Source organism: Primulina eburnea, chromosome 3 (genome assembly GCF_022965805.1).
Source record: "Primulina eburnea isolate SZY01 chromosome 3, ASM2296580v1, whole genome shotgun sequence".
NCBI lineage: Eukaryota > Viridiplantae > Streptophyta > Magnoliopsida > Lamiales > Gesneriaceae > Primulina > Primulina eburnea.
Window position 1 is genome coordinate 5418886 of NC_133103.1, and position 136661 is coordinate 5555546.

At 33.2% G+C, this 136661-nt stretch overlaps 19 protein-coding genes, 1 long non-coding RNA gene and 3 pseudogenes across 24 annotated transcripts; 12 read left to right on the forward strand and 11 right to left on the reverse strand.

Annotated features, from left to right (window-relative positions):
• Positions 1-1332: 1332 nt before the first annotated feature.
• Positions 1333-2790, forward strand: LOC140828079 (protein NODULATION SIGNALING PATHWAY 2-like). The gene has a single exon (XM_073191056.1). It carries the CDS (start codon positions 1336-1338, stop codon positions 2788-2790), a length of 1455 nt encoding a protein of 484 aa, XP_073047157.1. The 5' UTR covers positions 1333-1335.
• Positions 2791-4786: 1996 nt separating this feature from the next.
• LOC140825681 (uncharacterized) lies at positions 4787-7716 on the forward strand. Of its 2 annotated transcripts, XM_073187590.1 has the most exons (3): positions 4791-4950; positions 5005-5134; positions 6314-7716. In XM_073187590.1, the coding sequence occupies exons 1-3, from the start codon at positions 4919-4921 to the stop codon at positions 7469-7471; spliced, it is 1320 nt and encodes a 439-aa protein (XP_073043691.1). In that variant the 5' UTR covers positions 4791-4918; the 3' UTR covers positions 7472-7716. The 2 variants fall into 2 exon arrangements, with proteins under 2 accessions (XP_073043692.1, XP_073043691.1); XM_073187591.1 differs by having other exon boundaries at positions 4787-5134.
• Positions 7717-10810: 3094 nt separating this feature from the next.
• On the reverse strand, positions 10811-11873 carry LOC140825682 (ethylene-responsive transcription factor ERF014-like). Its single transcript, XM_073187592.1, has one exon. The coding sequence runs from the start codon at positions 11689-11691 to the stop codon at positions 11014-11016; it is 678 nt and encodes a 225-aa protein (XP_073043693.1). The 5' UTR covers positions 11692-11873; the 3' UTR covers positions 10811-11013.
• Positions 11874-18789: 6916 nt separating this feature from the next.
• Positions 18790-20567, forward strand: LOC140825683 (transmembrane emp24 domain-containing protein p24delta5-like). Its single transcript, XM_073187594.1, has 4 exons — positions 18790-19094; positions 19693-19905; positions 20047-20123; positions 20237-20567. The coding sequence occupies exons 1-4, from the start codon at positions 18885-18887 to the stop codon at positions 20379-20381; spliced, it is 645 nt and encodes a 214-aa protein (XP_073043695.1). The 5' UTR covers positions 18790-18884; the 3' UTR covers positions 20382-20567.
• A 2954-nt stretch (positions 20568-23521) lies between these two features.
• On the forward strand, positions 23522-25446 carry LOC140825684 (BTB/POZ domain-containing protein At1g21780-like). Its single transcript, XM_073187595.1, has 4 exons — positions 23522-23730; positions 23802-23947; positions 24394-24509; positions 24742-25446. Exons 1-4 carry the CDS (start codon positions 23615-23617, stop codon positions 25345-25347), a joined length of 984 nt encoding a protein of 327 aa, XP_073043696.1. The 5' UTR covers positions 23522-23614; the 3' UTR covers positions 25348-25446.
• A 657-nt stretch (positions 25447-26103) lies between these two features.
• Positions 26104-26590, forward strand: LOC140825686 (uncharacterized). Its single transcript, XM_073187597.1, has one exon. The coding sequence runs from the start codon at positions 26138-26140 to the stop codon at positions 26447-26449; it is 312 nt and encodes a 103-aa protein (XP_073043698.1). The 5' UTR covers positions 26104-26137; the 3' UTR covers positions 26450-26590.
• A 64-nt stretch (positions 26591-26654) lies between these two features.
• Positions 26655-30297, reverse strand: LOC140825685 (chlorophyllide a oxygenase, chloroplastic). Its single transcript, XM_073187596.1, has 9 exons — positions 30140-30297; positions 29177-29413; positions 28913-29017; positions 28471-28752; positions 28244-28391; positions 27910-28094; positions 27695-27807; positions 27290-27584; positions 26655-27179 (listed from the first exon to the last, which is right to left on the reverse strand). The coding sequence occupies exons 1-9, from the start codon at positions 30215-30217 to the stop codon at positions 27009-27011; spliced, it is 1614 nt and encodes a 537-aa protein (XP_073043697.1). The 5' UTR covers positions 30218-30297; the 3' UTR covers positions 26655-27008.
• Positions 30298-33525: 3228 nt separating this feature from the next.
• On the forward strand, positions 33526-36035 carry LOC140825688 (photosystem II 22 kDa protein 2, chloroplastic-like). Its single transcript, XM_073187599.1, has 4 exons — positions 33526-33856; positions 33935-34054; positions 35246-35486; positions 35609-36035. The coding sequence occupies exons 1-4, from the start codon at positions 33647-33649 to the stop codon at positions 35848-35850; spliced, it is 813 nt and encodes a 270-aa protein (XP_073043700.1). The 5' UTR covers positions 33526-33646; the 3' UTR covers positions 35851-36035.
• A 5131-nt stretch (positions 36036-41166) lies between these two features.
• Positions 41167-48669, forward strand: LOC140825687 (IAA-amino acid hydrolase ILR1-like 6). Its single transcript, XM_073187598.1, has 5 exons — positions 41167-41985; positions 42411-42536; positions 46954-47268; positions 47805-47936; positions 48015-48669. Exons 1-5 carry the CDS (start codon positions 41467-41469, stop codon positions 48414-48416), a joined length of 1494 nt encoding a protein of 497 aa, XP_073043699.1. The 5' UTR covers positions 41167-41466; the 3' UTR covers positions 48417-48669.
• A 2887-nt stretch (positions 48670-51556) lies between these two features.
• On the forward strand, positions 51557-53096 carry LOC140825690 (two-component response regulator ARR17-like; annotated as a pseudogene).
• A 304-nt stretch (positions 53097-53400) lies between these two features.
• On the reverse strand, positions 53401-58189 carry LOC140825689 (uncharacterized). The gene is made up of 4 exons (XM_073187600.1): positions 55976-58189; positions 55414-55610; positions 54541-54764; positions 53401-54442 (listed from the first exon to the last, which is right to left on the reverse strand). Exons 1-4 carry the CDS (start codon positions 57741-57743, stop codon positions 53692-53694), a joined length of 2940 nt encoding a protein of 979 aa, XP_073043701.1. The 5' UTR covers positions 57744-58189; the 3' UTR covers positions 53401-53691.
• Positions 58190-60882: 2693 nt separating this feature from the next.
• Positions 60883-63266, reverse strand: LOC140828080 (uncharacterized). 2 transcript variants are annotated; one of them, XM_073191059.1, is made up of 5 exons: positions 63123-63266; positions 62916-62981; positions 62156-62290; positions 61789-61889; positions 60883-61690 (listed from the first exon to the last, which is right to left on the reverse strand). In XM_073191059.1, exons 3-5 carry the CDS (start codon positions 62251-62253, stop codon positions 61167-61169), a joined length of 723 nt encoding a protein of 240 aa, XP_073047160.1. In that variant the 5' UTR covers positions 62254-62290; positions 62916-62981; positions 63123-63266; the 3' UTR covers positions 60883-61166. The 2 variants fall into 2 exon arrangements, with proteins under 2 accessions (XP_073047160.1, XP_073047159.1); XM_073191058.1 differs by lacking the exon at positions 62916-62981 and having other exon boundaries at positions 60885-61690.
• A 3892-nt stretch (positions 63267-67158) lies between these two features.
• LOC140825691 (uncharacterized) lies at positions 67159-69641 on the reverse strand (annotated as a pseudogene).
• A 3594-nt stretch (positions 69642-73235) lies between these two features.
• LOC140825692 (probable receptor-like protein kinase At1g11050) lies at positions 73236-75748 on the forward strand. The gene has a single exon (XM_073187602.1). The coding sequence runs from the start codon at positions 73332-73334 to the stop codon at positions 75156-75158; it is 1827 nt and encodes a 608-aa protein (XP_073043703.1). The 5' UTR covers positions 73236-73331; the 3' UTR covers positions 75159-75748.
• A 2570-nt stretch (positions 75749-78318) lies between these two features.
• Positions 78319-79785, reverse strand: LOC140825693 (1-aminocyclopropane-1-carboxylate oxidase 5-like; annotated as a pseudogene).
• Positions 79786-91366: 11581 nt separating this feature from the next.
• On the forward strand, positions 91367-92791 carry LOC140828083 (1-aminocyclopropane-1-carboxylate oxidase 5-like). The gene is made up of 3 exons (XM_073191060.1): positions 91367-91521; positions 91618-91853; positions 91946-92791. Exons 1-3 carry the CDS (start codon positions 91420-91422, stop codon positions 92562-92564), a joined length of 957 nt encoding a protein of 318 aa, XP_073047161.1. The 5' UTR covers positions 91367-91419; the 3' UTR covers positions 92565-92791.
• Positions 92792-94267: 1476 nt separating this feature from the next.
• Positions 94268-97132, forward strand: LOC140828679 (zinc finger CCCH domain-containing protein 7-like). Its single transcript, XM_073191604.1, is given in 7 exon segments — positions 94268-94353; positions 94563-94627; positions 94944-94992; positions 95158-95404; positions 95493-95535; positions 95610-95737; positions 96547-97132. Coding segments are annotated over 7 exon segments (921 nt in total). The 3' UTR covers positions 96850-97132.
• A 1547-nt stretch (positions 97133-98679) lies between these two features.
• LOC140828084 (probable calcium-binding protein CML44) lies at positions 98680-99491 on the reverse strand. Its single transcript, XM_073191061.1, has one exon. It carries the CDS (start codon positions 99349-99351, stop codon positions 98869-98871), a length of 483 nt encoding a protein of 160 aa, XP_073047162.1. The 5' UTR covers positions 99352-99491; the 3' UTR covers positions 98680-98868.
• A 9693-nt stretch (positions 99492-109184) lies between these two features.
• Positions 109185-111970, reverse strand: LOC140828085 (uncharacterized). Of its 3 annotated transcripts, none has more exons than XM_073191063.1 (7): positions 111832-111970; positions 111648-111749; positions 110592-110830; positions 110402-110484; positions 109980-110095; positions 109683-109757; positions 109185-109605 (listed from the first exon to the last, which is right to left on the reverse strand). In XM_073191063.1, the coding sequence occupies exons 2-6, from the start codon at positions 111739-111741 to the stop codon at positions 109729-109731; spliced, it is 561 nt and encodes a 186-aa protein (XP_073047164.1). In that variant the 5' UTR covers positions 111742-111749; positions 111832-111970; the 3' UTR covers positions 109185-109605; positions 109683-109728. The 3 variants fall into 3 exon arrangements, 2 of the variants coding, with proteins under 2 accessions (XP_073047164.1, XP_073047163.1); XM_073191062.1 differs by having other exon boundaries at positions 111648-111743; positions 111832-111960; XR_012117111.1 differs by lacking the exon at positions 109980-110095.
• Positions 111971-112784: 814 nt separating this feature from the next.
• LOC140828086 (uncharacterized) lies at positions 112785-113900 on the reverse strand. The gene has a single exon (XM_073191064.1). It carries the CDS (start codon positions 113849-113851, stop codon positions 112970-112972), a length of 882 nt encoding a protein of 293 aa, XP_073047165.1. The 5' UTR covers positions 113852-113900; the 3' UTR covers positions 112785-112969.
• Positions 113901-118386: 4486 nt separating this feature from the next.
• Positions 118387-120428, forward strand: LOC140825695 (magnesium dechelatase SGRL, chloroplastic-like). Its single transcript, XM_073187604.1, has 5 exons — positions 118387-118684; positions 118940-119113; positions 119206-119364; positions 119454-119600; positions 119728-120428. The coding sequence occupies exons 1-5, from the start codon at positions 118538-118540 to the stop codon at positions 119827-119829; spliced, it is 729 nt and encodes a 242-aa protein (XP_073043705.1). The 5' UTR covers positions 118387-118537; the 3' UTR covers positions 119830-120428.
• A 202-nt stretch (positions 120429-120630) lies between these two features.
• Positions 120631-126768, reverse strand: LOC140825694 (TOM1-like protein 3). The gene is made up of 10 exons (XM_073187603.1): positions 126552-126768; positions 125740-125879; positions 125492-125570; positions 124599-124697; positions 124397-124510; positions 123494-123636; positions 122720-122801; positions 122020-122105; positions 121744-121935; positions 120631-121479 (listed from the first exon to the last, which is right to left on the reverse strand). The coding sequence occupies exons 2-10, from the start codon at positions 125844-125846 to the stop codon at positions 120837-120839; spliced, it is 1545 nt and encodes a 514-aa protein (XP_073043704.1). The 5' UTR covers positions 125847-125879; positions 126552-126768; the 3' UTR covers positions 120631-120836.
• Positions 126769-131213: 4445 nt separating this feature from the next.
• Positions 131214-132698, reverse strand: LOC140828087 (uncharacterized). The gene is made up of 2 exons (XR_012117112.1): positions 131811-132698; positions 131214-131469 (listed from the first exon to the last, which is right to left on the reverse strand). It is a non-coding gene; the product is annotated as an uncharacterized lncRNA (long non-coding RNA).
• Positions 132699-136661: the final 3963 nt, after the last annotated feature.

A 136661-nucleotide genomic window follows, 5' to 3' on the forward strand; every position in this document is an offset into this window, starting at 1 on the left:
AGAACTAGAAGACACAAATCTTTTAGGCTACGTTTGGTTGAAAGATAGGATAAACTAATGATTAGTACGTAAATGATAAAGAAAATGATTGTGGTAGGATTGTAATATATGATGAAAAATAATATTATGTTTGCTAAAATTTTTAAGTGTAGGATAATTTTGAATTTTTTGATGAGAAGAAGAAATTGTCCTTCCCCTTCGCGACGGCGACAGTGGCGGCGGTGGTCGGAAAAGGTTGGTGGGGGAGAGGAAAATTAGCGACGGATTATGAAAACCCGTCGCCAATAGCGACAGTTTTTTAGACACCATCGCAGGTCTTGTGAAACCGTCGGTAATTCGACATATAGCGACGGTTTGTTAATGCATGAAACCGTCGCCGAACTTGTTTTGATAAACCGTCGCCGATCTCTTTTGAGAAACCGTCGCTAATTTGAATTTTAGCGACGGTTTATTAAAAAACCGTCGCAGACCCACTTGCAATATATTAATTCACAATAAGGGGTATTGTTGTCATTTTTCTTCCGGACTGGAGTAGGATAATTACTATCCTGCTTAATTTGATGGATTTATAAACCAACTCAAACAGTGTAATTGTCTACCAAATAGTCAATCTGAAATTAAAAAACAGAACCAAACAAAAGATTATAAAACAATCCATCTTTAATCAAACATACCAAATTGGGCCTTAGTAGATAGACTCTGCACTTATGCAGACAACCAAAAGGGATAATATTAAACGGCTTCAGAAGTTAAAATAAATCTGTTAAAATATAAATAGTATTGAAATTATTTCGATAAATTAATATATTGATAATTTTTTTAAATCAAAATACAACACAAGGACGTTGGCCATAAATTCATAATTAAGGAAGTGAGAGTTTATGAACAGGTCCATATGCCGAATAACTTACATCTTCATTGTGTAAATTAATATCAGGTATACTTATTTTAAACGAAAATTTAATTAGTGTAAATAAACGAGATTCTCTCAAGTTGTTTCAAAAATATGTATGAATCAAAACAAATTATCGGTATTGTATTAATTGGGTTTTGCTAATTCTACTTATAGCTTTTATTTTGGATATATGGTTGGCTTCCCTTCGATGGAAAATGTTATGAATTTATTATCCTCAAATGTGAAGCGACTATATATAATTTATTTCTCTATTATTTTTAAATTGAAGCTACATTGACATTATTGGATTAACCCGTGATTAGACAAATTATTATTTAAATCAAAGTAGTGTGCTAATCCATCTCTTTATATTAATTCCTCCGTTGTAATCATTCCATCTCCCAGTTCAATTCATATACAGCCGAGCACTTCTCTTAGCCATGGCAATGGTTATGGATCTTGATTTTTCAAATTATAGTCATTATATTAACATGGCCACCACGAACACCACCGGTGATGGTGGCTATTGGAACGACTGGTCACCGGTGGTCGACTGGGAGGAACTTTCCGGCGGACAGGACGAGTTCCACAACCTCATTGACTCCATAATGGATGATCAAAATATTGTGATACATCATGATCAATCAATTAGTCCTGACATGAGTGAAGAATATTATAATAATTTATCATCTCCGGAGTGCCACACACTTATGAGCACAGATGAAGAATCCTGCGGCGGTGGCACGGAGGATTGCAAGGGGCTGAGACTCGTCCACCTCCTCATGGCGGCGGCTGAGGCCCTGGCGGGGGCTAACAAATGCCGTGAGTTGGCTAGGGTGATATTGATTCGGCTCAAGGAGTTGGTGTCGCCAAATGCGGGCACCAACATGGAGAGGCTGGCATCCTATTTCACCGACGCCTTACGAGGCCTGCTCGACGGCGGGAAGGGCGGCGGCCACCAGTACAAGGACGAGCACCGCCAGACGGATGTTTTGGCAGCGTTTCATTTGTTGCAAGACATGTCGCCTTATTTGAAATTCGGACATTTCACCGCAAATCAGGCTATTTTTGAAGCTGTGACTCATGATAGGAGGGTTCATATTGTTGACTATGATATAATGGAAGGTATCCAATGGGCCTCACTGATGCAGGCCTTGGTGTCTAGAAAAGATGGGACCCCGCCTCCCCATCTTCGGATCACAGCCATATCCAGGGGAGGTGGGGGGCGGCGTTCGTTCGGCACCGTCCAAGAAACCGGCCGACGGCTAACATCGTTTGCGGCGTCCATAGGTCAACCATTCTCATTCCACCAATGTAGGCTGGATGCGGCCGAGACATTCAAACCATCATCCTTAAAGTTGGTGAGGGGAGAAGCTCTTATAATAAACTGCATGTTACAGCTACCACATTTTAATCATCGATCCCCAGATTCAATCGCTTCATTCTTATCCGGGTCCAAGACCCTAAACCCTCGACTAATCACCCTGGTAGAAGAAGAAATGGGGCCCACTGGAGACGAAGGGTTCGTGGGCCAGTTCATGGACTCATTGCAGCATTACTCGGCTATCTGTGACTCACTGGAGGCCGGGTTTCCGATGCAGGGCCGATCACGTGAGTTGGTGGAGCGGGTTTTCTTGGGGCCCCGGATAGCGTGGTCGTTGGATCGTGCCCATGGGGGTGGCAACGGGTGTTCCTGGGGGCAGTGGCTGGCCGGGATCGGGTCATACCCGATGAACATTAGTTTTTGGAATCATTGTCAAGCTAAGTTGCTGATAGGATTATACAACGATGGGTATCGGGTTGAGGAATTGGCAACCAATAAACTAGTTCTAGGATGGAAGTCACGAAGCCTACTTTCGGCTTCTATTTGGTGCTTTCAAGATAATGATATGTAATTTGTAATCTTGGTTAAATCTTGCGTTGATTTTTCTACTTTTAGTCCGTACTTATTTGTTGTGATGTAAGTCCAGTTCATTAATTGTGTCAAAACCAGCCTTTTAATTTGATCTTCTTATCCGTTTTACATATAAATATTTCCTCTCTTTTGCCTAAAACAATGTTTTATTTCTCATACAAGAGTATAAGGCAAAAGATTAACTCACAACTATCAAAAGGACCCACAAATTTTTATACAATTCCAACTTCTAAGAGATATATCTAATTAATGGTCATTTACTACAAATTTACACTACAATTAATTAACGTCAATGGAAATTGCGGTTAAGTCACGTTTGACCCCATGGGGTAGCTGTTGAAATATCCCTCTCTCACGCGTGGGTCACATTATTTTGAAGAGGGTATCACTGGAACATGGGAAGATTCCTGGGAATGTTCCCTCATGTAACATACATATCCCAATTTTGATGACATCAACCATCTAAATTAATTCATAAATATTGCACATTAAATACTCCTCTGACTTCACACAAATTAAAATATATATTGGCCGCAGCTTTCTTAATATTTTTATTAGGGAAATAATAATCTGTCCAAAGCATTTCCAATCATCTTTTAAACCCTTCTTATTTATTCTTATTTTTCTAGGTAACAACTTTTAATTTTTAATTCGTTGAATACTTTTAAATACAAATGTTATTTATGTTCAGAAATTTGGCACTGATTAGCTCGTGAATCGGAATAAGATGATGAGATATGCGTTATCATAATAATTCATAACTTTAACCAAATATATATAATCAATTAATATTTTATCGTTTTAAAATTATCATGTAAAATTTGACCATTAAACGACGGATACGAAATTTATCAGATTTTTTTCGATCAAAAGTGTTATGCTAAACGAAACAATACATTTTGAAACTAAATACTTGCGTGTAATCAAATGAATCGGTCAGAGTTATTGATCGTAATTAAATAGAAGATTAGTAAAAATTCGGTCGAGAGGACTTGGTCCTGTGAGTAGCGCAAAGCTATAATTATATACATAATTAGACGATTTTTTTTTAAAATATTTCATTCAAAAAATAATTATATGTTTATACTTATTTAGTTTGATACTATTAATATCTACCAAATACCAAAACTTCGCAGCTTTGATGAGACAGTAAGGGCATCAACTTTTTGCCTTAGGTCACGGCCATCAATTTGCATGATGATATAGCAACTTTTATGGATTGTTAATTCAGCTAATAATTAAATGTTCTGATGATTTTATTTTTGTTGTTGTTCACATGCTTCCATTATAGATATTTTTTTTGGACAAAAATTTATGCAAAACGATTTCATGTGTCGTATTTTGTCAGACAGATATCTTATTTGGTAATCCATGAAAAAATATTACTTTTTATTCTAAGAATATTACTTTTTATTGTGAATATCTTTAGGGTTGATCCGTTTCACATATAAAAATTTTCAGAAAGAGACCTACTATTTTTTTTCTTGACTTCAAATTCATGAAGGGCTCGAATTTCTTAAAATTTTATCGCACGTGACATCATGATCAGTGCACAATAATTAAATTTGTATTATAAATTTCACTAAATCGCAAAAACTATTCATTTGCCTTACACACAGAAGCTTGAGACGCAAGTGTGATAATTGGGTAGAATCAAATCACCGTGGTCCTTAATGGGCCTGTAGTTGTTCTTGATTACTTCATCCAACTCATTTGAAAGGCCCAAGATATGTTCGATTAATATAAATTTAGTTTTCCATCCTTAAAGTTTAAAACTAGTACGAGGAAATTTTAATACATTGCGATTGTATTATTTACATAAGGCGTAGGTATATCATGCACCGTGCCTTTGCTCTTTGCTTTCCCAATAAATTTATTATTATCATAGGTATAGCATGCACCGTGCCTTTGCTCTTTGCTTTCCCAATAAATTTATTATTATTATGTATTTATTTAAGATATATATATATAAGAATGATCGACTCAAATTTCAAACGAAAAAGTGAATCAAGATTCCTTCCACAACCAGTTCGATCCTGTAAGGATAGCTTCACCCCTGCTCTGTACATCGTGGTTCAATTCATTGTACCTGGACATCGTCCCACCAAATGCTTATACTCTACACCCTCAAGCCCTTCAATATAAGTTTTACCAAATATGTTCCACGTGGCGGGTTGAATTTTATAACTCCTTGAATCTCTAGCATTGGCTGCAGCACAGGGCTTCCGGCTATTATGGCTTCCACAGTATCCAGTTGCGTTCCGACTGAGCAAGAACCCGTTACAACTCTGGACGGATCAATACAAAAGCCACCTCCTCTCCAGGTGATGCCCATTTCTTGGTTTACTTTTTCTTTGCTTTGTTGGATGGGCATCTTTTGATATGGGTTTTTGGTGGACCCTTTTGATTAGTTTGTGCAAGATTCAATTTTGCGTTGATTGTTGTTTCTGAACCCCTAATTGTTGGCTCGTTGAGTTTGATTTGATAGTTGGGAGTTAAATTTATGGTGGGAGATTGTACGGAGTTCGATTTGGGGAAACGTGTGGTAATTGGAATATGGGACTTTTAGTTGGAATTTGGAAGTCTCATGATTATCGTCAAAGTCTCCCAATAGTTTTCAGCATCAGTGAGTTTTGCAGTGGAACTGAATTGCACGGAAAACGGGAAAATAGGAGGCAAAGACCTACAACGAGGAAAGTTTTTAAGCAAGCATTCCTTCTTTAATGAGAAAACGAGATGAATTTCTTCGTTCTCGGCTCTTATAGCCGATTCCTGGAGAAACTTGTCCATCATTTGAATTCTATAAATAAGAGATTTGCCATTGAATTTTTTTTTTTCACACCAGTTACTGATTATGTTGTGGTGCCAAAATCTTCAATTATTTGGTCTTGTGCATTTTAAATTTGGCCATCAGCAAACTCACATTTCTAGTACTTTTTGATTGTTGTGTTGGCATGATTACAAAAAATATCCATTTTTATTGGAAAAAAGGTTCTGTTTCAATGTTGGAGACTTGGAGTGATGAATTATCATAAGTCTCTTGCTTTCAGTTCGGATCACTTGTTTGCTTCAACATTGATTTAGTACACATTATTTTCCTCATTTTAAAGTTTTTGTTTCTGCCGTGGCCTCATTCTCCATTGTTGAAAGAGTCGTCTTTTACTCAAGGAGGATGGTCCCATCATTATCTTTGTAGCATTCCAGTAAATGTGTGATTGTTTTCATCAATTTGCTGGAACCATATTTTTATTTTCTTCAATTTGTAGACTATTGCTGGTGGAAGCATGTTGTTTTACTATCTAATTTTAGCTGGCTTTTTATGTGTTGCGATCTTCACTTCATGCTCAGAAGTTTCAGTTTCCTGTCTGTATTGGGCTATAGTGACTTCTATCGCCACAAAATACTGCTGCAGCCTGTGAATGAATTGATCATAACACGATTTTCTGCTAATTAACCTCGATGATATTGGATTGTGTATTTCATATGGCTACCACCCTTTTTAGGTTGCCAAGCGCTTGGAGAAGTTCAAAACCACAATTTTCACACAAATGAGCAGTCTTGCCATCAAGCATGGAGCTATCAACCTTGGACAAGGCTTTCCCAATTTCGATGGTCCAGAGTTCGTCAAAGAAGCAGCTATTCAAGCCATTAGGGATGGTAAAAATCAATATGCTCGTGGATATGGAGTTCCCAATCTGAATTCAGCTGTGGCCGAGCGTTTCAAGAAAGATACCGGCCTTGTGGTTGATCCTGAAAAGGAGGTCACTGTCACATCCGGATGCACAGAAGCAATTGCTGCAACAATTTTAGGTTTAATAAATCCCGGCGACGAAGTTATCCTCTTTGCTCCGTTCTATGATTCCTATGAAGCTACATTATCCATGGCAGGTGCTAAAATGAAGTGCGTCACATTACGCCCCCCAGATTTTTCTGTCCCATTTGACGAACTCAGAAAAATTGTTTCGAAAGACACAAGGGCCATCCTAATGAACACTCCACATAACCCCACGGGGAAAATGTTCACTAGAGAAGAGCTTGTTGCTATTGCCTCCCTTTGTATCGAGCATGACATACTGATATTCTCTGATGAAGTTTATGACAAGTTAGCTTTCGAAATGGACCACATTTCCATTGCATCGCTTCCGGGTATGTACGACCGGACCATAACCTTAAATTCTTTGGGGAAGACATTCTCACTGACGGGCTGGAAAATTGGTTGGGCCATAGCTCCCCCACACTTGAGCTGGGGAGTGAGGCAGGCACATTCTTTCCTCACTTTCGCAACGTCCACCCCAATGCAAAATGCCGCTGCAACGGCTCTCAGGGCTCCAGAATCTTACTACGAAGAGCTGAGAAGGGATTACATTGCGAAGAAAACTATCCTGGTAGATGGTTTAAAGTCGGTGGGCTTCACAGTTTTTCCATCAAGTGGAACCTACTTCGTGGTGGTGGATCATACCCCTTTTGGCCTTGAGAACGACATTGCCTTTTGCGAGTATCTGATCAAGGAAGTTGGGGTGGTTGCGATCCCGACGAGCGTGTTTTATCTGAATCCAGAAGATGGAAAGAATCTTGTGAGGTTTACTTTCTGCAAAGATGAAGGGACTCTGAAAAGCGCCGTGGAGAGGATGAAGGAAAAACTGGTGAAGAAGAAACCATGATTGTGATTCAAAGACCGAATTCTAAGTTATTTGTTTGGCGAATGAAAATTTATACTAGTCGACATAAACTATTAGCCATATCATCAACTTCATAGACATGTTGTATTTGTTGAATACTTTTGTCAGGTAATTTTCAACCCATAAATCTATTTTGGTGTACTTTCTGCATCAAAATAGTGCAGTTTCTGTACCAAATATAACATTCATCTCTGACTCATTTATTTCAAATCTTACACTAAAAAATAGATTTCTAGAATATTCTCAAAATAATTTTTTTAATTTGATTTATTTAATTATTTTAAATCTATTATTGAATATATTATTATTTAAAAATATCTGATTATTAAAATAATATGTTATTATTATATAAATAAATTTATAATTTTTAATATTAATATTTATAATTTAAATTAAAAAAAAATTAAAAAAAAAAATAGCGGAGAGCTTCCACTCTGCGCCAAATTTGGCGCATAAGGGAGATAGAGCTGCGCTATTTTAGAGAACAACTCTTGCACCAAAATGACGCCATTTTGGTGCAAGGGTTGGAGATGCCCTCAAGAGCGACATTTCCATATGGAATATGGAACGGAGATGAATGGATATCACTTGAATATTAGATATATTTTTGCTCATTAGCAACTTTAAGCAAATGTCAATATTGAGTTTCGTCGGAGGCCTGCAAAAATAAAATAGACATGGGGTTTTTTTTTTTTTAATAGAAATGGCTAGTAAACTTAGTTCCAACACGCATGGCTCGAATAATATTTATTTAAATTTTTTTAAAGTTTTGTTATCTCCAAATTTATTAACTTATTAGATAGAACGTTTTTACAAATTTTAACACAAGAAATCAGCTCAAACGAGAAGTCCATAAACTAACTTCATGTGTCTGTTGTTTCTTGGCAAAACTTCAATCTGATCCAGTTATACAAATTGAGTGTCACTACCAATTTTAGTCTTCTAAATATATTTTATCATATTTTAGGTCATTTTCATCAAAATACTTTAGTATTTTCGCCTATAGTTATCGATTGAGATATGTAAATAAGAATAATTAAAATTGATTTCCGCGTGATATAACTTAAAGCTATCTTAAATTGAGAAATTTTGGTGGCAAATTCAATAATTTCTAATAGACACTATAATTGATTGCTGAATAATATTTGTTATATAGTATCACTCAAACTAATAAGTAATAATTATCTATTAATTGATTAGAAACATCGCGTTACAAAGACATGAGACTAAAAACGTAACTTAACTTTTTTCCAATAATCTAAAACCACATTTCAATCATCAAATAAAATTGTGGCCACTATACTAACTCACTTTGGTGAAGTCTTGTTTAAAAATAAATTTACACCTACTTTTTTTAACATTATTGATGAAACTTTTTTTATTGTCATAAAATATCCTCTCTTTTAGTCTTCAACCATATATATATTTTTTTTTTTATTACAACTCACGCAGGGGAGGGGGATTGAACCCGGAGAGGGAGGCCAGCTAATCCGGCGGGTGAGACCATTAGGCTACGAGCCAGGTCTCAAGTCTTCAACCATATTTTATATCTATATTTAAAATCAAATCCTCTTTTTTTTTTTTATATATTTTAAATTTTTTAAATCATTACATCACTACTAATAAAAAATATAGAAAACTAATTAATTTTAAAACTAATAAAAATTATCATGTTTAAATAATTATTTAAGTTGTATTCAATCCGATTTTATAAAATTATCGTGTGGAAATCTTGATTTTATACACCAGTACATCATATGTTTTTCACGTGATACCCAGAAGCCGAGTCCACAAAATTGTGACACCAAAGAAATAAGAGAATTTTTTTTTTTTTTGATTGATCGACGGTTTAAGACCACATGATATGCTAATAAAATAAACCTGAAATTAATACTCAAATGGTGGCGTGTCATATGTTTGTTCAATGCATATTTTATGTAGGTCATAATGATTAAATAATTCACTGGAAAAGACCAAGTACAATGTAAGAAAAACATACAGAAATGGAACTCTGCAAATGTAATAAAAGAGAACAACCCCATGTTGAAAATTGGATAAAAACCAAAATCTTTCAAATACAATTTGCCCCTTTCAATTTAATTTGTTCTATCACGAATAAATATTTTGTGATTTGTTCTTGTTTTTACTGTTTTTTAAATAAAGAAGGAGTTGAGCTTGAATTTTTATTGTCCAAAGCACATGAAAACGCGTTCGACAACACATATTTATGCGTACAGTACATTCAATTGGATGTAAATATATAAATATAATGTTTTATTTCATAATCTAATCAACTTGATTCATAAATAAAATTTCGGACTTAGTATTATTTTTCTGAATTAACTTATTTGTCTCAAACTCCAAACTTTAATGACAGATGAAGGAAGTATAAGTTGTTGGCAATTTCACGACTTCTTAATATGACAGTGCTAATATTTATTTATTTTTACAGAGTGATAATTTTCTTGAAGGGAATGAGTTAGAAGAAGTTTGGATCGAATCATTAAAAATTTATTGGTTAAGTGAATTAGTTGAGGAATAATATTGGGAAATTTTATCTCTTAAAAATGAGAATCTCCAAATGTGTTTGAGTGTTTCCAAATATGAGTAGGTCTATTGTGAGACGGTCTCACGAATCTTTATCGGTGAGACGAGTCAACCCTACCTATACACACAATAAAAAATAATACTTTTAGCATAAAAGGTAATATATTTTTTTATGGATGACTCAAATAAGAGATCTGTCTCACGAAATACGATCAGTGAGACCGTCTCACATAAGTTTTTGCCTTCAAATATACACGAGAATGTCATTTTTTTAAATGTTTAACCAATGTTGTTTTAATAACTATTCATCATTAATGTATCATAGTAATTAATTTAAATTAAAAAAATCAAATTAAACTTAAAAAAGTAATGAAAGTTAAAAAATTATATGCTTTAATTTCAAGCTACATCAACATAAAAATGACGTATATTGTAAAATAAAAAACATACTCCATACAGACCATACTCCTATTCCAGATAATTGGCGTGCCTAATTAATACATTATAGGATGTGTTTGGTTGGGTGGATTAAATAAGGATAGATTAATAGTCCAATATTTATCGTTAAAATTTTGAGATGTTTTAATAATCATTTTGACCCGATTTAAGATCCAATTTTATTAATCAAATAGTTATCCATAAAATTAGATCTTAAATCGGGTCAAAATGATTATTAAAACAACTTAAAATTTTAACGATAAATATTGGACTATTAATCTATCCTTATTTAATCCATCCAACCAAACACACCCTATATACACAAGAATTCACATGGGGGAGGCAATGAATATGTCCCTCCTGTGAAATCCTTTAAACTTAATCAATTAACATTGAAAAAAATAAAATACAGAGTGCGTAATATATGAAAATTTTCCTTTCCTGTCAATGTCAGTACAAGATTAATGCCTTCAAGAAATAAACAGAAGATCATCAAATAAACAATATAAAATCCAGTTCTTGATAATATATATTTATGATCAGCAGAAGCTCCATAATCTGATATCGTTATCTTCGTACGAATCCTCCACCATCAATGGATCAAAGGACGCCCCATTGAATATGTCATTGTACTTGGGAGAATCGAAGTTGTACCAGCTGGAATCCATAGCCATGTAATCTTGATGTTCAGATGCAGATGATGCAGCTAAGGAGATGGGGTCATATTCAATTTGCAGAATATTGGAATCGTAGTTATTCGAAGAAGATGAAGAAAGTGACGGCGAGGAATTCGAAGCATTAGTCGTCGACGATGAATATGAAGCGCCGGGGTAAAAAGAAGAAGAAAACGGAGATTGTGGGTTCGGGTTTTGCGAGTTTTCAAGAAACGTGGTGTTGGCCGCGGCCGCTGCGACTCGTTGGATGGACTTAGGGGACATGGCTGCATTTTCCGGGTTAAGCTTTTCCTGCAAAGCTTTTGAAAGTGGGAAATTTAGGTTTGCAGAAGAGCCCTTGAGGCACAAAAGTGCAGCATCGTAAGCCCTCGCCGCAGCTTCTGGTGTGGAATAAGAGCCCAACCAGATTCTCGTCTTCTGATTTGGTGCCCTTATTTCCGAAACAAATGATCCCCAACTCCTCATTCTCACTCCCTTGTACTTCTTTTTCGTCTGAGCTTTCGAGTTCTTCGTTAATGGGATATGGCTTTCTGCCTTCAACATTCTTGAAGAAGATGGCAACTTAGAAAATAAGCAATGAAATGCTTTTTTCTCAACTTATTGTTTTCGATTTTCTTGCTGTTGCTTTTTCAATTCTTTGGTGTGTTTTGAGAAGGGGAAATGCAAATGGTAAGTGATAATTGTGAAGGGGGAGGGCTGAGTTGATATTTATAGCTGCAGAGTTTTGGAAAATAGAAAGATCCCTTTAGTCAAAGAATAGTATAATGCATAAATATATATAATATGTACACTTTATTAAAAAAATATAAATGTACAATAAATATTTATACTGCAATATTGGCTTACAGATAGTATCCAGTAATGTGCTGATGACAGAATCGGATTTCACTTGGTTCACATGAAAACAACTGCTCTAGCTAACCGCGTTGATAATTAATTAAGAACTTTTCAGTTTCAGTTCAAGGTTTAAGTTTTTTTTTTTTAATTTTATTTATGATGATGATCTTTCTGCTATCCCTCTCAGATAATATCACTTATATTATCAAGTTGCATCATAAGCTCATCACTTAAAAACTCTAAAGTTAAAAGATGTTTGACTTGACTTGGGTTAATTATGAGATGAGTGACCTCTTGAGAAGTTTCTCAGTGTGCGTGTGAGTGAAGACCTAAGAACACTTGAAAGACCTGCGTTGGTACAGCGGAGGACAATCATCGAATTTGGGGAGTGACATAGCGGTATTAGAGACGGTCGTCGGCGAAATACCGGGAAATAAGTGCTATGGTGCGAAAAGTGCTAGGTGACATTGAAGATATCTCTTGAACATGCAGGACAAAGTGTTACACGTACGGGAGCTACCTCTTGAACCCGTATAAGTAACTTCTAGATTCCCAACGTTGGTAGCTAGATCTATTAGATAGCCGTGACGAGAACGTTATTCTGAAAAAAGAGTGATTGTGATACACTACCAAGAGTGAACGAGATTCCTAGATTGTGCAAGTATGAGACTTTAAGAGAACGTAAAAAAGATTTTATAAGTATTACTCATATCATTAATGTGCATCTTAAACTCCAAAATTAAGACTTATGATAATTTTGGTATGAGTGACTTACTGTGAAGTTTCTGTATGTGAATGAAAATATAACCAAGCTAGAAAAATATGTGTTTGGTAGTTGGTACAGTGGGGTTGGAACATTTGTTCAGTAAAATTTCATTATTATGAATAAATAATTCTAATCTCTCTCTTGAATTACCTATCCTTATTTTTCCTTATAGATTTCAATCAAATTCATTTCCTTAGGAAAAAGTAAATAAACACGATCCATTGAATTATGATTATATCTGCTATTCTTATATTCAAATTCGAGAGACAGCTTGTCAAATATGGGCATGACAATGTTGATATCCTTAATAATATTTATAGTTTTTTCTTCATTAATAATATATACAACTTTTTATATAACACTTTTAACATAATGTGCAACAATGGAACCAATTATCATTATATACAAAAGACATGTCTTTAATCAATTGGTTCGTTAGATCCTCACAAAGCATATCCTTAACAAGACCGAAATCATTGTTGGCATTGATTCAACATATAATCTCTCACATATATATTTCCCTAATTTAGCCTGGTGAACATAATTTGTGCATACAAGATCTTTTAAACTTCAGTTTTCAGGTCGACCAGTGTGGTGAAATAGAAGTCAAACAAGCTAATTATCCGCTGATTTTGTAGTTTAAATTTTTTATTTTTTGGAATATCGACATTATAATTGACAAACTTTATTTTCACACAAATCCATAACTGAGTATAAATATTAATCTCGAGGTTGATATAATTTGAAAATGCGATCTTAAACCATACAAATTTTTTGAAATATATTATTTGTAACTATAGTCTATAAGTTTAGTTTATAGTCAATAGACAGTCTAAAAAAAGGATATCGACTTATCCTTTTAGATGCCAGTATTCAAATTTATTGTTATAGTGCTTCGTCGACACTAATAGATATGTATAAATTTGCTTTTATTCTTAATCTTTGAGTAGTTCTTGATTGTTAGTCGATCGATTAGATAATTTGAGTCACGGTTATGCATTAAGTCTCATAATCTTAAATTTCAATGTATTTCTAATGAGTATTGAATTATGATTTGTTCTCTGATTTGACGAGGATGATCACATAGTGGCAAATTTGGATTGTTTTAAATTTACATGAAAACAACTTTTTTATCCACTAATTACTTTGGTGTAAGAAGTATTCAAATTTTGGTTTTGGTCTCATGACTTTGATTTTCATTCACTTTTAGTCTTATTTAGCCGGAAGTTGTCGTAACACAAGAAAATACTGGTGTGGTTCTAATATTGATGTGATACCAGAAATTGCTGATAGAGTAATAAAAAAATTCTGATGTGTTCAGCGCTACATCAGCGATCAGTAAAAATATTCGAAATTAATAGTTTGTACACAAAAACAAAAATTTAAATATTATTCTTATAAAACCTAAATAAGATAAACGGAACACCAAAAAAAAAAAAAAAAAAAACTTATTTATTCATACCTTGGATACATTTATATTGTATATGACATGTCAGTAAACTTGATATAAAAACAAATTAACCATTTGAAAAATCTATTATTCCATTTTGTATAAATAGAGGTGAGTAGGTTTCTTGTGAGACGGTCTCACGAATCTTTATCTGTGAAACGGGTCAACTCTAGCAATATTCACAATAAAAAGTAATACTCTTAGCATAAAAAGTAATATTTTTCATGAATGACTCAAATAAAATATCCGTCTCACAAAATACGACCTGTGAGACCGTCTCACACAAGTTTTTGTCAATAGAGTTTGGGGAAGTGGAATACTCGATCGAAACAATTATACAAATTCAATTTTCTTCCTGTAAAGATTGATATATTAATTAATAATGCGGAAATTGGACCGAGTCTTCCTCAGAAAATGGGAAATTAATTGACCAAATTGAAATGAGAAAATCTCATAAATATTTAATTCCATCTGTTTGGCGAGTAACATGCTGAGTATATGTGCATATGAGAAATGCCAATTTTTCAAAAGGCCAACAAAATATTCCTCATAGAATTAGAAGGAAAGACTTGTAAATTTTAGTTGTCAGTCTGGAATCCATATTTACCATCAATAAACCCAAATTTAAGTATAAATATTCCACATTTCTTGTAGCCATGCACAATTTATCCCCGAAAATGACTTGACAAGGAAACAATCAAATTAAATTTCTGAATTTAATTACATGTAGCTCGTAGTAACAAGTCATTAGGCCACATGGGGTGCCTTAATATTATTAATATATACAAATCAATCAATATATATATATCTTGGACTAAAATTAAAAAAAAATTGTTATCCTATTACAATAGGCGAGTAATACTGCTAGAATGATAAAATAAGTTTCCGTCATTAGCAGCTTCCTCGAGTGTTCTTTGTGTTTGAAAAATTCATGTTAAAAAAAAGAAGAGGAGTGTGTGTGTGTGCGCGCGCGCGTATATACTCGACATGCATGTTCATGTAGGAATACAATCGCGGCTCGAGGGTTATTTATGTAAAACAATTAAATTTCACTAATTTTTCAAAAGAAATTAAAATTTTAATATCCAATTATTTGTGTGATATAAAAATAAAGTACTTGTTAACAAACTAACTGTATAAATGATCTATCATGCACCACGATCGACTCTGAAGTCTATAAAAATTGATTAAAGCATGAAACCTCGTATATAATAGAAATTTTAAATGAATAATTGATGTTCACATAAATATATATAAATAAATTCAAACATAACGTAGGGATATTCAAGAATAGAATTATTAACCCTTTGGATAAGAAAACAGCTCGTGCTTCTCTGTCATGCATGACAAACAAAAAAACGCGTTTTCGGGTCCTTATCTTTCTTTATTAATTATCTGAATCTCTCTCTCCCTCTTTTCTTTTGATTTATTTATTTATTTATTTATTTATTTATTATTATTATTATTATTATTATTATTCGGTCTCTCAGAAATCAAGGTACAGTGGAAAATGCGATCAATTAATAATTCATATAATAATGATGAATTTCTGAGGAAAAATGTAACTGTATGATGGGCCAATAAGTTTACGTATGCATGGATTGACTTTTTGGTTTTCAAATTTTGTTCAAAGTTGTCACTTTTTATTTTTATATATAGGATTTGGATTCGTGATTCTCTCTTGCAGTATGCACGGTTCAACCACTTAAAAAGAAAATACGTCTTTTGCTTTGAAAATGCGATTACACGCTTTATAACATGGTCATGATGATAAAATAGCCTTTAAAATTACATGTCCACATTTAAGGAATTAGTCGAGAAAAAAGTTACCAACTGACGGATAGTTAATTAATGGCATTCTGAATGAATGAGATACAGTAAATCCAACGATTATAATTATGAAATAAATAAAATTTTTTAATGCAATGGTGATAATTTAATTTAATATCATCAATGTAGGTTAAACTAAATCGGATTTTGAAGATATGCATTATGTATATAATTATTAAATCATATTCAATACTTGTTTGGTTTTTTAATATAGGGTATGTTTGTTTTGTTATATTTTTCAATTTTAGTTCTGATGTCGCCTTGACGAGTAGAGCCGGCATGGTGTTCATGTGTGTGATGATACATTAGTTCCCTACGGAAAATTGAGTAAAATTTAAAAATATAATGTTAAAACTGAAATCCGATAATATTGACAACCCAAACATAAAAACAAATATAAAACACAAAAATTACAATTTTGTCTGTCAATGTTGTTGTCTTACATTTTAAAAGACATGGTCATGATGGAAGACATCAAATGTAAGAAGAAAAAGAGATTTTATAATCTTGTCACGCCCGTGTATGTATCTGTGTGTGTGTATACACATATATAAAACATCCTTATCGTCCTAATTATGTATCCTAGGTAATTATTTAACATTGCAATTTCCATTCTTATTATGTCACATATATCCGTATTCTTTGTAAATTGGATAATTTCCATGAAATAACGGCGATTTCTGTCAGATATATTATTCACATATATGTATGACAAAAACTTGTGTGAGACGGTCTCACGGGTCGTATTTGTGAGACGGATCTCTTATTTGAGTCACTCATGAAAAAGTATTACTTTTTATACTAAGAGTATTACTTTTTATTGTGAATATGGGTAGGGTTAACCCGTCTCACGGATTATGATCTGTGAGACGGTCTCACATGAGACTCACTCTATATGTATATATGTATGTATGTGTAAACAATAAATATTTGAGATAGACCGATTAATGACATTATGGCCTATAAGAAATTACAAATTAAACAGCACTATTTGAAGCCGCGTTGATGGAAAATTTTCAAACAAGTTGTCTGAAATTAATGTATATCTTTCTTCTCCTAACAAAACATCGGGTCGAATCTATCTGAGTCGATCAAATGAATGATATATGCAGTCTCTATCTAGGGTCGGGTAACTTTGAATTTTGGTAAATGATAGGTCCACTGGGCGCTTCAAGATTTTGTATATAATTATTGGATGAGTAAAAAAAATTACTATATCATTCGAATCGCAATATTTTCGAGCAATAGATCTCACGAAGATTCGATGAGAATCCAGATTTAATTAATTTGAGTGTTTAATTAGTTTCATAATCGATTTTCATATACGTGAGTAAAATATCTCTGTATTGAAAGAGAACATATTTTGAAATCATATGAAGCTCTTAAATATATGTATTCCAAAAAAACCAATTTTTAGTATCAGTTGAAAGCATAATGATGTCTTTGAACTATTATCTATCATATGCATGAATATCATTGTTAAGATGTCTCATATCGTTTGGATAAAACTCTTTGAAGTTGTATACACAGACTTGAGCAATCTCTCCTTAAACTAGTTTTTGAGATTGAATTATTTCAAAATCTTAACAAACATTTACTTGAAAATAAAGATACAAAGAAGGACTTGAACATACCGTTTGTCTATATATGTAATGGAAAAGATTACGAATTTCTTGAAGTTGTAACGAGTATATAACCAAAACAAAAAACAAAAATGGCTTTGGTGAATTCGTGCGAAAGGACGCTCCGTACGTACTCTCAATCACATTCAGATCAATGAAAAGACATATCAATAATGTAGAGTAGGGCTAACTAAAATTCATTGAATGTAATGAATGAGGGGCAAAATATCCAGCTAATGCCAGAACCATTTTGTTGTCTTTAGGTAACAATTTTGAATACAAAATATTTTGATTATGATTTTAATTTGCAGATGAAAAAAAAAATCAAAATCTTCGTGCATGAGTATAACATTAAAAGAGTGTTGACTGTTGACATAGAAATTGTGTGAATGATTTATTCTTCCATCGGTTGAAATGAACGAATTTATGCTATTAATTAAAGCTAAAATCTTTTGAGTAACTAATTTTTGGTACGTTGATGGATTTCTTTTTTAATCATTTTTAAAATACATTTTACCCCCTAACTTTATAATCCATATTTCTTTTTCATCATATATTCTCTCTGGCCATTTTAATTTCAAAAATGGATATATATTATTTTAATTTTTTTTAAAAAAATACCACTTCTCTTTTTTTATACGGATCACGGGTGTCTCATGTCCCGCTAATATTAATTAATTATGTCATTATTCCATTTCTAATAGGGCCAAAAATATATTATTCTCATTTCCATAAAATGCTGTGGGTAGAGGACGTGAGCTTATTCTCTCCAATTTTTGGGTTTTCATGGTTACCGGGCACGGGCTTGGCAGTTACCATGATAAAAAACTGGGACGGGCCAAAGGTGGCCCATTTATAATTTGAAAATTCAGCCCTTCGGCATTATTTCGGGCTCCATAATTCCTGGTCTAGCTAATGTATAAATCTTATAGCCCAAAGAAAAATGACGCGCGTGGGAGACTCTGCCTTCGCTGGATCTTTGTCCGAACTGGAGAACCTAGTCAAACAAAAGGCGCAATTTCATTGGTTGAAATGAAACTTGAACTGCGTGGCGCCAACACTTTGATTCCTCTAACCCACTCGCAAATTCACGCGCGTTGGCTCACTTCCACCGCAAAACCTCATCTAGTCCCTCTCTCCTCTCACACAAATTACATATACTGGCAGCCGTACACACATATATACACCCAACTAAACGTGTTTTTTTTTTCCAGCGGAAGTGTTTATTGAAATGAAGTTGGTGGAGGCAGCGGCGGTGATACTGGTGGCGTTTGTGGTGGCGCCGGCGGTGAGAGGGTTGTGGGTGGACCTTCCGAGTACGGGGACGAAGTGCGTGTCGGAGGAATTACACAACAACGTTGTCGTTTTGGGCGATTACCACTCCTTCTTCGGCCAAAACGATGATGTGAATCATACCGTCTCACCCTCTATCTCTGTTAAGGTTAAGCATCACTTTCCCTTTTACACAATACCCGTTCACTGTCTGTGTGCAGCAAAACGGAGAATTGAGTGATGTAATTTGGGCGTCGATTTGATCTTCGATTAGCTTCAATATAAATTTTCAATCAGACTTCATTTTGCCCTTTTAATTTTTCAGTAATCCTTAGATAGACAGGTGTTTGGTACTTGCATTTCTTGGATAAAAGAACAAAATTTTACGCATGGCCCAGCAAAATGGCATGATGGTTGTAATCAATGAAGACGGATATGAATTCTAGTTTCAGATTGGGTATATGAGTGTCTGAAGAGTTATTTTTCCATCCAATATTTGGCATAACAAAGTAGGTACTCAAGACATCTTCCTTGATATAATAGTATACATAAACAAAGAAAAATATAGTTGATTTGACACCTTGGTTTGTGTATTACGAGTTTCAGAGTATTTAAGACTGGAAGATGGAATTTTAATGAATTTGGGTTCATCTTACAAAATCTAGCTCATGCTCTTGGGGCACGACAGCGTTGTGGTAGCCTTAGGATTTACAAACTCGTTTTAATTTGTCTTTGTCTTAACGCTATACTTGTTTTATGCATCTTAGGTTACTTCACCGTATGGAAACAATCTCTATCACCAAGAGAAGGTCTCTTACGGTCAGTTTTATTTTACTACAACTGAGACTGGTAGCTACACGGCGTGCTTTACAGTTGATGGAGAGCAACATCGAGGTAAAACCGTGACCGTGGGCATTGACTGGAAAACCGGAATTTCTGCGAAAGATTGGGATTCGGTAGCGAAAAAAGAGAAAATCGAGGTTAGTTTATTTAATTCCTATCTATCATTATGCGCGGTTGTCTGGATTGAGGACAGTTGATATTCGAGACCTTCTTGTAATCTATGTCACTCTTAAGTCTCCTTTGCATTCTCATGGATCGTATATTATATTTGTTTGTAGGGTCTTGAACTTGAGTTAAAAAAGCTGGAAGGAATTGTTCAAGCAATTCGTGACAATATGAATTATATGATGTCTAGGTAAAATTTCCATGGCTATTTTGCTTTTTCCTTCCCTGTAATTTGGCTGAGTGGTGTAATGTTCCGGGTGGGGAAAGCTTACATTTTGAAATATGTTTGGTTTTCTTGTGCAGGGAAATGGATATGAGGGAGGTGAGCGAGACGGCGAATAGTAGAGTGGCTCGGTTTAGCATTATGTCTCTTGGCATCTGCATTGTGACCTCAATTTCACAGTCGTTATATCTGAGGCGGTATTTTCGGAAGAAAAAACTAATCTAGAGTCGAAGAAGAAGTATCTTTTCTCGCTTTATAGAATTTGCAATTATGTAAAATTTGAGAGGAATTTATTTGTTCAGTGATGATTTGGGAAAAGTGATGTGTGGGCAGCAGGCTGAAATAGGAACATGTAGCCAAGAAATTTGAAGTTCTTCTTTAATTCGTGCCATTGGATGCCTTGCTTTTTCAGTTGCCAATAGTGTGAGGACGAAACAATAGCTAGTAATAGGTTCCATCGATTTTCAAAAACCAAACTTGATTGTGAAACTACCAAATCCATGTAACTTTTTTTATATTAAAAATCGACTCGCATAAAATCAATTAATCTAACGGAAATAATCAAAATAATTGTATTAATGATATTTTTTTAAAAAAACCAATTTTATTAATAGTATTATATTAAATTAATCGAAATGTGTATAAGAAAGGAAATAGATCGTTGAATTTTCAAATCAAATGTACTCAGTTGGTTATTTTGTTTGATTTTTTCACCCTAGACCAAGATGACTTGAAATTCTGAAATCTTTCAAGTGAGAAAATCGCAGTTTATCCTCGTCCCATTGAGGTTATCATAAAACGTACGTTATTTCTTTTGGTTGAGAAATAAAAATCCGACCTTTTGTATGTGCGCAACATCCAATATACGCAGCACAATATTTTGAGCACCATTTTTCATACAAAAAAAAATATGTCCAGGCCGGAGAATATTGAGTATTTTCTTGAGCTAAAACTCTGGTAAATCTGATTAAAAATTGTTGGGCATTTATAGTTTCTACAGTCAAGATTCAGACTTTCTCGTTAATCAATGGAATGAACTCTATTTTAGCCCGAGGGGTTCGGTTCCTGGTGTCTGCTGCGAGAGCATGCGCCTTATATATCCGTAGAAGGTGCACCCGAGTAGAGTTACAGCACATCCAACGATATTCATTTGAGAGATCGGGTTTTGAAATATGAGCCACGAAAATGTAACAAACGCAACCTGGTATCATGAGACCGGAAATCAGATTTCACAGACGAGTTGAAGAGGAAGATTAAGAGACTGGGGGACGGTTTTTCGAGGGACGCTTATCTTAAGATTTCGGTTGTGTTTTGAATGGCATAAATGATAGAAAAGTTGAGGCAGAATGCTAAAACTCCAGACCCAAAAATGACGACCAGGGACGAGAAAAGTGGGGGGCCAAATAAACCTTGAAAATAACTGGACGTGTTCAAATTTTTTTCAAACCAAATTCAAGTCAAAATTATGTGTTTTATAGTTCACGAGTCGCTCGTTTTAAGATTGGAACTTGAACCTAACTCAAGCACAAAAACTTGCTCAAGGAGAGAGGATTGTCCAAGACCATATATACAACTCTCAGGTGTTTTATCTAATTGATGTGAGACAACTAACACATCCTCTTCACACCCAAGAATGAACATCTGAAGCGTGAAGTTTACAAATGACCAAATTATTGACAGAACGGATGACCCAACTATGGGCAGTCCAACACGTGACGATGGAACCTGAGCTCTGATATCACGTTAAGATTGAAACTTGGACCTAACTCAATTCCAAAAGCTAGCTCAAGAGAGGAGGATTGTCCAAATCTATATATGCAACTCCTAGGTATATTATCCAATGACATGCAAATACCACATTTATAAATGACAGTGTAAACATTCATCGTATGACAAGTAATATACCACACATAAGAATTTGCAAACTCATGTGAATATCGTAGATAGTATTTATGTATCTTTAACAGTTTTGGAAATATTGGATGTCTGCTAAACACCAAACATGACAACATTACTAACTTTCCAAATTTACATGTTCTTCCGAGCTAATTTTCCCTTATATTTTATAAACATGTTGTATGCTTAATCCCCAAGCTATTTCTAAGGCTCTCCAAACATACATTCTTCCGTCATTAGTCTTTGGGGATGCTTGCTTCTTCGTCTGATCCTCACACTCTCGAATACTTCGGCAGCGCTTCATAACTCGTACGGCCTTAATGGATAAACATGCCTATAATATGATCAAAAAAATATTATAGAAAGCTTGAGAAGTGCACTTATAAATGAATCTCGCATGACCTAACTGGCTTGAGACATACGTGTCATGCTCTTTGACACCTCATTAGACGAGGAAGATCGAAAGCTCCAATCCAGAGTCCAGAAGGTCTGGACTGTTACATATCGATGCTCATGGGACACATTTCCACCTTGTTGCTTGAGTGGGTTCGGAAGGTCCAAACTCACCTTCGGAAGATCCGAACCGGCCTTCAAGTCTTTCCAAATCGATAAATTGTTTGAATTTGCTTAATTAATGACAATGTATTCATGTATAAATAATAATTTATTAATAGCTGCACTTGAGTCCGGGAAATTGGCCTTCAGTCCTTAGCCGTCGATTTTTTTGTCTTCAGTCCCTAGGTATTTTTTTAGTACCACATTTCCATATGAAGTATACCACACTTCTACATGAAGTGTACGACATTTTGTATGACATAGTACCACAATTTTGTGGGTAGAAAGTGAACTCAAAGAAATGTTTTGATTGAGTAATTTTCACCAACTTCCTCACTTGAGTCATACTCAACTAAAAAATTCAATCCAATGACGTCATTATTTTTAGTGATGTTCTAAAATAAATATTGTTGTAGCATAAATTAAACGCCACGATCATATGATATAATATTATATATATGATGCGGTTTTAAATACGTGTTCCATATTTTGAAAGGTCAACTGGGAAAATAATGCAACTTCATTTATTTCCCCAAACATGCGCAATATTTTCACTGGTATTCAATGAATTAAAGTTCGGGAAAAAGTGGAATGCGTTTATTATTTGTACGCAATATCATAATGATTAAAATTGGAATTTTTTTTACAAAATAAAAATTAATAGCTGAGATGGTAAAGTTGCAAAATAAGGTCCAATTTTGCCACATCACGAAATATAATTCCGTGCTAGAAATCACAATCTAAGCTAATCTCCGACTGTATATATTTAAGAATGTTATTTTAAGGCAAACTTGCTTGTTTCCTAAATTACCAAAAATACGATTTTGTAAAATATGTTTCTCGAATTGGTAATTAATTAACTAATTACCAGCAATAGAACACATTAAGTGAATGACCAAAACACCCCCGTCACGCTTCCTGAAATCACAATTCTAAAAGTCCTTCACCAGCTCCATTGGACTTCGCTTTCCGCCGGGTCCTGAGAAAGAGAGAGAGAGAGCGCAACAATGGCGGACACGAAAGTGGAAACTATAGCAAGATTAGCTCAGTGGAAAGTCGACAACTTCGGGCCAACCACGGCTTACAAAAGATCCGACCCTTTCAAAATCGGCTTATGGAATTGGTATCGATTGGCATAAACTTGTATCTGATTTGGATCATCAATTTGAATCGAATTTTCCCCTTCCTTTCCAGGCATCTATCTGTGGAGAAGAATCGGTCAGTTTATATCCGGCTTTTCCCTGAACCGTCTCGGGTTTCGAAAGACCAGCCGCCGATTGCGCGGTTTGTTCTCCGAGTCACCACCGCTGGTTCCAACCGAAGGCCTTATATTTCGCCGAGTATGTGTTTATCTTGTTCTTCTTACTTCGTTGACCTTCTTGTGAATTTATCAATTGATTTTGTATTTTTGTTGCTTTTATGGTAGGCGGTATCGTGGATGAAAATCTTTTTATTCTACTTTTTATATCAAGTCTGTTGCTTTTCAATAGTTGGGAATCAAATCACCTCGTAAAGAAATTCGATTCATAATTTTTTACGGCGTATAGTTTTCGCTCATCTTTCGATAAAGATGTTTAGAGACAAGTGAAGACAATTGTTTTTAAGATATTGTATATTTTTTCTACTTCTGCTTCGCGTTAGTCATTACCTTGAGGAGGTTTGTGCAAAGTGAATGAATAAATGTCTGAATGTGAATTTTGATGTACCAATGGAGTTTTATACTTGTTTGGATTGCCTTTTGTGTATGTTTATTAAAAAAATACGGTGGTGGTTTTATTATGCTCAGTACACGAGAGATTGCTGCGGACAAGTGATGACTTTGCCTGCCCCGTGGATGTTAACTTTCAAGGTCGATTCGTCATAGACGTGGAGTTTCTTGACCTTAAGGTCTGCGGTGTAAATGTGAGATGCTCTTGCTTGTCTCTTTGAAATATGATTTTGCCCTCAAAATTTTGCTGCTCAGTTTTTACCCTTGTATACAAAATTCTGGCTGAGACGCCATAGTTTTGAAGCTCATGTAGCGCGTGCGCATGACATTGTGAATCGGAATACTGAACTTTTTTCAATTATGTCCTTTTTTAGTGATGCATTTTTTTGTTCGTCCTTGAAATGTCCTTTTTCTGTGGGATTGAAGGGTGGAGAAGGAAACTCTATATGGCCCAGTGATGGCACGATGCAATATCTGGCGACACAAAGCACTCTCAGATGCCTCTCTCGCATGCTGGATGAGGCCATTCATTCAGATGTGACCATCAACACATGCGACGGAACCCTCCAAGCCCACAGAGCGATTCTTTCAGCTAGCTCCCCCGTTTTTCTCAGCATGTTCCAGCATGATCTCAAAGAAAAAGAATCATCCACGATCGACATCGAAGACATGACATCCGAGTCCTGTATGGCCCTCCTCAGCTACGTGTACGGAACGATAAATCAAGAAGATTTTTGGAAGCATCGATTAGCATTATTAGGTGCAGCGAACAAATATGATATCGTGGACTTGAAGGATGCATGTGAGGAGAGTCTTTTGGAAGATATCAACACGGGGAATGTGCTGGAGAGATTGCAGGAGGCTTGGCTTTACCACCTGAATAAACTGAAGAAAGGATGCATGATGTATTTGCTTGATTTTGGGAAGATTTATGATGTCAGAGATGAGATGAATGAATTTTTCAGACACGCGGATCGAGAACTGGTAGTCGATATGTTCCAAGAGTTGCTTGCAGTTTGGAAACCAGCTTAAATATGTGTTGTAGTCCCTAGATTTTACACCATTTGCAATCGAGAATTTCGTAGGTGTTACGTTCTAAGCAATTTTAAAAAAGAACAATCAAATTATGTCGTGATTTTTCTCATAAATATTAAAGTCTAATATTATATGCATGTTTAAATCTTGTTCGACTATCAATAAAATCCAACCATAGAAGATATAATTACTCAAGCTTCTTTCAACTTAAAATCAATCTGAAATCATCATAGTAACTGATAGTATGTGTTTCCATTTTTTGATTAATTTTGTTTTTTATTTTGATTTTATTAATGAATTGAAAGGACCTAACATAGCTTTTAAAAATAGTAATCAACCTATCAAGATAATCCGAGAAAGAACGTTCGTGCAGATTTCCCTGCAATATCTTTCACAAGGAACAATCTATTTACAAATTTCATCCATTTTTCGTTAAAAGGTTATATAGCAAGTTTTCACGTCAAATCAGACGAACAAATATTTCTCCATACAAAATCCGACTAAAATTACAAAGTATAATTACAAATGTAAAACTAAAAATATACCAAACTAAATGACAACAAGACAAATATAATAGATTAAAAATCAATTTTCCCATTATTTGGTTACTCTGTTAGTATGGAGTAAATTGTGAAAGCACGTAAAATTTAGATTAATATACGATAAAACACTAGTTATTAAATAATAATCATTAACATAACTGGGATCCAAAATTATATAGTATATATAAGAAAATAAATTTATTCACGAGTCATTTAAGTCACAACCACAACAGAGAAAAAGGAAAATGTTTTTCTTTTTCGTCGGAGGGTTGGAACAGCAGGCGACGCGGGTGCTGAAAAGCGGCGCGGGGAAGTGCATAGCGTGCGGATCACGCGCCGACCTCGTGGAGTATGAGAAAGTGCTGAAGCTCTTCTTCGTGCCGGTGTGGCGGTGGCCTGGAAAGCACCCGCTGATGCGCTGCGATAACTGCAAGCTCTTTTTCCCGCAGTCCCTGTCGCCCCCATCGCCGGGGATGGATGCTATCCGGTGCCAGTCCTGTGCTAGGGAGATGGATCCCTCCTACCGGTACTGTCCATTTTGTGGGTCTGCTCTGTGATAATCAACGTTTTTAGGTTTTCGAGTGTGGTACAGTAAAATTAGTTTTTGGTGTTTGGTTGTGAAGTGGATGCCGTTCTGTAACTTCATGAAATTAGTTTTGTTTTTCATATTCATGATAAAAATATATCCTCGATTTTTATTCTCTGTGCTTAACCAAGCTCAGTTCATCAGAAATTACCTCGTTGTTCCGTTTTCAAGATTCAAACATCGAACTGCAATAATCATTTGATAATGATGATTCATGTTACATCTGACATATTCACTTACAAGATGAAAATCAGATCGTAGCTGTCTAAAGGGGTGGAGTGAGACTAATGAGATTGCTCAGAAACTGTACACAAAAAAACTTGGAAGGGAAAAATTACAGTGTACAGTTGCTCTTATTTGTACAAAGGGTGTGCTCTTTGACAATATATTTCCAGCTATCGAGCTTCACCTGAGATTTTCTTGTATGAACGAATGCTGTAGAACCGTTTAGTTAAGGTTTTGATCGTTCTGTTCCGAAAGGGTTCATGATGGTGTATGAAGAATCAATGGAAGAAAACTGCTTAAATACTCTACGTTGATTTGCTAAAAGGAGATTGGTTAGATCCTTGTTCCACTGAATCTCTCCATAGCCTGTACCTGACTCCAAGCTTATCATACGATACAGGCATATTCCATATATTTGCGCCATTCAGCATTCGCTCCTGTTGACCAATCACAAGACGCAAATCCTCGTTCAAAACCTGTTCGAGTGCAAGCTGGGATTTGATCAGATATTTATGGATCATCCAAGCAATTGGAATAGCAGAATTTTTTCTGACAGAATTATATACAAGAAGAACCAAGAATGTACCTTTTCAGCGAAATGTATCCATAGGTATTGCATGAAAGGAATGTGTTTTAAGATGGGAGCAAAGTCCAGTGACATCCTGTACAACAATCTAGTCTTCTGTCTAGATGAAGGTAGGCAAACATGAAGTTGGTGTAGATGTGTTGTACACTCTCTTGTACTCTGCCCTTCTAATTTCCCAGGTTTCGAGATCCCAATAGTAGACAATACCATACAAGGTGGTCGGAACTCCATATCAATTGGATAAGGATCCCAGTATCCTTGCAGTCCAGATGCCGGTGTCAAAAATTTCACCAAGCTGTGAATACAACAGCAAAAGAAGTAAAATTGTGGGTTCTTCTTACCAATTTTTATCAGCGATACTGATGTAATAAACCAATTTCACGAGGCTAAAGTTGAGCAACAAACCTGGGAACACTCCATCCCTTCGCAAATGTAGAAGTGTGGGTAAAAGGAGCATGTGCAAGGTCCAAAAGATTGTCCAAAAGTAGCCCGTGTTCCACCGGAAGTTCCATTACAATCTGCCATTGTCAAGGAAATCAGAAGAATCACAATAACAAAAATGTTTTATATAAAAAGTTGGATGAATCAGTACGACAGAATATTTTAGGTGCAAGAAATACCTCGGCATGTATTTGGAATCCTGATGGTGGTAACAAAGAAGGGAGATTTGCTGCAGGAGGATCATCCCCCGGCCAAATCCATATCATCCCCTCTTGCTCGAAACATGGCAAAGCTCTGATCTTGACATTTCGTTTTTTAGTTGATGGCATTTTCTCACAATTTCCATCAGTTGAGTATTCCCACCCTGATGTTGAAAAATAAGTGAAAAGTATAAGTTTATAATCAATTCGGATCATCAAGTTTTGTCCTATGAAATACACCAGTTGAGGGTTCAAATTACTGGCTACGCTGCGAATCACACCTAAATTTTTGGGATGATACCCTTAATCTTACCATGATAAGGACATTGAATCCGGCCCTCGTTGACTGAACCCAAATGAAGTGGGCAGGCTCTATGAGCACAAGTATTCTGAACACACCCTGGTTTGCCATCTTTCCCACGAAACAGAACCCAAGGTTCTTCAAAGCAATCCATTGGGACCTGCTAAGAATACATAAAAGCAGTGTTGCTGAAGAAGTCCAAAATAACAGGAAACAAGTTTCCATTAAACAGGCCTCACCATGGTATCATCATTCAGATCTGCAGAAAATGCAACGGGGTACCAGAAATTCTTCAAATTGGCACTATAAGGTTGGACAGGACCGGATACATTTAGGCCTCGTCGGGTTTGCTTGCTGCTCTTTACAGTATCAAGAAATTGAGCAGAAGAGGTACTTGGAGTAGAGGGTAGCGAGTCAGATTCTGAGGTTTTTGTGTCTTGTAATATTTTATCGTTAACCAATGTTTCCATGTAAGCTAATTTGTCCAAAGCAGCAGAAACCCTTGATTCTGATATATGTACCTAAAATATTCAGCAGTTATAAAAAGATTGAGCAGCCAAAGATTGCACCATAAATTCAGTTATATCACTGCTTGATATTATATAATAGCTAAATTTCTTCTAGCTAAATTTCACGGTGTACTAGGATTTTGAGAAAACTCTCTCGTTGAGTACTACGTACCTGATTGTGAGCTATTGAAAGTTCCTCCTGCAACTCTGCAAGATCCTTCTTTAGAGTTCCTATTGATTTGAACTCACGAGCCAGAGGATTTAATACCTCCACAACCTACACAACATTATCGAATTTGAGAACATCCAACGGAATGGAAGATATAAAAAACTCAAAAAATAGATCAATTCGAATACAGTTTGACAATACACCAGCAAATAATATCGGACATGGGCTTCCCATCAAACAGCAAAAGCAGAGAACTCATTGACTAACCTTTTCGTGCAGAAGCATGATCGTGAGAACATCTTGTCGAGCCTTCCAATCGCAGTATTGTATATCATATCGCGCCACTTCCAGAGCTTGATTCACATCAAGAAACTTTCCTTTATTTGTGGGAACCTTAGATCGCGGATCTTCTACATCAAAAAGTGTAGTCCACGGGCTTTTCCTTTCGACAAAACCACCATTTTCTCCAATTATAGCAAATACTCTAAATCCTCCTCTGACACCCTGTGAGATTCCAAAGAAACACCATGGTTGAGCTAAGGATCAAGAACTTTAAACTAAAACAGAGATTGAGGAAAGAATTTGAAAAAAAAAAGTTCGTGGATCATGAAAACACAAGTGTGAGGGGACAGAGAGACTAGTTTATCATTTTTTAACTACGTACCAAAAATCAGCGGTGAACAAAAGCAAAATGTTGTTATCATACATTGAGGAACTGCGAACCCATTATCGAGAATATAAAAAGGTTAAAACTTTCTAAACAGAATGGAGTGATGAAAAGGAACAAACAAATGCCATATTACCTTCTGCTTTCAAATGCCATATATATATATAAATAAAATCCAGAATGCTATATTTCAAAAACAGTCTCCTCAGATATCTCCTACACTGTAATGTCACGAAACAAGCTCACTTAATAATAATAATAATAATAATAATAATAATAATAATAATAATAATAATAATAAGCCATCTAATAACGATAGACAACAGAGATGGCGTGATCAAATGCCCAGTTTCGACACCTCAGAGCAACTCAAACCCACAGCAGATTAACTAAAATAAATCGGAAAAAAAAACCATCCAAATATTATTAGTGGAGCTCAAAGAGATTTCCCCAATAAATGAACACAAATAAGAAAACAAAACACCATAACTAAATCAAGAAACCATTTCAAAGAACAAAGAAAAGGCAAAGAAACAAAAGGAAAAAGAAAAAAAGGGAAGCACCTTTTTGCTGTTGTTTTTGGAAGACCGGCAGAAAGAGAGTGGAAGAGCAAGAGCAGCAGCCGTCGCAATGGCAGACATGGGGCAAACTCGGGTCGGGTTGGAAGTAAGCAAGGCAGTCCGAGCTTAGAAAAAGAAAGAAGAGAGGGAGAGGGGCAATATATTTTATCCGCAAAAGATTATTGTTGATAAGAGGTTGGTATTTCGCGCGATCTCGATTACCCTGCCTTGGATTGCCAGCTGGAATTTCGTGGGGTTCTCTACGATTCCCTCGTGGCATCATCATCATACTCCACAAGTTTTCATTTACGGGGATGTAAAAAAATTCAAGTCCGGTTCATTGAATTTTTGAATTGATTCGATAAATATTTGATTATATTTAATTATCGAGTTAAATTTAATAGTGTTCGAACTTTTTTTCGAATCGAATTCAAACTAAACTTATTTTGACCAGTAATTATGCAAATCGCATGTGAATATTAATATTTTATTATTATATATTAAATATATTTCAAGCATTTCTTACGTTACATTCTCGAACTTTAATATCCGAACAACTGTTCAAATAGCTCGTGAATGAGTTCAATATTTTGGATCATCTATAAAAAAGAAAATATTACTTTTTATTATAAATATGTAATAATTGACATATCTCACGAATAAATATTTGTGAGACATTATCACAATAGACATACTCTAAAAATATATAAAAACAACCTTTACTATGAAAATTTTATTTTAAATTCCATGTGCGCGCAAGGTTAATTAATAGTTAGCAGGGAAAATATTGGATGTTACTATATTCATGAAATAAGTAACTTATTTTATTTGTAGCCATTAATAATTGATCTAAAAATTCATGAAATAAGTACCTTATTTTATTTCATTTTATTCGTAGCCATTAACAATTGATCTAAAAAATGTAATTGACCAGAAGCTTGTATCATTCTTACATTTTTGTGGCCCTAGTCGATCGACAATTCATGACATGTGAATATATATGTTAGTCATACATAGCCAGCAGCTGTTTGATGATTGATTTTTCAACTCTAATGTTTTTCATTGTTTTTAAAACAAAGTTTAAATTTTCTAAAATGAATATTAAAATATACAATTATCATCATGCAAACAATTATTAAACCAATTCATAAATATAATAAGTGATAGTACCAAGTATATATATATTTCGTAAAAAATATAACTTCTTATAAAAATTCAAAATTCGTAAGTTTGGCTTGGGGTTAAATATTAAGAAATAAAAATTTTGTGGATACAATCCAAGTTTATAGACAAACTTATGTGTCTATAATGTTGACCAGTTTAAATACTTTTAAAACTTAAAATGTAGTTTTATTATTATATTTTTATCATATTATTAATTATACAATATAAACTAAACTTATATAAAACATATGTATGATTTAAAAAATATGTATTTATAAAATTTGAACTTTTAATCAAATCAATTTTTTTATTTGATAAATTTTAAAATGAATCCAAACCAATGGTTTGGTTTAGTTGCTCACCCCCTAAATCCTAATACATAGTGAATTTACCTAATCAGGGATGATTTAAATTGTATAGTATTTAAAGAAATTTCAAATTAGAAAGGATAATTATTTTTTTTTCCCTCTATTCACTGAAAAAATGTATATCTCCATTCCTTTTCAAATTGTTGTTTGGGACACTTTTTGAAGTCTCTACGTACAAAAGTATCGACAAACGGTGAATTAGTGGGCAGTCATTTTCAAACGGAGACATATCTAGCTGTCTGTATTATTGGCCTCGCATTTGCTAAACTGCACTCTTCTTTTATTTGTGCATGAATCCAAATTTTCATTTTGTTGGCAATCCATTTTTTGATTTAATTATTCTCGCTTGGATATCCGTGATGCCGGTATAATATATATATATATATATATATATATATATATATATATAGTATATCGACCTTTTCTTATCTTGTGGTTTTTCATTAGTTTTAACGGACAAACCTAAACTTTTGATGGAGAAAATTATTTAAATTATGACATAGAAATTTGTAGGTAGTTCAAATAACACAAAATTCCCCATAAATGCTCACATGATCAATTTTGTGATGTGAGCACCTAACCAGACTGATTAATAAAAAAAAAATTATTTTTTAAGCTAACAGTATTAATTTCACTTGAAATATGAATCGAGTTGATTCGTCACATAGAAATATATTTGTGAGATATATAAGATCGTCTTATAAAATATGTACAAAAAGTGGAAAAGAAATAAATTAGAGCCGTTGTACACTTACAAAATAGTCATGTACCCTCTTCCAACCATAAACCACCGTAATTCTTTTTAAAAAAAAATGTATGCTGCTCGAATAATTAATTATAAAAAAGCTTAAATTTAATATAAAATTATCTGCTTGAAAAGTAAACTACTTAATGTCCAAAAATTCCTTTATAGCATGTAGACTACTGCTAGCATTGGGCCAGCCCAGTCCATGAATGCAAATCCTTTCAAATGGAAAATGTGAGCCGGTTTATCAATTGGACTTCGCTTGGAGATTCGTTCACTTAAAATTTCAGCAATAACCAATTGTAAATCCATCGAAGTTAAATTTGTCATCCAATTAGGTGATCACAACCCAATCCAAAAGGTCAGCCACAAATCACATACATACTCGTCAAGATATCGATTGGCCACTTTTGAGCCATTAGTAATATATATGACCATCCCACCTTGTTGGACAACTCTGAATTCAAAAACACCAAAAGAATATGACTATAATATATATATATATATATATATATATATATATATATATATATATATATATATATATATATACACACCCCTCACACGTACAAAACAAGTAGACCTAAAATGAGACAAGGTGGGCCTTTACATCCTTTTCAAGACAGAATATACCCTATAAACTCTGTTTGTATAGCTTTGTTTTAATTTTTTTTTACATTTGTTGGGAGTTTAATAAAATTTCGTAACTAGTTGGATTTATATCATAACATAAGTTAAATAAAGGTAAATTTGGTATTGAATAAAAAGACGTATGTACCCTAACATGAATTTGCTTGTATCTATAAGGTTCAATTATAATATATAGTCTAAGATAAGATATAGACAATTTCATGTAATATGAAAAACAACAAACTTGTATTAGTAAAAAATATATCTAAAACTAGAATTTTTTTTCCATCCAATCTGAAGTGAATAACTACTATTCAACCCTATACCGTATACGTAGTGATGTAGACTTACATGCATTTTGCCATGAATGAATACACTTCTTCTATTCTCTTCTCTACTCTTCTATTCTCACACACACACGCACTACTTTCAAACGTTGAAGACCAAAGGACGTGGATTCCTCTAAACCAAAAACAATTCTCAAACCCTATCCACTTGTGATTCACAAATTCTCGAGATTAATAATCTTCAGTGACCCGGTGCTGTATTAATTACAACACATCAAATTCAGACACTACATTATCCATCGTCACACACTCATATATGGCAGCTCAGACAACAATGCTGCTCAGTACTGGAAACCGTGTTTCCGGCCACGAATTCAATGTTCAAACAGTACTACTGAAACCGAAACCTTTTTCTCGGTTCTTGTTTCCGTCGATCCCAACAGTTGATTGTCATCCTTCATCTTCGTCGACTGCGACTCGATATGTTATCGAGTCTAAGGCTAAAGCTTCCCCAGCTGTGAAGAAGGTTTCGAATTTCTTGATTTTTATTTCTTTACGATGTAGAGTTTATCGTTTTAAACAAAGTAAAAAAATTTATATGTAGCCGCCTGTTGTGAAGAAGAAGTCCACGGTGGAAGATGGGATCTTTGGTACGTCTGGCGGAATTGGTTTCACGAAACAAAATGAGCTCTTTGTTGGTCGTGTTGCCATGATTGGTTTTGCGGTAACGTTTTTTATTATTGTTTGTTTTTAAATGTTTTGTCCATCTTCTCTTATTACAATACTTTAAGAAATGAATTTAAGTGGCATTTCCGTGCATATAAAAAAACAAAGAATCTTTGAATTTTCATTTGTTTATTCGAGCGTGATCGATTAGAAAAACATTGGGGTTTGTGGCTCAAATTTAGGAGCGACTCGACTCCTAGGGATTATGAAAAAAGATTGTATCCCAACATTGCATCTAATGAGACCATTTAATATTTTACGGTAGAACATATATATCGTGCTTACTTTGTCATCTTATTAAGATTAGGTTTATTTCCATGTTTCATATAAATTGTTGAAGAATATGATTCATTTCCATGAACTTTTGAAGGGATCAAACGATTTGAAAATTGTAGACATGGCCAAGAAAAACAACATGATTTTCTTGATTAAGATGTTGCAAAATGTGTTGGATAATTTTGATGCTTAATGAATGAAGATTAAGCAAATTAATCAATGTGTTTGATTGGAAAAATTCGAAACGAATAACGAAGTTTAATGAACGAATATTAAGTTCGGTGGTTCTGAATTAAACTCGGAACGAGTTCATCGAATGTTGAAAGAACTTCAAACGAGTAGTCGGAACATGTAAGGAACGGAAACCGAAATTAAAAAAAAATGGTTCGAAGAACAGTAGCAACCGTGCACCCACGCGCGGGAACGCCTGCACGCGTCCTTTCCTGTTTTTTCGTGTCCCTTCGGATTTTTCTAGTATTTTTTCATTTCCTTGGCATTGTTTGATGATTGTGGCCAGTTATAATGATCAAGGGACACCACTATGAATGAAAGATCACGTCTTTTCATATGGAAAACATTAAATGTTTGATTTATTGAAAATCAAAAACACATAAGGTACTCATTTTGCACATTCTTCTTCATCTTTCTTCAATAAAAGAGAGTTTCTTTATTTCTTTGTTATAGAAATTGAATATTTGAGTACTCATTATTCAAGAGTTGTAGTTGTATCTTAGGAGAAGATTGCCACAAACCATTAACACATTGTGAGGAGCAAATTCTTCTTAAAGAGAAAGTGTTTAAAACTTGCCTCTACAAACCATTTTCATTGTTTTCTTCTTGTTTTTCTTGTCATATTTGAATACCGCAACCAACAAAATGAGCATAAGGTGACATTATAAACTTGGGCGTGCAGGCTTCACTATTGGGAGAAGCCATAACAGGGAAAGGAATTTTGGCACAATTGAATTTGGAAACTGGTATTCCAATTTATGAAGCAGAGCCTCTTCTTCTATTCTTCATCCTTTTCAACTTGCTTGGAGCCATTGGAGCCTTGGGAGATCGGGGACGATTTGTCGACGAGGCCACCGGACTCGACAAGGCAGTCGTCCCCCCTGGAAAAGATTTCAGGTCTGCTTTGGGGCTAGGAAGAGGAGGTAATTAAATTAACCAAATCTTGACAGTTGACAAAAAAAAAATACAAATAAAATTTTATATACGTTTTCCTTGACTATTATCTAATTATGTGACATGTTTACGTGTGATAAATCATAAATAGGTCCTTTATTTGGATTCACAAAAGCAAACGAGCTGTTTGTGGGGAGATTGGCTCAACTGGGGATTGCTTTCTCTATAATTGGAGAAATAATAACTGGGAAAGGAGCTTTGGCGCAGTTGAATATAGAGACAGGGGTGCCCATTAACGAGATCGAACCCCTGCTGCTGTTCAACATAGTTTTCTTTTTCATCGCAGCCATCAATCCCGGCTCCGGAAAATTCGTCACCGATGAAGAAGACTAAACTCGAGGGCGATATTGAATATTATTTCGATTGTAAAGAGAAAAAATGAAAATCTTACCATGGTTTGTTATTTTTAATTTGTGCTTTCAATTTTGTACATGACCAAATAAATATTCGTTTTCTATTTGTTGATCTTATGCTGCGTAGACGAAATGAAATAATAAGCAGGAAAAATTGTAATTTTATCTTTTTTTTTTCCTTCTGAAATCACTAAATCTATCGAATATAACTTATTTTATATTGGTTTTATCATACGTGACATATACGACAAAGATAAAAATTATATAACACACATTAAAATATACATAAACAAAAATAAAAAAAACAACAATTTTTTCCCTTCGTTTTTGAAGTATTGAGGGTCGTAATGTTTTAATTTTTTTGTCTTTTTATCACATTAGTTTTAGTTTGACTAATATGAGCTTTATTTTATCTTACATGTGTCACATATGATAAAATCGATGTCATTTAAATCATATCCAATTGATTTAGTAATTTATAGCAAAAAAAATTCTATGTTAATATAAGAAAATCAAAATTTGACAAGTTACATTATAAAAATAAAAAAAACAGATAAAATTAGAGAATTGCATTTTAGCATACCATAACATACTCTAATCAGATGTACATTATAGGGTTGTCCCAGATATTGTGAGCTAATTTTTTAAAAATTTACTCTACAGTCAAAAATATTTTTACCAATCTTAGTTTCTCTTTGGTGATGACCAGATTCGAATGTTTATCCTTTTTTTTTCATTTTTATTTTGTATAACGTCTTGTCAATTTTTTTGTTGATCCGTAGGCCTTACAATTTATTTCATTTTCCCATGAATATATGCGTGTGTCCCCTACTCATTATTTCTCTGGCCATTATGCTTGCGCTTCCATGTATATCTTTTGAAAACCAAAAATAAAAGGAAAATTAACATAACCTGTGGGGTCGTTGATAATAATTAAATAGCTGAGCCCATACCTCCAAGGGACCCACCCCCCTTTTTTTATATATATAATTAGTTTTAAATAAAAGTAAAAAACAATTTTTAATCTACTATATTATCCGAATAATTTTAAAAATAAAAGAGTTTAACTTGGTTTAATATTATGTTGACGTTTAATTATACATGGTACTATGTTTTCACTGGTTTCAATTTGATGTGATTTAGGTACTTGAATTTAATGTTATATTTTAGTATTTGATCAGATAAGTCAATTGCTGTTTTTTAAAATGCAAAAGCTCGTGTATTGTTCAAAGCACGATTCACGAATTGCTTACTTTTCATATGTTTTTTTAATGAAATGAATGCTAAATCGTTTGAATGAAACATACATATCTACTAATTAATTTAAAAACTCCTTCCAAAATTTTCAGTTATATAAATTTATAAAGATAACAAATACAATTTTTTTTAGAAATATCCGTGTGACTCGAAAACATTTAACAGATAAAGTAATGAGTAATCATAGTCATTTCGAGATATTGATATGACAAAAACTAGTGTGAGACGGTCTCATGAGATGGATATCTTAATTGGGTCATCCATGAAAAAGTATTACTTTTTATTATAAGAATATTACTTTTTATTGTGAATATCGGTAGGGTTGACCCGTCTCACAGATAAAGATTCGTGAGACCGTCTCACAAGAGAGACCTACTATATTGATCCACTCTTTGTTGAGAGCAACAAAATGAGGAAACAAGCAAAAAGCAATTTGATGGATGTAAAACGAAAAAATTAAACAATGATAATATTGAAGAACTTGGTCCCTCTATGTATAATAATAATAATAATAATAATAATAATAATAATAAAAAAGTGATTTGAACTTCCGCTGTTAACAGATTGAATCAAAAAGATAACGTTAATAACATTAAAGATGCTTAAAATTAAAATATGAATGGAGAGAGTTTTTTTTTTATACAGATGTCGATGATCCAGTGAATTGAGATGAAAATGACAAAAATGTTAGAGGATTTTTTAGTTGAAAATTATATAAATAGACATGTTATGTTTTGAAAACTATATTATTCGAGGGAGACAATTTTCTAAATTGGATTCGGACCTCTATAATATCAGGTATGACACTGAGGCTGAGTATGAAGTGTAATAAAAATGGATAAGTCATAAATATTGTTTGGTTAAACTGATTAAATTTGAGACTAATTGATACAGTTTATCCTTAGCTAATAATTAAATTACATGAATAAAATAAATATATTAGGGTTAATATATATTAGAGATTTTATGTTTTCATTCATGATTTGATTGTGATGTGTGATAAATAATAGCAACACAAAATTGTAAGTAAACATTTGATTGAATAGGAGATTTTTGCATTAACCTCCCTAATACTTGATATATTTTTTATACTCACATCCCTCGTATTTTATATTTTGGCATTTAACCCTTTATTTCAATTAATATTTTAACTTTTCTATCCAAAAATTTGAAAATGACCTAAATTCCCTTGTTCAATTTATTAAAAATAAAATTTTTACTTTTCAACCCTTATTTTTATATATGACATTGAAATCACGTTCTAAATTGCAAAAAGTTTAATAAAATTATTGTTCAAATGTCATAGATAATAATTGATACACATAAAATATTCTAAACTTTAATTTTTTTTTGAAGACTTAATTTTATTTGTAAACCTAATAAACTTATAAAAAAATCATTAAATATTTAAATAATAAATGATTTAAATATGTAATGACATATGGTTTATTGATATATATATGTAAATAATTATTTTTACTTAATAATTTATGATTTATATATTATAATTATATATAAATATTTTTTAAAATAACTTTATCATGTGTACAAAATTAAAAGTTTAGAATTTATAAAATTATTATCAAAGATATTAGAATATTTTTTATGAAACTTTCTCTAATTTAGCACATGCATGATTTCAAGACGTATATATATAAAAAAAAATAGATGAAAGTGTAATATTTATTTTTATTATGTCAATATATGTAAGTATAGGAGATGAATCCTAATCCCACCAACTAAACGCACTCTAAAAAAATATACTTGCAAATGTAATAATTTTTTTAATCGGCTTTCAAATATTTAATAAAAAATAAATCATTTTTTATTCTTAAAATATTTCTCTGATTACAATTATTTAATTTTTCAGTAAAATAACTTTTAAAAATGTGCGAGTTAAAATAAATAGCAAGCCCAAATAAGTGTCAAAAATTTCAGTTAGGGAATAGTTTTTCTTCGACGGAAAATACGTAGTATTATACTAATCATATAAACTTTAATATTTGTCTTTTACCTTCCGATATTATTCCATTTGTCTAAAAACATGCTCGATATTATTAAAATGCTATTTTTTTATTAAAAAAAAAAATCATTTGAGGACTTTAGGTATCCATAATAATTACAAAGCAGTTGGGGGTCTTCTCTTATTATATTGCTATCATGTCCATATTCCAAATGATTTTTAATTTGTATTAGTTATGCTCAACAAGATATGTTTTTGTTATATATATATTTCTGATTTGAATATAAGTTTATATATAATAAATTTTATGGTTAAGTGCATATAATTTTATTAGACTAAATTTTTTCACTCCAATTTAGATTAGATTTTTTATCTGTTAAATTTTATTATAGATCTTAAGGTATTTTGAGAAAAAAACCGGTGTATTCTAAAAATCAAATAACCAAACATAACTCATATAAAATCTCTTATTTAACTATATAATATGCATTGAACTCTCCTCTCACAAGCATCCAACCTCATAATATATTATTCTTTTAAATTTTGGAAAATTGAATTTCGATCGTGTATATTTGTTTTTTTGCGATTTTGATTCTCTATATTGTTACATTTCAGCCTTATTATGATATATTTGATTTTTTTTTGACAAAATACTAATATAATTTTAATGTGACATTGACGTGTATAATATTATATTAACATTCTCAATAACAAAAGGTAGAATTTTAAAAAAAGTCGACTGATCAAAATCGAAAAAAACAAACATTTGAAATTAAAATATATAATTATATCATTATATAATCATATGAGGGCAAAAACTTGTGTGAGACGGTCTCACAGGTCGAATTTGTGAGACAGATCTTTTATTTGGGTCATCCATGAAAAAGTATAATTTTTTATGCTTAGAGTATTACTTTTTATTGTGAATATTGGTAGGGTTGACCCGTCTCACAGATTATTATCCGTGAGATAGTCTCACATGACACCAACTCTCATATGAATACATTTTAGAAACCACGCGTCAAAAGCATTAAATAAGCGTTATATATTTATATATATAAGCGTTATATATATATATATATAAGCGTATATATATATATATATATATATATATATATATATATATATATATATATATATATATATATATATATATTGATAGATTCTTTTTAAAACATAAAATAAAATAAAGTCAAAATAAAGGTGCCGACAAAACGGTTCTACAAAAGAAAATAAATAGGAGGATGATTTTGAGACAAAGTTAATTGATTAATAAAATATTAAAACTCGTAGGGTTCACTGCTCTCCTCTCCTGTGTTACCAATAAAATAGATTCGACAATATTTTTATAATTTATGACTTTTCGTCCCCACCGAGTACAATAAATCAAATTAATTTTGTAATGTGATAAAATACGTAATTAGATTTGTCTTGTTATATGTTACAAATTTTTTAATTATTAAAATTCAGATTAATGATTCGTCAATTCAAAGTTTGTCTCATAATTAGAGAACCGAACGTCCAAAAAAAACACAAAATATATAGCTTTTCTTTAGGCTTGAAAGCTATCAATTTGATCGGTTGGTTTTGACAATTCACAGAGTATTTTTGACATGGAAATTAATTTACGCCCATTGAATTTGCACGACTATATATGACTACGGCCATTACTCTATTTGTACCTAGATTTCGTTCAATTTATTATGGTCCCCAACACATGAATACAAAATAAAATAAAAAATATTCAATATATATATATATATGTTAAAAAAATCTAAATTCTATCCTTGTAAATTGTAATTACATTATCTGAACCTACGTGTCTCAAGATGATTGAATTGATTTACAAGAGAACAAATTTAGATTAAGAAAATTGATTATAATTATTATTTAGATAGTTTGAGAAAAAAAGATTACAAGTTGAAGTGTCGAACCCGTCCCTTTCGCACTGGTTAAACATTTGTTTGAAGAAAGGTAAAGAACGTGCCTCAATGATTATTCAACCAAAATGAAAAAAAAGAGAACTCACAGGAAGGAAACCTTATCAAGTAAAAGGGGCGAAGACTCGTAATTTACTATTGTACTTCAACCACACACTCCACAACAAATTCTTACACGTGAAAAATTCCTTTTCAAATAGTCCTATCCTATCCCCAACCTCCGGCCTGCTCAATACACTAAACTTCCGATCATTACAATTAATCTTCGCCTCGCATGCATTATATACGATAATTAAGGCTATTATGATCAAATAATCAGTCAATCAATATTTGACACCCTTCATCCTCGATTCCAATTTCTTGAATTCTCGACTTCTTTTTTCTAACTGATCTGTCAACTCAATCTTCAGCTAGCTATAACCTTGATAATATATAAATGAAGATTCTTGACAGAAACTCGTCGCCTTTTCATTTCATACTTATTTTTCTCATTCTTTCCAATTGCATGACGATGATCTGCAGCAGCTCGGGGGCGAAACCCTCCACCAGTTCCCCGGAACAAGATCTAACATCCCTCGACTCCACGCTCAAAGGCCTTGTAAGCAAACCCAGCAAGAATCGATCCTCTTCATCTGAGCAGAAATCTTTGGTCCCCAATACTTTTGATGTGGACTGCAGCAGTGTCTGGACCACAGCATGTTCTGAAGCAATATTAAGGATGTCGAAAAGACCGGAAAACGTGCAACGGTTGAAATCGGTTCGCCGGAGGATCCACGAGAACCCAGAATTGGCTTTCGAAGAACACGAAACAAGCCGGCTCATTCGTCAGGAACTTGATGAACTTGAGATAAGTTACAGTTTCCCGTTGGCCATAACTGGAATCAGGGCGATGATTGGGACCGGAAAACCACCTTTTGTAGCTCTCCGGGCTGATATGGATGCCTTGCCAATTCAGGTCTTACTTTTTAGATGTATGTTTTCCGATTTTATTATTAACTAGGGCAGCAAGGCGAAGGGGGTAAAATATATAATTTTTTGCAGCTTTTTCCAGAATATACAAGTTTTGACTTAAATATGTATTAAGTTACTTATTCTCATATAACTGTTGGATGGATGAGCGTTGCTTTTGTTATCCTGAGTATCTAATTGTTACTAACAAGGTAACATTTGGTGCGAATGATACGATTCATCATTTTTGTGTCATCATGCGCCCAGATCAAGTTTTACAATACTTTGAATAATAAATAATTATATTATATTTTATCTCTCATCGTCTCATCCCACTAGCCAAACTGATTTAGGTTTTGAAAGAGTACTTTGGCCATGTTGTATGTAATAAAAGAGACCCCTAGTTAATCTTCTTCCAAAATGTCTCAACAGGAAGCTGTGGAATGGGAGCACAAAAGCCAAAATGCAGGTAAGATGCACGCATGTGGACACGATGCTCATGTGGCAATGCTCCTTGGTGCTGCTATGATTTTAAAAGAGCGCGAAAGACACTTAAAGGTTAGTCTACTTCATTTCTCCATTCTACGCTAAGTAATCAACAACTTGATTCTTGCATGATTTCCTGATGCTAAAAGACTATTCAAGAATAAACTATTACATGGCACGCGCGCGCACACACACATATATATTGGTGACATTTTGTGTGGAAATAGTTAATTTTTGAAGAATCTTGGACTGTTTGATTTTATGCATGTTGAGGCTGCTTGAGAATTTAGTAGGTACTATAAAGGAGAGGTATATGAAGAAATTTCTGTTTCAGTTCGCTTAAAGTGGGAATCAACGACTTTGTTTGGACATCTCTAAATAGATACAAAAATGCATGATAATTGTTCTTATTCACCGAAGAAAATATCATCTTTCTCCAATATATATAGGTTTGTTTTTGTTTTCACACGTACTAGGTAAATTAAGTGAAAATCAATATTTTCAAAGATATTTTTATTTTACCCTTAAGTAATGCATGTTTTAATAGGATAAAAAAATTGTTGGAAATAAGTAATGTATTTAATTAATATGAGTATATTGGTAAAAAAGTAGAAAAAATAATACTAAATATATTTTGACAGTTAACCATATATTGGGAACATACGAAAAAAGAAATATAGTATTTGTATCTGTGAGTGAAAGAGAGAGAAGATTTATAAGGTATGGCTTGTCTTAAAATAACTGTTAAATCTGTGAGATATTACCTAGTTTTGATGGCCTAAACTCTCTTACTGTCTTATATTAATTAAGGAAAGAGAAATCATTAAATACAAATGTTTATCCAATTCTCGTACAAGTTAATAGGAAAGATGATCGGATATAGTTGTTTCTAAACGTGCCTTCTCTCCCTTAATTATTAGAGTCTACACTAGTCCGGCTACATTTATATTCTTCGATTCACCACCCATCAAATTGTAAATCCTCCCATAACCAGAACCAGACAATTAGTTGATGTTTATGAAAATGATTTTTGTACTCGTTTCTAATACAATCGGAACATTAGAAGTTTTAATCTTGGGTTGCATAGAACTCGACAAAGTGTCGGAAAAATGGCACAAAATCAACGGAGTGTTATTAAATAATAACTAATTCTTCTCATTGTAAGTAAATGCACCAAAATATATCTTCAGACACATTTTAATTCATCTATTAATGGTAGGTATTTCTCGTTATACTTTTGAGTTTATAAGTTATTCTAAACTTTAGTAATCCCCAATAATTAGAGAATTATAAAATAAATTAATTACTTAGATTCAAAATCTATTCATGTGTGGACTATGCATATCAATATTTTTTGCGAGCCTGTTATTACATGACATTCATTGCTATTTTCAAATTCGGCACTTCCAAATGAAAACTTTCCAGGAGAGGGACGTAATTATGCCTTCGAATCGGAGAACTAATTGATTCGAGTTGTGAATATGAATCAAAAGATTTAAAGTGAATTCATTAAATGAGAAAACCCACTATTGTTGTAAAAATAACAGGTGAAATATAGTGGTTTTATCTTAGTATTTAGGCAGATGCAGTAGCCAGTGGCAAAGATTGCCGACATCAAGATAATACTTTTTTCTTTCACGTAGGTGCATTTTGTCTTTATTTACTCCTAGAATTCCTTAATTCACTGCTCAAACATGGAATTATTTATAAGTAGCCTTTCCTTGGAAAAAGCCTAAGTGTTTTTTATTCCAGAATATTCCATGGTCTGCTCTAGCTGTGAGTTATATATGTGACTTTAAACAATAAAATATGGGTGCAATACACTTTAGAAGCGAAAAAATTATAACGTTGTGGGTTTTATTGTGATAAAATAGGTTTCTATCATGCATTAATTGTTAGCAGCCATATACTTCCACAAGCAGGACATTTCCAGACATGGACCTTGTCGTGCCAAGTTGCACCCAAACCTAACACCAATCACGATATATGTTTTAGCAGCCATACACTTAGGTTATGTTTGGTGCGTAGGATAAGATAACTAATTGAATTGATGACAAAACGTAAGGTAATGATACATAATATGTAGTGATGAAGAATATTTTGTTTGGTAAAATTTTAATGAATATGTTAAATTTTACATTTTTTGTTGTTGAGAAAAAAATATCCTAAACTAACATTGATGGTAATTTGGTATATAAAATGATATTTGTAGCAATGTTTTCAAAATCATCTGTTCAGATATTAATAAATAAATATTTTATAAAATTTTAAATTATAGATTATGTATTTATCTGATAATTTATTTTTTTAATAAAAATTAATATGATTTTGCATTTTATCTCATTTTTTCTCTATATTTTCTCTATTTTTTAAGCGCGGAAAATGATATGTGAATTTCTAATTATTTTTTCTTTTTTTTTTAAATTTTATTTAGTTTCATCATGAAATCATTTTATGTGTGTGCGTGCAAATAAAAAAAAATATAAACCATCAATTGTGGGGAAAATGGTAATTTACTTTATATTTAGGAATTGGATTATCAATCCTCCCAAAACAATGGGATGTCTTTTCACTCAAATAAGTTTTTTTAATCTTGACCTTCTTGATTAATTGGATCAATAAAAAATGAGACAAACATGAGTTTAATAATCTATCTTTTGCTTATCACCCATATCAAACATACCCTTATGTGAACACGATGATGTGACACTAATTTATTTGATTTAATTAAACATATTAAAATTTACATCTAATAAGTGAATATTACCTCATCGTTCACGTAAATTTATGTGTGCAAGATGGGTGTCATAAAACATATTAAAAGACAGGGGCGGCCCTGGGGTGGTCAACATGGGGCCACCGCACAGGGCCCCCAGCTGGAATGGACTGAATAGGGCCCAATTAAATTGGGGTTATGAGTATATTGGGTTGAATATTTGGACTTTGGATTTTATCTTCAAATTTTTTAAAATCAAATATTATAAAATTTAATAGTGGGTAGTGTGTTTATCAATCGGACACTTCAAATTTTCATGTTGATCCTTACATCTAAAAAGAACCACCAAAATAGAGTAACGATACTGATTATTAACAATGTGGAATATAATGTTTTTTTATTATAGATATTAGTTTATGTAATCAAATAATGAAATTTTCTTTATATTATTGATTTTAGTATTAGTTTTATATAAATACAAAGGATTTTTTTTTTTTTTTTTTGCACCAGGCCCTTCCAAGTCTAAGACCGGCCCTGTTAAAAGATATGTCATAATATCCACTTACGTTATTCTCATTATAATTATATAATAATGTTATATTATCTACATATGAATCCTGCTAGATTCCTGTAATTTTATTATTATATAATTTTTTGTTCAATTATTTCCATCATCATTATATAATATTATATAATTAATTATATTATAGAGGTGTTGATATATATGTATCTGACATGTCAACAATATGCAATGTCGTGTCATTATTTTCGAATGTCATATCACTAATTCTCGGCACCATATCAACGTTTACGTTGAAAATGACTAAATTTTAAAAAAAAATCAAATTATTGTTCTAAGCTGTGAATTAACTAATAAAATGACAAAAATCAAATATGTACAAGTTACGAATGGGAGCAAAAATGTTATTCTCCCATTTCGGAAATAAACTTTATATTTATAAGCTTGAATTTAAGTTAACAACAGGCTCACCACTTCCATATTAAAACCGACATAATTAGTCAATCACATTCGACCTTACTATGATCAGATGGGATCGCTCGACCCTACCTGTGGGGGCACTGTCCCCACAGGATTTCCACGGTCCAGATTTAGCCATCTTTGTAATTTTGAAAAAAAAAAGTGGACCTTATGTACTTGTGGCTAAATCTGGACCAGTGGATCTACACATAGGACACTGCCCCCACATGTAGGGTGAAATGATCCGATCAGATGTTAATTGTCCACTTCTCCGTCACCAACAACTATAATATATTATGTCAATAACAAGGGGAAGATTCCAAAAGATTGTTTGAGTCGGTGCAGTGGACGAGTGTTTGACTAATGATTATGAGTTTTATTTCATTGATCAACAATTTCTCGAACAAACTTTTGCACATAATTATGATTTACCGAGTATGATTTAACTAACTAGTATGATTTGCATGCTACTGCTTTAGTCCGAGTATTTACCCAGTGTGCACCATAAGATAGCGGTTGCGACATCGTCATAGTCATAGATAATAATAACAAGGAGAAGATGGAAAGTTTCATTATGAGTAATGTTTCAAAGCAAATTCATGGATATGAAATTGATGTCTAATTAAATTGGACCTATTGTTACGTACTTTAATTTAATTTCAGGCCTTTCCAAACCATACTATTCAAGCCATAATTTTCATTTAACTTTCCACATTTCCACATCCAACCGCGCGCAATATACTCTTAATTAAGATGAGTATTGATGGTGAGACTAATATTCATAGTTTCGACAGGGCACTGTGATACTGATCTTTCAGCCAGCTGAGGAAGCCGGAAATGGAGCAAAACAAATGATCGAACATGGTGCTCTCGAAGACGTTGAGGCTATATTTGCAATGCATGTATCGCATCTACTCCCTGTCGGTGTCATTGGATCAAGATCCGGTCACTTGCTTGCAGGTTGTGGCTTTTTCAAAGCCGTGATTACTGTTGAATACGGCATCTCACAAAATCTGCATTACTCGATCGACCCTATCTGGGCTGCCTCGGCAGCAATTATCAGTTTACAGACCATTGTATCACGAGAGGCCGATCCATTGGACTCTCAGGTTTGTACGTACATGCGAGACTATGTCATTGTTTTGATACATCGTCGAACTTTAGTATAGAGCTTAAATTATTGTTGAATGGTCAGAAATGCTTCGGTCGACCCTACCCCTGCGGGCACTGCCCGCAGAGGTCGATCAAACGACTCGGATTTTTCCGAGTCAATTTTTTTTTTTTCATGAAGGTGGGCCCGGATCACTCATGTGGAGTGATCCGGGCCGTTCACTGCCCGTGCAGGCGGTAGGGTGAAACAAACTGTCAGAAATAAGCAAATGCCATAGATCTCTTTAATGAAACGTGAAAGGATTGCATCTGCAAAAGGTAGTACTTCTAATGAACTATGTTTCCAATCTGATGCTATGATAGAAACTACTGTTAAAAAAACTAGGGCTCTTCAAAGTTTGACAAATAATAGTTTTACGGACAATTCTATACGCCATACAAGTTCAAACTCGAGAATGGGGAGATCTCCTTAATAAATTGATCAAAACTAGAACCTCGCATGCATGCTTTATGTTTGGTATGATTAAATCCTCAGGTTGTCTCCGTCACTTACATCAAGAGTGAAACCGATCATCTCGACGTCATGCCAGATACAGTTGAATTCGGGGGCACGTTGCGAGCTTTTTCCAACACAAGCTTCAACCACATCCTCAAAAGAATAAGACAGGTTCTCGTTTTGATAGAACAAAGTGCCTGTTTTTCCAATAATGGATAAAGAAAACCTTAAACATATATATCAACGCAGGTAATATTAACCCAAGCTAGAGTATTCAGATGCTCGGCAAAAGTCGACTTCTTCAGGAATGCCGACACAATTTACCCGCCTATGGTTAATGATGACGAAATGCATAAACACTTGAAGAAAGTAGCCATTGAGCTGGTGGGGAAAGAGAATTACCGAGTCGTGGAGCCGGTGATGGGATCCGAGGACTTCTCATTTTATGCTGAACTGATTCCTGCCACCTTTTACTTCATCGGAATCAAAAACAAGATGCTAGGCTCGGTCCACTCGGTCCACTCCCCGCATTTCATGATCGATGAAGATGCCCTTCCAGTTGGTGCAGCTACTCATGCTGCCATTGCTGAGAGATATCTGCACGATCACTACACCGTATCGACAGCAACACTAAACAGATCATGTAAGTGACAAACATCGGTCTTTTCATTTCTTATGTAGATGAAACATTAACTACTTGTTTTCGTTGATGCATGAAAGGAGACGATAAAAATTAGGGTTTTTTTTTATTCTTCTTTTCTCCATCCAAGAAGTTTTATGTCAAGTCTCGTATGTTATTAATTTGTTGTTTGTATCAGAAGAATTTAGATGGGCTTTTGTACAAAATTTCCATTGGTATTGTTGTAAAAAAAATTGTTGGGCTTTTTTGCAATAGATATGGATCTGAAATTAATTAATTGGCTATTTATTATATCATTTTATTTGATTACGCACGGGCACAAAAAAAATTTTGCTCGTAAGCTCAACCTCTCATCGAAGAAATATCAAGTAAGCTATTATTCTGGATGGAGAGATTCAATAAAATTTAAAATTTAACGAATATTTTCTTGAAATAAATGTTAAAGTATAACTCTCTTTCAATTTCCACTAACAAAAGGAGATCAAAATTTTGTAAATCAAGGATGTTATAAATAATTGTTATAAGTTGGAGCCAACCAAATCTATTGGAGAAAATCTGGTTCATGAACACTCTCTTGGTAATTCTAGCTCTGAATTTGATAGCCCACTGTCCAAATATTATTAATATTTTCAATGGAAGATCACGTTTGATTTTGTTGAGGACCATATATATATATATATATTTATATATATATATATATATACATATATATATATATATGTGTGTGTGTGTGTGTGTGTGTATATGTGTGTGTGTGTGTGTGTGTGTGTGTATTAGAAAGATTTGTCAACTAGGAGATCCTTATATTTTGCGAAGAGGTCCCACATTTACCTCGTTTAAGTCAAATTTTAATCTAAATCCACGTAAAAGTCTTTTTGGTCAGTCAACAATCATGGAGAAAAAGAGGAGAGAACACGCTTTGCTTTATTTTAAAGATCATATAAACAAAAAGGTTACTAATTAATTTATTCGTGTTTAAAATTGGAGTCTTTTAGATTAAACCTTTTGGCTTTTCGGATAGAAATTCTACTCCTATTTAGTTTTTAATAATTTGTTTACTTTTTTATGAATAAGAAAAATAATTTACTCTTTTGATTTTAAAGTATTAAAAAATGGAATTATTATACATGTAAAATTGTATTTGACATATTACTTTCACGACATGTGTGTGCCGATTTGCAAACGGGAATCCATCACTTTTAAAAAAGAAACAAATTAAATAAATAATGTCCTTCGAGCTTCGTAACATAAATTTTTACGCTATATTTGTTGTAAAGCATTAATTAATTGAATACTATTCTTTTAATTAATGCTTAATACAATAAAAAAAGATTAAATATTTTTATAGGAATTTTTTTATGGCTTAAATTACATTTTTTTCATTTTTATTATTATTTGAGTATAAAATAAAAATAAAAAGTTTGACGGGGATTTGGTTGTCCGCCTCGCGATGTAAACGGGGCTAAATTTGGAAGGCAGGGGTCCATTTGCAGTTTTTCAAACTTGGAAGCAGAAACTTTCCAGTCATTTGGTGGAAAAAAAAAAACTTTCTATAATTTACAGCTTACCCCTCGATTCACGACATATTCCATTAATCGAAGATTTCTCCCTATATGGGCAGGGACCACAAAAGATTTGTATATTTTTAAAAGACCCCACAAAAGATTTAATATATTTACTGGTGGGTCCCTACCCAATGACCTTTATTCATTTCTTGTCTGCATCAATCAATATACGATTACTTGAGATCGCTCGACAGATTCTCAACTCCCCGTATCGAAATATCAACTCAATTTTCACGCTTTGTCTTAATGTAGCCCACCACCCCCAAAACGCTCAAAGGAGCCAAAAAAATAAAAAATTCACCAAGAAAAGAACTTGAAATTGGTGTAAAAAGTTTGAGATCATCCACATATAGAAATTCTCTCAAATTTTGGAAGGAAATTGGCCTAAAAAACAAGAACATTGATGTGAATAAGTTCCATTGGATTCCAATGTAGGCGATAGTTGTTGAATAGCCGATAGACAAAACTAATTAATGCTTTTAGTAATTTTGATAGCTGCCCATGTTCCCATATTCAATCTCCATGATTTATATTAAATTGATGATGTCTCTAATGGAAGAACAACATTGAATCCATCTATAACATAGCCACATCAATTACTTCCAACTGTTTTGTGTATTCTAATTTCATATCATGTTTTTTGTGTGAAAATATTATTTATAAAATATGAAAATGACAAGTGGTGTGGAGATTTATCATATTCTACGTGGATTTGTGTCGGCTAGTTAGAGCGATTAATATAGGTCTTGTGAGTTTCATATCAATTTCTAAAAATGAAAAAAAATATATTAAAATTTGGACACATGGTTATAATAAATATTCAAATGTAACCCGAATTAAATTGATTATTCAAACTTAACTAGAAGAATCCTAGTGAAAATATCAATCAAAACCTTCGTTTTTTGACTTGGTAATCGTGGAAGTCAACGAAAATTGCATATTTCTTCTTATAAATGACAAAATGGGAGCTAACACATCCAATAAATTAACGTTATAATTTCGCAGTTTCAATCTCTTCTAAGAAGTTATCCATTTGGATATTATCAAATCAAAATTTGAGATAAATGTAGAAAACTATTAGTATAAAGATCTCCTGGGATTTTTCTTGACATGGTTTCAGTTATATCCTCTCAAATAACTTTATTCGTGTTATTTTTTTCTGAATTTTTTTCCATTTATAAAGCCTCTAAATTTTAGAGGTGAAAATAATAATTTCTAGATTTTTCGCTAACATTTGAATATACATAAACCGACACACTTAACTGAATTTTTTTATTTTTAAAAAAATTCAGTTTCGTAAATTAAACTCTCTATAATGGATTCATTGGGACCACAATTATAGGTGAATCCTATTAAATATAATTTATTATGCAAATAAAAGCTACATAATAATAATAATAATAATAATAATAATAATAATAATAATAATAATAATAATAATAGTAATTTCATATTTGGAGGTAGCCAGCCACCTTGGTCCATGAGTCGTTTTTCCAACAGGGTGTCCAAAAAGAAAATCTAACTGGAGAGATCTCTAAAATCATGGTTGATGTGTGGGGGCTTGTAATAATATAAATACAAGACAAAATTACATATTCTACACACACACACACACACACATTTTGCTTCTCAACCACTCAAGAAATTCAATAAAATAAAATCCTGTAGGCTTTATCATCTGCACTATGTTCCCATAACAAACATATAAAAAGAAATTTAAATGGGAGATTTAAATTTAGATTCAGAACGTGAAATATGCAGAAATATTGGAGATCAAAAGAAGCAACGTCAAGATTTACACGTATTGGCTGTTGATGACAGTCGTCTTGACAGAAAGCTCCTCGAGAGGCTGCTCACTGTTTCTTCATACCAAGGTACTTGATTAATTAATTATTTCTTTTAAATTTGATTTATTAATCAGCAGATTATACGTGTCTTCTTAATTAATGGAATTTTGTTCAGTCTGAACTTATGCTGTCAAGTTAATTGTTTTCTGAGCATGCACGCGTACATACTTTCTTGGATTATCTTAAAGAAGTTCAAGATTGCGTGTGTGGAATTTTGAATATATCTATATATATATATATATATATATATATATATATATATATATATATATATATATAATATATATATATATATATATATTTGTGTTACTGTTACATGTATTAAGAATGAAAATTGGAGTTATATATATGCAGTTACATTTGTGGATTCTGGTGACAAGGCTCTGGAATACTTGGGATTGATTGATAATATTGATGAAGAGAATCAGTATCAAACGTCATCGTCTTCGCCCGAGTCATCTCTGCACGACAAGGTGCATCATGTTCTTCTTATTACATTCATAATAATAAAAATCATGATAAAATAAAAGTTATGGTTTATATTTTACTTATCAAATTTAGTTGCAGGTATCAAAAATTAACTTGATCATGACAGATTATAGCATGCCAGGCATCAGCGGTTTTGATTTGCTGAAAAAAGTCAAGGTTAGCCCTCCCGATGAACTCCGACGACATCGGTTTTTCGAGATATTTCCGCTTGAGAGACCGGTGAATTTTGGTGGTTAGATTTTTCTTTTTAAAATTTTCTGTTGTTTCCAATACTCAAGAGAGGGAGATAAATCTTGTTATGCAGGATTCATCTTGGAGAGACATCCCGGTTGTAATTATGTCATCTGAGAATTTACCATCAAGAATAAATATGTAAGCCGTTGCATTTTTTAGACAATTTCAAGATTTGAATATTGGAAATTAAAATTTGGTGCATGGCCACAGGTGCTTGGAAGGAGGTGCACAAGATTTCTGTTGAAACCTGTAAAATTATCCGATTTAAGGAAACTTCACTCACATCTCCTCAATTCTCATTGCCAAAAACAAGACAAAGATAGCATCAAGTACAAGGAGGACACCACACTATTGGAGACAAGACCTCCCCCTGTCCTGTCCATGAATTAATATATGTTTTATGATAATAATCAGTTAATGTAATTGCTAATTATTTAAGATCAAGTTTCACAATGGTGAATGAAGCCATGAATCTTGACCTGTAGTAACCATACAGAGGTCTGAGCGTTTCACGCATCCAAGCTTGTGCCGAGTCGCGATTATTAAGCATCAAGAAGATGGCTCACGAAATGACTCACAAACTCGTATGATCCATAAATTTATTTATGAACAAATTCGCCGGTTCAGACCGAAATATTATTTATATTTTACATTATTAAATTCTAAAAAGTACAGCTTGGAATTTGTTTTGATCTTGCAAATCAACTTGCAAGCTTATGAAATTTTTTAAGCTCTGAGCTCAAGAAAATCATAACTCCCTTGAAACTAGACAATGGGACATTTCACAGAAAGATAATCTGGAATATTGCAAGAACCTATCATTTTTAGTCGATGGTTCACTGCAGTGCAGCCCCCCAATCGCAAACAATATTATTCGATCAATAAATAAATGAATCTCTGTACAAAATATAACCGGTCATGGCATTCAAAGGGTGTGGCAGCAAATGATGGAACCCTTCCTCATCTCTTTTGTATTTGAAAGAAGTGAACCTCTCTTTACTAGCACTTCACAAATTGTGATGGTTACACCCTCCATCAATCTATGTTGCCTCAAATCTAGCTAACTACAAAATTATGATATATTCGCTGCCACAACAACTTGAAAATAATATTACATGTCCTCTTGCCTGCTAAATTACTGATCCGATTATTCACGGCCCAGGATGCTTTAACCTGACATGTTCGTGTAATTTCAAAGCATCAGACGTGAAGTTCTCCAATGCCTTGAAAATGGGAACAAGGCCTCCTTGTAAACTACTAGAAGCTGCATCATGAACTAATTTCTTAGCATCCTTGTGCTTTATTCTCTCTTCGGCCAATCTACGTCTCATTGAATCCAAGTCCACTTTCTGATCATCAAATTTATCTGATGGAACTAGAGGCAGCCTGGTTTTCTCTGACATTGTCAAGCGATGTGATCTGAGATGTTTCTCAATATCTTTCGAAAGATATTCTGCTTTAAGCCTTTGTCGCCCCTCCTCATCTTGTTTTTCTTCGAGTTGTCTTAGGCTTGTTACAAGGGTATTGATGGCATTTGTCACCCTTGCCTCGGAGATGGATTCCATTGCTTGGTGCCAATCATTGCAGACTATAAAAATGGGAGGAGCTCCAAGCTGACCAGGGGAATAGGGAAAGGTTCCATCAGGAGTTTCTTCCGGTACGTATTGAACACACTGAAGAAGCCACCCATTCAAGGATTCAATGTAGGATTTTTGAAAGGCAATCCAATCGATAAAACGTTCACACCATAAACGAAGCTCCCTTTCAAGCTCCGTGGTGGCCCTCGAGCTGGAATCGTTTTTGAGACCAGTGTTAGCTTTAAGCTTTCTCATTTTACTATCCACGATAGATTGAAACTGCTTCTGATGGCACTTGAGCATTGCCTTCCACATTCTGATCAGCCTACAGGTCGTGACACCATTGATTCAATAGAACAGGATTAAACAATTGACATTATAAAAACAATGTTCAAGAACACAAAACAGAAATATGTTCTGTACCCGTGAACTAAAGCAGCAACCTGGGGTTGCAGTTCTTCATCTCGCAACTTGTGTATCCGGCTTGAAATGGCATCAATGGTTTTAATACTAACTTCAAGTCTAGTCAATAATTTACTGATAGACGCTTGAGCAGCCTCAAGCTTGCTAGACTCAGCACCTCCTTCATCTAAGATTTTTAGCCTCTTGCATTGCTTCTCGTATGACACTCGGAGTCTTTCTTCTTCCTAAAGAAAGTAATAACTCACCAGAACTAAGCAAGACGGAACTGAGGTAGAACTAATAATGAACTTTGATATAGGGACACAAAAATAACTATTGAGAGCATAATGCAGTAAGTCCAATTTAGATCAATGAGCTACTTTGACAACCCTGCAAAGCCAAAAGCCCATCCAAATATATTTTTGTGTGGGTATCATAAAGCCTGGTCATAAAGCACATGGCGAGGCAGCGAGCCACGAGAGTTTCGCCTTGTTAAATAAATTGAGGCATCCTAAGACAAATATAACCGATTATTTACCTTACAAACTATAGAACTACAATTGCAGTCAATAGTTTATTAGCGAAAATCAACAATTTATCATATTGCATTTCACCTTTAATTTCTCATTTCTGCTTTCAAGGCGTGGTTAATACGTCATGGGCTTTTTCAAGTGCATCAAAGTTGGGGGTTCTAAGGTTAAGGACTTGTTTGATGTTATCGAAGTACTAAACCTTGGCTTGTGCCAAGGTTGCAGTGACTGAGCCATATGTGCGTCCAATTTGGGCTCTTGAAAATTGTTGTAAAGGCTAGCATGCACATGTTGGTTTGAACAGACATCATGAAAAAGGAACAGAAGAATGGGACAACAGTATGGTATAATAAATCTATTTTACCTTTACTTCCTTGTATAACTTTCTCTCCCAAGCATACAGCTTGTCCAGTGTGGACGAAAGATTACAAGCATTCACATTTTCATCCTCGCCAACATCTTCAAAGTAAGATTTGGCCAATTTAATTGATCTAGAAGCTAATTTTACAGATTGAGCTGACAGCGACAAAGTAGAATGGCATAATGCCCGGGAGAGTATTACTGAAATACGAAACCAAGGAAAGTTAGCTACGCACAAAATTCAAAATAAATAAGTCTTTCCAGAGGATCACTGGTCCTTTTCTCAATTTAAAAAGTCAAATAGATCAATAAGGTGGATACACAAATCAAGGAGCAATGCAGAAAAGGTTCTCAATAAAGACACAGAAAATAGGACAGGAAAGAGGCAATAACTATAGAAACAAAATGACAAAGAGTTCAGAACCATAATGTCGTAATAATAACGATACTCCAAATTTTCCAGCTGTCACTATATTTCAATGGAAAACAGTCATATAAGTTCACAAAGATCTCATAAGGGTTAAACCTAGAATGTTGGCAGCGAAATATGAAGCAGAAAGCCGCACCTTTAAGAAGGCCAGAATGATGAGGCAGCTTCCCAACCTCAAGCATAATGGCTACCTCTTTTCCAAAACTAGAAGCAATCTCAAAATCATCTCTGATTTCGGCCACAACGTCGTGCAAATCACGAGTGCCATGAGGTGACAATATAGTTACACTGCTCAATTTGGAGGAATCAGCATCTTGGTTTGACATATCTTCCACCTCAAAAGATACCCCTTTCTTCCTCACAGAACCCTCATCCATACTCTTCGACACAATAGTTTCGGAGCTGCTCTGCCCCTCTGTGAAACTGGTGGAATTACTTGGGGAGAGGTTTACCCATGAAGAAGTCCCCTTCTTGTTTAACGTTGGCATTGATGATTTTAAACTTTCTTCAATAAACAGAGGTGGCGATGGCATCGAGGGCTTAGCACCTTCCTCGCTAGTTGATGGCATTGATGATTTCTCACTACCCCATGGAGCCACTAATCTAGAACTACTACCCTTACTTTTTCCAGATGGCACTGATCTCGAAACACCCTCACTTTTACTCAATGGCATCGATCTTGAACCAACCTCCTTTTCACCCAATGGCACTGATCTTGAACTGCCCTTAGTTTTGCCTGATGGTGCAGAGCTTGAATCTCGATTTTTTACGGGTGGCAGTGCTACAGAACTAGCGAAGCTCGCACCTTTATTCTTTCGTGCTTTGGTTATTCTCTTGAGAAACTCTTTAGACACCACATTCTCAGTGTCTTCCTCCAAATCAGGAATCCCCTCCCTCTCCCTCAGTTCGCTTGAATCGGGGATGTTATTATTTGACTCGTACCCAAATCCCTCACTCAAGTAATAGCCCGGATACCCATTATCAGACACATCAAAGGGGTTAAAAAAATCCCAACCGGATGCTTTAGGTGACGGCGGAGGTGGCGCCTCCTTTTGCGGACTCACTTTCAAACCATCATTATTCTTCATCCTTGTGGTTGAACCCCAAGTAAAATAACCATAATGACCACCATCATCTGCTGGAGAATTCCAGTAAGAGTCCGTGTAACCATAACTCGGTTCCGGTAGAGGCTCCCGAACTACCGTTTTCATCTCAGGAGCTGCCCTGTTCATGTAATAGGCATTCGATTTACTTGAAAAATACAACGGCCGCGGCGGAGGCGGCACTCCCGGTTGGTTCCAGTGATCCATATAAGGCTCCCCAAACGAATGGGGCGGGTGTGAATAAGTATATGGGTATACGTAGGGATCATTAGTTAATCCATCCCCGAAAGTCTGCTTATACCCATTAAATCCACCATGCGGATAATGAGATGAGTAATAATCCTTTCCCCTGTGCTCCTGCGCGTGTTGGGTATGATGCTGATGGGCTTCATCATCAGAATCAAGCGCATAATGATGACGATGCTGATGCTTAAAATACTCGGAAGCCCTATCTTCTTTCACATCAGAAGAAGAGGAAGAATCCGATAAATATAGATGAGACTCGTCCCCATCCTCGCTATCGTTTAACTGCAATTTGTCAGCAACGTTGTTTTTCTTCATCTTTGAAGTTGGTGGCAAAATCAAAGATGGCGATGAAACAGAGGAGGAAATAGACGCAGTGATGAGATCTTCATCCACAAACTTACGGAGAGCATCCCCGACATCTTTGAGTGAACGGAAGTAAGAAAGATGGGCAGCGGCGAGTGCATAGTGATAGTTCGAGGCGGAGCGTATAAGTTCCCGCCGCTGACGGCAGCGAACTACAAGCGGATCCTGCACCTTAGAACCACTACACCCCATGTCAAAACAGAATCATAAGAAGCATAGAACATAAAAGAAAAAAACCAGTGTTCCAGCAAGCGAGTTTTCGCAAAAGGAAAAAAAATTCCGCGGAAATTATCCAGCTACAAGGGAATGTACTAGCAACGGAGCAGATAGTACAGCTATCAATAACACTAAGATGGTTAGCTTAACGATTCACATTGGATCTACGGTGATTGGTTAGACACAGTAAAGGAGTAAATTTGGAAAGAGAAGCCAATGGATTCAAGGGCTTCGTAGAATTTGGAAATAAAGTAAAATCAGACCGCAGAAACACACAAAGGAAGGTGAAATCTTGGTCGTCCAACAGCAAAAGATTGGCTTTCTTCTTTTTCCTCCTTAGGCTCACAGTTTGCTGAAAAAAATGGAGTAGTGTCAGTAAAAGAAAAGTCTGAGAAATCGGAAAAAAAGAAGAAATGTTGATGGAGATGTGTGTCGTTGTGGGGATCTGTGAAAGCAACGGGAGTGATAAATTTTTTCAAGAAAATGAATTATTGGATAAGTTTTGATTTAAAAATTGTTTAGTTTTAGAATATAGTTCCAAAAAAAAAAAAAACCCACAATTGAGTTAATTTTCATGAGTACATTAATTTGCACTATATTATGAAACTCATGGAATAACTACATCAAAGTACACTGAAATATTTAATTTCATAATTATTTTTCTTATTTTACTAAAAAAGTTCTCAAATCACTCTATATTTCATATTTTACGTAATAAAAAATCTTATTATTCAATATTGTTTGATCAAATTAAAAATAATTATAACATGCAATGTGTATACTTATTTTACTAGTATATTATTAAAGTTCATGAGTTTAAGGTATTTAAATTCGGTGTCATTGAATTTTTTGATAAACCGAAAATAACAGATAATTACATTTATTTAATAAAAAAACATATTTTAGTGAATGTGTATCTAACTTGTCTTAATAAAATATTTTTTTTTATTTTTATCTATATTTTTGAATGTTTAAACGAGAGTATCCTTCATAAAATATAAAATATTATACAAATCAATTTTAAATTATTTAATTTTAATATAATATCTAAATTCCATGCAAAAATTATTTAACACAGATTTTAATATGTATACATCGAAAAGACACTAACATTTATAACGGAAAAATCTAATCTAAGGTGCATGTGCCAAATTTATGTGTTTAGGGGTGTTGCATGCCAAAAATATAATTTTAAATTATATAGTGTCAAAAATATATATTTATTGGGTGCAATATGTCAGTTACCCAACACATGGTTAATATACTCCTTGGTGTTAAATAATATTAAATTTTGAAGATTTGTTTAAGTCTTTGAGAAATATTTTTTTTTTTGGATAACACGATGAGTTCACTTTATATATTTTCTCAAATATAATGGAGAATAAAAATATATTTATTTTATGTTTTTTTTTTCAATATAGTCATTATTTTAAATTCGATTTAAGTATTTTAAAGATATTTTAGTTATATATTATAAATTATGAAAAATATAATACTTTAATAATTCCTGACATGGATGGCAATGAATGTATTTTTTTTTTATGTTTTGAGGAATTATTTTAGAAATCAGAAAAATATACATGGTATTCTTATGGATTTTCTAACATATAATAATTAAATAATATAAAATGTTTAATGAATAATATTAAATTATATTTGAATTGATATTCATCTAAATGATGGATAGGTTGATATGATGTTCATCCAATCGTTGATGGTTATGGTCAAATGTCTTTAACGAAATGAACTACAGACTATCAGATTAAAATATTTTATAAATATACTGAAAATCAAATTAAATGGAACAATTATAATGCTATCGGTGATAGGGACGGCGACTTTCCTCACATATTTGGGTTCTATGGGGAAAATTCGAAACGAAGATGGACATCTTTGATTTTTGCAAATTTGTGTTCTGGATTTTTAAAATCCCGAAAGTAGTTCGAAACGAGTATGAGATTACTATCATCATCCTCGAACTCGTCCCGAAAATAATATCAATAATAAAATAATAATATTATTAGTATTCATAATATAATAATAATTATATTTTTTAAATGTTTATAATAATATTATCACTAATAATAATAAATTTTCATTTGAGAAAATCACTGAATCTGTCCTCGTCTTGCCCTGTTAATATTTATAAAACAAGAATGAGAAGTTGATCCCGTAGTGTCTCCCGAGCTCGAAAAAGTGGGGATCAGAGCGGATATGAAATTCGAGGATGTGGATGGGGATATCAAACTCGCACTTGCCTCGTCCCATTGCCATATCTGAACGGTGACTTGTAGAATCGTAGATATATATAGCCAGCACCGTTAATTTTAGAGCAAATATCATATGAGACGGTTTGATATATCTATATATGTTAGACGTGTTGACCTGATATATGCTTGGAGCAAAAATTAATATTGTTTTTGCATAAAAATTAATAATTTTCAAAGATCAGATTTAAAAAAAATATGTCTCATAAATTTATCTCATGAGATGGTTTCATATGAATTTTTAAGTTAATTTTATGATTATATGTAATTGTAGGGACTAATTTATCATATTTGACAAAAAATGATTAAAAAAAACTAAAATGGGAAGATCCAGATAGTAAAAAAAATCACATATCTACCGTATAAATGCACTTATTTTGTTATATTCGTTTATTTTTACAGAAAACCATTCAAAATTTTGGAATATTAAAGTTAATTTAAAAAGGTCGCCTTATTAATTAGGGGTGGTCAACTCTATTTTGCGCTAGCCCGTGAAATGGGGTTTATTTCACCCTACCTTGTGAGGCACTGCCCCATGAAGTGATCAAAGGCTCAGATTTAAACACACATACACCCCATGAAGTGATCAAAGACCCAGATTTAATCACCATGTAAAATCAATGGCTGAGATCCTATGAGAGCAGTACCCTCACAGGTAACATCTACTCTACCGTGAAATGGGGTTGTTTGCAAGGAGGGGACATGACATCATAATTAGATATTTTTTTGGGAGGACATGTCACTTCAATCCAACCATTTAGACATAGATAATATGGTGCATATAAATGATGATGGGCTCCTTCAATCGATTGGGGGCTAACTTTGGTGGGCCATTTTATCTCAAGTACGAGGCCCCACTTCTTTTCTCATCTCAAATTTTCAATTTTCACTACAAAATACTTTTCACTTCAAAAGGGTATGTATGGGGTAGAGTGGATTCTTCACAATTCTGCCTCACAGAACAGACATATCATGACTTTGTGCATCCATTATTTCTAAATCAATCCAGATGGAAACTTTAAACATTTTCAAATTTCTAAAAATTGTGTCATAAATAATGAATATCTTGATTGAATCTCATAAACAATATCAAAAGTTCATTTACGAACCATCCCTTCAACAATCTAAAACTTTACCTTCTCCTATGGTGAATCCCACTTCTGTGCATGGATCCCTTACGTGTGAATCTTGAACTCCTTGTAACCCGAATATGACGGTGAAGAGGGCTCATACTGCATTCGCCATTCTTGAAACTCTCTTTCCTAGGCAGATGAAGGGAATGATCCCTTGCAACCCTTAGGCGTGAACGATGATTATTAGGCCTCAAAGTCCGCCTCAAATGCTCATCTTTGTAATTCCTCCTAATACTAAAACTCGACCTCCTACGGCCAAGATTCCTAGGATGTTGCAACACAGAGGTTTTACCTAATTCATACCCTCCTTCACTAGTACTAGAACTGGTTTCTACTGATTCTTCAATGTCTCTCCTTCTTCGTCGTCTCCTCTTCACGATACTGAGCTTGAAACATAAGTACGTACAACAGAAATCCAACGACGAAAAACAAGTTGAAAAGCAAGCCCATATGATTCTACAGATAGAGTGGCAAATGCATTGGCAGATTCCCAAGTTGTATAAGAGATAGAAGAATAAGAGAACTGCATTATCATTTTCGTCAAAGAGACAGAATTTTATAATCGTTTACAAGATTAGTGACTATGAAATGAAAAAAAAATTTATTCCTAAATTCACTCACCAAAATAAACTAATGTTGCAACCATGACCAACTTGAGCAAGTGTGTGACACAGAAGTTTTCGATGTAACAGACAAAATCCCATGTTGAACCACATACTGAACTGCAAAATATATGTATGTGAAGTTAAAAAAAACATCCTGATGAACATACGAAAGACTCGTGATGCATTCCTGCTCAATGCAAAAAAAAAAAAAAAAGCACTCAAAATTACATCCAATGCAATTTATCAGTTTTTCTCAAAATAATTCACCAAATTCCGATGAATAATACGTTGAAACTGCTAAAAATGATGAAATGTAGTTTGCACATTTCTAAATTACAAAAAAATATCGCCGAAGAAAGAACTATGATAGTAACATTACTTACTCGCAGTTTTTCCCAGCAAGGAAATCGAGCGGGTGACCCAAAATTTTGTTTGCTAGTTGAGCAAATCCGGAAGAAAAAGAGCCAACAACATTCCCCATTGATAAGTGGCAAGGAACTGCTCACTAACAATTTTTTCTGCAAACAATTAAAGAAATATTAACTTTTTTGCTTAAAACAGAAATCCCAATAAGAAATGTTTGGAAACTAATCTCATCAAATCAGAGTAACATTTTTCAAAATGGGATTTTCCTTTGGTCTAATATGATCTGGTTCTTTTAATCTTAAATTTTAATTATCACAACATAATAATTGCCTTAACAAAATAAATAAACAACAAAATAGTACTAAAACAAATAAAAGTGAGGCATATCTTAGCATCTGTATACTTAATGACAAATGCATGTACCTCTGTCAAAACTAGTCTAAAAGATACATATAAAAATAGAGTATGTCTCTTGTGATACGATCTAATACATTATATCTGTGAGACAGTTAACTCAATACATATATATCTTGAAAAATAATAAGACATCTGTCTCGTAAAACTGTGGAGACAATATGTATAAAGAGTTATTGGGACAAAAATAACTCAACAACAATTAATAGTTGGTATGATAAACTCGAAAAGAAGCAAACTTTAAAGGACATAAGAGCCACTGAATCCATTAACAAAGTTAAAATTCTGAAAATGCATAATTTATTACTACTACTTCAGTGAAAACGACTGATATGACCCCAAAGAAATATTAAGTTCACCTACGATTGTTCTTCTGGCAGATGGGCGATACTTCAAATGGGATTTTATCAAACAAATTGTGATCAATATCTAACCATGAACAAATCCCAAATCCAAATCCAAATCCATTTGAGAAATTAAATTATAATCACAGTTCCATGCGCGTAATAGACTGAGTATTACCAAAAGAGAATAAAAATAGGACCGACTGAATAAGAGAGTATGGATTACCTGAGATATGAATTCCAAGGATTTACGTAAAGCAACAATTCGACATTGAAATGTACTTAAAAATTCTAGTCTTTGGTTATGCATAAAATCGAGATTCATGGAGAAAAATAATTTGTATCGGTTGAAGAATAGAGAACCGTCAATTACAAATAATAAATACATTTACCAAAATATCAAATAATCTGAAAAACGGAAAATGAAAAGGTCCCTTAGTTTGGGTTCATTCCTAGTTCAGTCCCTCAATTTGTTTACGTGTCGATTTAGTCCTTAAATGTTTAAAATTGACTCTAAATATTCCACGACCGTCAATATTTGGCACTTCGAAATTAAAATCCCATGAACCCTTATTTTCATTCCATCAATTCAATTTTGTCATAATTATTTCACAAATCAAATGGAGGAATCATGAAAATAAGAATTTCTAGGGTTTTATTTTAGGACAAAATAAAATATTTGAAATTCATGTGTTCAAACCATTAATTTTTTACGGTCAAATTAACGTCACCGGTTATATCCAGTAAACTTTTGGACCTAAATCGACACATGAACAAATTGAGTGACTGAAATGAGAATTGACCAAAACTATAGATCGTTAAAATATTATCTCAATTACATTGTAATAAGACGAGGGGCCGTTCACATATTCCGACCCCGATTTTTAATTGTTCCAGAAGCCCACCCCCTTATTATAACATTTTGAGTGGGTCTCATGTGAGACCGTCTCACGGATCTTAATCTGTGAGACGGGTCAACCCTACCCATATTCACAACAAAAAGTAATACTCTTAGCATAAAAAATAATACTTTTTCATGGATGACCCAAATAAGAGATCCGTCTCACACATACGACCCGTGAGACCAGGGGCGGATCTAGGATTCCGAAATTGGGGGGGCCACTGGGCGTATTTTGCGACGGATTTCTTGACAACCGTCGCTATATAGCGACGGTTTTAATAAACCGTCGCGGATTTTGCGACGGTTTTAGTAACAACCGTCGCTAAAAAATTTTTTTTGAATATTTTGGGGGGCCGCTTAGTTTATTTTGCGACGGTTTTATCACAAACCGTCGCTATATGGCGACGGTTTTCTCAATAACCGTCGCTAAAAATTTTTTTAAAAATTTTTTGGGAGGCCGTGGCCCCCCCTCGCCCTACACTAAATCCGCCCCTGCGTGAGACCGTCTCATATAAGTTTTTGCCCAACATTTTTATATAAGCATTATGATTTTTATTATTTTAATAAAAAAATGAACATATTTAAAAAAAAATGATCATAAATCTTATGAAATAAACTAATAATAATAGTAATAATGTTAAAAATTAACAATAATATTGGAAAATAATAATATTATCAAAATTAAAATTAATAAATTATCAGTTAAACTAAAATGATTTGCACAATCGAATTAATTCAAAATTTAAAAAGAGACAGAGCCGAACTAAGATAGATTATTTTGATCAGTATCCAAATTAACCCTTAAAAAAAGGATTTCTCTTCACATCAATGGTACGAATAAGATGGTCATATCCATTATATTTATGAACCACGATAATGATGTTTTAATTAATTTTATTATGTATTTAATTTAAGTTTATTATCCATAATCTTAATTTTCTCGTATATATAACTCTGAAATGTACTAAAATCATTATTAAATCTAATAAACTAAAGATTTTGTAATGATATTCAAGACAAAAAATTGAATGCAAATGTAAATAAAAAAATGTTTTTTTTATTAATAATAAAAACATACTATAATTAAAATGTTTTAAGAGCCTTATGTGCAACCCCTCATTTCTACTTGTAACTTATTACGTAACTCTACTGTCCTTAATATAAGAAAATAAAATTGTATTTAAATTAATAATTGTAATTTTTGGTTTACTGATAAACGTCCCGACAATATTATTAGGCTATGTTTAATAGTCATGATAATGGAATGATTATTAAATAATCATCCCTCATCTCATGTTTGGTTCATTTTTCATTTAGTTTGCAGGCCCTTGATTATGATTGAAAGTCCTAACAATTTATGTTATTTGTGTGATTAAATATCCCTCTCAAAAACTGTGATAATATATAATTCTTGAATAGTGATCATGATAAAATTGTATATTTACCATAATACCATTGAATTGTCTTCTTCAGTATAATATGAAAATTAAAATTAGTGAAACTTTAATAATTAATATAATATTTAAATTTTATTATATTTTTTTTATAAACTAATTTCATATATTTTTATTATTTTCAATCATTTTAAAGAAAATAAATTGAACACAAATCTATTTTAAATTAAATTTTTATAAATTTGTAATCTTGTTAATTAATTCTTTTATGAAAATAAATATTTATTAAATTCTAATATATTTTGTTTATGATTATCGTAATATTTTCAAATATATTTCTAATAAATATACTTATATTAATTTTTTAATAAATATAAATTATAATTCTAAATATTTAATTAGCTATTCAATTATTTAAAAATATTGATAATTATTTTAAAAAAAACAATAATGTTATAATTATCACTAAAATATTAATATTCAAAATATTATTAGTATTTTAATGATTAATTAAATACATATTTTACAACTATATTTCTAATAACTTATTAAATTAATTTTATTAAATGTAATTTTAATTATAAATATTTAATCATCTATCAAATTATTTTAAAAATATTTATAATTATTTTAAAAATACAATAATACTGTAATTATTATTAAAATTTATTTAACATTAATATTCAAAATATTATTGTTATTTTAATTATTAAATAAATATATATTTACCAAATTTATTTCTAATAAATATATTAAATTAATTTTAATAATGTAAGTTATAATTATAATATTTAATTATCTATCCAATTATTTAAGAATATATATTTAATTAACATTTGGGACATTTTGATCATTACAATAAAATTTACAAAATTAATCCATCATTTTAAAATCATACCAAACATCATGTTATTTATCTCACCATACTTTTAATACATATCTCTCATTTTTCAATCATTCTAATTACTAGTCATTTACTTATCTCATTACACATACGAAACGGAGCCTTATTGTATTAATAATGCCATTGTTTCTAAATGATAGGGATAAAAATTCTAGTACTATTTTAGTAGCAAAAACTAAAAATATTAGTCTTTTTATTTATTTTTACAAAAAATAAATATATATAGTATTTATTTTTTAATTAATTTCTTATTATTAACGGACAATCATGAAGAACTCTATTATTATTTTTCCCTTTTTATAATTTATTTTTATAGTATCAAATTCTTTTTTACATTGAACCTGCACAAAAATGCTTAAACACCTTACAAAACTATCAGGAGCTCCTAATTTTTTTTTCCTTTTTCTATATATAATTTTATCTTTTCTCACTTTTGAACCATTAAAAAAAATTTATTTTTTGTAGGCTTAGTGCTCGAGGATGAAATATTTGAACGAGTTCATATGATCCAACTAAATTGAATATTTTTTTATGTGCCGTTCAATATGATGTTGTATCATTATAAAGGGAAAGTTACATTTAAATTCATTATCTAATTTGTATTTTTTCATTTTTATCATGTTAAAAATGAATTTACATGTTTAATTCTATAACTTGAATATCATTTTTATTTTCTATCATGTTAACGATAAATTCAATTGTAATCATATAATTGATTTCTTTTCACATTTTAGGTATTTTTTTATCGAAGTTCGTCGTGTTTCATTATAAATAATATTCTTAAAAAATCATGATACATATTCAAGTTTTCTTCAAAAAATCCAAGTTTTCTTCAAATTAATTACACAACTAAAAATGCACACAAAAAATAATTTTTTTAAAAAAACATGCTAAGTTATATGTATAAAAATTCAAATGCACTGTTAACATTAAAAATTAAATTTTTTTTTTACTAAAAATGGAAAATCACAGTTAATATGATTAAAAAAACAAATTACAGAACAAAAAAAATAATCATCCCCTCATTAATTAAATAGTTGGAAGCATAGATATTTTAAAATAAAAAAATAAAACCCGGGACAAGTTTTTATTTATAAAGTTTATTCAACATCGTACGAAATAAAACCAAGAGTTTTCACAAATGACCCAAAAAATACATGTAAAACCTAAATCTCAGCAAACTGCCTGTTTGATGAACCCAAACTTTTCGTGGTGCTTATGTTTAGCCATCGGCAATCCTCAAACGAACACAATGATTCAGAATCAGACAACTCGACATTAGCTACTACCGATGCTTTCGGCCCCCAGGTCGGGGTACCATCCTCGTACGAGTTGTGTGTCAATCTACGGATCCCTGAACCATCTGATTTGATCACAAAAATATCCCCGTACGGCTGGAAATGATGCGGGTTCGATATTGGTTCAGCTGAAACACCTGCATAATCTGATGTGAACGCAATGTATTTCCCATTCGGACTAAACCATGGGTGGTTCGTTCTTCCACCCGAGCCGCTCTGTATCAGCTTCTGCAGCCCTGTCCCATTCGGATGAATCTTGAACAACTCGAAACTACCTGAACCGGCATCCTCCCGATCCGACGCGAAGGCGATCCAGTCGCCATCAGGTGACCAATTACACATGGTATCGCTCCATGGACCTTCTGTCAACCTATGGAGAGCTCCTTTTTCTCCATCCAAAGCATCCATTATGTACAAGTTCTTGTGACCCGACCTACCGGATCTGAACACGACCCATTTCCATCGGGCGAGGCAGAGGGAAATGCATTGTTTTCACCACCTATGGTTAAGGTTTTGTAACTCAGATCATCATCATCCACATTGATAGAAATGATATCAACTTTCGAGGTTTCACTAGCAAACGTAGGCCCAACACTCGTGTACACCACTCCTTTCCTCTTCCAATCCCAAGCCGTCGAAAAGGCGGATAGACTAGAAACCATTCGGGCACCCGATCCATCACTATTCATTACATAAACACCCGGGGCTTTCACGTAAGCGATCCGTAATCCATCCGGTGAAAACGAGGGAAATGATCCACCTATACGGAATAAGGAAATATTTGGTAATGGACTGTCAACACTCTCAACATGCAACTCATTGGTCCGGCCACCACTAGTTGTTCCCCTGCATTTGTGGTACCCGACCAGTGCGGAGTCGGGTGAGATAAACGGGTTGAAGTGATGGGCATTCGGTGTAATGGTTCTAGGTTAACTCGATGAACTCACTCAAAACAACGTCAAATAGCTCTATGTGGCGATATTGGGATCCGGGTCTTCTTGTAGCCACAGCAATGAAGTTCTTGTTTGCAACAGAAGCAGCTGGAGTGAAAGCGTGCAAACCCCGTGGCGTTATTCTCTCTGCCACCGTGGATTTGGAGTGGAATCGACCATTTTCCACCGTCAAAACTGCCTTGAAAACACTCCACCACCCATCATCACACCTTCGGTGAAAATACAAAGTCGAATCATCGGCCCAGCTCGGCCATCCTCCATGCTCAATTACCTTGATCCTGTTGGATCCATCAAGAGTCGAGAACACATAAATATCCGTACCCAGTTCTTGAATATCTCCATGCCAACCCTCTTCCCCATACGACGCTACCGCAGTCCAGGCCCCCGATGGAGACACGGCGGGGCTGAAATCCGCCACCCCTTTCGGCGTCAGCCTAAGAGTCGACCCAGTAGTCAACTGAGTCGAGTAAACAGCGGCCCAACTCGCACGAGGCTTACCCGGGTTGTCGTGGGTGGATACGTAAACCAAACTCTGACCCACTAAACTCGGCCTGTCCTTCATCGAAACTAGGCCGTTGAACTTGTCATCGCCCACCAAGGGTATCTGAACTCGATTGAACTGAGTAGAAACTCCCAGAAGGGATCGCGGTTGCACACGTAACGAAGGAGAAAAATGGACTGCATCCAGATATAAACTCGTCGACCCGTTGCGTTCAGTTACGTACACAAGGTTAACAGACGGGAGGGAATAGTTCTTCAAGAAAGGGAGCGCTGCTGAGACTGATGCAAAATAGCCGTTAAAATTGATGGAATTCCCATCCGTGAGACGGAGTTCCTTCGATGGGTCTGATATTCGGAGGGAGTAGATGTCAAACGCGTATCTTGGTCTCCCCGCCGTAGCAAATGCTATGCTGCTGGCGCCGTCGCGGAAATGTTCCGCCGTAGCATTGGAAATTTGACATGCTGATACAAAAAAATAGAATATAAAGAAGCAAGACAGTGCCTGTTGGTACGAATACTTCATTTCTGGACGAAGATTGTCGTCAAAGAGAGGACATATAAGGATAAGATGATGATACGTAAGAGCTGACGCAGAGTGAAGTCCAGCACTTAGCGCTTGTTGGGTTTGAAAGGGGTTTGGATAAGGTCACGTGTTGGACAGACGTACACTTTAGATATGATAGTCCAATATAAATTTATTCGAGCTCCACGTGTTACTAAAGTAATTCAATTGTTCAAATTAAATACTATTATAATCCCCCAAATGTTTTTCTCTTTTCGGGAAAATTGTATACGAACATTTAAGTGCTTCTCCTTCTATAAAATAAATTACTATATATTTTTATGACAATATATTTTCATTATTTCGAAAATGGTACTTTTGATTCCAATAACTCTAACTTCATAGTAATTTAATCCATACATAAACATGCATACTACGAAAAGAATATACGAATAAGTTTAGAACTCCTCTGATGAAGTGGTCATATCTGGAACCAGAGATGTATAAAGAAACCAATGAATGCCCAAGCCAAAAGGATATAAGAATTAGCATTACAAGACAATATATTTTATTAAAACTATCTGCAAAGCAACAGAAACTAGTACTATAATGCAAATCACCGTATCCCCAACAACATATTCGTGGATATTTTTATGTTGATTATAACTAGTTTCGCCTGAATAATTCTTCCTTGTAGCGAATAAGAACTAATACATGTACACTGCCATAAAAAGCCGCATATCTAAGTCTAGTTTCAAATGCTCCAGGATTAAAGATAATCATCATAATATCATTTCAATAAGGCCAATATTATTTAAACTCCAATTATATGTCGCATACTCCATTTAACTTAGTTCCAGAAGTTTGTAAGTACCTCCAAAAAGTGAAGTGAAGTCACCCCCAATATTTGTCGCAGAATTTTAAATGTTATTCATAATAAAAAAATTTTCTATAGAATTTTAAATGTTATTCATAATAAAAAATTTAAATTATTTATTCGGTGATTAATATGAGTAGATCTCTAATGAGACGGTCACGAATATTTATCTGTTAGATGAGTCAATCCTACCGATATTCACAATAAAAAATAATATTCTTAGCATAAAAAGTAATATTTTTTCATGGATGACCCATATAAGAAATTCATCTCATAAAATACGACACGTGAAACCGTCTCATACAAATTTTTGACGATTAATAATATCATTTAAGACTTTTCCCTACTACCAAGTATGGGGGATAGGATTTTTTTTGGTTTTTTTTACTAAAATATTTTTCATTATCAATCTAATGATCGATCAATATTGTTTTAGTTTTAATATATTAATTTGTTTTTTTTTTTCAATTTTAATCGCTTTTTATCATAATCTTGAGATGACGCTATTAAATGGTGACTATGATATCACGTCTATTTCCAATGAAAATAATTTTGTATTAATTATTTAATATTATTCGATCAATTTAAAAATAATTATAACTTTAGTAATAAGGGTCCGTTTTGTAAGTAGTATTAATGTTGGATTGATTATTAATATTCTGTTTGGTTCAATTTTTACATTTTACATTGACTAATTCTTTGACAATTGCACTGTTTCTGTTGGAGAATGCATCCATGTATCGAAGACTGATTAAAACTATCCACCGACACCCATAAAGTGAAATCACCCAAATACCCCTGGTTGTAAATACCCAACTTGCAGGTAGGTCTTCTTTACGTCTCTCTCGGCCAAATTTCTTCCTCGAAGTGGTACCCATGACCGCTGCTCAAGAATTTCGAAACCGACAGGGGATAACCAAATCCCATGTGTAACATAGATCTGCAGTAATTTGAAGCTTATTCATAGGTAATATTTGCTAAATTCCAGCTTCGAAGGTACGTCTCATTTTCGATGTCTCAGGTGTTGCATAACGCCTTAGGCCGTTGATTTATGCACAATTTACTGTTTTATGCTTTCGCTTTCATCTACAATGCATTGTACAAACTGCTTATTTTTATTGTTGTCGTTTGTTGGTTGGGTGTCAGAATTCTTGCCCGCTGAACATTGCAGTATATATTCGTATGCATTTATCTTTGCATGTTGTGCAGGAAATAGATTTGTTTGTCATTTCTAGCAATTTCTTTTAATGGTAATGATGGAACTGATGTAGAAGACTTAAATTTGCAGTTATTTCTTTTTCGGAGACTTGTTAACTAATGTGATTTGAAGGAGAACATGACGTAGATTTGGGAACGCTAAAAGGCAATGGGAAATAAAATAAAAAATAAAATGAAGGGTATTTTGTCATTCCATTTTATCATGAGTTTATCTATCTTCTAAATTTCACACCACACATCATATTACATATCTCTTAAATTAACTATCTTCTCATATCAAACATTTATCAATCAGATTAGTAATCATTCAATTATCACATCCTACAACCCAGCGGACCCTAAGTGTATATCTTTCACTAATATATAATACTTAGATTATCAAATATAGTTTAAGGCCCAGTTTGGTTAGCCTTATTAAGGTGGGATTGTTTAGTTATCCTTTGTTTGCTTTCATTTATAACTGTGATATTGACTATTAGTTAGATAAACTTTACAACAAATCCATGCATTCATTGTGGATTGTATTTATCCTGCTGCTCACATAAACTTTACCCTCTTCTCTATATTAAAAAAATGCAAGTGGCCTACGGACACTCATTCTCCTTTTTCCTTCTGAAGAATCGATGGAAGCGCATTACCTTAGAAATCGAAAGTGGTGAACAAAAAATCCTCATTTCTAAGTCCGATCTGTTCAAAAAAACGAGAAGAACATGTTCATGCTTACCAGTGGATCTTCGGTTCATATCTTTCACGGATCTGACCTCGACTTACGATCTTGAACAAAGAACGATGTGGAGAGGGTTTTCATTTCCCGTCAGATTTTTTGGGATACAGAGCGATGCTTAGGGGAGAAGTGAACAATTATGGCAACTATATCCCCATTTCTTCGAAAGATCTGAATAAAAATAAAATTTATTTAAATTAAAATATTAAAGGGTATTTTGGTCAAAAATCAGTTTATCAAGATTTTATCCCTCTTGTTTATTTCACACCAAACATGATATTATTTATATCTCAAATTACATATATTATCCTATCAAACATTTATCAATCAAATTATCAATCATTCAATTATCACATCCTAAAAACCAAGCGAAGCTTAAATGAATTAAATAATTGTTAACTGACCTACCATTTATCAGTCTCAATAGATTTTGAAACTGACAATTGTGATAGATACCAGAAGAATCAAGCGTCAAATACACCACATGGATACGATTAAAAAAAATAACAACACAGGATGTGAAATTTTAAGAATGAGTCTCATGTGAGACGTCTCACGGATCTTAATCTGTGAGACGGGTTAACCCTACCCATATTCACAATAAAATATAATATTTTTAGAATAAAAAGTAATATTTTTTCATGGATGACCCAAATAAGAGCTCTGTCTCACAAATACGATCTGTGAGACCGCCTCACACAAGTTTTTGTCAAATTTTAAATGGACAAAAGGTTATTATTCTTGTCTTTTTTATTTCATTTTACAAATGTACAGTTTGATAGATAGTAACCCTATAATTAGTATTTTTTTCACTCGTAATGATATGTGTTGAGTGATGAATTATATCATATATCTATATATCTGGATTTAATGTGTGATTATGATTTATAAATCGAGTACATGTTTAACATGTTGAGCGAGTAAGAGATAAAGTTATTTGAACGGAAGAATAAATGAATTGAAGTAATAGATACTTTCAAATTTCAAAACACTTGTGCTACCGAACTTTGACCATCATAAAAAAATTCAAACGTGAACTCTGCAGTCCCAAACTTGAATATGATCCCAGCAGCCAAGATTGATAATGACTTGATTTTCTACATCAAAACCTTTTATAAACAACTAATTAAAACTATAACTGGGAGGACATTACAGAACAAGAGATGGGCAAATTCCGGATTCTTTTCCCTTTCCTCGTATTCTTCATCAACGTTAACACAAATTCTGCAGTTAATTCTTCGTGTCCAATTGATTTTACCTATGTGCAAACCTTTCCATGGGACAGTTCCCTCTGTCATGAACCAGCTCAATCCAGTTGCTGTCAAACTCTGCATAGCGTTTTCGGCATGGGGCTTGCTCAATACCTTAAACAAACCTCCACGTTTTATCTCCCTGATGTGAATTCTTCATCTTCTTGCATTGCCAACTTTGAAGAAAGTCTCGCATATGTATCGGTTTCGACCTCTCTGTTCGCTTCGTGCTTCAATGACACGGGTGAATTTGTCAATAGGCCATCCACCAGTTGTGCGGGCATTATAACAACTCAGGACTGGACCCAAAAGGTACGTACATCAAGCCCGCTTGAATCGTCCTGTAACGGAGACTTGACAGGATTGACAAGGTGCGGTTTGTGCCTAGATGCAGGATTGGAGGTGAATTCTTACCTGGTTTCTTTGCAACCCAATTCCACAAAATGCTTCTTCTTCACTATATTGTATGCCGCTGCTATTATCAACGATTTTGGACCTGAGGATCCAAGAATAGCTTCTTGCATATTTGGCATCCCCTTATACGCATCAAAAACTGGTAAAAAATGGAATAATACGAACCGAAAACTCGTCTTCGGCTTTGTAGGAGGGTTTGTAGGATTCTGCTTTGCAGTGATTCTATTCTTGATTTACAGAAACTGGGAAAAGAGAAAAAGACAAGATATTGTGCATGAAAAATATGTAAGTTCAGTCAAATCTAGGGTACCCAATACAGGTGCTAAATGGTTTCATGTAACAGAGTTGGAACATGCCACCAATGGGTTCTCGCAAAAGAATATGATAGGGCAGGGTGGATACGGAATTGTGTATAAAGGAACGGTTTCCGATGGCACGGAAGTTGCCATCAAGCAAATTCTTGACTTGGATTCTAAAGCGGATGATGAATTCGCTAATGAGGCAGAGATAATAAGCATGATAAGACACAGAAATCTTCTGGCTTTAAAGGGTTTTTGTGTTACAAGTGATCCATTTAAAGGTAAAAGAAGATACCTGGTTTGTGATTTCATGTCAAATGGAAGCTTGGATGAGCACCTTTTCAGTAGTGGAAGGAAGCCACTATCATGGCCCCAGCGTAAGAACATAATTCTAGACGTTGCAAAAGGGCTAGCCTACTTGCATTATGGTATCAAACCTGCGATTTATCATCGGGATATAAAGGCTACAAACATCCTTCTTGACTCAGATATGAAAGCAAGAGTTGCAGACTTTGGTTTAGCTAAGCAGAGCACAGAGGGCCAATCTCATCTTACCACAAGGGTTGCTGGCACATATGGATATCTAGCACCAGAATACGCCCTTTATGGACAATTAACAGAGAAAAGCGACGTTTACAGTTTTGGAATTTTAATTCTTGAGATTATGAGTGGGAGAAGGGTGCTAGATGCATCCGAGCCTTCGAAAATTTTGATCACTGACTGGGCTTGGGCGCTTCTGAAATCTGAAAAAGTTGAAGATATATTTCATGCATCAATAATAAATGATGGGCCAAAGGGAGTCATGGAGAGATTTGTGCTCGTAGGAATTCTCAGTGCTCATGTAATGGTGTCACTTAGACCTACAATTGCTGATGCTCTGAAGATGCTTGAAGGTGATATCGACATCCCACGACTGCCCGAACGACCATTGCCTCTTAGCCACCATTCATTTCAAACATCGTTAAATAATAGCATGTCTACAAATGAGGGATCACTAGCTATGCCAAGCTCTAGCGGTTCCCGATGATTAGATTCGAATAACAAAGATATCGTGTATTCCACTAGCTTTCCAAGATTATGTTCAGAAATTCAAATGCAATATAAATTAGAATTTGAACTCAGTTGCCATTAAATATGTTTTTACAGTTTAAAAGTCCGTCCACTCGAAGGAATGCATGGGTAACTTACATATCCATTACCTTCAAAGTATGAACCGAAATACTAGAACAAATAATAATGCTAGGAGAAAAGGGTGATTTGAAAAAGCAGGTCCTCTAATACACCTTATATCCGAAACCACGCAACTATAAAATCTCTACAAGCGTCAGAAGATAAATGTAGTACCTACAATTCTCTCCTGAATCAATATGTTTGTTATAAGAATCAAAACGACCAAGGGACCAAATTTGGTATCCATTGTATCCTCACGGAACACCAGATCTTGCAATAAATATGTTGCCTTTTAGCCGAAGCTAATTAATATCATTAACAAAAGCAAGTTCACATACAAGTGCAAGATGGTCACTACCCCATTTCTTACTTGGAAGACCTCCGGTTTTCTTTAACCTGTGCGTAGGCAAAGTTTCGAGAACTCTAACATGAGCAAGGTCTAAAGTATGCAATGTGTAGTTAACCGTTCACTTGAATATGACATGCTTTGGGGTTGGGGGGAAATAGTGCTCCAATATAAAGCGTTGACATTATTATTGCAGGCCTATAAAATCTCGATCGATGTACGATACAGTTTTATACCCACTGATGGAGGTCAGAACACAGTTTCAAAGAACATCAGAAACAATAAGAACTTGTCGTACATCGATCGAGATTTTATGAAATATATAATAGCAATTTTCGAAAATGATTTGACACATACAAGCACGTCATGAAATACTTATACAAAGTTTAAATTACAAAGAAATACATAGCAAAAACATACTGGTTCAAATGTACGATTCGAACTTAACTGATATTTGGGTAAAACTTCGGTCGAACACGGGGAGCACCTCGGTCACGATTTGGGCAGTATTTTGACAGCAATACAATGGCCGAATGCAGCATCTTCTCTTTGCTTGAAGTGGTCGAGACTTATGAGTTATTTGAGAGGATTTTTGATGCGAATTTAGATTAAACCAAAGCTTCTATTTATAGGCCTCCAATGATAAGGTGAATGATCATCCTATTCAAAGTCATTTATTTCATTTAAATGTCATTATTCATGGTCATTAACTTTCTCTTAATGACACATATTCATGACCATTAACCTCATATTTAAAACATCTATTCAACGCCATTAATCTTCTCTTAATTATCATTATTTAGATGCAAAATACATGTAGTTTAATGGTTAATTTATTGTGGTTTAAATTAGTCATTAAAATGATGATAAATTGTCAATAATATATTGTACAAGAACGATATTATTTTTGGATGTATCATGATTAGTGTACCTGCGCTGACCAAATGCTTTACCTGATTTTCTGCAGTTCTTGTCTTGCCACTTGCCGGCAGTGAGGGAAACAGGATGCCTTTGTGTATAAGAAAGAAATTTTTGGAATTAACCAGGTTGTAGGGTTCGAATTTGCAAGTGGGTTTCGGTTTCTAGAGCTAAAATCTTTTGTTTCTTTCTGCTTCTTTGGTGGCCGTGAGAATGATCAATTTTCTGAAGAAGTAGGAAGAAGAAAAGGAGACTGCTCCACAGGTAGGGTAAGGATGATGCTATAGTCACCCATTGCTCAAGTCGTATAAAATTTGTCGGCGTCTAGATGAATCTGTAGTCTGTACATAGCTCAACGAGATAGAAAGATAATTCATTATGATCATATGATACAAACAATGACAAACAGAGCTAGTAGTGAATAGTGATAGTCAGATAATTGCTTCTGTAATAATAGCTAACCACAAAAGAGGGAGATATCTATAAGTTGAGCATTAACTATCAGATTGTTGCTGATCATACAAATGATTGCATTTTGCATATTGGGTGCACTACGAAAATTAGGACATAAGCAAAATAATAAAATTCAAAGACCTTTTTTTTTATTTCCACCACAAGTGTTTCTCATTGGTGACATTCCTCATGAAAGGTTGTTGGATTAAGAAATGAATTTCCATAGACGTCCTGAATGCGGAATGAAACAGCTAGCTTCCATTCTCATTGTAAAAGTTAAGTTTGAATAATGAATCACTACAAAAAACCGTTCGTTTAGCGACGGTTTTAACCATAACAACTCTTTTTTTTTTAAGTAAATAGATATCATGTATTAAATTTACATATATATATATATATATATATATATTTCGAAGGACGGTTGAAGGAAACTACATTAGATGTAAGAAACTGGTTAACATTAGCTCCACAGTTATCATACTTCCTAATTCCGCCCCTGATTGACACCAACTTCGATTCACCAGGAGTAAACATCTTATTAACACCAAGCCTATACACTGCCAGATATTAGCATCTAATCACCACAGTTCACGTCACCAGCCAGAGAAATCTTCCACGACAGCTAGCGCTCCATCGGGGAAATAACTTAGAATATCATACTGAGCAAAGTACACCAAGAAAAGTAAGACATTATTCGAACTGTAAAATTAAAATCTCAAAGAGAAGTATGGAAAACGACGTAGACTCACCCAAGCAGTAATCTGAATTAGCATCCAATGGACGGAAGTTGGGGACTTCGGGATGTGAAGTAGCAGCCCTTCGCTTTTGAACCGTACAAGGAACTAGCCTTCAATATTAAAACGAAGAAGAAATAGATCCCAGCACTGACAATGTATATGCGTATATTTACCAATACACAAAACCAATTAAGATATATGCATGTTGCATGGCAATGAGCAAAATTAAAATAAGCTTTATGATATTTGGAAATTGCGTTGTAAAAACATTGGTGGAGGCTCACATGCAGATCCAAGCAAAATCACGAACTTTATTCTTTTCATGATGAATATATTCCATTTATAATCATTTTTTATATCAATATTTGTTTTGAGAATTGTCATATCTTGTATGAATCCACGATCGAGCAACTTCTTTAAATCCATAAAAATGTTATCACATGTACCTTTTTCAATATTCATTTTTGTATATATATATATATATATATATATATATATATATATATATATATATAATATGTAGAGTACCATGGCATCATGAAACCAAAGAACAAGGCTAGCAATGGCCTAGAAAGCTCATTCTTTCAATAAAGCGTTCACTGTAATGACAATTACATCACTGAATCCACCAACTCCTGACCAATTACAGGGAAAAAAGAAGAAGATGCACAAAAACCCAACAAGTTTAAAAGACAGCTTTATCACTGAATTTCACACAACAAATAATCAAGAACGAGAAAAAAGCACTACAAGTAATTTATGAGTAATTTGATTGCATTTGGTCAAGTCCTCCTTAGATTGCTTTCACAGCTTGGAACCTTGGCTCCTTAGGCAAAAACTTTTGTTCAGCATAAACAGACATATAGTCCCCGAACACGAACTTGGGATACTTGGCCGAATTCTCCATTTGTAGTTTATTCTGTGCAAGTACCAGTTCCTCGGCGGGCTCGATGGTGGCCTTAAAAGACGGGTTATAAAACGAGGCAATCGATCTCCTGTTCCCCTCCGGTAACGCCAAAACCCGATGCCAGACACTCTTGTACTTGCCATTGCTCAACACTTCAATCTGATCAGCCTGTGTTGATCACTATGGCATTTTTGATCGGCTGCACATCAATCCAAACCCCATCTTTCAGGATTTGAAGGCCGTTCACTACGTCGTCTTGGAAGAGTAAGATCACGCCTCCAGCATCTGTGTGGGCTCGAAGGCCGTTGACCTTATCTGGGCGTGGGCATGGTGGGTAGTGGCTCACTTTTGTCCCGAAAAAGGCCGAGTTCTCTTCTTCTTCTCCACCGTTGAACGCCTTGTTGATGTACCCTTTTGGCAGGCCTAAGTTCTCGTCCATTGCTTCCATCACTTTGATCGCCAGTTTCTTCAGTTCAGCTCGGTATTCCTTCATGGTTTCCCTGTTAATAGTAATATATTTAAAATTATTATATAAAATTATTTGAATATTCCAAGAACATCTTATGATCAACTATAACTTACTTGAAACCAGGTGTTTTTGAAGGCCATTCATCATGATTATCATCTGAGAGCAAGAACACATCCTCCCAATCAACATTTTCTACTAAACTTTCATCACTTTTCTTCTCAACCAATTCCTTCAGCAGGTTCACCGGTTTCGAATTCTTGAAGCCGGGCTCTCTTTCAAACTCGTAACATTCAGAAGCAACCTTCTTCACCCTCTCCAGGAGATCCTCAGAGATTCCATGGTTGATCAACTGTTCACAAGCGAAAGGAATCGATTTAACTACTTCTCGATATCATGTATTGCATGAAACTAAGAAGCTAGAATTCGAGTTAAAGAAATAAAAGTACCTGAAAGAATCCCCAGTCTTCGCAGCAATGGCCAATTTGAGCCAGGGTTTTGGGTCTCTCGTCTCCATTGAGTTTTGAGAAATCAATTACAGGGATCGCCATGGAAAAGTTTCTATAATATATATCTAATGCTTAAGATTTCCTGCTGTTCTTGCAGTTAATTAATTAGCAGTACTAAGAATGCTTAATTTGGTGCTTAAGAACTTTGCGTGCTGGCCTATTTATATTGCAACGATATTTCCCCCAATCCCCAATAATAATGTCAACTCTTTGTATTTATGAGTTCATTTAAGTGTCATATTAATTATTTTAGTATCCACGTATCTGTTGCAGTAATAGAAAGGACGGCGACACGATGTCAAAACTCGTTAAGGTCAAAATTTTGCATTTACACGCGCACACACACACACACATATTATTTTTATTTAATAAAAATACCATAAAAAATTATTTTAGTAAATTTGTTTCTAATCTAAAAATAGCACAAAAAAATTAATTGTGTATTAACGCATCGCGTGTCGAGAGAAACTAGTATATATAATACGCCCCCACAACACAAGCATTCTTGCTGAGGTTTTATGTACCTTGAACCTCGTTTTAAATTTTGATTGATCAATATTATTGCCTAGGCTTGACGCAATTAGGTAAAAATGTCAACGTTGCGGGATTAATTATTGGGTTTGATATTAAACAATAATTTACAAAGTCAACTCCAGTTTCGATGGAATTAGGTTACAATGTTAATTCCAGTTTCAATGCTCGCAAGCGCACCTTCTGCTCGTATAATATATATTTTTCCGATATTATATCAGAAAAGCATATTTGGATTTAATAAATATACCTTGCAATCTGAATGTACTAAAATCACCTCATTATTTTCTTATAGATAAATGAAACTCATTCTTAATTTTTGGATTAACGGATATTAGTTTATTATAACTATAATACTTTGTTCGTGTACAACACATACACGATCACCCGCGATTAAATATGCGTCGAGTAACACATTAATTACGTTGACTCTTAATTTTTTACATCAAATTATTGATTCCCCTTTGACTTTATAAAATAAAGAATTTGTAACAAATAAATTAATGTGCTCGCATATTGAGGGTTACGGTATGATTACTTGACGATAAACAAAGTTATCTTCCTAATCTCGATTTTAAACGCACGACATCGCCAGCCTTTTTATATTTTTTAAAGCAAAAATTGGTTTGAAACGGTCTCACGGGTCGTATTTTGTGAGACAGATATCTTATTTGGGTCATCTATGAAAAAGTATTACTTTTATGCTTAGAGTATTATTTTTTATTGTGAATATCGGTAAAATTGAATCGTCTCACAGATAAAAATTGGTGAGACCGTCTCACACGAGATCTACGCATTTTTTAATTGAAATTAAAATTCTTACGTGGTTACGTTAATGTGATATGACAAGTAATTTAACAAGATATCTATCGTACAAATCGTCGGTTTCTTCATTTAATGTCACAACATGAGGGCACATTGTTTCCTGGTACACGAAATTTTCATTTGATTTTTGTGCAATAATTTATTATTATTATTATTTTTTTTGTAACAGATTGATTAAGTTAAGTTATTATAAAAATTTATGGTAACAATTTCAAACTTCGGTCACAAAACTCGATATGGCATCGGAGTATAACAAATGTATTCTACCGTCGGAGTATTATAAATTTTCTAACACAAAAACTCATGTGAGATTATTTAACGGGTTAATTTTGTGTGACGGATCTTCGACCCGACCGACCCAATCAACTCATAAAAAATATTATTTTTTATGTCAAAACTATTATTATTCATGATAGTTATGGATCAGAAAAACTCATTTCATGATTACAAATACATGATACTGTCACACAAGAGACTTCTCATTTCTTAATCCTATAATATGAGTCAAGTCCTTGTATTATTATGTACATATATTATGAGTCTTTTCTGATTTGTGGCATAAATTTGGAAGTTTCCCATTTGCGATGCTTCTTCCCAATGCATTTAATTCCGATAATTTTTTAGGTAACACAAATTGCACATTTTATCAGTTTTTAAATCTATTTGGCATTCATTTGACGCAAACCCGGATAAACGTAGAACATATGCAACACAAACTACATATAATTTTATCTTGTTTTGGGCAGCTGGATTTTGTTTAAATAATAATTACGGATAATTAATTTTTCGCTCGACAAATTAAATCGTGCCACTTTGCAAGAATTACACCTAATAAACATTGTTTAGTGAATAGTATGTCAAAGGTACACGACTGGCCGTTGCAATAATTTTTATAGTTACTTTGACTCATTTCATATATATATATATATATATATATATATATATATATATATATATATATATATTATTATTATTATTATTATTATTATTATTATTATTATTATTATTAAACCCAGTTAATTATTATTACATATATTAACAGAAATATGTTTATGCATAATCATAGTGCTATTTTTATTTGTTGAATTTCATTTAAACATCAACTTATTAAAATGGATTCGAAGGGAAGAATATATTAATTAATATTAAAAATGCTCAACTGTTGAATTAAATGTGTTGACCACATTATTAAGAATTACTATATGTATTATTGTTCCTTAAATGAAATAAAAACCTTTAGGGTTTGAAATTTTCAACCATTACAGTTGGCCTTTTGGGAGAATTATCATGGCAATAATTATCATTGTTAATTATTAAATTCTCTGCGACTAAATCTGGCACCAATTAAATTTTAAAAAAATTAAAATGGAAGTGAAATGTATGGTACTTATAAATTATTAGTTATGAAAAAAATTTAAATATTCCATGCATCATTCTAAATTTATAACGCAAGAGAGTTCACTAGCGAGTATGCATTCTCATCCCCTAATGAGAAAATTAATTTCATACATTTAACGTTTTAGACACATAAAAATATTTCTTCAAAAAATCTTGAAATGGGAATTTGGAATCTTAATTTTTTTAAAAAATAAACAAAGTAATTTTAAATCAAGAGTATAATAAGGAAAAAAAATAAAAAATTATAGTTAATATAATATTTGGTTGGATTGATAAATAATAATTTGTTTGGTTTTGACTGATTAAAGTTGAAATAAGATGATAAATTACCATTTTATTCTTTTAATAATTAATAAAATATTAATACTTTTATTTGTTAAAGATAATAATGTAATTCAAATTCAATATTTTGATTGGTGTAAGATAAATACTTAAAGAATGGATCCATGTAGATAAATGATATTATATGAATAAATAATATAAACAAGTAAAATAATAAATAAAAAAATTTATCAATAGATTAATAATATCTAATTTCAAAGAGTGCCTAGAAGAGCATGTCACTTCTCCGCAATCGATGCGTGCCAATTATTTTTTGTTAATTTAGAAAAACAAAATTAACTGTTAATTAATATAAATAATATATATAAACCGAAGTTATAAGTAATAAAGGAAAAAAAGTCTTTAATTAACTTTGAACCCACATGCTGCTGACACGTGGTGTTATTTCAAGACATTTTTTTTGTAAATAAAATACGGTCTAGCTACTTCTTTGTTTTACATTTTATATTACTTTCAAAAAATATTTTATTTATGGCTCTATAAAAAAATCAATAATCTTTCGATTAATGAACTAATTAATCGATTGATAATTTTATAATACTAAATCTGAGTATTTGGCGTCATGTTTAACGACATTCTATTATATTTTTTAAATAATAGTTTTGACTTACGGATTAAAGGATAGACATTGCAACAATTAATATTAATTAATAAAGTATGAAAGTCATGTAATTAATTATTTAAAAAGTCAACGAAAATGAATTTTAAATAATCACTATATAAAGCTTTGACCAAAATATTCAACATAATTATAAAATAGCAGTGTGTAGTTTGTGAAGTCACCGGCGTGTACCTGGCCGGATCTTGCTTCAATTCCATGTGAAAATGCATGATTTTTTAAATAAATATTACACCTTTAAAAAATAGTTTCAAATGGATTATCCCACTTTATTCGAAATCCACGAATCAAATGTAATATTAATAAATTAGTTAACGGGTTTAGAAATATACCTTGCTGTAATAATGTCCCATGTGTGAGGGCGACTCATTTAATCGAATTATTAGTGGGCTCTAAGGCGTCAATAGTATTTGTTTAACACTTTAACTAAAATATATTGAAGCAAAAATATGTGTGAGACGGTCTCACGGATCATATTTTGTGAGATAGATATCTTATTTAGATCATCTATGAAAAAATATTACTTTTTATGCTAAGAGTATTGCTTTTTATTGTGAATATCTGTAGGGTTGACTCGTCTCACAGATAAAGATTCGTGAGACCGTCACACAAGAGACCTACACTTTATTGAATTGAATCAAACAATTGTTCAATATCGAGACTCGGTACAAAAAACTCGGACATTATTTAGAATTTTTTCCCCTTCTTTCGTATAATTTTTTAAAAAAACAACTATATAATCGTTCCATGTTCATCACTAGGGTGGATCTGAATATCACGAAAGTTTTAAAGTTCGAATTTGAGCTCGCGAGTTTGATCTGAAGCTCGAAATTGTTCATATTTCCTGCTGGAATTTGGTCTCATCAATGCTCAAAACATACTTATCATACATAATTAGACTATATTAATAAATATTAAAACTTACAAACAACTCATAAATTATTTAAAATAATTTCGGCTTGATAAAAAGTTCGAACTTACTTGAGTTAATTCATTCATAGTTTCGTTTATATCATGTTGAGCACTTTAGAATACCAATTACAAAACTATTTCTCAAATGTCCCTCTGCCTTTGGAAATCAGTTAACTAGTTACACTCCCCTTTTCTATCCTCACCATATCTTCGTTGCGTCGATCAACATTACACCTAATGAAATACTTATGGACTAAATGCAGATGATCTCTGAAATATAATTATTTTAAACAATATAATATCACATATGGAGGTCAAAGGACTATATTATACTCTTATAAAATTAATTTTCTAAATTTTGCGGGATCATTCAATGAATCATATACACATAGGTGTCACCTCAACCATGTTTATGAAAAAAAAAATTAAAATTTTAAAATTAAGCATCCATCATAGGTATTATATTCTATAATAGCTAAAAAAAGAAAAAAAAAATTGTCAAATGATAATCATATTTAATGATAATCATTGTATGGTGACCAAACTCCTCAATAGCTGACATATTCTTAAAAAATAAAATTACAATGTTTTCCAAAGTTATATCGGACGAACATATGACTCAATAGCTGACATATTCTTAAGAAATGAAATTACAATTTAAAAACTTAATTTAGAAGTCGTCTAATATTATAAATAATAGGATGAACCAATGAGAAATTATATGCTTGATATACGTACACTAATGAGTATATTCTGTGCAAGTTGAATTAATTATTGCATCGAGTGAATTAGATCTCCTTTTCTCAACGAATAACGGTGTAATTCACCAATGAGAAATTATTTGAATTTTTCCATCATTATAACAAATTTATTAACGGATATATAGGAATGTGAGAAAAGGAAAGCAAATTCAAATCTTTACACATGCAGACACCCTAGACAATATTTGTCTACGCGTATCCTAAGATTCTAACCTAAATTATGCGGAGAAAATCACACCGTTCGTCAGCAACATGGGTGTAGATCATAGAATGAACCCATCAACAATTTAATTGAAGACTTCTTTTTATTACAATTCCATTCTTTCTTTCAATTATTATTATTATTATTATTATTATTATTATTATTATTATTATTATTATTATTATTATTATTATTATTTTTATTTTTATTTTTTTTTAAGAAGAAGATGCCTATACATGTATGTGTTCGTGTGTGTGAAATAAGCATGATTTGGTTAATATGTATAAAAAAAATGTTATATCATTGAACACGATGATAGTTACATATTAAATATATTTAATGAGGCTCGAAGTGGAAGAGGCCGGCGAAATTTAGATTTTCAAATTAAAAATAAGATTAATATTTTTTTAATTTATTTTGTTTACAAATTTGGTATGTTAATTTTTATTTTGTTTTTACAATTTTGATCACAAGGATGATAATGTGTAGGATCCCGCATTAAACCCGCCCATTTGAGGCTGGTCTAAACATGGTCAAATGAATTGTGGGACCTGCTCATTATCATCATTATAAATATATTTTTGTGATAAACATTTAAAAGTCAAAACAAAAAATAAAATAAATTTTTACTCCAAAAACGCTTTGGCAAAAACTTGTGTGAGACGATATCACGGGTCGTATTTTGTGAGACAGATCTCTTATTTGGGTCATCCATGAAAAAATATTATTTTTTATGTTAAGAATATTACTTTTATTGTGGATATCGATAGGGTTTACCCGTCTTATAGATAAAGAATCATCTCGTAAGAGACCTACTCAAAAGATTTTGACAAAATTTTGGGATTACTAAATATTCATGTGAAGTTATTTTTCAATTCATTTCGGATCTTCTTTGGTAAATAGTTATTGCTTTCTTGTATGGAAAAATTATATATATCTATATATAATATTATTCCATACTATGGAATCTTGGTTACAGCTAATGATTAATGCGCAAGTAACATGAGTGATTCTGATTTTGTCCTGCAGAAACCCAACTAAATCTAACACAAGATCAAAACACACCGACCACGATATATGACTTCATTATTTTAGTGAGTATATATATATTTTATGATCATATAATATCCCACGGTAATATTTCCACGGTAATGTCCTAAAGAAACCCAACTAAAATCTTGGAATTAAGGGAAATTTCCACGGTAATATTTGTGAACTTTAATATTTTATAATCATATAATATCCAACGGTAATATATTATGATATTATGGTTGAAGATTTATCCGCAAAACTAAACTAGCAATTATGTTAAAAAAAAATCGGTTAAGATATATAGTTGACAAATTTTCAATCAAAACCTTCTTCCGCTAACTAGAAAGTGAATCTCTATGTTCTGATGAGAGTGTGGATTTAGGTCGTGCGAAGACAGTTTGATAAATTTGGAATTATAATAAATTGTCTCTGTTATTGAGTGAATTTGAAATTCATTGTAATTAACATAAAATATTATATAAACATGCAACGATGTATTTGAAGTTTATGGTATTATTTCTCTAAAATTACAAAATTATATTATGATATATTTAAAATCCATCGATCCAAATACAACTTAAAATTCATGATTTTTGAGCATAAGGAGGTAAGGAAATATCAATGATTCAAGGACCAAATAAATATGTCAAGATACACATTAATCAACTGAAATGTCAAATAAATAAAGGAACATTTGATTTACGTTACGTTTTCAGAAAAATGTTTGGATTTGGATCATTGCCATTATCAGAGACGGATTTACGCTAGGGCTGTACTGGGCTGTAGTCCAGCCCATTTTTTTTATTTAGCGACGGTTTTAGCGACGGTTTTTTGATAACCGTCGCTACTTTTGCGACGGTTTTAGTAAACCCGTCGCCGATCCATCGGCGACAGTTTTATCAAAACCGTCGCACATATTAGCGACGGTTATTGCTAAAACCGTCGCTAAATTATTAAAAAATTCTTTGATATTTTTGATGCAACAATAGATTTCATTTTAAGGGAGTTAAATACTCGGTTCAATGAGTTAATCGGTGAAACTTCTTTATCTTAGTATAGCTTTAGATCCTAAAAATTCATTTGACTCATTTAACAGTGATGATATTTGCAAGCTTGCGAAGAAGTTTTATCCTGGAAATTTCACAGATCAAGAAATTGTTGTTTTGAAGTATGCATTGATACATTTATAAACTCGATGTGATGCAGAATTTAAAGGTTTCTACACTTGTTGAGTTGTGTCAGCAATTGACCGAGAGTGGACGGTCAAGTGTTTATGTTATGTTGACTAGATTGATTCATCTTGTTTTGACATTGTCTGTGTCTACTGCCACTATTGAACGGGTTTTTTCAGCAATGAAGCATGTGAAGACGGCTCTTCGCAATAAAATGGAGGTTGACTTTCTTGCCGATTGTTTGACACTCTATATTGAACGAGATTTAGCTAAACATATTGATGTAAATTCTATTATTGATGAATTTTATGTTTTAAAATCCCGTAAGGCACAACTTCGTTGAACGATATAATGTATTTTTTTTAATAATATATAATTTATCATATTGAGTTCAAGCCCACCCCAACTCTTATTCCTGGATCCGTCCCTGGCCATTATTATTTAAGCAACTGTATATGAATTTGTACCATTGCAAAAGCAAAATCAATCTTATAAATCTCAAATGAATTGTCAAAATCAAATCTATCGATCCCAAGGAACCTGTTAAGATATATCCTTCTTCTGGAATCTGTTTCTTCTTTAATAATAATAATGATAATATCAATCATGTATGCATGTTATGTTAGGCATTTTGATATATTTAGGGAGTTGGTAAATATTTTTATTTAGATTTGACCAAATTAATAGTTATATCTTCACTTACGGGAATCAAATATTTATTTCTTTCTTCAGTTGGTTATATATGCTATACTCACATTGGAAAGAAGTAACAAATATATCACTTATCGTCTAAAGAAAATGACGTAACATTTGTATAATAGAAAATGAACATAGCATGTGGATCAATCCATACTGTATTTTTGTGTTTGTGTGTTTTATTTATTTATTTATTATTTTTATGAGCTTGATATTCATTCAAGCAATCTGAGCCGACAAAATAAATCAACACCGTTCATTGCGTTGACTCTCTCCATATATTTGTTTATTTTATTATCGTCATTATTATATCATTACTATCATTCTATACTTTGACTTTTAATCATTGACTGATGAGAGAAGTATCAGATGAATAAACAAATGTACTGATTTGTAGGCACTGGTTGAGGGATAAGAATACGTAGAGTCAAATTTTATATTTAACTAATTATTCCCAAATCTGATGCGTTTTGACACAAATTAAATTTTCAGTTTGGAAATCATTTAACTGTGAAAATTTTCCTTGTCGAGAAAAATAAAATAAAGATGGTATATTAATTAGTGCGTTTTATGAGATAACTGTTTTTTTAAAAGTTTTTTTTGGACTAATAGACGATACAAAGGTGAAAAATATAACGTTAGCACTAATAGAGTAGAAATTATATATTTTAATCGAAGATTATGTTGGGTATTTAATTTGATACCGGTTGTCAAGTCTGTATGTATATATTATCATAAAAGGGTCGAGATCATGTTTTAAAGTGAATTTGAATTAAAACACGTCTCTATTTATTGAGAGATATTTATATCACTACATCATGAGTAAAGAGCCGTCATTGTTTGGGTATGTTATAGTCGTCACAGGTAGTTGATACTTGATAGCTACAGCAACAACCACCAAAGTATGTGCATTTTAGAATTTTAATTCATGATATATAGTATGTGTGTTGCGATTTTACGTTTAATGAATGAAAATTAAACAATGAAGGTGAAGGAAAACATGAAACGATAGCACCGGGGGACAAACCTGAGCTCCGAATGCGCATACGAGCTGCATGGAAATTTCTAGACAGTAGGTCCGTGGTGGTGCAAATTAACTTTTATGGCCGCCACAACACTTGGTGGAGTTGGTGCTCTATATATCTGGAGTTTTCCAGGCAATGAAGGTGCACACATGCTATTTAATGAACAATTGTGTTCATCATATCTCGAGTTTTCATACACTATTTCAATAGAATGGTGTCTTTTGATGATTCCTGCATTTCTCTTGGTCCAAGAGACACCCCATGTTGATGCAATATCACGTCCCTTCATAAAAACAATATTAAATATAGAGAAGATCAAACAAATTTCGGATACACTTTTCAGACTTGAATCAAGCACTTGCATTTCTGTTTATCTAACTTAAGATTTATCGTGTTGTAATTACAAGTAAAAGTTGTTGTATCTTGAAAAAAAATTGTCATATGCTGAAAAAACCAAGAACGAAGTAATATTTTCTTAAAAACATATTGTTCAACACTTATGATCTATGTTTTTATTGTCATCTTCTCAATTTTTTTTTCGAGGTAACGTACCATATATTACAATGTGAAATAAAAAAATATATATTTTACTGAAATATATTTTATGAGTTCAAAATAATTAATACTAGAATATAACCTAAAAATAAATACAATTTTATATTTTGCGGAGAGATACACTATATATATTTGGAATAAAAAAATTTGAAACGACATATTTAAATTTACACACTGGGTGCTGGAATATTTGAATTCATTCTTTATATCTTATATATTTTGAGCTCAAGAAAAATTCAATAATTTTTATATGCTTTCTTTTTAATTATCTCATCAATTTAAACCGGTCGATCCAATTTATATCTACTAGAAAAAATAATATTTTTTTTACTTAAATCAATATATATTACTTGTCACTTGATATATATTTGACGTAAAAATAATATTTGTTACTCAAGTTAGCATATATAATTTTTTATAACATAACCAACAAAACAATTATACTTTTACAGTGGAAAATAATACTTTGTATATAAAAAATAATATTTTAATAAGTTGGATGGGGTCGGTTTGAATATTCGTCTCACAAAGTTGAAAATGAGATGGTTTCATAAGATTTTTTGCATTGAATCTAATCTAATACATGATTTACGGTTGAGCTTTATAGCAAAAATTATGAATACGTTGTACTTAAATATATTCAACCACATATTTGGTGTCATGTTGCGTGATTTAGGACATAAAATATCATTTTAGCACGTAAAGATACGTACATTGAAGGAGGTTGATAGGTTAATATTTTAATGTTGTTGACACTTTATATTTATTTATCAATTTATCTTTTTCGTTATATACAGGACAGAATAATACGCGTTGTCACCTAGCTAGATATTTACCGGTCAAATATCCGGATATTGAAATAGAACACGATCAATATACTTTTTAACGTGTTAATTCGGAGAAGATCGCGAAAAAAAAAGTGTAAAATACCAAAAATAACTTTGATATATTTTCTTCCGTATGTAAGTTGCAGTTGAATAATGCCAAAAATATATCAAACCTCTTCATTAAAAATATTATTACACGAAGAGCAATAAAAATCAAATAATTTTGTTATCGTTACGTATGTGGACACAAGAAATCCTCTTGTTCTTTAACAAAATATTATAACAAAAAAATTTATTGGATAAAAAAATACCAGATAGCTCATTGAAGTTATTTCTCAACATTAATCAACAAAAATAAAACTAGTTTGTTTTCACGACTTGTAGAAAAAATTCACATAAGTAATAAGTCCAATATGTAAAAAAAAAAAATTGAACAAAACATTCTTTTTAATTGTTAATAATAATTAATATATTTAATTATACGTACCACAGACGTGCTCTAGATATATGAGTGAAACAAGTAAGGCAAAAATTTGTGTGAGAAGGTCTCATAGGTCGTATTTTGTGAAACATATATTTTATTTGGATCATCCATGAAAATTTTTTATTTTTTATGCTAAGAGTATTATTTTTTATTGTAAATATCGGTAGGGTTGATTCGTCTCAAAGATAAAGATTCGTGAGACCGTCTCACAAGAGACCTACTCAACAAATAACTAGCGTTGACATTAATTAAAGATGCCATGCCCCATGAGGAATAAACGATAGCTCTTCATTTCGTGTATAAATAGACCTCTAATGGAACGCTAATTTTAGAGCATAACTGCAAAATTTGTAGATCTATTATTCGGTGTTCTTATTTTGCTACATATTCTTAATTTTTCTATGGCGATACCTGTAATTGATTTCTCAAAACTCAATGGAGATGAGAGATCCAAAACCTTGGCTCAAATTGCCAATTGCTGTCAAGACTGGGGATTCTTTCAGGTACTTTCATTTCTTTAACTCGAATTCTAGCATCTTAGTTTCATGCAATACATGATATGGAGAAGTATTAAATTAATTCCTTTCGCTTGTGAACAGTTGATCAACCATGGAATATCTGAGGATCTCCTGGAGAGGGTGAAGAAGGTTGCTTCTGAATGTTACGAGTTTGAAAGAGAGCCCGGCTTCAAGAATTCGAAACCGGTGAACCTGCTAAAGGAATTGGTTGAGAAGAAAAGTGATGAAAGTTTAGTAGAAAAGGTTGATTGGGAGGATGTGTTCTTGCTCTCAGATGATAATCATGATGAATGGCCTTCAAAAACACCTGGTTTCAAGTAAGTTATAGTTGATCATAAGCTATTCTTGGAATACTCAATAATTTTTTTAAGATTCGAGTTAATAATTTTAAATATATTACTATTAACAGGGAAACCATGAAGGAATACCGAGCGGAATTGAAGAAACTGGCGATCAAAGTGATGGAAGCAATGGACGAGAACTTAGGCCTACCAAAAGGGTACATCAACAAGGCGTTCAACGGTGGAGAAGAAGAGGAGGAGGTGAACTCGGCCTTTTTCGGGACAAAGGTGAGCCACTACCCACCGTGCCCACACCCAGATAAGGTCAACGGCCTCCGAGCCCACACAGATGCCGGAGGCGTGATCTTACTCTTCCAAGACGACGTAGCGAACGGCCTTCAAATCCTGAAAGACGGGGTTTGGATCGACGTGCAGCCGATCCAAAACGCCATAGTGATCAACACAGGTGATCAGATTGAAGTGTTGAGCAATGGCAAGTACAAGAGTGTCTGGCATCGGGTTTTGGCATTGCCGGAGGGGAACAGGAGATCGATTGCCTCGTTTTACAACCCATCTTATAAGGCCACCATTGAACCTGCGAAGGAATTGGTGCTGGCGGAGAAGAAATTAAATGTGGAGAATTCGGCCAAATATCCCAAGTTCGTGTTCGGGGACTATATGTCTGTTTATGCTGAACAAAAGTTCTTGCCTAAAGAGCCAAGGTTCCAAGCAGTGAAAGCAGTATAATTAGGGTTATAGTGCAAGCAGTCTTTGGTAGGCTGTCTCTCTTTACGTTGTGTGGAAAGTTTAAAAGGGTTATAGTTTATGATAGAAGTAAGTTGTTTCCATGTCGTGTGCGTTTTGTTTGCTGGAGAAACGTAACGCAATGCGTGTTCATTTGTACCTTAATAACGTTCCCAAAATCTATCTTCTCATGGAATATACATACAACATTTCCATCCTCTTTCCTTTAATACCTATTTGTTTTCATTTATTCTCAAGCGGAAACTCTTGCATTCACGATATTCTCATTTTTTTTATTTGGCGGGAAGGCAGCAAAGCATTTAGTTTCGAAGAACTTGAAAGTTCTTCTGGAATTGCAATGTTTGCATGTATATATACGATGATTGGTCTGCCAAATATGATTCAAGATTAAAGGATCGGAGAAAGATTACGCAAGTTCTTTTGAAAGTGAAGATCCTAAAAAAGAAAAATGAAGTAAGGATTGATGTGATCAGAATATCTCCACATTTTCGAGATAAACATATCTACATATTTTCAAAATACATTTCTAGATAACATATCTAGCTTATCACCATCAACAATCCAAACTCAAATTTTGAATTTGAATTTTGGAGAGAGAATATTTTCGAGATAACATAATAAATTTTTTGACTATCTATAAATAACCCTCCAAAGTTGAAAGATATTCACGCCCAAATTTTTTGGTCACATGCTCACTATAGCACTCTGAATTTTCGTGCGAGAGTAAAGATTTTTAAACAAAAAAAAATTGAAATTTCGAGCGTTTCAACCGCAAGTAGAAGGCCACTGTCCATGACCTATTGTCGTCGATAAAAAGAATTGAATCTGATCTCCATCATTCATAATGTACCACATGATTTTATCAATATGTTGTTCAAATTTCAGTTCAATCCAACAATTATAATCCCGTAAATGGTCTTCACAAAAATACTGTGTACATTATATGTGAGAAAAACTGAGTTTATATTTTTCATCCCGAAACTGTATCAAAACAACTCGAAACACGGTCTTCACAGCACACAATTTAGTTCACTTCCTTATGAGTGTTCAGACTAAATTTCAAATCGATCTGACTGTTCAATATATCACATATTCTTTCTGAACATAATTTTTTTTAACTAAAAGTATATTTGTAGGCACTAGGACAATTCTAATTCTCAAGTGGATAGGAATTCTGAAAGTAATGATATGATGTGGTCCCCCTAAGCGGTGATATTTAACAGTTCCACTGCCTCTTACCATACGTGTTTATAAATTAAAGATTGATCAGTGATTCACGAAATACATTAGATGATATTTCAGTATTATACGATGATAATATATTTATGATATGTTTATGACATGTCATGATATTTTCGAATAGTTAATGTATTTGATTTTATAAATCTTGTTATATACTATGTTCAATCGAAGTCTTGCAGAGTATTTTCCGAACAATGCACCCTTTAATTTCCCTCCCAAAATGTAACAATTGTTTATTCACCTATTTTTATTTTTCTGTAAAATTTATGCTGGGCTCAACCTTAAACGGACCCTTCTAACGGCCCATAACTAAATCTCTTCACATTACCAATCTAGCCCATAGTAGTAGAATGACTTCTGCATTTAAATGTCCATAATTACCCTGAAATTTCCCCATCCCAATATCAAAACCAGGGTAAATCGGGAATTGTTGTACTATATTTATGCTCTCTCCCAGCGCTCTGAGTTCCTCAACTAGCTCAGTAATCAAAGAAAACGAGGCAACGGAGAGATGGGGATTTCTTCAAGGGTGGTTGCCCCTCTCCGCTCGCCGATGAATTTTCCACCTTTTTTCTAAAACCAACAGCCCTTCTGGCGTACAAGAAAGTAGCGAATCGAAATAATACGTACACACATGCATATATATACACACAAACATATATCATCATCATCATGAAACAATTAGGTCGCGTTTGGATTCGAAGATATGGATTTCTGATTTCTGTTCACTTGGAATAGGGTTTGGGGATTAGGGTTTACGTTTTTGTTCTTTTTCCTTGGAGGATATGGTCGATATGGAAGAGGCTATGACGATTTCCTAGAGTATTTTTGTTTAAATTTACTGAGCTGGTGAACTGGGCACGGAGTACCCGACTCGTATCTTGGCGGGGCGACCCGGATGGCTTCATAAGCAACCGGCGTTTGCAGCCATGGCGGCGTCGCATTCCATTTGTCCAGTAATCTTCACAGATCTGAGCCTCCTGTGTTCTGTGCCTTTTTTTTTTTTTTTTAAAAATGTTATATAAAATCCAAAAATCATCATTTGTTTGCATTTATCTTTCAAGTTATAAGATTTTGATTTTAGTTCTCAGAATTTCAGATGTTCTCCAATCTGAGAAGAATTTAAAAAAATTTATCTACCCAAGAGGTTACTTATTGGCAATGATGAGTAAGTTCCCCAAAGGCAATATTCATGTGTATGAAACTTATAATCTGCTGAAGAATCATTTTAAGTTGTGGCTTTAAAAACTAAAATAAGATATCTTAGCTACAGATGATGTCTGTGTAAGCAAAAATGGTTTATACAATAACAAGTGTGTCGACCTATGTTTAGATATGTTCGAATTGGTACTGGTAACCAGCTGGTCAGAGATCCAAAGAAACCAAATCGTGTAATGGTGCGTACTGCAAGATTGCGATTGGCTAGAAAGAGAAAATATTGTCAGTTTTTTACTAGATTTGGAAAATGCAACAAGAGTGATTGAAAATGCCCTTATATCCATGATCCCTCTAAAATAGTGGTCTGCACTAAATTTCTGAATGGTTCATGCACCGACTGTGACTGCAAATTAACTCACAAGGTATTGTATTATTTGTCTTGAGCTACTCAGCATGTGGAACTTCAGTTTTCCTCTTGTATGCACATGATGACAGCATCCATTCACACAGGTTATTCCTGAGAAAATGCCAGATTGCTCTTACTTTCTGAAAGGTGAGTCTTGGTGTATTTTATGGGTGTCAAATTGATTTTCATGGGGATAAAGCTCTCCTGCTTTTCCTTTTCAGGTTCACGCTCTAGCTCTAGCTCTAGCTCTAGCTCTAATGAAAATTGTCCCTATAGACATGTCAATGTGAATCCCGAATCCTCAATATGTAAAAGATTTCTCAGGGGTTACTGTGCAGTTGGGAATGAGGTGTATGGCTTGTGCTGGGTTTTAATCTTATAATTAAGCCCGTGACCAGTTGCAAAACACCTAAATGGGTTTTGTTGCTCATCCCTGTTATGAATCTTGCATCATAGTTCTTGAATCTTGATCATGTGTACGTAACAGGTTGGCTGGTTTTTGCTACAGTTTTTGTTCTGGGTTTCCCAAAAATGTAAAAAAAAAATTATGCAAAAACACACACGCCATTAGAGTGAAACTTCATTGAATATTTTGAAGTGAGGTGATTTTCTTTTTTATACCACCGAGAAAAAAATTGTTGGTGCACGGGAGGCTCTTTTCACATTGGTTTCCTATCTAGAACTGTCTGGTTTCATGTGCGCTGTTTGTAAGCAATGATATCTTAGCGGCTTCTTCTTTAAACATATCCCCTTCTTGGTTTTGATCGTGAATTTTGTTGTTCAACGATGGGATATGTTGATCCCAGACGATGAGTTGTGTGTTGATCCTGAAAGAAAGGTTGCCTCTTGAATCTTGATCCTGTAAGGTGGCCAATTTCGTGACCAAAGAGATGTGGTCTACGATGGGATATGTTGATCCTTGACGATGAGTCGTGTGTTGATCCTGAAAGAAAGGTTGCCTCTTGAATCTTGATCCTGTAAGGTGGCCAATTTCGTGACCAAAGAGATGTGGTCTACTGCCCATAATCGGTGAAGCTGCAACATCTGTTACCTGGTTTAGTTATAATTTGCAAGATTCCACCAAATCACACACGTCATGAAGCACACTACTGCACTTATCTTTAATCTTGTGAATGGATGATTTCTTCGAACTTGCAGTGCCGGACGAAACACACCTATGTCTGTCCTGCTTTTGAATCAACGGGTATCTGTCCCCAATCATCTATGTGCAAGCTTCACCATCCTAAAAAGAAGATAGAAAAGAAACCTGTAATCGAGCAAAAGATTGTGAGAGGTCGATACTTTGATGGAGGGCTCATTGATGTTGCTGAATGCAGTATGGCTACTGGTGAGAAGCTTTCTGAGATAGGTGAGGATGACATAGTTTGCGAAGAGGGGGAATACCCAGATTACATTAGCTTGGACATCAGCAATGATGGCCCCGAGATGACTGTATTATGATAACTCAGCTAGATGCACTAATAGCACATATCAAGCTCATTGAGCCTACCCGAGCCTCGTTAGGAACAGACCTGTGCTAGATTTGGGCCGTGACTGTTCCCCTTGGTTTGTTTTGCTTGTGATATATGCTCTTGCCGCAGATATTCGTTTTCTTTTATGTTTTCTTATCCTTTTCATAGCCTTAAGTTAGATATATAGGTTAGTTTTAGGGGATGCAGGATTATCGATGTACAAGAATTGTAAGCAAACATGGAGCAAATGAAATTTTAGATTCAAAAGCTTATTTAGCGTGAAATTTTGGGCCAATTAAATTTAAATGCCTATTTATATGCTATAAATGACACTGGAAATGAATTAATTTTTCCGATTAAATATTTGATTTCATTGTTCAATTTCGCTCTTTAGATAAAATTCTCAGCCCGTTAGTAACAGTATTTCATTGTTTTATTAAAAAGATAAATCCCATTGGCCGAAAAATGCATAGTGAATTTTAATGAAAGAAAAAATACTAGACAAAATGTTTGAAGCATGATAAATATGGAGGCTCAAGTTTGTACTCGTTGATCGTGACATCTCGAGTCACCAATTAGGAATGGTATAAAGAGTGAGTCTCATGTGAGACCGTCTCACGGATCATAATCTGTGAGATGAGTCAACCCTATCCATATTCACGATAAAAAGTAATACTATTAGCATAAAAAGTAATATTTTTTCATGAGTGACCCAAATAAGAGATTCGTCTCACAAATATGACCCATGAGACCGTCTCACACAAATTTTTGCCTTGTATAAAATGAAATGATAAGCAATTTGAGCTTGCAAGTAATAACTTATATACACAAAATGTAATGAAAAACGGCCACGAGTCAATTTTTTATATATATATTTTATTTGGTCATTCATGAAAAAATATTACTTTTTATTATAAACATGAGTATGGATCGTCTCACGAATAAATATATGTAAGACAGTCTCATAAAAAAACTGACTAAATTTGTTAATTGTCCAGGTTTGTTTTCCTTACCGAGTATATTCCTGAAATATCAGTATATCACACGTCCTTAATTTGTTGGATCAAAAAATGTAAAAATACTAGATTAGCAAGATAGAATACTTTGAAGCTTCCAAAACAATAATACAAAAAGAAGAAAAATAGTGAAACTGCTCAAGAGATTAAAAATTCAATGTATTATAATTTATTTGAAAAAATTCAAAAATCATCCCCATCTTTTAAAATATGAGTAGGTCTTTTGTGAAACGATCTGACAGATCTAGATTAATGAGACGAGTCAACCATGTTCATATTTACAATAAAAAAATAATACTTTTAACATAAAAAATAATATTTGTGACATAAAAATTAATATTTTAATTAGTGATTAAATATAATATATAAATATATCACAAAATTGATTGAGTTTGTGTTAAAATATTATGTTTGAAATTATTTCAACTCCAAGATTTTAAACCGAAAATTCACCTCCGCATATCTTCTTCCGAAAACGGTTGACTCGTTTTATTTATTATATGAAATTGAAAACCAAGGGACCATTCGATTTCGGGGAAAGAGATTTTTATGGGTCTCATTCTGTTTCCAGGAAACCAATGATATCGTATAATTTTCTCATGTAAATCAATTTTAAAATCCTTTCGTATGCCAAGAAAACTTGACTACGCAAGCTAAGAAAGGTCGGTCTGTCTGTCTTTATCCTTCAAACAATTCAAAACCTACGAAAACTAATCCTCAGCTTGCACCATGCATGTTATGTATCCTTACCACTTTACGTTCTAATAAATTCATTACTTTTCAAAGAAATATGCAAAATTTCTAAATTTTATATGTTTCCCACACGTCTTTAAAAAAAGTAGTTAGAAATCCCCCACACCCCGCCAAGGGGTTCATCGAGAAATTATACATGCTTCAGGAGCATCATACATACACACGTACATATAATATTTACAAAAAAAAAAAGCCACAAAATCTTAAATTTGAAGAAATATTGATGCTTCATTGATGATCTAGGACGACTGATCATCCTTCAGGAGCATCATATCCTTAAACTCCTCGAAATCAAGAAATCCATCAGAATTCGTATCGTACACATCAATCATACGCTTGCAATCTCGCCCACAACGTTCATCCCACAATCCTAATCTTGACAAAGCAATTTGAAGTTCCTCACAAGAAATGAATCCATCCCCGTTCAAATCGAATACCTTAAAAGCCTTCCGAAGATCCATCTCCGAGACGTCGTCAGCTTCATGTTCGATCAAACTTTTTTCTTGGACCATGTTTCCCTTTATCAAAGTTTGGTAAAAGAACAAGAAATCGATGTAGTCCAAGCTCTTTTCGCCGACCAGAAGCTCGAGCTCGTCTCGTTTGGCAGGCACATTGATTTTCTCCAGCAGCCACATTAGTTCATCCAAGCTCACGAGCCCATCTCCATTTTTATCGAGATTGTTGAAGATTCGGTGCAAGTGAGTTGTATTCAGAGGAGACATTTTTTTGGAATATAATATATATACATATAACTTTGCATATATATTACCAAATCAACAAAAAAATAATTAAATGAATGGACTTCGAATTTGGATTTTGTGGTTAGAATCGATTATCCATGCAAAAGGGTGCGTAGAGCATGCTATATATAAAGGAGAAATTTGAGAATATAATTTGAGTTTGTACTTCCATGAAATTAAATATTATAGATAATTCAGCACGTAATATTTTCTAAGTTGAGGTACTTACGCGTACGGGTATTATATGAGAACGATGGTTCCAATATATGACGAAGGTTGCAGGAAGTTTCATGGAAGAAGTGATGCAAAATTCACAAATTGAATAAATATTTGGCATGCATTGTTTCATTTTTTTTTTATTTTTTAATTAATCCAAACTGAATTTTGAAGATGGCTTTTAATTTCGAAAATACAAAGTCCTCGCACCTAACCAAAAGTTATCCTTTTCATGTGTGTCACAAGCATGACTAGATTCTGTTCAAAGAAGTTTTTTTCGGAAAAAAAGATAAAATATAAATGGGAAAATCGCAATTTTATCATGTAAGTACTTGTAGTAGTCTAACCTATCAAAGTTTTATTTTCATCCATTGAGTTAAATTTTTTTGTCTGTTCTTTTCGTCGGAAGCCATTAAACTAATATAATATTGTTATTTGACACCGACACTTTTCAACGTAACTCATATAACAAAAACAAAGCCGATCATGTTATATACATTAACATCCATCTAATAAAAACAGTGGAGAAAATAAAGAAAAATGATATATAATATTTCAAAATGAGAGAAAAAATTTGTTTTCCTTGATTTTTAATTAGATAGTTTTCAATATGTGTAACACATGTTTTATTCTCTTAAGTCGTGTGAGTCACGCGAGGAACATCAGTGCCAACAAAAAAACAATTTCTGATAAGTTAGTGACTTTAGATTAACAAAAAATGACCAAATCCAAAAAAAAAAAAAATACAAGTTATTGGATGAAATCAAACTTTAATAATTTTGCAGAATTAAATTCCAAAACACGCACAAAGCTAAAATAGAAATTTTTTCAAGTGAACCACATATTTGAAGAAATTGAAAATAAAATACATGAAATACTATTAGACGGAAAAGATAGCATCATCACCTAATATTTAATTTGGTTCATTTTGTCAATATAATGATTAATTTGATTAGAGACATCACCTAATATTTAATTTGGTTAAATCATTTTTCTCATTAATTAATTTGAAAAAACTTGGGCCAGAAACCTTAATCTGTCACTTCGCTTCGGAGAGGCTACAAAATATTATTTCCTCGGTTTAGTTTCGAGAGCGGAGACAGCCCGTGTAATTTTATAATGTTCTAAGCTAAAATATCATATTTCACCTACTTAATTAAATGCAAATGGATAATATTTTTGATGAACTTAATGAAGTTAATCACCGATCCCTCTATTTTCTTTGATGAAATCGAATGGTTTACAACATTAAAAGCCCCATTCCGTCATAAAGCACCAAAATCGACCAAATTAAAGAGAGAAAAAAGTGTGAGTAAAATGCCTCTAGCTAATATATTGTTACATGTCAATAATGTCTCAAAATTTCTTTGTTCATGTTTAACAGATCGCTGTTGGATCAAACGGTAAATATGTGGTTAAGAAAAATGGTAGCTTTTCCTGTACTAAATGGAAACTGGATTCATGTAATGGGAGAAAGATACATGTCTACGAAAATCAACGTATTAAATTCAGATTATGACTACAAAACCAACTGTGCGCTAATCTTTCATAAACCTGGATTCCCATCAATGCACATAAGGAAAAGGAGTATTAATATGGAGAACCAATGATGATCCTATAATTTGGATAATATCCTAATAAAGGAAGAGATCAATCACGTCTCTCGTTAAATTACATGACCACTTCATTTACATGTTGAGTAAGTCTCTTGTGAGACGGATCAACGTCCCTACCGATATTCACACTAAAAAGTAATACTTTTTCATGGATGACCCAAATAAAGACTCGTCTCATAAAATACGACCTGTGAGATCGTCTCACACAAGTTTTTGCTTTACATGTTAAATAAACTCGTGTATCGGCATAGTTGACCTAATAAAAGAAAATGGTATATATATAACATTAATCTTTTCTGGAACTTTGAAGGGAACATTGGATAAAGTAAATGAGGATGAATATCAATCAATATTTTATCATCCGCATTCCACACCAAGTGTAGTTTCACTAGGAATATGAATTTTATCTCTCAACCATAAATATTCGAAAATTTAAAATAAAAATCTTGGTGTCACAAAAATTACATGTAAAGTAAAAATAATTATTTCCAAGAGCTAGCTTGGACCAAAAACCACAACCATACGGTTATTTTTTTAATAAAAAATAAAATAGTCTTTGAGTTAATTACGCTCGATCATCAATATTGATATCTGTAGTCAGACTTGTGTTTAAGAATATTTTCTGGAAGCATTAATTTATAGTTTGTTAAATATTTGTTAATTAAACAAGAATGACGATATTAATTAAAGGGTAATGTGATATTCAAATATTTAGATTTTAATGTATTGCGAATGAAACAAATTCTCTTCAAATTCGTCGGAGCTTTTAATACTTTAATTTCTTGTAAATTGTTTTGTTCTCATTATGATATTCAGAAGAAAACGTATTGTCTATCAACTTAATAAACAGACGCTCCTTTACAACATAGATATGCACGAAATTGTAATTGTGCTCACAACCCGGCATCGTCAAAACTTTGAAATTTTGTTGTTTGGATTCAATATGAGTGAAATTCTCCAAGAAAATTGATGAAATTTCTTCCTGGTTACAAAGTCACGAATCTTCATGGCGGGTCAATTAACTTTGACAAACAAGCTTTACAAAAAAACATTGGTTATCCATAACCATCTTTCTTTTGTTCTTATAAATTAAATAATCCAGTACTCAACACTTTTTCTTACGAGCCATATTTCTAGTTTTACCTCGAAAACTTTGTTAGCTGGAAGTTACATGTAATAAAACTTTGTAAACGGTAATGGGATTAGTTTTCTAGGTTTAACGGAAGGGTTCCCCTGCCTTGAAAGACCTAGGTTGATACAATTTGTTTCTTTAACGAATCACAGTTTAGAGTTTTATGGACGGTTCCCCCACATTGACTGTTGTTTGGAAGGGCCCTCTCAAATTAATTTATAAGCCATGTTACGCTGAGAGACTTAAAAACCTAAGCTGAGTCTTTAATGCATGGATTTCAAAATTCTCATTTACACACACGCGCACGAGATGTTGGAATGTACATTCATTCGTAAGGAGAATACACGAAATATACGAACTAACCACTTCCACATTATAGGTATTAATTACAAAGATAATAAATTCCAACTAGGACATCCACATTTGTAAATTTTGAACAGATGGGCTCTTGCCTTCTGAGAAATCTCAGAGAAATTAAATATGCCCGCAATTTTATTTATTTATTTATTTGTTGGAAAGAAAAACTAAATTCTCTGTAAATACCCCTCAAACCTTGCACACTACCCCCAAAATAAATACAAGCCGCTACCAAAATCAAAAGAAAGAAGCAAAAAAATTGTGGGAGAAAATCGAGGGACGTCGGAATGAATCCTAACAATGGAGAGAGCAGCAAGTATGCGGCATCTGGGAAACAGGGGAGTGTTTTTCCTAAAGAAAGGGAGAATGTTTCCACAATGATGATGAAGAAAACGGCTGAATATGGAGAAAAGGCTGTCAAGGCTGCTGCAGATGCTTTCAAAACTCACAAAAACAATAGCAAAATAAATTCTCAAAACTAAAATTGAAATTGATAACATATCATAGAGAACCAATGTTGCAAAGAGACAATCCTATGGAACCAAAAATACAATTTTCCCTAATTATTATATTCTTGAACTGGAATATAAATAAAAATTAGTTATATGATTCCAAACATAATTAAATATTGTGGGGGCTATTGCATATAACCGCATTAATTCTTAATATATGTGGAGCCATACATATGAGTGAAATTTATGTGAATTTACATGTGAAAGTAATGGCCGTTTGATTCAATATTATTTTATGCAAATATAGAAGTTACTGACATGAATGCATATACAAATTTTGGAAAAACATAAAATTTGTTTTTAAATTTCCACATTATTGCAATAAAATATAAACACTCGTGTTATAAGTTTTTGTAAGAGAAATTTTCAAATAATTGCTGTCTTCACATGCCCCGTGTGCAAAAATACCGAGAGTTAATGTATGAGCGTGAGTTTTATTTTTAAAATTTATAAATTATCAACCAATAGTTTCACCATGATGTATACATTTTATCTCTTAACCATGCATATAATTTGCATCGAACTTTTCTGCAAATCCGGCTAAAGCAAGTGTGGTTATGATAGGGAAAATTACATATTCGCTCATATAATTTTAATCATTCATCTTTTTTTCTCGTTATCAATTATCGTATTCCACAAATTTGAACCTTCACAATTTTAGTCGTTTTTATCGAAATGCTGATATGTCACCGAAAAATGATTATATGCCACTGATAATTCCAGATGTAGCAGCAGACATTGTTGATATATGGGATGTCACATTATATTAGCACTTCAGTATAAAAAAAAAAATATACTGAAACTGCAAATTGATCCGATCAGTGCAAGATACAAGAAAATTTAATTTGTCATGAGCAGTTTCCAAGAAGATTTCTTCAAATGTGATTCTGCTAGATATAAATAATGCTGTATATGTACGTGTGTGTAAATGTATCTATAATTCAATTTTTCTTTTTGTATAATTACTGCATGAAGGCTGGAAATTAGGTTTGAAACTACCAACATTATTTAAAAAAAAAAACAATCAAAATGTTTGACAGTCACACAGCTAACATATGAATTTGTATGGACAATTTCCGACGGTTGGATAACCAAATTATTTTGGTTACATTTGAATCGAAGATTTGGATTTAAGAGAGTAAGGGGATGATTTGAAATGAGTATATGAATTTGAATTCACCATAAAACTCAAAAAATAATTATTTAAGATTTGAAATCTAATGTCAAGTGGATTGTTGTCTAAACAAACTGATGAATTTATTATTACACATTTTAAATGCCTAAATCCACTTAAACAATAACAATAACATTAATCCAATAAAAAATTTCAAACTTAATTTTAGCAGTATTTGTGAACAAAACAGTTATCGTCAGCTCCCAAAGCCAAGTAGGCCAGGACAAATTAATTCGTTGGAGCTTCGAATATATTTTTTTATCACATTCATTCTCATTATGATATTAACAAGAAAATGTATTAGCTTAAAGTGTTTGCAAATATTTCAAAAAAGTTATTACGAACTTTTCGTTTGTAGAACATTGCATAAGCCGTGACCTCACACGGAATTCAAAGAACTTAATGAATGTTCTTCCTGATTACTGAGTCATGCACGAACCGTCTGGTCGAGTTTCTCACAAGCAAGACTTGTATACGATCTTATAACTGAGCCAACATATCGTCCACTAATGAAGTTGATGAAAAAAATTAAGTCAAGAAATTTTTTTTTTCGAATCGATTATTGCGACAAATACTTTGTTAGCTCTTCCTATTTTAGATGTAACGGTGTAATATATAGTCTTTTTAACGTCTGGTAAAGGAACATGTTTACTAGGTTTCAACGAGGGTTCATCATAAAACCTAGACTAAATCAAACGCTATTATTAATTTTTTTAATCGAATTAAGTATTAGAAGAATGATCCTAAAGTCCTCTCCCACGCGGCAATCTGACTTGTTTTTATCGGTCCTCTGAAATTAATTTAAGTCGGGATACGCTGTGCCTGTGCGAGACTTGAATAAAATCTGGTCTTTTCAAGTGTTCAAAGCTTCATTAGTTTCAGTCTTCATGCAATAATCGTACAACACACGCCCACATACGCTAAATGTTGGCATTTACATCCTCCTTTTGGATTCACACAAGAAAAACGTACACGAGAAATACGAATTAATTATTCCACATCATACCTATTAGTTTTAAAATAACATGAAATAATATTAGAAAATGGGCTTTCTGTTTCTGAGAAATCTCACAGAAATTTGCAATTACAACTAAAATATTTTAAAAAAAATTTACGGTTTCATGCTTTCATTCACCATGAGAGGTCAAACTGCACCAAACCCTTGGCCTACTGTCTATAAATACCTTCACACCATGCTTATTCAGAGACAGTGCCCCAAAACAAACACAAGCTATATACCAAAATCAAAAGAAAAAAGCCAAATTTGTGGGATCAAATCGAGAGGAGTCGAAATGAATCCTAACAATGGAGAGAGTAGCAAGTATGGACCAGGGAAGCAGGGAAGTGTTTTCCCTAAAGAAAGGGAGAATGTCTCCACAAAGGTGGTGAAGAAACTAGGGGAGTACGGAGGAACCGCTGTTAAGTCTGCTGCTGATGCTGTCAAAACTTACAAGAACAAGGGCAAAATAAATCCTCAAAATTAACATGTAATGCATTTTAATGTTATATGAATAATTATAATATGCATGTGCATGTGTCATCTGTGGTTGTATGATTACTTAATTGTGTTTAAGTTGTAGCTATATATGTAGCGAGTTTAAATTTAATAATAAAGCACGTTGATTATTTAAGGTGCTTTTAGTTTTTATTGCACATTTTTGAAAGGATCGGATCGAAATTAAAATGGCGTCCATCTTCACATTAACAGCGTATTCCTTTTAAGACAAAGATATATGCCATTTGAAAATCGAAATTCGGATTCATACGAGTGAAATTTATGTGAATGTACATAAGAAATTAATGGCAGATTATTTGATTGAAGATTATTTTGAATACCATAGAATTAAGCAACTGATATTAATATTACATGTCATAAATTTCTGTAAGAGAAATCTTCAAACAGTTGCTGTGGCCTCGGTGCATCCTGCAGGTGGAAAAATACAGAGAATTAAATATGAGCGTGAAGTTTAATTCTAAAAAAATTATAAGTTATGATCAACTAATAGTTTCATCATGAAATATACATTTTATCTCTTAACCACAGGATAACTGAAAAATATATGCTAATGAAGTTGAACATAAATATTCTCTACAAACCTTACTGCAAATCCGATCCGGCTAAAGCAAGTGAACTTCTGATTAGGACGCTTTTGACGTAGAAAAGTTGATTTTTGGAGTAGTTTCACCACTTGAATGCATTCAAACACTTAAAGATCAGTTTAACTATAATCTGTATTAATTAGTGGTTTTACTACTTTGAAACCAATAATTTATGTTTAAAAATTTGGGACGAGCGAGTATAGTGCATGCTTAAGATTATAAAATTCTGAAATCTCAAAATAAAATTTATTTTGTAGTGGCACGAGAAAATGATGAATTATCACCAAAAAAGTTTGATGTGGCGTTAAACATTGTGGATATTTTTAATGTCGGACGAGATCGGCTGAATTACTAATCATCTTTTGACTTTTATGTTTGTGAATTGTTATTTTGCGGCAAATACTATGGGGTTTCTTAGAAGAAGAGATTGCTTTACTCACATTTTACAAATGTGATAGTTCTTGATAGAAATTAATAAATGTAATGTTTATATATAGTGTGTGTGTGAGTAAATATATTTAGAATTTTATTATGTAATGATAAATTCATGACGTTTTATTCTCATGATATCAAGAAGAATATGCAATATTAGCTTTCAACTCAGACAGACGGGACCTAACTTAAATATTGACCGCGCATCACATATATGGTTGTCACGACCTTAGTCAAAAGTTTGAAAACTTTACTTTTTAAAAAATCCAAATTTTCCTAAGAAATTAACTAAATTTCTTTCGAATTTTAAATTTAAGTCACCAATTTTTAAAAATTTTTTTGTACCCATTTCAATTATTACTACAAAATCGGACGTTGTTAGCTCTTCCAATATCATATTACATGTAATTATAACCTTCTCAATGGTGACGAAAATAGTTTTCAAGGTTTTATGTATCTGAGGGGTTGCCCATGAAACGCTAGCTAGGATAAGTCATACATCGGGGAAAATGTAAAATAATATTAGTATTGTATATTTCTATCTTTACAATTTTTGTCATCGATGTTGTCAAATTTCAATTTGGGTAAGCTATCTTTATCGTCGTGCCAACAACTACCGTACTCCTACAATGAATACATCTAAGAACAAAATTAAATAATGTAGAAGATCAAAATCACAAATAAATAAATATATAATATCAAAATTACAGTTTTTTTCTTATTTTACTTTATATTTTCAATAAAAAAATATATAAAATATTAAAAATAACCATAAAGACTTCATCACGTCGATTTGGGCTTAATTTTCACGTCTTCATGCATGGATTATACAAACTAATTAAAATACTGTTTGCAAGCACTAATACACACCCACATACGCCAAATGTTGGCATTTACCCTTTTCATTTGGAATTACATCAGAAACATACACAAGAAAATTGGAATGAATTACTTCCACACAACAGATATTAATTAAAAAATATATGATAAATTACAGCAAGAGCTTCCACATTATTTTGTAAAATATATATGATTAAATGGGAGCTCTCCTTGTGAGAAATCTTATAGAAATTTGCTATTACAATTAATGCAGTTTTTAAAGGAAAAATAGAAGGACTTCATTCGCTGTGAAAGTTCAAATATTACCAAACCCTATTTTATAAATTTCTTGACACATCTAACATACTGAGATACATGTACAGTACTCCAAAAATGAACAAAATCTACCAAAACAAAAGAAAGAAGCAAAAGTATGTGGGATCAAATTGAGAGCTTGGCATCGAAATGAATCCTAACAATGGAGAGAGCAGCAAGTATGGATCATGGATTAACCAGGGAAGTGTTCTTCCCAAAGAAAATGAGCATATTTCCACAAAGATGGGGAAGCAAATAGCTCTAAGCATGGAGAAAAAATCGTAAAGTTCATTGTTGATGCTGTCAAAACTCAAAAGAACAAAGGCAAAATAAATTCTCAAAATTGATAATTAAGTTGATATATAATTTGAATGTTATGTATAAATGTTTGATATCTTGTGTGTAGATTTACAGATTAATCGATTATTGTCAAGTAGTTTGCATGTGCGTCTGTGCTTGCATTGGTTTGAATTAGGTTGAAATTACTGTGTGTTTGGCCTATAAATTAATTTGGCCCGTATATTTATCATTTCATCCATTAACAATTTTAACGATGGGACTCAGTGAATTAAATCCCAAGAAGGCTACAGAAACGGCAAAGAATTGATCAACTACGTACTTTCAAGATGTTACAATGCAAGTAGCGGCGAGATGGTGGAGTTGGGCACTCGGGAAGCCTTCGGCACTCGGGTGTGGAGTTGAATAGTTAAGAAAACGACTTAGGAAACCAGCATTTAAAAGGGCATCAATGCAGAAACAAGAAAAAGAATTCATTATCAACACTCAATTTGAGAAATTACTATCTGAAACTTTAGTTTCAATATTAAAATTTCTAGTTTTTGTTTATAGTTCAATCATTTTTCTTCTATTTTTCCAGCATTGCTATAGTTCCTTCGGTTGTCAGATTTTATATTTCAACTTTTCTTTACTATAAAAATGTTCTTTTCCATTCTTAGTGATATAATCTTGTATTCATATCATTCAAAGAATTTATTTTTCATGTTCTTTAATTACATTGATTAAATTTCACTTAGTTGCGTCCAAATCCGAGAAAGTTAAAACGGACGGTCGAATCAAAACTCACGGTCCGATTAGAAGTTAGATTTGCGCACGCAAAAATCTAAGCCAAACTATAAGATGTATTAAATACACAAATAAATTCCAACTTTCAGCAAGGAAACTAACATACGAAAACTCAAGAGCCAATAATGTCACACTGACATCCAGATACTGTTTTAATTCCTAGAAAGAGAACGAGAACAAAATCCTTCTTTTTTGGCCTTAGTCCACAAAATTTTCTAAGTTTCTCCTTAGTAATGACAAGGTAGGCTAGTTTACATTGATCGGATATTATTTAATACAGACTAAAATATATTCGCTTCAATCGCTAATAGCGCCAGTATCTTCATTGTAACTAAAATCACTATATACTTGAGGCTCTCCACCATCTAGAACACTTTCTGTTTCCATGGAATCTTGAGATCCCTCATTATCACTGTCATCATTGTCCTCGTATATAACAGGTGTTACCATATCGATATTTTCTTCTCCATCATCAACAGTCTACAATTAAAAAAGTGCGATCTTACTAAACTTCCGTGTGTCCTAAAATTACAATGATTCAGCAAGTGTGTGCCTACCGATGCATAAAGAATGTCCAGGCAACTTGAGAGTTGAAGAGCCTGATCATATACTGAGGTTCGGGATTCTATAATCTGCAAGCCCATTAACAAGTGCAATAAATTTACTCAGAATCCAATGCAACAAAATCATGTTGAACTTGCATCACTCATTTAATTGTTTTCAAGTTTATTAACCTGTAAGAGAAATGAGGTATTTGAGATCCATAAATTTACAGACTGAAACAAACATGCTACGCAAGTAGCATTCACACTTTCATATCAATTAAAGAGTTTTTTATGAAATTATATTCGGACCTGATATAACGAGTTTAATGCTACCAGAGAAGATTCCTGGGAAATTATACTGGCAGCATGCAGAAGCAGTAAATTTTGGAGCCATGGAAGAGCCACAAGCCAACACAGCAGCACCCCTATCAAATTATGTGCGCGAGAAAATATAATCCATAAATTAATGAGACTTTAATTATCAGTTACAGAGTTTAATAGATACTTTGTCTATACGACATTTCATATACTAAAATTCAGTTCATGCAAGTTATAGCCAGATGATGACATTCAGGAACAAATCAGGTATAGACATCCAAGGATTTGACAGACTCATTTTTGCATATAATAAAAATTTATCGAGCAATACTTTTTCACCAGGTTAATTCTTATTCTGCTCATTCTCAAGTTTCAATCTGATGCTGATTATGGATTTTCTTTGTTTTCCTTACCTCAACCCAACAATTGATAGGAGAGACCGTACGAGCGTAATGACATCTGATGGATTCAACGGCAACAGTGAATTTGAAATTACCTGCAGCAGAATAATCCATCATAATCTATTACAGAAAAAGAGTGTTGTGCATGACTAAATAGTGTCAAGAAAAAACTATGAGAAACAAAGACTGCACTTAATGGAACCTTCTCATCCTGTCTTTTTAAGCAATCTATAAGAAGTGCTTGATCATCAGCACGAAGTGCTTGCTTGAGTAAGATGTAAACTGAATCCACAGTCGGCGGCTTTGTGCGAGAAATAATATCTACAAAATCTTGATTAGTGGCTTCACCGTCTTCAGCCAACTTGAGGCTCGCGAGTTTTTCACCCATGGTTGGTTCACTCAAGTCATCCATCACCACCACACCATCTTTATCTCCAATAACTAGTGCCACAAAAGAGAAGAGAAAGAAAGGAAATCATGAATGATTCTTCATTCCACAATTGATTATATCCATAAGAACAAAAACCGATGCTCCGAAGTGCATTAACCAATTGCATACTCATGTAATTTTTTCAATGACACTGGTTGTACCAGCACATGTTGAGACATAAAAAGAAAGTCAAAGGAGGTCAACTTATTCCCTAGCTATATCACAAGTCAAAACTTTGAGTATGTTATTAGAACAATTTCACCTGCAACCGATACTTTTACCTTTCAAATGGAGGAATTCTAAAAACCAAGAAATTTCAGGTTTAAAATGGCCAAAACTACTATATTTCGAATCAGACTAACATTGGCTCACGGTTCATTTTTTCAAGACTAAGGAGTGAAATAACACTAAAATTTCTCTTTTTTAGAGCCTATGATAGAAAAGGGAATGCCAGAGCCTCTGCACAAATTTCCTTGAAAATAGACAGCAAAAGCTGAAAATTCAAGGTCTTTTCTCCCATATATTAGTTGAATTATATGCAAAAAAAATTTAAGCTTTCAAAAAGAATATTGCAATTGAAAAAGCAAGAGCGAAATGTTTAGTATCCACGTAGCTATCGCATTTCTTTCTTTCGCGCGTTCCCAGGATAAGTTCGACCTCGTATTGTTAAATCACTGTGTTTAACACAGAAACGCAATTATAAAATACCCCAGATCCAAGACAAAAACTTCGGTACAAGTTTTATTTGGATGCAGAAACAGAACCAGCGAATAACACATTACTATCTGTATAAAGAAATTGGAAAAACAACTTGAATTAAAAGCATACCTTTAGAATGAATAGCCTCAGAACCAACTCCATTTGCAGTAGCTGACTCCTTCTCTCTAGATTTCCTTTTCGAAGATTTATCTTTTCTAGTCATTACTGTTCCTATTGAATTTTTTAAAGAAACAATGTAAAATAACTTAAAAAATTACAGAGGCTGAAAGAGAAAAGAGTTGAACCACCGTACCGAAGGAACGACAAGTGGTGGCGAGGAGTAGATGGCAGCCGACGACGTGATGGTGTCGTGGAACCCTTGCAGAACCCTAATGTATATGTTTTTTAGATTAAAAAGGCAAGTTAAGGCAACGAACAGAATGATGTAGTGAAGAAGACGCGGCCCAAAATCGAAGTTTCTAAATAAGCACAATACAATAAAAAATAAAATTGAACGTAAAGCTTTATTCCCTTTTTTTTTTTTTTGTACTTATTTCAGTTTAATTGATTTAATCGATTTTTGAAACTCATAATCAAACCTAATAGATTTAACCAATTGGCAAAAACCTGTGTGAAACGATCTCACGGGTCGTATTTGTGAGACGGATCTCTTATTTGGGCCACCCATGAAAAAATATTACTTTTTATGCTAAGAGTATTACTTTTTATTGTGAATATGGGTAGAGTTGACACGTCTCACAGATTATGATCCATGAAACGGTCTCACATGAGACGGTCTCACATGAGACTCATTCTCACCAAAATAATCAATATTAATCGAAACCGAATAGATTTATCCAAAATAACCAATATTTCTTAAAAATAACTACCAATTTAATCAAACCAAATTTTTTATTTATATGTAAATATATTAATGATCATTTATACGCATTGTGTGCTTATATAAATATAATATTTTAGCTAAAAAAAAACAAAATCTTGTTTGAGCACTGAAGGCGAGATGGGGCAGATATCCAACTTCCCATAAGTTCTATTTTGCTTTATAATCAAAACAATCAATAAAAATGTATAAACGAACATCATTTTAGACTAGGAAGTATAGAAAATATGGGAAGCTTTGATTAATAATTGGTAATTATTTTCAAATTAGTTTTTAGGCTATCTTTGTTGGGTAATACAGGACCAACTTGCATAATAAGATCAGAAGTAACAATCCCATACATACATTGTCGATATTCCAATTGGAACAAATTACAAACGTTTGCATTTGCACCTACAAAAATTATGACGTTATTCCCCGCGCATACAACAACTTCCAAGAAACACACTATAACCACAAACCCATATTAACACAAAATACAAGCCACAAAATACAAGCACCAAAAATATGATAAGAAATTTTCAAAAGAAAAAATTGATATAAGCTCGCATCACAAAAAAATAAAACAATCTAAAGCAATAAGTGGATTGTTTATGTCGTCCTCCATCACAATATCCAACCCTGGCCTGCTTTGAATATCTTCTCCACCACCATAATTACCGCCAATCTTTTTACTAAAAGCATCCATTTTCGGGACAGAAACATTACGCTTGATTGCGAAAGCACGGTTTGGACTTGTGGTTGGAGGCCGAAAACTTTCCTTTTTCACACCATATGATAAAGAATCAGTGGCACTAGCCTTGGGGAAAATAGGGCCTTTGTACGAGTTTTCATCTGCCAACAAACTGTTGTTGTTTTCTCCGTTGAATTTTCGGCTCGGAGAAGGCGGCCTGAGCCCTCTGTTCTGTTCTTTCCTAAAGCTCTTTTGCCGAACCAGAGTTGGTGAATTTTCACGAGCTCTTTTCTTAGGAGTTGAACCGGCAAGGTTTTCTTGAACTGAAAGCTTTGTTCTTGTAACAAATGGTGAGAATTCTATCGAAGGGTCGAGATTTTGGAGCGGAGTTCTCTTGGGAATTTCAAGATTTCGCTTCACCCCTATACTATGTGGACTCTCCTTGACACAAGACCACAAAAACTCATTCGAAAAAGACCGATCTTTCGCACCGATCAAAACCAAAGAAGAATTACAAGATGATGAAAATGATATTGATGAAGCCATCGTAGCACATGATTTGCTATTATCCGAAAGAGAAAATGTAGAAGATTGTGATGGTGTAATCACTGGCTTTAATTTTGTTGGTGGTGTTGTGTTACTTGGAATTGAAGAGTTGGGATGATCTTGGGAGATGACAAGCTTGTCATGAACATGGCTGCAGCTACAATCTTCTTTCAACTTCTTCCTTCTCGTACATTTGCTAATGCAAGAACCCATTTTTTTGGATTTGGAAATCTTGATGCTGACCAAAAAAGTAGTTATTGTTATATATTATGTCAGACAGAAAATGTTTAAAGAAATGGAAAGAAATAATATCAAGGGGTCTTTTACTTTGTGTGTTGCTTTTTTCGGATTTTGAAATTTGTTGCCGGACTATTAACCCGTTGGGTTAACGGTTACATGGGCAAAGCAATCATTTTTTTTTTTTTACTTTTTTTTTGCAAACTGCACTATCATTTGTCGACCTTTTTTTACCTTGTTCCGTAAGTTTGATTGTTAAATTCTGATTTCTTGCGGTTTTTGTCACTTCTTGAACAAGGGACACGATCGTAATGAAGTTTGATTTTCACTACTTTAGATAGCATAACGATGAAAAAAAATAAAAAAAGAAGAACTTTTAATGGTTCATATATATCGTAAGTCGATAAGCTAAATTTTATAAACTTTCAGTCTCTTCTTCAATTGTAATGGGATAGTTTTTTTTATACGGAATATTGAATTTTTGGTTTTATATTATATTATTTCCATTTTTTTTTATTATATTGTCAAACTTCAATTTTAGTTCTTTTTTTTTCTTTTGTTGTTGTTCTAGTTTTAGTTTTTTTTCCGACATGGTATTGATATGATACCGATATTGCTCTAATAATGCCACATCGGCATTCCCATAAAAAAAGACGAAAATTGTTAAATATTGAAATATACAAAACTGATATTTGATTGACAACATAGAGAGACAAAATCATAAAGAATAAATTTTTTTATTATTATTTTCATTATACATCTAGAAAGGTAATTGGTTTCATTTGAAATTATTTTTTAGCCTTTTATATTAATCTTTCCGGTAAGGAAAAAGTTGATATATTTTCCTTCATTAGCTATATAAAATCTAATTTCTTTTTTATTATTTAAAATGAGAACGTAGACATTTTGTCTAAAATGGCTGTTATGCCTTATGGGCTCCTGATTTAGAGCAAAGTGCTACGCCACCGTTAAATAATTAATTATTTCCTGCTACTTGGCGTCCAATTTCAAATCAATTAAACGTATTTCAATTAGACCTAGCACAAGTGGATGTTGTAAGCAATCAAATTAATTAATCATGTTATATTTTAAATGTTTAATATTTTGTTTTATATAAATATTTTCATACAAATAAATTGTGATAAAATGCCTTGAAAAAAATTAAGTGCCAACATATAGTAACTGGCGATACCCCAATAAGAGTTCGGGTCATGGATAACAAGGGATATTGTATGGATAGCTAGGGGTGAGCAAAATTTCAGTTAAACCGAATTAACCGACCGAACCGAGTCAATTCGGAAATTCGGTTCGGTTATTTCGGAAATTCGGTTTTCAAATTAAAAAAATTCGGTTATATCGGTTAATTCGGTTCGGTTACGGTTTTCAAAATTTTGAAATCGGTTAACCGAATTAACCGATATAATAAATATTATTATTTAATAATTTTTTTTTATTTTTCAATTTTTATAAATATTTTAATTTTTAATTTTAAAATCGATATAGTATGTATTAATTGTGTTCAAATAAAACTTATACATTTGGAATGTGTGTGATTTTATGTTTTTATGCATTTGTGTAAAGTGTAGTGTTAAAAAAAAAAATTACATATATAATTAAAATTAAATCACAATTTTTTTTAAAATTAATCGGTTAATTCGGTCACCGACCGAATTAACCGATTTTAATTCGGTTCGGTTTTCATCGGTTATGAAAATTAATTCGGTCGGTTCGGTTATGGCTAAATATTTCGGTTCGGTTCGGTTATGGCTAATTCGGTTCGGTCGGTAACCGAATTAACCGAATACTCACCCCTATGGATAGCCCATAACAGAATCAAATATGCAAATCACTTTCTTTATCAGTCAGGCATGGAGATGCCCGGAATATTTTCTTCCCGGGCAATTGAGCAACCGGGCTCTCATGCAAGCTCCCAGAAACTTCTACCCAGGTTGTCTCGAGAAGCGCACCACACTCGAGTTTGGGATGTCAGAGAAGTCATCGGAGTTAGAGCATGACAGCACCTTACCATACTTGGTTCAAATTGACGTAGCTGGATGTGTCAATTCAAGCTCTGAGCACGTCAACTTTTGTCAAAGGATACAGTTTTGGAGTCATCCTGAACGTGTGAATTTTTTTATGTTGGATCAGGGCAATGAGACCATCGTTTGCCAAATAGTTGTAAGGATGAGCACCCAACAGAAGTTGATAAGCTAGCAGAAAAATGCACAACAGAATCGATGGTGTAGAGGCCTACTATGAAATGGCAACGGAATCCATTATGAGCAAGAGGATCTCAGACCAAACTCAAGAATATAGACAACTGCTTGTAAATGACAAATTAGAATCTTAAAGTTACTATGTATTGATATGTTCGTCAATCTCAGGCGCTTATTCAAATAAGCAAGTTAATTTTATTAATTCTCAGAGTTAGAAGTTTGGAATTGCAGAAGCTAGTTCCTAAAATTACAACGTTTATCAATCACTTGCATTGTCATTATACCTTCAATTTACACTAGGTACACAAACTAGAAAATGCCTTCCAACCAATTTCCAGAAATATATGTTAACCTACCTAATCTATTGGTACACTAAACTTTTCCACCTTCAGATGGGAGTATCCGATCAGTTTCCGCAGTTTTCAAAGATTTGGTTGCAGAATTTGTCCCCCTCGATGGAGCTGAAGATGGAGATGGCAGCTTCTTAGGCAGCATTTGCCCCCACATGTGTGCATTAGACAACCTCGATGCTTCTGTGACGAGAATGAGAGCCAGAAAACTCAGGAGTATGCACTTGCTCCTCCAAGATACTGACATGATGAATGCTCCAAAAATTCTTCAGAGCCTCTTTTATTTCTCTGAGGATGCTTTCTTAGGCAGGTTGTGGCAGCAGACATGAAATCTTACAAGTGCTGCCAACTTGTTTGTTTAAGGAAAGGTGAAACATTTGGGAGACAGAGGCAATATAATATATAACTCAAAGATTCTTGCAGCTCCTTGTTTGTTGCTTTTGTCATCTTACCTAACCAGTAAAATAAAAACTATGGCGTTTCCTTAGTTAATAATGCAACATGAGGAATGATCTCACTGCATTAGACCCGACAAGAGTTCCATTTTATCCTCCTTACTTAGGTGGACGTTAATCTTTTTATGTCCAAGGGCAGACTTAGGTCTACTATCTAGCAACTCTCCCTTCAAGCGGATCTGAGAATAAACCAAAGGTTATCTTAATGTTTTTCAGTCGAAATTTTGTATAGAAGTCACATAAGAAACTTGGTGATTTTGTTGTTTATTGAGTCCGATGTCTGCTTCTATGTAAACTTGATATTGTTTCTTTTTCTTTTCTTTTTTTGGATAAATCAACCACATGCGTATGCAACAACCAAGATTGGTACACCCAAGAAAATAACCGTGCCTCATTTTTATTACTCCCATAAAAAAAATAGACCTAGAAGATATGAATACATCACTTGTGATTCTTGAAATTCAATCATGCCAACATGAGGGAGGAAAGGCTTTATGATAATAGTTGTAGCCATTGGATTAGGGGACAACCCACAGTTCAAAAGGTTGAAGCTTCACACTTTTTGTCTATTCCTTCTATCAGCATGATCAAAGTTTCGATAAAGAAAATTTAAAATTAAAGATAATTAATGCCAGTTGTGGTGGAGCAAGAGAAACTCCCCTCACTTACCCTATGGCCCAATAATTGATGAAACTAAAGTCTGATTTCATAATGATCCACACTATGGTTTTTATCCAAATTATTTTAGAATGGCGTTGGACAGAGTATTTTGAAAATTAGATAAAATTTTAATTGGTAAACTATTCTATTTACTTCATGTCAACAAGAAATTGGGACTTCGAAATTTTGGAAGTAGAAATATTATTACTATAACAATATGGAAATAATAAATCTTGCTGAATATTATTTGATTGCATGAAAACACATGAAATGGAACGGAAATATTGGGAAGCTGGGACAGATTGGTTGAGATTAGAATGTGTAATTAGTAATTTAATCATTCGATTAAAAGAGGCTTTTCTAGGCAACGAGGAGTTGGACCTAGGAGGAATATTGCACCTTTTCCCCTCAAGTTTAATAATCAGAGAATCTGAAATTATTAATTCTTTATTTGATTTCGTATTCATTTCACTTGTGTTATTACATAAAGTCCATAACTATTTATCAAGTTTCTAAAATTTTCTAACCCTAGCCTGATCCATTTAGTTGAATATAATTAATTATAAAAATATTGTGCAAACACGAAACGTGTGTAAAGAGTTGTTAGTATATATATAATTATTATTAAATAAAGAATAGATAGAAATGGGCCTCGTTGGGATGTGCCCTAAAGGCAAGTTTGGCCTCTAGAGGCTGGCCCAAGAATTCTACTTGGACACGTCACGCATCCTTTCTCCACATGCGTAAATGGACTTGTGCCATTGGTTGGTGGTGGATTTTGTGGACCCACATAACCCGGAAAACAATGTTTCCACTTGAAAATTTTCATGTGTTTGCTTCTTGTCCACATACACGTATTCTTCATCCCTTTCTCTCGATTTACGCACGTACTCACGGTGAGACGAGGATAGTGGTGCTGGAGAATTAGCAGTGGGCTTTCAAGAAGGAATGCGGCCATTGTAAGAGGATGAGTAATGTGTTATGCATTCTATGGCCAGTTGTACTGTTGCAGCTCAGCTTTGTTACCGAGGATTTTCTCCAAGAAAACTCAAGAATTCAGTCACTGCTACAGTTCTGCCTCACGTGTTGAGTGATCCAAGACCATCTTACAATGCCCTTGTTTTCCAGGTTATTTTCCTTGGTCTGGCAGTTTCTTTGTTTTGGGATTTGAAAATGTGTTTTAATCTTCAAAAATTGAGCTGCTGGTAGCTTGGTGAATTCAAGAAAACTGAAGTGAATCACGTTGGATCTAAATAAACTAACACTCATAAAATTGTAACAACAGTGTGTTTAAAATGCTGTATAAATGGGATGGAGGTTTCTATTTTACATCTCTAAAAATTTTGGTTGTCTGAGCGTTTCTTGGTGTACGCTTCTTGACAGGCAGCAAGGCTTCTAGGTCCGCCGGCAAGATTTGAAGCAGCAAAGCTAGAAGTCTTACTTATGGGAGAAGTTGTCACACCACCTACAATTGTGCCAAGAACTTACACCCTTTCACACTGCGATTTTACGGCAAATTTAACGTTAACAATCTCGAACATTATCCACCGTGACAAGGTAACATCGCCTTTTATACCATAGTAGTCCGGTTTGACCCATCAATGAGTATTATTTCTATGTAGAATCAATTGTTTTCGCTGTTAATGTAGCTAAAAGGGTGGTATAGTAAAGATGATGTTGTAGCTGAGTGGACAGAAGTGAATCGCAATTTGTTCTTGAATGTCCACTGTCATGTGAGTGGACCAAATTCACTATCTGAAATGGCTGCAGAGTTCAGATACCACATATTTTCCAAAGAATTGCCATTGGTAAGTTCATGGATTTCATTTCTGTTTTCCAAGATCCGTGACACAGACAAAGTAGCATTGTAAAGGGTCCAATTCGACATAATATCCAGGTTCTTGAGGCTGTGCTCTATGGAGATGCAGATCTCTTCAGAAATCATCAAGAATTGATGGATGCTGTGGTTAGAGTATACTTTCATTCGAGCTCGTTGAAGTACAATCGTATGGAATGTTGGGGACCCCTCCGGGATGCAGTTCTGGTAAGTGCACGTAGTCACATACCTGGCCATTGCAAACACACTAGTGGTATTCTGCGTAGAGTACTTGACAATTCTATTATACCCAATTGACACTTCCCATTTGCTGTCGAATATGATGATTTGTCAGGGCAAAGGAGTGGAGAAGATAAATGGATATGTATCTGCGAGCAAGGAAAATTCTGATATTCCAAAATCAATCTTTCGAGCTATATTTGCCTTGCTGCTATAGTTCTTGAATACACGATAAGTGAAGCTCCCCACCTGCCACTTCTGAAACTTCTCGACACACGGTTGGACGGACAATGGAATTCAAAATCGAGTCTCCATTTTACGAGGAATCATTTCCAGTTGTCATTTGACTTTTTTATATGCATGGAAGCATGAAATATTGATTGACAATTCTTGTACACAAACTTTTCAATTCAATGCACAAATTGGTGCATCAGCTGCGGCGTTCTTGCTCAATTGGTTGAATTTCACTGGAGAGTTGCATAAAAATATGAAATACCTAGCGTAACACGTTTGTAGAAGTTGACAAACTCCAGAATTACTTCTTATTTTTCTTGCCGAGTTGGCAACCTGCTCATAATTTTAGTCGAACTTTGACAAGATGTCTGCTTCTATGGTAATACCAGATGAAGACGTCTGAAAGCAATACCAGTCTCACATCGTGCTGGCGGAGATGTGCAAGTAGCTTATGAAGCGGTTTGTTACAATAATTTGAATCAATCATTCTCGAGAGCGAACACAAAATGGGAATATTGTCGAGGTTAGCCTACAAGAGAAGCACAAGCCGAAAGGTACTATTCTCAAATCTACGGAAGGAAGAAGTCAGAAAATTCTAACACGTGCAAAAATGCACTTGAATATACCAATTGTGATAGAACAATGGACCGTCACACACATGTAAAGGCAATGGTCTATGATACCCGTAGAACAGAACAGAACAGAACAGAGTAATAAATACATATATATCCGAATGTGCGATACGGTTCAAGAAAGAAACAAATCAATATACATCAACAGACTCTTGAACCAAATCAATATACATCAACAGACTCGGCACTGAAAGTGTTCATCTCGACTACAAATTATCCAGATACACAAAAGATACTACATTTTCAAGTCAATAATAGTGTGACAGCAAGAGGTCCATATTTATTCAATACTCACAATGATGTATTAAAAAAAATATCAATTTAAAAATTTATACCGATCCATTAATTTCTCTCCAGCTCAGAATGAGCGATTAGATTTAGGTGATGCTGACTTGGATTTAGCAAAATCCACCAGGTCCTTGAAAAGGGCATCGTCCGATTTTTCTTGCTTGGTGGGTACAGGTGAGTTAAGGGAGAGATTCTGCGTATTCCCCATTAGGCTATCATAAGAAGAACCAGATCCAGCACTGCTCGAAACAGAACGACCACCACCTTGACTGAAAAATTGTTGCCTCTGGTTATACCTAGAAGGTGGGGGTGGAAGGTTGCCAGATGGAACATCCCAAGGAGCCGGTGGCAAATGGTCAGCAGATTTGCTCGTAGGAGCAGGCTCATCGTACGTTGGTTTTGGAGCAAACATCGATGCTGTGGGATTTATGAACTCTTCGGGAGGTGAGGAAGATAGCTCCGGCTTCGGACTATGATGCGCAGTTGAGCCTTGGTTGCTTGATTGAGCAGGAATAGGAGAACTTGAAGATCCAGTTGTTCTTGAGGAATTTTGTGACTCGTAAACATCTCCACTGAGATAGTCGACCAAGCCAGAATCTGCACTGGTTGGTTTTGAGGAGGGTGGTGGAGGGAGAATGGGGCTGATCTGCACAGGTTCGTTCTTGGCAACTGGTGACTTTCGTCTTAACCCTTGGGATGTATCCCTTGATGATCTACAATTATGTAAAATACTTAACATGCTCATTAAAAAAATATTCCAACAAAAAGAAAGAACGGCAATGAAAATGAACCAGAAAATTATTTCCATCGTCTACCATGAAAATGAGCTGAATTAGCAGTTTCTTCCTGCTGGGCTAGTTTTAACATCTCAGAGGAGCCCAAAAAATTTTTTTGGCGAGAAGAATCACACTCGCACCATTTCCGTTAAATATCAGAATAGAACATTGGACAAAACAAAGTAGCTATATGAAGGGTACCTATGCGCTAACTGAGTAAAATTATCTTCAGCTTCGTCATCCTCGTGATTCACATTCAAAAGAGGTGCAACAGGAGGCTCTCTATTTGCCACTGAAACAGCAGGTTTTCCATGGGCAACTTCATCGTGTCGGCTAAGAACTCGCTGCAAATCATCGTTTAAGGCCAACCCTTTGCATAGAAGATCCTCGTCTCTGCAAAAGGCAGTTGCAAATACTAACCAATAGTCTTAATATGGAAGGACTTAAAAAGATAATAAAAGTTATATATAAGCTTACGAGGTACTATTCACAAGAGCCATGACTCGTTTTTGGTACGAACGGCACTGCTCAACCAAGTCAACAATAACCTCGTCCTTGATACCCTATAATAAAACTCCAAAAAATTCAAGTACAAGTGGTTCACAATTTTCGGCATTCCTTTTATGCTTTTATAAGAAATACTAGGAATTTATTACGTTTAAATCAAAATCAGGGGCCATCTAGCTTAACAAACAGATCAGGAGTCAAATAATAAACTAGACATTCACAAACATAACTACTAAGCGACGTCCTGATAGCATTTGACAGGTCGCAAAAACAATAAAGCGATGAAATATAACATTTCAGCTTTCTACTGCAGTAATTGCAAAGAGGTTTCAAACTTAAACCTCATTAAGTCGCAGAGTGTAACATAGAATTACACAGACCAAGAATTTACACAGGGGTGGAGTAGGAGCAGGACCAATGGGTCGGCTGTCAAAACATTTAAAGGCATTATTTTTTAGCAAAAAATAGGTACTATTACATTAAATCTTATATGAATGCTGTTAAGGAGAGAGACGCCTTCTCCCCATGCCAAGAAACACAGAAAGAATAATGAAAGATAGTCGCCATTAGTAATTTACTTGTAAAAGAGCAACATGTGACAACCAATAAAATAAGCAAAAAGCTCAATTCAAAAGAAAGCAGGTGAAATAAAACAAGCAAGAAGTTCAACCTGAGGATTTTTTGGATCCAGGGCATCCAGCATTTCCATTAGAACATCTGCAAGTCCCTCAGCATTCAGAATTTCTGGCAAGCTATTTTTCGAAAGGAATATACGAAATTCAAAAGTTAGAATTTTTGTGAACAAAAGAAACTCGGGAATTAAAATGACAAAAAAAAACAGTATGTCTTAAAATGTTCTTCTCAAATCTGGTAAGTTAGATCCTCCTCCCAGTCAGACTGGTACATTTTGTTTATTTTTTTGGCTATTTTAAGCATGTAACAAATGTTCCAACAGAAGCAAATGCAGGAAAAATATAAATATAGTAGACAGAGTGATAGGATGAACTAAATTGAGAAGGTAACATGACAGGCCACTAACAGCATGCTAAGTTACAGATGAGGATCGAGCGAAAATGGCGTTTATAGAACACATATGCTTTGAGAATCTGTTCCTATTTTCAAGAGCTTAAACGGCAGAACTGAAAAGTCCACTCTGCATACAGAATGAGCAAACAATGATATTCATGGGAAGAGGCAGCTTGAAAGAAGCGAGAAGGGGTCCATTGACCTCTGTCAATTGTGTTGTACCTTGTGCTTGGGAAAAATAATATTTGATCCCATCAAATTCCAGAAAACAATATATTGGGTCGCTGCTTTCAAAATGATTCAAGATCAAACCCCCCCCCCCCCCACATCCCCAAAAGACCACGGGGTCCTACCTCCACTATTGCCATCCAAAATAAAGATTTTAGCAGAAGGATACAACAAATAAATGAAAACATACCTGAGTCCAGAAGCATCAGACTCGAGCGAGGCTTGAACAACAGCTTCTTCATAAACAGTAGGATGAACTACTGGATGGGTTTGTGGCGGAGTGAACAACGGCACACTATTTTCCCCTCGAGGTGGAAATTCTACTCCAGCAGACTGCAATTTCAATATGCAAGTGACCCGATCAGTTATGACTAAAAAATTCCAATAAAGTGCAAAATCCTCCGTCTGGCCTCCCCAACTCACCAGAGAAAAAAAGTAAACCCCATTCTCACTAGAATATTGTACCTAAAAGTTGCCCTGCTCACTTCTTTATTCCTATCTTCTCCAACTCAGTTTCAAAGAACCAATTAGCCTTGTCAAAGGCTAGTCATCAATCTAACTGTTCGATTCTGCAGTCTACCCGAGATTTCATGATTACGTATGTGTGCTATTGATTAATCAAATGAATTTGAGCTCGTTAAACATTCAAAAGGCTGGGATTGACGGCCAAATCAAAGTTTACCTGGCAGCTAACAAAGGCTCTAACATAAAAGGAGATGGAAAGGCAAACAGAAGCAGATAACCAGATCAAAGCTTAACTAAGAGTTTGTACGTGCATAAAATAGAATATTGGGAGGAAAAAGTTGAATGACAGAATGAACTCGTTCATTCTAATTCCAGCAGCTGAATACTAGTGATGGAGAGAAGTAACTGCATCTCTGCAGTGGTTTTATTTTTGTGACAAAGTCCTAAGGCAATAATTGCAACAATGTAAGCGTTTCTTTCAGATAATTTAAAGCCATATATCAAACAGCTTCGAAAAAGTATCAATTTTATTCAAGCTCGGGGATAGATTTCAGTGAGACTACCATCATATAGTTTAATTCAACTTACTTTATGCGACAAAGAAAAGAGAGAAACAAAAACAAATCACCTTCAGTTCATTGTAAGCAGCATAATACTGGGGAAACCTTCCTCTAGGTCCCTCCAAAGCTTCCTGCCAAGTATCTATCAACACTAAAATCTTCTCCCTCACATTTAAATCAGGCTGCAATACAAATGAAAAGGCAGATGAATAGACATGCGGAGATTAAAATAACTAAAAAAAAAAGAAACATAGGAGAGATCTATATCACCTTTTTCTTTACAATTTTGACCATGTCATGTAAAATATCCCGTTCAACTATCTGCTGAAAAACATTCTCCCCGCAATTTTTGCTAAGAGTCTCTAGCACCTAATCATAAATTGATACATATGAACAGCTTTTCTAGGATACCATCATATATAGCCACAATTACAAGCAACAATACAGAAACACATGCAAAACATATGCCACTAAGATGATAAAAGATTCAGGTCATATTTGAACATCAAGCAAAGAGCATATGATTGAATGGTGAGATTGTTATTCCAGTAATTACAAGTTTCTTCTGTTCACAGCTTCCACTACAACCGATACTGGAAAGACTGACTTTGTAGTGAAGAATTCTGCCATCTTATCCAGAGATTTAATGCCTTGGTCACAGGGCAAAGTTTATGGACTTCATGGAAAGTAGGAACAAGAAGAATTCAGAGGCAACTCGAGGTCCCTGACTCTGAGTGCTATTTCTATAATTCTGAACCAGATATTGGATCTAATTTTTCTAAATTTAGATTATGTCCAACAAAAAGCATGATGCGAAATGTTGTTTATACCCGCACGCAGATCCAACAATCACATGAAGTAGGACAGTAAAGTTTTAGATTAACATAAGCATAGTCTTTGATCTACAAGAAAAATAAACAAAAAGAAATGAACAATTTGGAATCAATAAACAATCCAAAGGCATGCAGTAAGGCTGATATGATTTTTTCTTACGGCAGTCACACACATATTTAGTTACAACTTACAAATGCAAAGTTGCAAGTTAGCAGAAGAGGTAAACAGAATTGAATCCATAACTTTTTGTCAAGCTAGTAAAGTTAGAATATTCAAAGGTTTGTATAAGCACATTCCAGAACAAAGAAGATAGCAGAATAAATACTTACAAAGAGCGCAAGGAGCTGTATTTTAGGGCTTTTATTCCCCAACCTTTTCTTTAGTATCTTCAGTGCATCTTTCGCTTGACTGCAATTAGAATACAAAAAGTGAGATTATTACCGTGTATACTATAAGTGGCAACAACATATAAAAGAGGAAAAAACAAAAAAAAAGCAGAAAAAGAATCAAGGATTAGAAGATATAACAGAAGTAAAAATATGAACACAAGCACTAGGGAAGGTAAAAGATAACACACCTGGGATCCATATTTATCATGTCACACAGCTCTATGTTAATAGCCCAGTCTGGACCAATCAGCAAATCACTTGTGGCCCTCTCAGCAATAGCTGCCGCGTTAGCCATATTTGCCTATTTTTAAACAATCAATTCACTTTCCTAAGAGAAAGACGTAAAAAACAAATCATCAATTTAAAAACAATCACTCTGATTAACATCAGGTTTGCACTTATCTGCACAAAAAAAAAAGCTTATTCTGTCCGGTAAAGAGGGCATAAGACCCATCTCCTTACAGTAACATGAGACAATGTCAACAAACTCAGATCACAACTGTGTGAGTGATTCGAATAGTATACTTGAAATAATTGGGAAAATGAAAAAACAAAGTCAACTCAGACAAGCATATAAACAAGACCATTTTGGCGTTCGTCTGTATCACGATTAACATCACATTATGAGGAGCAAAAAAAGTACAACGATATAAATAAATATCCAAGCAGAAACACCACAAGTTCTAAACAACAAACCAAAAGGGAAAAACTCTAAATCCACGAGTAAATCAGGGGAAAAAACAAGATCAATCGACGTAGAGTTCATACACATGAGTAACTCTGAAAGTATAATTCAAGAAATCAGACCAACATCTAACCAAAAATGCGGAAACCAGAGTCCAACATCATGCGCCAGTACATAATTAAAACAAAATCAACAGAAAAGAACAAAAGATCGAGCCTTTCTGGAAACACAAAAACCCAATTCGAAATACAACCACAAAGATCAAGAATCGTGAGAATCAAAAGGAGCATATAATCAGGATCTTGAGAAGATTACCCCTCAGAAACCCTCGAGTCTGGTTCAGTCCACAGGGAGAGAGGAAGAAATCTGAATTCTAAATCCTGTATCACCAATTTCGTATGTGCGGCGATATATTAGGAGAAATAATTGAAAAGATTTCTTGATAAACAAATTTTGTGAGAGTTTTGGTTCGAGGATGTTTGTGTCAAATTTCCAACTTTCAGAGCTTTTTAACTGCGCCGAAACAAATATCAGTATGAAATTTTGATCTAGGCTGCGTTTGGTACGTTGTGAAAGTGGCCGTATAGCCTTCCAAAATAAATTCAATAAGTTTCATTTAACCTTTTTTTAAATTCAATAACCATAATGGATATACAAGAAAAATGTTTTCTTTTAAATATCTTATACATAATAAATATCATTTAAATGTAAAATAAAATGCAATATTTATTAGCTTAGATTCTAGATTCATGATAACAGATAGGGTTTGGTCAGTGTAAAATAAAATGCAATATTTATTAGCTCAAACTCCAAATTCATGATAACAGATAGGATTTGGTCAGTGTTCTAAAAGACGTCACGTAGTATCGTCTAAATTGTTGACGATTGCTTTTCGTCCCGAATTTTACAAAAGATGTATCTGGACTTTGCTGCATAAATCGGCGCTCTGGGAACCTGTCTATCCTAGACGGAATAAAATACTTATTTAAAAAACATTTTGTTTAAAAAAAATTGAAAGCACATCGCTTTGATCCTAATTTCTATTATTAGAATATTTCAAATGCATTAATATCATACTAACATATTTGTTAATAAATTTTATTTTTTAAAAAATGTACCATAATTTGTACTTCAAACTAATGTCACATGATTTTTATCTTGAATCCGATACATATGAGGTATTGGAAAAATAAAAATATGAAGTATAAGATAGAATTAGAAATATATGTTTAAAAAATAAGTTGTCTAGACGGCCGTTTAGGCACCTATGAGACGGATGGTGTACGTCTACCGCCTAACATTTTATAAAGCACTGGATTTAGTTCAAGCTACCATAAGATCGGACATGATAGATCCAATGGTCAATCATCATTGATTCAAAAATTTTATGTGAGGTCAAAGATAAACATTGATGCATAGAAAAATAATTTTTAAAATTCTTGGATTGAAGTCAGCTTATACTGTGTTTGATTAGAGAAGTCCACGAACTAAAAACATTATTTTAAAAAAAATTCTCAAAAATATATTGTTTAGTTACAAAAACCACTAAAAAAATCACTTATTTAATTGTTTTTATAAGACACAATTTCTAAATTTTGGGTTCCTACTTCTAATTCTATTTAATAATAAAAAGAAAAACATTTTTTATCATTCATACAAATGTCAAAACAACTTCTATTTTTTAAATAAGAACACTTTTTAAAAATTACACTTATTAAATGATTTTTAAGTTACGACTTCTATATCTAAAATGGCTTTAGTTTCAAAGATGACACCAAATAAATACACAAAGTATTCTTAGTTCTCCCAAACACTTCCTTGTAATTTTCCATGATAAACTAACCTCCCACGTGCTCGTGTTAGGAGACAGACCAATGGTAACCGAAGTTAGACACTCGCTCTTAGATTCTTCTTTATTCTTGACTTTTATTAATATGTTGACTAGATGGTAAAAGAATGCAGGTTTGAAAACGCGTTTTTGTCAGCGGCCGACCCCACCCCAAAAGCGGGTCTTAAACTCTGAATTCTAGCACGACTACCGTGTCCTACAGAATTTTTATATATATTAGATTTTTTGCACATGCGATGCGTGTGTACAGTTTTTTTATAATTATTTATGGACTAAAGTGAAATTTGATAAATTATCGAGATACTAATTGTTATTTGAATTGTTGTAATTTAAAAAAAAAACAAAAATGTTTTTTGAAATTAAAAAATAAAAAAAAATGTAAATTTGATATCAAATGAGGACAAAATTGCTAAAACAAAAAACCGACCAAATATTTGTCTCTATTAGGAAGATTCTTAATAATAGTAATATATATTTTTGGACTCGTTTCTTCATCTTGGATTGGCGACGTTACAATTCTTAAAATCGTGTGAACACTTTCCTTTCCTTTCCTTTCCATATAATACAATTCTTAAAATCGTGTGAACACTTTCCTTTCCTTTCCATATATTGTTTCTTCGTCAAATCCAAGTTAAATTTTATATTTGAACGATGATGATGATATCTATATATATATGTATTAGAGTAGTATTAAAGATGGAATATCTTACTATAATTGAATAATTTAGTTTGTGTTCGGATCGATGAATTTCAAATCCATATATTTCAAATGTTTTTGTACAATTAAAAAAAGAACAACATAAACTTTAAATCCACGTCTTTCATGTTTATATAATGTTTCATATTAGTTATGATGGATTTCAAATTCACTCAATAATAAATACATTTGAAATTCATTTTGCTTTGTGTTATAATATGGTAAATAAGTAATATATATTTATGATATTTTCTATTATTTCATTGATATCAATAAAAATATAATTGAAATTCGTAGATTTCAAATTCATTCATCTAAATTCAACTTTATTTTTAAAAAAAAAATTGTGGGTGCAATTCCACGTTTGATAATGAGTTGAGATTTGCCTTTGGTTTTGGGAAGTAACAATACTAATAAAATATCACTATTATTAACAATTATGCTATTAAATAAGTATAACTTATATATATACACACATGCGCGCGGAAAGTATGCTATTAAATAAGTATATTTAGCTCTTGAAGAAATTTAGCACCGTAGGAGTTGGAGTGAACATTGTCCGATATATATATATATATATATATATATATATATATATATATATATATATATATATATATATATATATATATATATATATATACACATTAAATTTGATGTGTGAAATTCGAATTCACTTTACACTTTCTTCAAGCTTTATATCAATGGACAAAAATTTGTGTGAGACGGTCTCACGGGTCGTATTTGTGAGACGGATCTCTTATTTGGGTCATCCATTAAAAAGTATTACTTTTTATGCTAAGAGTATTACCATTTATTGTGAATATGAGTAGGGTTGACCCGTCTCACAGATTAAGATCCGTGAGACGGTCTCACGTGATACCCACTCTTATCAATGATACATGTTCTACTACTTTAAGGGATAGTATGTCATATATATATATATATATATATATATATATATATATATATATATATATATATATATATATATATATATATATATATATATATATTAAATTTGATGTGTGAAATTCGAATTCACTTTACACTTTCTTCAAGCTTTATCAATGATACATGTTCTACTACTTTAAGGGATAGTATGTCTGGCATGGGAAATACTGGGTTTTCAATAATTTTTTGCATATTCCCGATATTTCGGTAGCCGGTTGGTTTAGGTTTATGCCTAGTATTTTGGCACGCAGAGTTAAATTTTCTACTTGAATTTGATGGCTCCCTGATGAGAAAAGTGGTCCAGGATCCATTAAATATTTCTACTTCATAGCTCATGATTCGTATTAATGATCAGCCTAGCGCCACACACTTGTATGGCCTTATTGATCATTTGACCTCAGGAGTCCCAACTTGGAATAAATGACACCTACGGGCACACCATTGGCGGATATAAATCCAAACATTTCACACGCTTTGAATTTGATGTCATGGTATAAATTGACATTGCTGGTGTACACAACGTAAATCATTACCATCCATATCGAACTACAGAAATTTAGATACCGGCATCTCTTGGTACCAGTTTGATTTTCTTGATCAAGATTTTAGGATTTGAATCTATCTAATTGTGTAATTGAAGTATAGATGCCAACACTCCTAGTCACGGTAATTATGAGCTCGTAAAAGATATATGATTTGAATCTTATGAAACCATAGATGCTGGGAGGGTTTGCTTCGTAATTTGTTGAATTTGGTTTGTAGTATTAGGGGTCGGTCCAGTCCTTTGGATCTAAAATAGAGATATTTGGATGAATTATTTGGTTATTTTGGTTTTGTTCATAAATATCATGATAGAAGATCTTCTGGAATCCAAGATGAAGGGCAATTCAAAAAATTATAGGGGGACGACCGGATCGCATTTTTTAGGTATCAGTGGACATCAAAGTTTGAATGGCAGATAACAATGATCTGAAGACGAGTTAAATTGTTATTGCTATATGGACGAATATTGATGTCTATCGGCTTTCAATAGATGTAATGCAAATTGTCGTTATTCACAATTTTACCATTATAAATGTCAATAATCGCCATAGCATTCAAAATAAATATATGATTCTACATTAGTTTTAGCATTACTATATACGATGAGTAAAATCAATGGCAAATCATATCTGAAGATACGCGATCTTCAGTCTTCAGAAGAGGTAATGGTGGGAAATAATATTTTTTAGAAAATTGATTTTTTATTTCTTGAAACTTCACATGAAAAAAGTGGAGAGTACATATTTCAAAGATGCAAGTGGCCTAAATATATTGCGGATTGTACAAGAAGAACAAACTTAATTTTTAATTTCCTAATCCCATGCAAGGTCGGTTATATTTCTTACATTTGGTCCCAATATTATATTTTATATTGGGAATTTGTAGAACAATATCCAGCAGAATCTGCAGGCTGGGCATATTCTTGCCAAATAAATTATTTTAAACTCATCATCAACAAAATAAAAGAATGTACAAATGCTTCACTCAAGTAATCCCTTTTGAATATTTCTCTATATATTCAAAACCTCTGATTATTCAAAGCGCTTCACTCAAAATTAAACTTGTATATTCATCAATATACCATTAAAAAAACCATAAAGAAAGGGATTATTCCTCTAATCTACAGGTTCTTTTCTCTTTTGGAACTGATGAAACAGGGCCAGCACCCAGATAGGAAGCCATTTCTTGTTCTGCATCAGAAAACAATAAAAATATTCTTCATTATTATGCTTTGTTCTGCGCAGAATTTCAGAACTTGATTGTCATGAAATCAATGAAGCTTATCTTTTCGATAGGGACGGATTTATTTTATTTCTGTTTTAGGAAGTGAAACTAACAGAGGCATACCAAATCTTCATCTTAATTCTTACATACTGCCCAGTCTGCCCCACAGTTTCAAGTTCCAAGTCACTTTTTTAAACAAAAAAAAATCAACAAATTTCTTCACGGTTTTATATTCTTGATCAAGTTAAGAACAACAAAGTGCATCCCCCACTGAGAAGGTCAAAAGAAACACCAGAATTTGACATACCTAGTTTCTCTGGTGCTCCGGCGGCCACTACTGTCGCTGCTGCCGCTGCTGCCACTATTATTACTCGTTCTGCTACTATCACTGTCGCCCGAACCCGTGAATCTCTTCTTCCACCAATCTTTTTCAGCTACCCCCTTTACTATCTCAGGCTTGGGAGAAACTTTGCCGCTATTGTTACTCGAAAAGCCCTTCTTTTTCTTGGACTTGAAGGAAAAGGGAAACACCATGTTCAGAAACAGCCCCTTGTTTTCAAAACTCCCGCTTCTCATCATTTTCTTTCATGCTTCTTGTAACTCTCTTGCTTCTTCACCTTGACCCCTTCCCTCTGCTGCGGATTTCTCGACGATCTTTCATATTTCGGCGATGCTGTTCCCGTTTGATCCGAGGTGGGATTCTCGACAAGGTCTCTTAAGGTAAGTTCGTAGGATGATTCGGCATGTTCTTCACCATTTCCATGAGCTCCCACTGCCCCCTAACAATGGCTTGTGTTCTTGAATTTGGCGATAAAGACCTGTAATTATGGTCCCCTAAAAGGGGCTCTGAGGGACTTTTTGGTGGGCTTGGATGGTTCTTCCATAAGGGTGGGGAGCAAACACCAGAATCGTCAGCTTCCATGGATTCCCGATGATGTTCAGGCCGAAACATAACTATTTTTCGCCGCACGTGTTGCTATGATTACCGCCATCATCATCTTGAGATGAATTTCTAACATCTTCTATGAAATTATCGGAGATATAACTATAACCTTGGCGATCGTGTGTTCTTGGATCATACATGATCTGTTCTTGGAGTGAAAATGGGGCAAATTTGGAGGAAATGGACGAGTATGGTTGTGGTTGGATTGTTATCAATGAGTTTAGGTTATCTTCTAATTAATTGAATGAGATAAAATAACGGTAAATTAGAGAAAAATACATCTGTGCATGATTTGTTTAAGATTCAGTACCCAACAGAATTTTTTTGTATTTTAGTACCTGACAAAAGACCACCTTAGTTTTTACTACATGTTTAATGTATTTTTACATTTTTACCCTTTTAATTAATAAAAATATATAAATATTTATTTTTGTTGTACATTTTCTCTTTCCACTCATTAATCCCGATGCATTTGGATGACATGTATATTTAATTTAAATATTTTTTTATTAAAAAACAAATTCACAACTAATTGAATTTTTTGAAATACTTAGTTTTGCTTGTGAAATACTTAGTTTCAATTTAAAATACTTGATTAAGTAAATGAAATACTCAGAATGTTTATTAAAAACTGGATATTCGAATATGCATTTAAAAAAAACAAATTCGCAACTAATTGAATTTTTGAAATACTTAGTTTTACTTGTGAAATACTTAATTTAAATTTTAAAATACTTGATTTAGTAAATGAAATACTCAGATGTGTATTAAAAAACTGTATATTCGAGTATTCATTTAAAAAAAACAAGTTCGCAACTAATTGAATTTTTGAAATATTTAGTTTTACTTATGAAATACTTATTTAAATATTAAAATACTTGATTTAGTAATAAAAATACTCAGAATGTGTATTAAAAAGCTGGATATTCGAAAATGCATTTAAAAAAAAAACAAATTTGCAACTAATTGAATTTTTTGAAATACTTAGTTTTTACTTGTGAAATACTTAATTTCAATTTTAAAATACTTGATTTAGTAAATGAAATACTCAAAATGTGTATTAAAAAACTGGATATTCGAGTATGCATATAAAAAAACAAGTTCGCAACTAATTGAATTTTTTGAAATACTTAGTTTTAACCTCAGAATGTGTATTAAAAACTGGATATTCGAATATGCATTTAAAAAAACAAATCGCAACTAATTGAATTTTTTGAAATACTTAGTTTTACTTGTGAAATACTTACTTTTAATTTTAAAATACTTGATTTAGTAAATGAAATACTCAGAATGTGTATTAAAAACTGGATATTCGAATATTCATTTTAAAAAAAAAAACAAATTCGCAACTATTGAATTCTTTGAAATACTTAGTTTTACTTGTAAAATAATTACTTTTAATTTTAAAATACTTGATTTAGTAAATGAAATACTCAGAATGTGTATTAAAAAACTGGATATTCGAATATGCATTTAAAAAAATCGCAACTAATTGAATTTTTTGAAATACTTAGTTTTACTTATGAAATACTTAATTTTAATTTTAAAATACTTGATTTAGTAAATGAAATAATCAGAATGTGTATTAAAAACTAGATATTCGAATATGTATTAAAAAAAATCCCAACTAATTGACTTTTTTGAAATACTTAGTTTTTCTTATGAAATACTTAATTTTAATTTAGAATACTTGATTTAGTAAATGAATTACTCAGAATGTGTATTAAAAAACTGGATATTGGAATATCCAACGCAAGTTCACCAAATGCTCGCATTTCCATCCAAGATCCATTTGTATGACATGTTCATTTCATTTAATTATTTTTTTTTATTGTTAAAAAAACAAATTCGCAACTAAGCATTGAATTTTTTCAAGTACTTAGTTTTACTTGCGAAATACCTAATTTCGATTTAAATAGTTGATTTGGTAAATAAGATACTCAGAATGGGTATTAAAATACTGGAAATTCGAATATGCAACGTAAGTTCACCAAATGCTCGCATTCTATCCAAGATGCATTGGATGACATGTTCATTTTATTTAGATATTTTCTTTATTTTTTTTAAAAAAAATTCGCAACCAAGCATTGAAAATTTTGAAGTACTTACTTATATTTGCGAAATACCAAATTTTCAATTTTAATACTTTATTGCTAATTGAGATACTCATAAAAGTTAATAAAATAATGGATATTCTAGTAGGCCAATGTAAGTTCCACCAAGTGCTCGCATTTCTATCCAAATGCATTTAGATTACATGTACTTTTCATTTAAATATATTTTTTTAATTTTTAAAAGAAAAAGAAATTCGCAACTAAGCATTGAATTTTTTGAAGTACTTAATTTTACTTGCCAATACTTAATTTCAATTTTAAAATACTTGATTTGGTAAATGAAATATTTAGAATGCTGTATTAAAATACTGAATATTCGAATATGTAACGTAAGTTCACCAAATTCTCGCATCTCCATCCAAAATGCATTTGGATGACATGTTCATTTCATTTTAAAGTACTTGATTTGGTAAATGAAATACTCAGAATGTTGTATTAAAATACTGGATATTCGAATATACAACGTAAGTTCACCAAATGCTCGCATTTCCATCCAAGATGCATTTGGATGACATGTTCATTTCATTTAATTATTTTTTTATTGTTAAAAAAATAAATTCGTAACTAAGCATTGAACTTTTTGAAGTACTTAGTTTTACTTGCGAAATATCTAATTTCAATTTTAAAATACTTGATTTGGTAAATGAGATACTCAGAATGAGTATTAAAATACTGGATATTCGAATATGCGACATAAGTTCACCAAGTGTTAGTCTTTCCTCGGAAGATACATTTGGATGACATATTCTTCTCATGTGATATCTATTTTGTAAAAAAAAAAATATCAAATTCCCAACTAAGCATGAAACTTTTAAAATACTTAGTTTACTTGATAAGTACCTAATTTTAGTTTCAAAATACTTGATTTTATAAATGAGATACTTAAAATAGATAATAAAATATTGGATATTCGATATGCATTATGATGCAATTTCAATGCAAATGAAATTTAACAATACATTGCTCATCACTTCTCATGAAATAAAAATAACAATTTATTTCGGTATACAAATAAGAACTTAGTTTTACTCGGGACAAGTATGCTACTATATTTTTGTTAAAAGTAAGTGCTTATTTTGATCTACAAACAACTTACTCTTACTCCACGATCAGGTAATGAACTGTTTATTTTCTCTAAATGACATTAATAAGTATTCTAATGAATCTTAGTTGAAAAAAACCATATCATGACTAAATTTACGTTGCATATTCGAATATCCAATATTCTATCACATATTATGAGTATCTCATTTACCAAATCAAGTATTTTAAAATTAAAATTAGGTATTTCGCAAGTAAATTAGGTATTATTCTCAGTTATTCAATTTTTAGCAGCGATACTTCAGATGATTGTTTACTACTACGATTATTAAATAAAAACTCAATGAAATGGTTCAAGGATTAAATGATGAAATAAATAAGCTAGAATGATTGATTAAAGTTCAATTGAGAAATGAATTTATTGAGAATCTCGGTTCACATACCTCTCGCTAATCTACTTAATTCGTTCGACAATGATCTATGCTTTCGACGAGATTTCATATCCAATTGAACACGCCCTCTCAAGCTATGCCAAACTAATTCAACTCAGTGAAGTAATTAAATCTCTTTAATTATTTATCAAGGGTGAATTGCATGTCGTTTTATTAAATCCACTAGCTTTCGACCTACTGAACTATGACTATCGACGTATATCCGACTTCATATTTCTCTGTAAATTGTAAATCCACGGATTAAGTTACTCGTTCCTATCACGAGATATTCTCTCGAAGAACATTGTCCGGAAATCTTTAAATCTTCGCTCTAAGCCTTTTTTCTTTTTCAAAGCTTTTTGGCTGCTGAAAAGTCCTTGAACATGTCATCCAAATGCATATTGGATGGAAACGTGAGTACTTGGTGAACTTACTTTACATATTCGAATATCCAGTATTTTAATACTCATTATGAGTATCTCATTTACCAAATCAAGTATTTTAAAACTGAAATTAATTATTTCGCAAGTAAAACTAAGTACTTGAAAAAGTTCAATGCTTAGTTGCGAATTTGTTTTTCTTTTAAAAATAAAAAAATATTTAAATGAAATGTACATGTCATCCAAATG

Bases quoted from the DNA above. Each gene is read 5' to 3' on its own strand.
- LOC140828079 (XM_073191056.1), top strand. From the start codon at position 1,336: ATGGCAATGGTTATGGATCTTGATTTTTCAAATTATAGTCATTATATT.
- LOC140825681 (XM_073187590.1), top strand. From the start codon at position 4,919: ATGCTTATACTCTACACCCTCAAGCCCTTCAA. The intron at 4,951-5,004 runs TATAAGTTTTAC...TATAACTCCTTG, and splicing joins TACACCCTCAAGCCCTTCAA to AATCTCTAGCATTGGCTGCA. The intron at 5,135-6,313 runs GTGATGCCCATT...CACCCTTTTTAG, and splicing joins AAAAGCCACCTCCTCTCCAG to GTTGCCAAGCGCTTGGAGAA.
- LOC140825682 (XM_073187592.1), bottom strand. From the start codon at position 11,691: ATGTTGAAGGCAGAAAGCCATATCCCATTAACGAAGAACTCGAAAGCT.
- LOC140825683 (XM_073187594.1), top strand. From the start codon at position 18,885: ATGAAGTTGGTGGAGGCAGCGGCGGTGATACTGGTGGCGTTTGTGGTG. The intron at 19,906-20,046 runs GTTAGTTTATTT...ATTTGTTTGTAG, and splicing joins CGAAAAAAGAGAAAATCGAG to GGTCTTGAACTTGAGTTAAA. The intron at 20,124-20,236 runs GTAAAATTTCCA...TTTCTTGTGCAG, and splicing joins ATGAATTATATGATGTCTAG to GGAAATGGATATGAGGGAGG.
- LOC140825684 (XM_073187595.1), top strand. From the start codon at position 23,615: ATGGCGGACACGAAAGTGGAAACTATAGCAAGATTAGCTCAGTGGAAA. The intron at 23,731-23,801 runs GTATCGATTGGC...CTTCCTTTCCAG, and splicing joins AAAATCGGCTTATGGAATTG to GCATCTATCTGTGGAGAAGA. The intron at 23,948-24,393 runs GTATGTGTTTAT...TATTATGCTCAG, and splicing joins AAGGCCTTATATTTCGCCGA to TACACGAGAGATTGCTGCGG.
- LOC140825686 (XM_073187597.1), top strand. From the start codon at position 26,138: ATGTTTTTCTTTTTCGTCGGAGGGTTGGAACAGCAGGCGACGCGGGTG.
- LOC140825685 (XM_073187596.1), bottom strand. From the start codon at position 30,217: ATGTCTGCCATTGCGACGGCTGCTGCTCTTGCTCTTCCACTCTCTTTC. The intron at 28,095-28,243 runs GTAAGATTAAGG...TTTCAACATCAG, and splicing joins GATTCAATGTCCTTATCATG to GGTGGGAATACTCAACTGAT. The intron at 27,180-27,289 runs GTACATTCTTGG...GCACTCGAACAG, and splicing joins GGATACATTTCGCTGAAAAG to GTTTTGAACGAGGATTTGCG.
- LOC140825688 (XM_073187599.1), top strand. From the start codon at position 33,647: ATGGCAGCTCAGACAACAATGCTGCTCAGTACTGGAAACCGTGTTTCC. The intron at 33,857-33,934 runs GTTTCGAATTTC...ATTTATATGTAG, and splicing joins CTTCCCCAGCTGTGAAGAAG to CCGCCTGTTGTGAAGAAGAA. The intron at 34,055-35,245 runs GTAACGTTTTTT...TTGGGCGTGCAG, and splicing joins TTGCCATGATTGGTTTTGCG to GCTTCACTATTGGGAGAAGC.
- LOC140825687 (XM_073187598.1), top strand. From the start codon at position 41,467: ATGAAGATTCTTGACAGAAACTCGTCGCCTTTTCATTTCATACTTATT. The intron at 42,537-46,953 runs GTTAGTCTACTT...TAGTTTCGACAG, and splicing joins AGCGCGAAAGACACTTAAAG to GGCACTGTGATACTGATCTT. The intron at 47,937-48,014 runs GTTCTCGTTTTG...ATATCAACGCAG, and splicing joins TCCTCAAAAGAATAAGACAG to GTAATATTAACCCAAGCTAG.
- LOC140825689 (XM_073187600.1), bottom strand. From the start codon at position 57,743: ATGGGGTGTAGTGGTTCTAAGGTGCAGGATCCGCTTGTAGTTCGCTGC. The intron at 55,611-55,975 runs GTGCGGCTTTCT...TTCGTATTTCAG, and splicing joins TCATTCTGGCCTTCTTAAAG to TAATACTCTCCCGGGCATTA. The intron at 54,765-55,413 runs GTAAAATAGATT...TACTTTCTTTAG, and splicing joins AGTTATACAAGGAAGTAAAG to GAAGAAGAAAGACTCCGAGT.
- LOC140828080 (XM_073191059.1), bottom strand. From the start codon at position 62,253: ATGGGGAATGTTGTTGGCTCTTTTTCTTCCGGATTTGCTCAACTAGCA. The intron at 61,890-62,155 runs GTAAGTAATGTT...TATATTTTGCAG, and splicing joins CTTGCTGGGAAAAACTGCGA to TTCAGTATGTGGTTCAACAT. The intron at 61,691-61,788 runs GTGAGTGAATTT...ATGATAATGCAG, and splicing joins TGCAACATTAGTTTATTTTG to TTCTCTTATTCTTCTATCTC.
- LOC140825692 (XM_073187602.1), top strand. From the start codon at position 73,332: ATGGGCAAATTCCGGATTCTTTTCCCTTTCCTCGTATTCTTCATCAAC.
- LOC140828083 (XM_073191060.1), top strand. From the start codon at position 91,420: ATGGCGATACCTGTAATTGATTTCTCAAAACTCAATGGAGATGAGAGA. The intron at 91,522-91,617 runs GTACTTTCATTT...GCTTGTGAACAG, and splicing joins AAGACTGGGGATTCTTTCAG to TTGATCAACCATGGAATATC. The intron at 91,854-91,945 runs GTAAGTTATAGT...TACTATTAACAG, and splicing joins TCAAAAACACCTGGTTTCAA to GGAAACCATGAAGGAATACC.
- LOC140828084 (XM_073191061.1), bottom strand. From the start codon at position 99,351: ATGTCTCCTCTGAATACAACTCACTTGCACCGAATCTTCAACAATCTC.
- LOC140828085 (XM_073191063.1), bottom strand. From the start codon at position 111,741: ATGACTAGAAAAGATAAATCTTCGAAAAGGAAATCTAGAGAGAAGGAG. The intron at 110,831-111,647 runs GTATGCTTTTAA...TTGTGGCACTAG, and splicing joins TGAGGCTATTCATTCTAAAG to TTATTGGAGATAAAGATGGT. The intron at 110,096-110,401 runs GTAAGGAAAACA...ATAATTTGATAG, and splicing joins CTATCAATTGTTGGGTTGAG to GGGTGCTGCTGTGTTGGCTT.
- LOC140828086 (XM_073191064.1), bottom strand. From the start codon at position 113,851: ATGGGTTCTTGCATTAGCAAATGTACGAGAAGGAAGAAGTTGAAAGAA.
- LOC140825695 (XM_073187604.1), top strand. From the start codon at position 118,538: ATGCATTCTATGGCCAGTTGTACTGTTGCAGCTCAGCTTTGTTACCGA. The intron at 118,685-118,939 runs GTTATTTTCCTT...GCTTCTTGACAG, and splicing joins ACAATGCCCTTGTTTTCCAG to GCAGCAAGGCTTCTAGGTCC. The intron at 119,365-119,453 runs GTAAGTTCATGG...CATAATATCCAG, and splicing joins TTTCCAAAGAATTGCCATTG to GTTCTTGAGGCTGTGCTCTA.
- LOC140825694 (XM_073187603.1), bottom strand. From the start codon at position 125,846: ATGGCTAACGCGGCAGCTATTGCTGAGAGGGCCACAAGTGATTTGCTG. The intron at 121,936-122,019 runs GTAAGCTTATAT...TGCCTTTTGCAG, and splicing joins GCTCTTGTGAATAGTACCTC to AGACGAGGATCTTCTATGCA. The intron at 121,480-121,743 runs GTACCCTTCATA...ACATAATTGTAG, and splicing joins TTTACTCAGTTAGCGCATAG to ATCATCAAGGGATACATCCC.